This window comes from Notolepis coatsorum (genome assembly GCF_963971535.1).
Source record: "Notolepis coatsorum genome assembly, chromosome: 3".
Taxonomy (NCBI): domain Eukaryota; kingdom Metazoa; phylum Chordata; class Actinopteri; order Aulopiformes; family Paralepididae; genus Notolepis; species Notolepis coatsorum.
The window spans coordinates 48,559,687-48,703,865 of record NC_140167.1 but is presented as its reverse complement, the minus strand read 5'-3'; the positions used below and the strand labels follow the sequence as shown (position 1 = coordinate 48,703,865).

Genomic DNA, 144,179 nt, shown 5'->3' with positions numbered 1-144,179 from the left:
TTTACGTCATTTCTTAGTCTGTTTCTTTCTAGTTTGAGTTCAGTCACGTGGTCTTGGAGTTCACTGCTCGTGCTTTTGGTAAGCTTTGACTGGCTTTTACGAAACTCAGAGCATTTTTTGTCTCTGGCTTTCATAGCGGTCAGTATTTCAGTGTGCATCCATGGCTCAGCGCGATTTTTTACTCTGGTGGTTCTTAGGGGGGCCATGTTGTTTAGTATTGATGAAAATTTGGTTTTGAAGCCAAGCCAAGTTTCTTCAACCAGTGTACCATTGAGTTCATCTGACCAGTCCAGACTCTCCAGTTCAAGGTTAAAGGCCTCGCTAGAGTAGGTTTTGAGGTCTCTAGATGTGACTGTTTTGTGACAGCCAGCCTTTAGTTTTAGCTTTTTGCGGGTACAGAATATCATATAATGATCACTTAACCCACATGCTATAACCCCTTTATTGGAGATCTTGGACTTGTCAGAGGTCAGTATGAGGTCAATGGTAGTCTGAGTTGATTCACATATCCTTGTGGGTTGGGTGATTAGTTGGCTGAGGCCGTGCAGATCACAAAACCTATTGAAGGATTTGAAGACGGGTGCATCTTTTTGTTGCATATCCGTGTTCCAATCCCCAATAAGATTTTTTTCCGCATCCTCAGCTCCAGCTAAGCACACATCCAGAGTATCATAAAAGCCAGTTTGATCTGGCGGTCTGTATATTGTGCCGACTAGAACATATTTTGCCCTTTCAAATAAAATGTCCACCCATACGGTTTCAATTGTCTCATGATGAAGGTCAGTACGGGTAATGAATTTGGTGTCCTTATGCATGTGCATACAAACACCACCTCCATACTGGTTTCTGTCATTACGGACTATAGTATAGTTCTCTAACTCTATTTCAGGGTCTGTTACAGATTGGTCAAGTTTAGTTTCAGTAAAGCATATTATGTCTACCTTACCGCTCATAAACAGGTTTCTTATTTCGTCCAGCTTATGCTTAATGCTGTTTACATTAAGGTGAAAAATGTGTAGTCCGTTTTTATTTGCTGTGGTATTGATGTCTTCAAGTTCCAGGTAATTGTCTTCGTCTGGTGCTGCTGTGGGGAGGGTGGGGGGGGCTTTGTTGTTGTCTCCGTGAGGTCTGTGTGTTGGTGTGTGGGGAGGGGGGAGGGGGGGGTCCTTTGTCCTGTGTCTTCTCTGGCGGCAACCCTTTGTCCTCCTGGGCTGGTAAACATAGCCAGCCTGGCTAGCCGGCTATCGGGCGTTGAGATGTTTAAACCCTGCGTCGAGTTGGTCGTCATGGTTTCGACCCTCGGTTCACCTCCTCTCGTCTCTGCCTCACGTGTGCTCGTCTGCTGCGGCGTCATTGGGGGAGCGTCGCAGTCCGCGCTGTGGATGTAGCCACGGGTCGAGTTGTTGATGTTGTTGTTGGTCGCGATGGAAACCTCCCTCGCTTCTTGCGTTGCCAGACCAAGTCTTCTAGCCTGAGTTCTGGTCAAAACCGGGCCTGGGTTTAAATGAATGTCTCCCGAGAGTAGCAGGATAAGAGACAAAAAGGTCTTTCGGTCCATTATGCCATTCGGGGGTCTGTTCTTTCTTTCAGGATTGGCCTTTAATGTTGCGTGAACGGTCGCTGTCCCCACGGCCAGGTGCTTATGCTCCGTGCCGTTCTGGAAATAAAAGTCGCTGTGTACCTCCTTTTCTATTTTTGCTCTTCTCTCCTCTTCTGTCTGGTTGTGCTTCATCGTTGAGTAGAGGTACGAATCCGTTATCCAAAACATAACGAGGAGAAAATGTGCGCAAAATCTCTTTTGCTTGCTGTATTGACGAGGGCTCCGGGAGCTCAGGAATTTGCGACCGCTCATGGCTGTGTCCTGCAGGTCTGACGTGTCTCCGCTATTATCTGGTGCAGAGGGTGAGTGGAGGATTAGAGAGTTGGAGTTTAGGGAAAGGCAGCTACAGCATGAGCGTGAGGAGAGGAGAGAGCAGCGTGAGTTTAAGGAGAAACAAATGTTGCTGGAGCACGAGCGTGCGCAGAAGGAGCTTGAATATAAGCATGCTGCCTTGCAGGCGGGTGCTCTGCCTTCAGAGTCGCGTTTCGGTTTTGATGTCGGCAAAAATATTAGGATGGTGCCTCCTTTTGTTGAAAAGGATGTGGAAAAGTATTTTGCCCTTTTTGAACGGGTGGCAACCACGTTGAAGTGGCCTGATACGGCCTGGACGCTGCTGCTGCAGTGTGTTCTTCTTGGTAAGGCTCAAGAAGCCTATACTGCTTTGTCCCTTGAACAAAGTGCTGACTATGAGCTGGTTAAAGCTTCCATATTGAGGGCTTATGAGTTAGTCCCAGAGGCCTATCGTCAGCGTTTTAGAGCCTATCGCAGGTCGGAAGGACAGTCTTATGTTGAATTTGGAAGAGAGAAGGAGAACCTGTTTGACAGGTGGTGCACTTCTCAGAAAGCAGAGTCGAGAGAGCAGCTTAGACAGTTGATTCTCCTAGAGGAATTTAAAAGATGTGTTCCTGATACCGTTTCCACTCATCTAAACGAGGGTATCGAAGATAGGCGACGCCGCTGTCTTCGCTGATGAGTTTGTGTTGACACACAAGTCCGTTTTTTTGGAGGACTACCGTGTTGAGTCCAGGGATAGGCGTCCTGTTCAGGGGGGCCGTTTCCCAAAACCTGTGTCTGCTGGTCAGTTAACTTCACCTCCTAGGCGGGGTGGTTCTGCTGGTGCATTCCCAGAAGGGATTATCTGTTTCTACTGTAAAGAACCTGGTCATATCGTTGCTGGGTGCCCGGTGCTTGAGCAAAAAAATTTCAGAACGGTGGCTCTGGTAGAAACCATATGCAGAACACCTATGCCAACGTTAGATGGTGATGGGGGGAGTATAAAACGTGTGGACAAAGAGCTCGAGGGTTCCTCAAGATTTATGATGGATGGATTTGTTTCCCTGACTACTAATGCACTAGAGTCCAAACAGGCTATAGCGATTTGGAGAGATACCGGTGCTTTTCAGTCCCTCATTCTGGAGGGGGTTTTGCCGTTTTCAGAAAACTCTTCTTTGCATTCCGGTGTTGTTGTTCGGGGCTTTGGGGGTGGATTTGTGGATGCACCTTTGCATGAGGTCACGCTCAATTCTCCCTTAGTATCAGGCAATGTTGTTGTGGGGGTATGTTCTCACATTCCCATAAGGGGGGTGTCCTTCATTCTAGGGAATGATTTGGCTGGTGACAGAGTGTTGGCTACTCCAGTTGTAACTCCCATTCCTGTGGTTTCTGAGGTCCCTAATGAGCTGGCACAGAAGCATCCAGGAGTGTTCCCTGTGTGTGCTGTGACACGAGAAATGTCAAAGGACAAAAGTGATGTTGTTGATACTTCGACTTGGGACATTACACTTAGTGACACATTCGTTGTTGAATTGAAATGTGTACCTGTTGAGAATTTTGGAAAGCACACTGTGGATGTACCTCTGCATAATGATTCTCTTGATTGTGCCTTTGTGTTAGGCCCGGTGGTGAAACCAGCGTTGCCATGCGTGCCGGAGAGGCATGTGGTAGGAGATGATCTGGCAGCGCAGTGTCTCAAGGTCTTCCCAGCCTGTACGGTGGCTGAGGCCACGAACGAATTGGAGGATGAGTGTGGGAAGGATGCTATGAGAGGTGCTGTTGATTCATGTGACACCGTTCTAGTTGAAGAGGCTACTAGGCCTGACTTAGGCTGCCAGCCTTCCCACAGTAGCTCTATTGTCCCTAATGTTTCACTTGTGGGCAGGGATGGTCCCAGTATGTCAGTTGATGATTCTGACATTGATCCACGTGTCCACACTGATTCTCTGCCATGCACTAGGTGTGATGGTCAACCTAGTTACCTGTGTCCTGTGGAGCAGGAGCCGCCTTCGCGACCTGGTCTGTTGAGTGGCAGCCATTTTGATCAGGACAATGTTGTTCTGGGTGACGCCATTTTAGATGGTGTTCCAGACGTTTTTGTGACGGACGTATTGCCATGTTCCAGGGACGGTGGGGCTGTACCTGAGGCGGTACATCCTACTCTGGATGTTCACTGTTTGCAGTATTCTGAACTACCAGTGCCAGGTGGGATGGAGATGGGCACGGTGGTGGTATCAGAGATCTATGGTTTTTGTTTTTCTGTGTTTTGTCCTGTTGAGCGCAGTGAGATTAGTTCTCAGATTGATTTTGGTTTGCAGTCTGTTTTTGACAGGTCGGTATCGGTGGAGGGGCCTGTTGAAAGGGGGCTCATATATGATGAGGTCTTGGTTGGTCGACGGGGTCCTAAGTCTTACGCCTCAGGGGAGGAGGCGCCTGCCCCACTGCAGCCATGTGAGGTCTCGCTTGCCCGAGAGTCGGGACAGGGTTGTTTTTTGTTTTACACGGCATTGGCAACTGTTCCACAGTGGGGTGCATACAACACGGTTGGTGGTCGTGTTCGACAGGGGCCGGCCCGTTATCGCTGTTGTGGTAGTGGCCCTGTCAACTAAGGGGTCACAGTTGTTTTTTTGTTTTTTGTTTATGGGTTGATGTATAGTGGTTGCCTCTTGGGCAACCAGTTTGGTGGGAGAGGTGTTATGTACCATGAGCCTGATCACTCCTGTGTCACTGCCTGATCACTGCTGTGTCACTGGGCATACAGGTGAGGGCTGCTAATTAGCTAATTGCTGCTGATTGGTTACCTGCTGGGAGCTTAAAACCAGCCCTTGTGTCACACATGCAGGGTCTGTGGTTAGAGGAGTGTGGGTTAACAGATAGTTATCACGGTCTTCTATTCTTGTTTCTTTAGTTAGTATCAGTATTTCATGGTTAAAGTAGTCTTTTGGGTTAAACACGGGTTTTTGGTGTCGGTTTTGCACATAGGTTGCATGCCTTTGAGCCAGGGTCGTAACAGTAATATACACATTGAGAGAAAACGGTGCTTTTTCAATGTATGTGATGTATAGATTGGGGGGAGGTGACCACAGCTAAAACGGTGATTGAAATGTGCATGGAAGATGGTGATATTGACGGTGGTGGAACCAGTGGTTTCACAGGCACAGGCCGCGTCAGCGAGGGTTTTGTTATGAATTCCTTGGAAGAACATCTGAGATTAGAGTGTACTGTCTCCCAGGGCAGGAGGGAGAGAGGTTCATCTTAATGAAACGTGAGTTTATTAGTGTTAAAGGTTATGCAGTTGTCATGACAACACGTCGCATGACAACCAGAAGGCGGGGCCGTCGTTGCGACGACGAACATCTATGAGTCGAACGGTGTTTCCGGGTGTAAGGCAGACTAGGAGCTGACCAAGAGCGAGTAGGACTGAGATCACACAGAGACTCTCTCTCCTCTTATCACGAGAGAGGGGGGGGGGGGGGGGGGGGGGAGGAAGAATGCCACGACATCATTAGCTTCGGCTAACACGAGGAGGGTTCAGGCTAACAAACAGGCCTGAACACTATTGGACTGAATAACAAAAGGACGATAGACGAACACACCGAAAGATCATTAGAATAGACTCTTCAAGGACGATACAATTTGATAACATCTGACAACATCTGATTATGAGGTTCTGTTTATAGCAATAAAACAACGCTTTTCCTCATAAGGTATCTCACGGTGTCGAAGTGTCGAATTCTTACGGAGGTGGAGAATTAGGATGGTTTATGGATTGCACTAACGGGGGAGATAAGGATCTTATCTGCCTGTATCGGAGACGTCAGGACCATTAAAATGACACAACGCAGAGGAATTGGATGGAGGGCCAAACAGACGAAGACGTGATACTGGCCAGTTTGATCAGAATCTTACAGTTGGTGCCGATGACAGCCGGATTTGCAAGAGATTAAAACAACGGGAACAGTTGGTTGTTGATGACAGCCGGATTTGCAAGAGATAAGAACAACGGATAAAGACTTTTTCAATAATGGGGCGACAGTGGACAACAGTCATCAATGTGTGGGAGAATCATGATCGAAGCAAGGCCGGCCAGCCCTGGGAGAGAGCATCGAGTCGAGCGGTCATGAGGCGGACCAGCGCTGTAGGAGAAACAGCGCTCCGGAGAAAGATGTGAGTTCACTGTGCACACATGGTTGTTTTGATCTTTTAAGCCAAATAAAAACGAACGAAGATAGTGCATCCGTAAATAAGTAGCGACAGAGAAGCCAGCTGTGATAATATGAGCAGAGAGCCATGGTGAAAATCGAGGGTGTTATCTACAGAGAATGAAAAGCAAACGAGGCAGGCTGCACAGTTTTGGTTTAAGGAGGGTAAATGCGAGATGAGGAAAGGGGGGGGGGGGGGGGGGGGGGGGCGCTTGAATCAGATCGAAAAATTGTTGATGGCGGGACTGTTTTCATAACAGAAGGAAAGTCGAAAGGAGATTGTACCAGTGTGTATTATGTCCGATCAGGCAAGAGTATTAGTCTGAGAAAGCGTCCCCTGATAATGGATAGGAAAGAGAGGAAAAACAGCTGTGTTTTTAGGCCTTGGAAGGAAGGGCAGCGTTCGTTTGTTGAGAGAGTAGTCATTTGCACCGAGTCAAAATGGCCGCAGAGCCACGAGGGGTTTAGAATCAGGAAGTGACACGTCAACTAAACCACCATAGAGGAGGAGTAGGTCGCCACCTAGTGGTGGAGGGGGGGTAGTGCTGGGGAGTTTTCATTACCCATAGGGGAATATTTAGCACAGAGATGGTGCAGTTATTTGAATGGGTTAATTTGAATTAAAGAGGGAGTTTGAAGTCCAGTGGGGCCTTCTCACACCTAATAAATAGGCAGAGTCTTGAGGGGGCACGTCACCAGAAAGAACTGGCGCGCGCTGGGGGTCACCCGTGGGACAAACGTAGAGCGCCGAGTGGGTATCGTTTAGCTGCTGGTGTCACGCCGGAAGACAACAAAACAGGGAACAGCCCTGTAGGATTAGATATGGGTGTTGAGAAGGTGGTAGACTAATAGCAAAACAAGGGAAGTCGAATGGACAGACGACTGCCGGTGTTGTGTTTCTGCTTTCAAGGGGGGAATGACACCGACAGCGATGGAGATGACCAGGAAGACAGACTGGAGGAGGAGGAAGCCGCAGGGGCCAGGCACCGACGCCTGGTACACAGATCATCCGCGACGAGAGAGAGGAGACGGCGGCGGTGGAGGAGCAGATGTGGAGAGGACAGCCAGAGACACTGAGCAGTAGCAGACCAGGGGAGACATTTTTGCCTAGGGGACCGCGCCCTGGGAGGGGGACCAGCTCAGGAAAGGAGCCGTCACTGAAAGGGGCCCTTGCCCTAGAAGACGGGGCCGGCCCAAGATGGGAGGTGTACTGTAAGAGAGGGAAGGGAGCGCTCTGATTTGGACGTGGGGTACCTAATAGGGGGGCCGAAGGGTTTAGGGTGTGTCGTCTGAAAAGTTGCAATCTGTGTTTTTCTCTGTCTCTCTCTCTCTCTCTCCTCCCTGACCGTTGTTTATCCTTTCTGGTTTGGGTGTGATGCGGGTAATGGAAAACAACAAGGCAAAACAGCAGACGGCGGGGCCCTAATTGTTATGAGTCCATTTTTGGGGTATAATTAATTGAAAAACCAAGTAGTCTGTTGATTCTGAAAGTTGATTGAGAATCAAAGGGGGGAATGAGAGAAAACGGTGCTTTTTCAATGTATGTGATATATAGATTGGGGGGAGGTGACCACAGCTAAAACGGTGATTGAAATGTGCATGGAAGACGGTGATATTGACGGTGGTGGAACCAGTGGTTTCACAGGCACAGGCCGCGTCAGCGAGGGTTTTGTTATGAATTCCTTGGAAGAACATCTGAGATTAGAGTGTACTGTCTCCCAGGGCAGGAGGGAGAGAGGTTCATCTTAATGAAACGTGAGTTTATTAGTGTTAAAGGTTATGCAGTTGTCATGACAACACGTCGCATGACAACCAGAAGGCGGGGCCGTCGTTGCGACGACGAACATCTATGAGTCGAACAGTGTTTCCGGGTGTAAGGCAGACTAGGAGCTGACCAAGAGCGAGTAGGACTGAGATCACACAGAGACTCTCTCTTATCACGAGAGAGGGGGGGGGGGGGGGGGAGGAAGAATGCCACGACATCATTAGCTTCGGCTAACACGAGGAGGGTTCAGGCTAACAAACAGGCCTGAACACTATTGGACTGAATAACAAAAGGACGATAGACGAACACACCGAAAGATCATTAGAATAGACTCTTCAAGGACGATACAATTTGATAACATCTGACAACATCTGATTATGAGGTTCTGTTTATAGCAATAAAACAACGCTTTTCCTCATAAGGTATCTCACGGTGTCGAAGTGTCGAATTCTTACGGAGGTGGAGAATTAGGATGGTTTATGGATTGCACTAACGGGGGAGATAAGGATCTTATCTGCCAGTATCGGAGACGTCAGGACCATTAAAATGACACAACGCAGAGGAATTGGATGGAGGGCCAAACAGACGAAGACGTGATACTGGCCAGTTTGATCAGAATCTTACAACATACAGCATGTATACCTGTGTAATATACACATACAGCATGTATACCTGTGTAATATACAGATACAGCACGCATACCTATGTAATATACACATACAGCATGTATACCTATGTAATATACACATACAGCATGTATACCTGTGTGATATACACATACAGCACGTATACCTGTGTAATATACACATACAGCATGTATACCTGTGTAATATACACATACAGCATGTATACCTGTGTGATATACACATACAGCACATATACCTGTGTAATATACACATACAGCACGTATACGTGAGCATGCCTATACATACTTGGCCGTCAGCCAATCCAAGACATTATTACATTATGTCAACACTCTGTAACATTCAGTCTATCTTCTGTTCTTCTGTTCATCAATCTCTCTTGCACACAGTAATGGTAATGTAAACAGTAATGAATGTGTCTGTGTGCCTCCGACTGTAACCAATGTGATGAAGATTTGATTCCCTTGGGTGCAAGAGAAAAATTACTCCTTCGAAAACAACATAACAATAACAACAACTAGAAAGTGTGCTCAGTAGAGCACAAATGTCCACCAGGCAGCATGCCCTAGAGCAGTGATTCCCAACCTGGGGTCCGCCAGGGTCAGAAGCATGAATAGTCTCTCCACTACAATAAAAAATAAAGATAAATAAATAAACATCTAGACATGATTTTTGAACGTTAACAGTAGGCTACCGGGTATCCGCTAAAACGCGAATCAGTTGACTGTATCACTTTCCGTAGCTAGCCTAGCACGCTAGTTAACTTTCTCGGCTCGTCTGCAGTCAGCCGCCAGAGGCGAAAATGTGTGACAAACGAAAAGGAGATGACGGCAGCTCATCTGCAAAAAAAGTTAGGACCTACAGCAATCGCGAAAATTACATCACCATGGGCTTCACTGAGGGACCAGACAAACGACCTAAGTGTGTGATTTGTGGAGAAAAGTTGGCAAACTCGAGCCTGAAGCCCAGCAAGCTGAAGAGACATCAGGCGTCTAAGCACTGTGGGATATTTGTAGATATCCTGATGAAGAATGTGCTCAGTCAACCGAGGTTTGGATAATAACAAAGGTTTATTAACCAAACAGATAGATTACATAGAGTGAATGGCTGAGGGTTTCCCCCCAGGTGATCAGCTTAATTACCCAGGTAAGAAGCCCAGGATAGATCTCAAGAGGAGATCTATATAGTTAACAGGAGGGGGTGTGGTCCCATTTGATAGGTCAGATGGGGGAGGGGTACAGGTAATGGGGACACAGGGGAGGGGAGTGTCTTATTCCACAGAGAGGGGGGGGGGGCACAGGTAAGGGGATATAGGGGAGGGGACTATATTTACATGAGAACATTAGATATTATACCACAGCACCCAGAAACCGTTGGGAAGGATCCGGACTTTTTTCGGAGGAAAGAACAGTCTCTCAAGGCGAACAAGCCTGTTGATGTTAGAGTAGCGTGGAGCAGGGGTGGCAGTGATTTACAGAAGGCTACCGAAGCCTCCTTTGAGTGTTCGCTTTTAATTGCAAAAGCAAAGAAACCGCACAATATTGGCGAGCAGCTCATCAAACCAGCCTGCATCAAAATGGTTTAGAAACTGTGCGGCCCACAGGTGGCGGATAAACTAAAATCAGTACCACTCTCGAACAATGTAGTGAAAGACCGAATTGATAAGATGTCAAGTGATTGCGAGCAGCAGCTGTCAGAAAAGCTTAGAAAGGGTCCATTTGCCATACAACTTGATGAAACTACAACTGTCGCAGACGAGGCTGTGCTCATCGTTTATGTGCAGTATATCGAAAATGAGGATCTGAAGCAGGACATTCTCATGTCAGTCAACCTTACTACCACCACTCGAGGTGAGGATATTTTTACTGCAGTGGATGCTTACTTCATTCAACATAAATGCAAACCGTTCACCATTAGGGCCTGATTTGAGAGGATGAATACAGGATTTGAATATTGGCCAACATTTTGAAATACATATGGTGCAAGATGAGATTTGTTGATTGAAGGCACAAGTCAAAGAAGCATAGTGGGTCTAATTATGATGCATATGCCTGTGTATAAGCAGTTTGTTATTAAAATGACAAAAAAAAGTATTAAAATGACAAAAAAATAGTATTTTGTGGTATTTTATTAGGAGGGGGGTCCAGGAATTTCATCAGAGATGTTTGGGGGTCCCTGGGGGAAAAAGGTTGGGAACCCCTGCCCTAGAGCAAAGTGGTAACTGTAGGCCAATGGACAATGATGGAATCATTTATTTTTGTTGCCTGCTGTGAAACATATTCCCGCACGCTGATCCTTGCCCTGCTGTGTCTTTGTTCACCCATGCATAGGCTGATCGGTCCTGTAGTATGCAAGATATTGCATATTGATATAACACACACACACACTGACCTGGCCAAAAAAAATCTTGTTATGCCTCTGGTGGACATATAGTAACAACGGGGAGAGGTTATTATTGTTCACTTTATCATATTTGAATCGATCATATTTGAACACATTTTGGGAGGAGGCTTTACATAAATGATATATATTTTAATTTGTTTACCTTTATTTAAGCAGGAAGTCCCATTGAGATACAAGATCTCTTTTGCAAGGGAGACCTGGCCAAGATAACAGCAATAACACAGCATCCCCCTGGACCTGCAAACTGCCCCCTCAGAAAACTCTTTTAAAAAACAGCTAAAAATGCATATGTTCAGACAGGCTTTTGGTCATATATAGGCACCCTTTGTCCTCACTGTTCCTATAGTTCTTAGTTATTGACTGATGCTTTTATTAAAATTATTTTTATTCTATTCTATTATTTTATTTGGTTCACTGTTAGCTGTAGTGTAAAGCATCCTGTGCATTCATGCTGTGAATGGTGCTATATAAATAAAGGTCATTCATTAATTCATAAAATGTGCGATACATCACACAATAACATAATAAAAGTGCATGTATACAATATACAATACATCACACAACATCATACAACACAAAAACACAAAACAGAATAGTCTACATCAGGGGTTCCCAAACTTTTCAGGCCGCGACCCCCAAATAACGGTGTCAGAGAGCCGCGACCCCCACTATTATAGGAGGTAAAAAATAAAAATAAAAAAATAATAATAATATATATATATATTTTTTTATAAATGGAAATGTATGGTTGAAACATGAAAACGTTCAAACGCACACACATTAATAAGCATTGGAGGCTTTTAACCAGGGCCGGACTGGGGAAATCATTCAGGCCAGGAAGGATTTTTTTTGTTACAAAGACTTCATTTCCTGCATTCTGGTGCAGGAATTCTTTTATTTGTACCATTTAAATGCCAGTGTTTGTGATCGCATCACAAATTATTGTTAAAAAACAGGCTAGCATATGTATGATTAGCAACAACACAGATTTTTATGGATTTTCAGTTTTTTTGTAATTGATAAAAAATACAATCTTATTCAACTTCAGCCCTGATCATAACACCACATATTCATTTTATAATTATAACCCTTTAAATGCCAGTGTGTGTGATGGCATATATTTGCAATATATCAAATGCAAAGTAGATTTTTCTGGGGGGGGATTATTACAGGCTCCACCAATCACATGCGGCTCCCTTGTGTGTGTGTGAGAGCAAGAGAGAGAGAGAGATAATTCTCCAACTTGTGTGAGTTGCAGTGATCTCCTGGTTGTTCCCCACCTAGGTTATCTAACTATTGCGCTGGTGCAACTAGAAACACTGGCCTGGCCTGCTTCTAAGTTTGTTGTTTTGTTTTTAGTTGCACTCATATTTAGTCATTTAATTGTAACTATGCCTATGCTTACGATGTGTCAGAATTGTTTTATGTGTAGTGCGTTCATCTCTATGTTGCTATGTTTTACTTCTGTGAAGCACTTTGTGATTTTATCTGAGAAAGGTGCTATACAAATAAAGTTTACTTACTTACTTACTTACTAAGTTCAGTGGCCTGACTCCAAATCATCTGGCGACCCCCCTGTGGTGGGTCGCGACCCCGACTTTGGGAACCCCTGGTCTACATGATAGTAAAGGTGTATGACAGTATAATACAGGGTAATACAGTAATTTTGCAGTGGGGACCCGACTACAGAAAGCAGCAACATTCTTCTTGTAGGAAGTTATGTAATAGAGATTTAAATTCGCAGAGAGAGACCAGGGTGTCTAAGTGGATATGGTCCTGTAGCCCATTCCATGCCCAGGGTGTGAAGTGAGAAAAAGCTGTCCTTCCTAGTTCAGTGTGTATTCTCCTGTTATTTATTTTTTATTAGCCATCTTGTGGACCTGGTATGGTAGCTGCTAGAGGCAAAGCAAATATTAGATTGGAAAGATATAGGGTAAGCTTCCCTAGGATGGCCTTATATATAAAAACATACATGGTGGATTTCCTCCGTACGTACAGAGAGGTCCATCCTACCATTTGATAAAGCACACATGATGCTGGTCATTACGTATGCACCCCTATTCCTCACCTTTTATTTTTTCTCTCTCCTGCACTGCATAACCCCACTCATACTTTGCAATGCGTCTTCACCCAGCCAGTCCACCTGATCGACCATATTGCCCTTCCCCGCTGCAATGCTGGCTGCTCGCCATTCGCCCCCATGTCTTACGCTTTTCTCTTTAAATACATTTCTTCCAAGGTTGAATCCTGAAGGTAAGTTCATTTCATATTGATTAAACAATTCAGTATGTTCATTTCTATCCCGTCATACATTTCTTCCAAGGTCGAATCCTGCAGGTAAGTTAATTTAATACCTATTAAACACATTACAAGTTCATTTCTATATCTATTAATCACTGTCCCTGCCTCCAAGCAGCTACACCCCTTGTGTAGCTTCATGTCAAGCAGTTTCCCCTCCTGTCATTCTCTCAGCCCTACACTCTCCTGCTCCCACTAGCTCTCCCCTCACTCTCACATTGCCTCTGTACCAGTGCTTTCAAGTGTTTTGCTGTCTCTACCTCAGGCTCCGGGCCAAGCTGTTTCCCCTCCGTCATTCTCTCAGCTCTACACCCTCCTGCTCTCGCAGGCTCTCGTGTCCTCTGTCCTGCTGGCCTCACACGTCCCCGCCTCTCTTTCTCACCCACACAGTCTCACAGGTGACTCCCTGTAGGTAAGCCGTCTGCAAAATGTCCTGCTGTTTTAAGGAATGGGATCCCCTCAGGGCACCTTCCAATAGACAAAGAAGAAGTCATTATAGCCGTCGTCAACTCAAAAAGGACAGCCAGAGAGAGTAGTGCTTACTTATTAATCTGAGAGATCGCCCTACAGACAGCTAAGTAGATCCTATACTTTTTGGCTGTACTTTTTCTCTTCATACTCATCTTCTGAAAACCTTACCTTTCCTCTTACTTCATACATCTACCATTATCCCCCTCACCATCCCCCTACCTATCCCTACTTCAATCCCTAAATTCTACACCGCCATAACCCTGATCTTTGAAATACTAAATCTTCAAAGTGAAATGACATGAGAGTGAGAGTGAGAGTGAGCGTGAGAGTGAGAGTGAGAGAGAGAGAGAGAGAGAGAGAGAGAGAGAGAGAGAGAGAGAGTCTGTCTGAATAACAGGTGTTTGATATAAATTGGCAACAGAATAGAAGATAGTGGACAACCTTGCTGAATTCCTCATTCTATATTACCTGTAGGCATTCATTTTTTACTCTGACAATACAGCAATCCGATACAACTAATTCGCATTTCTGTGAATCTGGATCTCCCTCAGACCAGAAGCCTTCCCCAGTTAGTCAGTATTGAAGAGGTTGGTAGCCTGAGGAGAATGAAAAGGAACGAAAGGAAGAGATGAAAGGGAAGAGAGAGGTTGTTACATCACACTGGTGCAGAATAGAGTGGACGCTCCAACAGAAGAGGGAAGGAAGAGGAGAGATGGTGCTGAATGAAGAGAGACGGGAAGAGGAGGAGAAGCTGTTTAGTGGAGTGTGGCGAGACCGTATGACTTGCCTTGACAAATCCCTTGGCTGAAGCTCAAATCCCCTGGCGGACAAGCCGAGATGGAAACTTCAGGGACCATATGGTCATACTGTGAAACAGAGATGTGCACAGGGAACATCGGTGAGATACAGAAAAAGGGAGAAGAAATAGAGGATTACTACCAGAGTGGGGAATTAATGGGCGTTCGGGCCGAAACGTTAATAAAATTACCCTGAAATTGGGATTACTCATGCTAAAAGATATCCTAGATAAAAAGGATATACAATAGAAAATAACTAAGCACAGCGTGTATCCCAATGGTATTCTACTTCTCACTTTATTGCAAGTGTGTCTCTTCAGTTTTGATGAAATGTCCAAATGTACTCTAAAATCAGTTAATAAAAAGCCCCCCTACAGAAAGTGAATGTCTGTCCCTGATTAGTCTGGGATTCTGGGCACTGCTACTGTACCTTTCCCAGTGGTTTTCTTTCATGCACTGTTCAAACTGAAATGTGCTGAAGGCTCTCTCTGCATGACAACATAGAACCTCCTCAAACCAAGGTCCATATATATTAGAATAAGATGATTCTCTTGGTGACAAGCTGACTGAAGGTTTCCAGATTATCAAAACCCTGCCTCATCAGCGCCTTGAGTCTGCATCTCTGGGTAAACAGATTCTTGATGGTACATTGGAAGATTTTCAACACAAATGTTATGTTTTATTTAGCTGACACAAGATCGAATTGCATCTAGGGTTCAAATGTGCTCTCATGACTGCATTAATTAGGCTGCATAAACACACATACTGTTCATCTGTTGCATTTCCAATAGACAGTGTGTAGTTTCTGTTCTCTACTCTCTAATCATGTGTATCTCACAGTGTGGGGTGGATATTGTTGGCCTTGCAACCCACTGAGCAGCCTGTATTCGTGGAGACAGAAGTCAGTGAAAATCACAGAACAGAGCAACTGGCAGCATAATGCAAAACAAACAGACAATGGCTGCTGGATACAAATATATGTTTAAGACTGCATTAGATTTTCTTTATGATTTATAATTTATCCTACCAGGCAGGCAGGGAAGGGAAGGTAATTTGAAGCAATGGACTGTAAATTAGTTTAGAATTCATGGTATCATAATAGCATAAGATACAATATAACCAACATTCCTATAATAAGATCATTTATATGTATAAACGGTTGGGGGCACGCTGTCACAGTGAAAGTTGACAGTGATTGCCATGCATGTATAGTTTTATATATAATTTCAGCGCTCCATTACCATAATTAGACAAATTGATTGACATATAATCCAATTATAATATTCCTCTAGCGAAAGCCTTTTCTTCTGTGTTGCGTAGGAGGCACAAGCCCATGTGGTAATAAAACATTGTCCATCCCAGTAATTGTATGGTTTATCAGTCAGTCATATCTGTAAAATTAAAAGCTGTCAAGAACCTTTACGTCCCATGAGGCCTATAAGCTCACTCGTTCCTCAGCAGTGTTGGGCAGTAACGAGTTACTTACTATAATTGTATTACTTTCCCAGTAACAAGTAAAGTAAGGCGTTACAATTTCCAAAATAGTAATTAGTAATTACAGTTACTAATCCAAGTAACGCTGCGTTATTGCGTTGCCAGAATGCAATGCGTTTTTAATTTGTTTTTCTCCTATAACGTTAGATTTTTACGCAGCGCCTCAGTAGATGATGTGTGTGCGCGAGCCGGCAGGCCAGAGTGAAGTCAAGTTGGCTACTAGCCAAAAAGGAGCATAGAGGGTGAGGAAGAGAGGTAACGTTACACATTCAATGTGGCGGGAGCAATATGTTTGCAACGCGAAGAATACAACATCTAATTTGATGCAGCATCTGACACAGCACCACGACAATGTGAAACTTGGCGCATAAAAGACCAGATGCTGACAGGGAAGCCTCTACCAGTGCCAGTGAAGGATGTACTCTGGCAACAGAAACTGGATCTAAGATCAGAGCAAACACCACCCGTGAGTGGAGAAGGTCTGAAGAAGTGTGTCGCTGGGTACATTGTCGAGGAGATGTGACCTATTTGTGTGATCTGTGTATCACTTACTGTATGCATTGTATTATAGCTTCAACTTCACTTCAGAATGACTAGAAGTAGCTTAGGGCAGGTTTAGTATGGTTTACTTGGTTAAACAATATCACTGGTAGCCAGCCTACAGAATATTTCAGAAAAACGTTTTAAAGTCAGTACACTATCAAGGATTCAGGGCTGTGCTCATTATAACCTACTCTGACACAATCCCCATCCCTCCCAACATCACAGATCCAAGTCAAACCAACAGCAGTGCAAATAAACCCTAAAACTGTCTGAATGTTAGTGTATGTAGTACTGTATCATAAGATATTCCTTTATTGATCCCCTTGGGGAAATTCAGGCATCATAGCAGCATGGGGGAAGGGGGGGGATACAGGTAGTAAAAACAACACAAGCAGTGTTGTCATGTAGCCATGGCAACAGTTAAAGGTGTAGTGTGTCGTTTTGGGGGATATGTTTTCAACTCAGAGTTGTGGAAAAATTCTATGAAGAAATTATACTGTATGAAAATATACAGTACAATAAATCATGCTCAGGGAAAAACTCGGTCTCTGGGACACTGAAAAGTTACCATTTACTGGTGTTGTTGTTTACATTTGTTTACTAATTCAAATAATGACATTATAGTAGCAGGCTCTGCAAATGTATTATCTGTCTGAAAACAACATTCTAAATCTAAAGTAGAAAATAAACAGTTTACCGACACACCATGAGATTAGTATAAGGCTAAGAGTGTTATGGTTTGTAAAGCGACCCCAATAGCACAACACAAGACAGGTATGAGAGTTAGCCAAAAACAGGGCATTATTTATTTCACAGGGAAAAAAGCAACACTGACCCTAGGTGAAATACACTAGAGTCCATGAACAACAAAAATGCAGCGCTGTCCCTTTAACATATTGTGCGGCAAGAACGGCGTAAATTGTTATTGCCCGCCATGCGTTGAACGCCAACAACGGTGTATCACGTGTTTGGGATCAATATAAAAAGAATTCGCCATGGCATTCATAATTCATCCAGCCTCCCTCCGGATCGCAGCCGGACCCTGTTCTGATATTGCAACGCCTCAATACCGCCGCCTGGTAGATGGTCGGGCAAGTTACACTCACGCCAAACCGGAAGTGGCAATCGGTGCATCGAGGAAATTCCTCCGCCAGAGATATATTGTGGCGTGGATCAATATACACACTCGAGTGCATTTGGATCCCTTTCTAAACGCAATAATCGATATGATTTCGGCGTTTATTGCGTCATACAAACCGGAAATGGATCTAGCAGATCGACGTCAAATAATTGGGATATTTTTCTTCCAGTCTCATCGGCGAACGGTAAGAGGAAACTTAACGTTACTTTCAGCTTGATTGTCCATTTTTGTTTGCAATCAGTCTGATCAATATATCAACCCATACTAAATAAAGCCGTTACTGACAATCAAGGAATTATAAACGACCGATCATATACATTTGAATTTTTTAATATAGCGTGTATAGGAAAGAAACGCCAATCGATAATCTATCATTATGCTTCAGGGCCTATAGCGTTTTTGGAATTACAGCAGAAAAGCTTAAAAACGTACTTATATTCTCGACGGTATTAACACAACAATGTATGAAAAAATATAACGTTCCCACATCCGGAACGATAGATACCCGATGTTGAATGGGCCATAGTAATGCAGATATAGCTATAATATTAAAAAAGTTATAGCCCTGCAAAGAAGGTAAACATCTCCATAGGCTTACAGCGGTGGCAGAGAGGGCATAATGGTGGGCACAATGCATGGCGCCCAATGTGTTCTGGGCGAACAAAAAAACATCCAGGACATCACGAAAATGTTCGGGTAGTCAAGAGACTCACCAGGCAAAGGTGCCGACAGAGAACTTGAAAAACGAGGACGGCACGGAAGCGGTGATTACACAGGGAGTATCCACATGAGCATGAAAACGTCCCAGCAGGAAAACGACGCCGACGTCTCACACCGGGGACGCGGCAGTAGGTGGTAGGATGTAGATGGCACGACGCCTCACGGCGGAGATGCGGCAGTAGATGGTAGCAATGTAGATGGCACGGCGTCTGGAGCGAGAACATAGGGATCCTCCCGTGGAAGTATAGAGAGCGAAGACGATGTCCCACTCCAGGAAACGGCGGTAGATGGTAGCGTACAGAACAACCTGGCAAAGAGTGGAAGGCAGTCGGCAATCCTTATGCTCTCCACGAGCTGATTGCCAACCACTCTCAGGTGCGTGAAACTGATTGTTCGGCACGCCCCTCGTTAGGAAGCGTGCAGAGTTCCACCAGCCCTCACAAAGAGCCCGGCTAAATTTATATATTCTGTCTATAGTCTGTCTATCAATATTTGTTTTTAATTATCTTTCAATGAGGAGTTGTTGGACAGGGCTGATGATGTCCCGTCTCAACAAACCAACAAACTGGTAATACCTTCCGTCAGATTTCTTTCCGTTCAGTGATGGTTGAATGTAGCTGGGCCCTAATTGTATTTCTGCTCACCTCCTACATTCAACAAAGGGCATGTGATGATAAAGGTTACAGTGATGGTTTGATTGAGTGACTGTGGAAGAGAGGAGAAAAGAAAAAGCAAGAATGTTTTCTCTTTAAACAACAATACACTACAGATAGCTGAAATGCCTAATAAGGATGTCCTCACGGTCACAGAGGACATCCAGCAGTACAATGTGTGGCAGTGGACTCATAGTCACAGGTCATTTTATTTTTGTCAAGAGTATGAAATTACTTCCCACACATGGAATAATTCTAAATTACTGGAATTATTCAAACAGATTAGAATGTGATGCCTTCTCCCAACATTAGCAAACTATTGCCAGGGCTTTCAGAAAGAGAGTTCACAATCTGAACATGAACCCTGGTGGATTCATCTCTCTGAATGGAGATGCTACTATACTCTAGGTCTAACTGGCCTCATGTTCAACTGTCTTATAAACTGACCCTACCGACATGCCACAATTGCTTCAGTCAAGTCCTTTGTGCCAGTAGCCATCAAGCTCCACAACCAAGGGCAAGGACAGACTGGAGACAGACTGGGGAACTGTTAGAACAGCACTTCTTGGGGTCTGTAGGGTAAGCACTTATTCCCTCCCCCCTGAACATTTATGGAGATGTATGGGCCTTTTAAGTCAGTAATAAAAGTGTCTTTTAAGGATAAGTGAGCTCCTGCACTGATTATTATAGTTCAATATTCAATATTTGATCACCAAAACCCCCCAAAAAGCATAAAAAGGGGGACCCCCTGCCAGAAAAGGGCCCTTAAAAATCGAGCTTGCACGCTCGGTTAAAATATGTACATGTATAGTGCCCTTTTCAGCCTTTGAGCACCTGCCCCTCTAAAGTCCTGTGCACGTCCCTGCATCGCGGCACTTTGCTCTCGTCTGTCGGCTCCAGGTTGCGTTTTTGCCGATCAACCAATACATTGTTGGAAAGTTGAATTTGCCGCCTTTCAATCGTCACCCCACTCAACCTATTGTGTGCTTCTCGTCTCGAGTTAGAAGAAGAAACATCCGGCAAGCGTCATTTGACAAGCCGTTCGGACAAGTGACGTCCGGTTGTGAGCGGTCCTGAAATGACCAGTGACCAGTCACCACTGATGGCGAAAATTATTGACCACCGTTGTAGTCTGCTCCGAAAGCGATCCCAGATGGGCGCTCAGAGGTTTAGGTTTACTTTATTTGTTCAAGGGGGACAGCATACATTAAAACCTCTTAACCTGCGCCACCAAAAGTGGCCATTTTAGTTTTCGTTTTTGAGGACTGCATACTTTTTTTGCAAACCAAAATACTATAATTTATACTTATAGCACATGCATGAGCCGGGTCTCTTTTGAAAGATAACCTTCTGAGGTTTATGATACAATAAAGAAAGATCACTTTTAGTGCTAATGAAATAGAGTAACATAGGTCTGAACTTGAGTTGTAGAAAAACTTGTTACTCACATTTTTCTGTAGTAGTTAGTATTCTAGAACTAGTATTTCCCCAGAAATTTGTATGGCTTAAAAAACTCCAGAGATCCATAGCCTGAAGCCTTATGTAGTCAATGTCCACATTTCATAAAGATCCGTTCAAAAACGAGTGATTAGGAGTGATTTTGGTAAACTGTGTACAAAAGAAAAGCTCAGTTTTCTCATAGACTTCAATTCATTCTGTGGTTTTTCTCTACCGTGTACTTTGCACAAGCCTCAAATATCGGCATGTAACTCGAGAACCGCTGAACGGATTTTTATCACCTGAAAGGGCTATCGACAGGCAACAAATGGGGCTTCAATTCGATATATATATTGTCTTACAAAATATGCACAGCCGAGCCACTAGTGGTTGCCAAAGTGCCGGTGGGCAAATCGTCCTAAAAGGGGCCCACATGTGGGCCCTTGCAGGTTAAGAGTTAATAAAACATTTTAAAAACGTAAATGCACCCAATTTTAGCCAAAAGGCTAAGGCTAAGGTGACACAAGAAGATGAAGAAGTCCTTTGTTTTGACTCGAGAGGCAAAATAAAGGCAGTGGACGGCCATTTTGGATAATCACACTGAATTATTGCGGTACACACATTACAAAAACCTTTGTGAAATACTCATTTTCCGTGGGATTTCTATAAACTTTGGACCTATATGACTATAAGACTTCAGGCTATGGAACCTTTGTGTTTTCCAGCTCCTACCTGTCAGCTGGAACTTAAAAACAGGCATCTGGCAACCACTAAACAGAAATGTGAGTACACACAACTTTTACTTCAGTGTGTTCAAACCTCTGTTACTCTATTTCATTAGCACTCAATGTGATTTTTCCTTATTGTGTAAGAAACTTGGGAATGTTACCTTTCAAAAGAGAAAAGGTAATTTGCGCTATATATATTATTGCAAAAATGGCTGCACTTTGTTAAAAATAGCATTGATCTGACTGTTGGTCTGTGTAGTAGGTAATAAACAAGATTTTGCTGCTTAAATGTGTGTATAATTTATATTCATTGATTCACTCATATACCTTCTCTGTCTCTTTGTTATTTTGTTGTTACCTGAAGCGGTTAATCCAGTTTGGACCGGTCCAGTTGACCCTTGTTCGACGGACACCTGTTGGACTGAGACAGTTATTCCAGTTTGCCCCTCCTCGTTAACCCCCTGTGTAGGAGTCAAAGTAGTCACTTCAATTATCTCCACCGTATTTGTCCCACGATGGGAGTCTGCCATGTCCAAATCTATCAGGTTAGACTCATTAGGCAACCCTGTCCGATGATTAGTTGCAGGGGTCACTTGCTGTCCCTCACCTGACCCTATCCTGTACTCTACTCGCTTGGTCTACCTGAGTAAACAAATCTATCAACATGGTCTTTCTATTTTGGGTCTACCTTTCGTTTTGGTCCTACAATGCTCTATCACGCTTTGTACTGGCTTAAACGATTTTTTTGGCCAATATTTATTCCTCTGTTCCAATATTCTATTAGTCTATAAGTTGAGCAAATTGTCTACTGTTTTTACTCTCAGTGGCAGCTAACAAAGTCCTCTCATTTTTGACTTGCACTTCATTAGACATTCTTCCCATCTCTGACATATTTGTAATAATATTACCATTGTTAAGCAGTTGATTGCTATTCAGCACAAGTCAGTTTCTCTAATGACATGCATGACGTGTTTTCATTGCCTCACATAAATGTTCCCGCCTGTCTTACCTCTTCCTATATACAGCCTCTTTGGTAACAAGCTCAACATTTTATTTCCCCATTACCTCAAAAATACTTTTATATCAAACGATGCAAAAAAGGCAGCGCCACAAAATGTTCTCCTCACTTAGGATGTGCCTCTCTCCCTTTGCTCCCCACTCTTCTAGCTCTGCCCTCATCCACTCCAAGGCGGCAGCGCTCTCTGGTGGCCATTTGCGTCATGTACCAACCAGTGTAAATGCGCAGAGGACACGCCTGGTTATTAGTTACACACTTGATGGATGGATGGATGAATGAATGAATGAATGAATGAATGAATGAATGAATGAATGAATGAATGAATGAATGAATGAATGAATGAATGAATGAATGAATGAATGAATGAATGAATGAATGAATGAATGAATGAATGAATGAAAACTTTATTTAACAGATTGCAGAATGGGTACAATACAGTACGGCTCAATACACACAATTGTTAAGGGGATGCAGACCAGAGAAATACGTTTGTCTTGTTTACATCAGGGTCCCCCATTTTCAATTCATAGTGACATTTATGACATACACAACATACATGACATTTATGGCATAGGGACATACATGACATACAGGTATTTAGTACTGTTACATTTGTGACATATACGATATTCAAATATACAGTACTGTTACCCATAGATCCTGACAAAGTATATACATATGATGGGGAGGGGACTGTACATTAGGAGGGGGTGGGTGGGTGGGAGAGAAATATACATACGGTGGGGAGAGAACATATACATATGAGTATAAATATCTTGGCCTGTGGCTCGACGAGAAATTAACATTTAAGTTCCATGTGGAAAATCTTGCCACTAAACTGCGACAGAAACAGATCCAATTTTCCTCTATTTAGTAGAAAAAGAATTGTGGAATCAGTCTTCTTATCAGTTTTGGACTATGGTGATGTAATTTATAGGCATGCTGCGGCATCAACTCTTAAACCTCTGGATTCTGCATATCACTCAGCTCTCAGATTTATAACTGGTGACAGATATGATACTCACCATTGTGTCCTGTATGATAGGGTGGGTTGCCGGTTGGCCTTCTCTTGCAGAAAGGCGCAACAAACACTGGTATTTATTTATTTTTAAAGCCCTTATTGGTAAACAACCTGTTTATATCTCCTCACTGTTAAATTGGAATATTGGAACCTATTCAACTCGATCGAATGACTGGATGGTTCTTAGGGTTCCTCAGATTTGTTCTGAGCTAGGGAAGTCAGCCTTTTCCTTTGATGCCTCTAATTCATGGAATGTCCTTCAACTCACGCTAAAATTGGAGGTTCTCCCTTCCCTTGGAATGTTTAAATGTATGATTTCAGACCATTGTGTGACTACCTGTAACTGTTTTAGTTGATATTTTAAAATTATTTTTAAACGTTTTTAATTTGTTTTACTCTGGTGTTTAAATTTATGTGAATATTGTTTTTATTATGTACTGTACAATCGTCGTTTCTGTAAATGAGGGAAACCTCAGATGCTTACGATTTTAAATAAAGGTTGAAATGAAATGAAAAATATGGTGGGGAGGAGACTGTACATTTGGAGGGGGTGGGTGGGTGGGAGAGAAATATACATATGGCGGGGAGAGAATATATACATGCGGTGGGGAGGAGACTGTCTATTAGGAGGGGGTGGGGGGGTTTGGACATTTACGGTGGCCAGTTTCGAATTGCAGCCTCCCGTAGGTGCTCTTTAAGAGCGGTTTTGAATGTGGGTAGGGATTCACATTCCTTTACAGCTTTGGGTAGGGCGTTCCACATTGATGTGGCATAATTGCAAAACGTGTTTAGTCCCTTGTTTGAGCCGAATCTGGGTTTAACATGATTTGTTGAGCTTCCTCTGGTGTTGTGGTCGTGGTATTCACTGACCTTTGGGAAGTATTTTGACATGTACATGGGTACCTTAGTCGTATATGATGAATGCAAGAGCACCGTGTTCAGGTCGTAGCTGGGATGGGATGTACATACAATATACGATCACATAATATGTACTTCTTTGACCTTAGGTATCGGTTGACAAGAACGATATAAGTCTCTCACCCGACTGCTCGACGCAAATGCATGATGGGAAACGACTTGCTATCGTTGCGCAAAGCGCCTATTGGCTCAGAAAAGTTGTCACCTGGTTGTCACCAGCCACAAGAGGAAGTTATGAGACGTTTGATTGATTGATTGATTGAAAACTTTATTAATCGATTGCAGAATGGGAACAATACAGTACGGCCCGGGTCCCGTCTACCCCCTCTATCAGATAGATTTATTATTATTATTGGATACAGGAGTTTGGGTACCAAGAGCTTCCTCAAATAACGTTATCATCATATCATCATGATAAACTTCAAGCTGTCAGACACCAAATAATTTTTATCAGAGTAATGAATGCTGTCTTAATAACCATCTCTGCATTTATATTTATATTATTTATATCAAAATAACAATATATCAACCCCCCTGAATAAATGGTGATTGCTTCTTCAAGTCGATTCTACAGACGGACTGTTTCTATCATCGGAATTAAATAATTATTATGATAATAAATACGACAATTACGTTTTGCATTTATAGTCATGACTCAATGAGCAATCTGAGCATTACCGCTCTATGTACAGTACTTCTCTAAGCCGTCTGGCTCTGTTAACCCAATCGCTAGATAGATTAACGAATTCCATATAAATCTAGTTCATTAACGATGCAGCAGCTGAGCTGATACTGTATCCCGCACACACGCACGTCATGTTTTGCCTCAATATATACTGTATATATAATTCTGTTTTGCCTCAATATACAGTATATAAGTGTAGCGGATGGTATCGTGAAGCGCAGTCAAGAAGGGCTGGGGTGAGTAGCGGTGCTATGGGTTAAGGTGACGTTTGAGGTGACGTTGTCACAACCGTTACATATATATATATATATATATATTGATGCAAAACTGAATTATTCAGCTGTGTGTGTGTTGTGTGTGTGTGCTGCGGTGGGCAGGAGCGCGCAACAAGATGGTATACATTATGGTATATGAATAGTATATTCCACTATAGCAGGTATATGGTGTGCTGTACATTTGAATCTAATCTAATTTTGCACACGGCCCTCGCATTATGAGCTGGACAGGTGTGTATGTCTGTGTGGTAACGTGAACGCGATATCTGCCATGCGAGACTAGGCGAGAGGCTGTATTCAAATCTGAAGTGTCCGCCTTTTTAACTCCTCCCCCGGCTGCACTCGTCTACTCTAGTCTACTTTCGAGGCGAGCCGAAATCAATCTCGAACACGCCTATTATGAAGTCTCGTCTCTATATACCTGTATGTCATGTATGTCCCTATGTCATAATGTCATGTATGTTGTGTATGTCATAAATGTCACTATGAATTGAAAATGGGGGACCCTGATGTAAACAAGACGAAAGTCTTTCTCTGGTCTGCATCCCCTTAACAATTGTGTATTGAGCTGTACTGTACTGTACCCATTCTGCAATCTGTTAATAACGTTTTCAATCAATCAATCAATCAAACATTGGTTTATTCCTATTCAGTGATCTAGTGCTCTCTTGTGGTTAAATCCAGTAATAGCCAAGATGGTTTCTACCTGTTGGTAGTAGGGCTGTCAAAATTAATGCTTAATTTAAATGATTTAAAGCATTAAAATAAATTAATCTAGATTAATCTATAGAGTGAAAAATCTTCAATCTTAGCGCCGCGGATATAAGAAAGAGGTCAATGTTGATGGTTTTGTATTTCACAGGAGAGAAACTGTATTCAAAGAAAACTATTAAAATAGTCTTTGAATCTAAATATACTTTCTTTGTGTTGATTTTACATTAATTCCATGATTTTACTCAAGTAAATATCTGTTACAAGCTTCGGTTTTAAGTAGAGAAATGCTATTTTTAATCTAGATTAATCTAGTCATTAATTAGTTACATTTTTTTAATCTATTGACAGCACTAGTTGGTAGACATCAATATGAAGGTGACACTGACTATGTAATTTTCCATGTCATACTAATACTAGCCTATAAAGTAGTTGGTACTTCATGCAGGCCTGGAGTCTGGTTAAAGTATGGAATATGAATTCGTTCCATTTCCATGTCTTGATAAATTTGGGTTGGGGGAGATTGTGCAGTCCCAATACACAAATGACACATTCTATATTCATTGTGTACCGTAGTTGCAGACAAACTAATGTCAGATAACTCATATCTGCAGTTTTTTTGTGTGTGAATATACCGATATAATAAGACATAATAACGTAAGTCTCAGAGGGTTATGCTCTAGCATAGGACGTGTGAATGTGAATCCTAAAAAGGACACATTAAGGAGACCTTTAATAATATATTATATTTGTATGGCGCTCAAAGCGCTATATTGTAAAATAACTAAAGCTAGCAAGAGAGTAAAACAAAGAATATAAAATAAGCAAGACTAAAACTAGTAAGAGTAAAAAAAAAATAAGAGCATAAAATAAGAAGGGCTAAAACTGGTAAAATAACATAAATGTGTGTAGCTAATACTAGATAAAAATCAACAAAAGGCTCTATTAAAAATATGAGTTTTGAGGCCCTTTTTTAAAAGCATCCAGTCTGTGGTGCTCTCAGGTGGTCAGGGAGAGCATTCCAGACTGGTAGCGGATGAGCAGAAAGCCCGATCTCCCATGGTGCAGTTTGGTCCTTGGGCGCTGGAGGTTTACCTGGCCAGAGCGGAGATGTCATGAGGGGTGATGAGTTCTTTAAGGTAGAAGGGGGGCGTTTCCGTGGAGGCACTGGTGAGTGAGCAGGGACTTTGTACTCGATCCCGAGTGAGACGGGGAGCCAGGAAGGGACTTGGGGATGGGTGTGATATGGTGGTATTTCCGTACTCCCATCAGGATCCTAGCTGACACTGCCTTTCAGGTTAAGAGTAAGAGAAGCCAAAACGGATATATGGTTGAAAATATAAATTCAAATATTCTCTTTATTCGTTCTATATAGTTGTACACCACTAGACACAGTAGACAGTGATAGAAGAACACAATGGGTATGAACATTTGTCAATTATTTGAGGGAGGAGGAAACTTTGCAGGTTTAAACAGAAAAATAAAATATATATATATATACTGTATATACCAGAACACTTCCTATTGTTGCAGAAAAGTACAGCCAAAAAGGGGGTAAAATAAGGATGTATGTGCCGGGGCGACTTCTTTCACTTGCTATTTGATTTTATTCTGTACAGAGGGACAATTTGTACAAAATGTATCTAGATATGTAACACTACATGAAACAAAGTAAATCATATGTACAATATTAAATGAAGCCATATAGTACAGGTCACATACAAAAGGACACTTTTGTTTTAGTTATATTTTGTAAATGATGTTAAAAAAAAAATTGCCGCAAAGACGCTGCATTTCAAGCAAGACTCGAGAAATAAAAGTCACCAAAGCATTTTAATTCCTCTCGCCCCTCTCTCTCTCTCTCTCTCTCCTGTCATCATGGATCATTTATTTCTCAACATTAAAATAAAAACAAAAAAACAGCGGACTGAAACTGGTAAAATCCATAAAACATCTTCTCCCTGCAAGCAGGACTGTTTTATAAAAGCAATGACCTTGACAGGAGAAATAAACAAGTTTTGCTGAATGTCATTCCTCCAAGAGAAAAGGTACATGTTTAACATGGTAGTTTTAATTTACATCTTTTTGCATTCAAGCAAATACAGTATTAATACAGTTAACAAGCCGAGCCGCGAGCGCCAGTTTAGGGCGTTCGCAAGCGGCCTTTTGATACCAGTCTGTTTCAATATTGGGCATCGCTATTGGCTGGGAAAATGCCAAAAAAACTGACATCTAGGCAACCAGACTCCGGGAACGAGACAAAGAGAGATACAACACATAGAAGAAGAAGCCCATCAGACCTCCTACGTTCAAACAATGGTACGGATTAGTAGAATAATGCGTTTACAGACGTCAGAAAAAGAAAGTCGGAAAGGGAGTATATAATGAACATATATTGGAGACCGGACTTGAAACAAATTCATTAATTTAGGATAACTAGCTACACAGACATGCCACATCTTTCAAGTTTTCAGGAAGTGCTTTTAGTCAATAAACATATTTTCTTATTGTTAGTTTCTGGTTTCTATGGTTCCATGTCAAACCAAAACACTATTTTTAAGTAGGTGCTAGTTTTCTTTGCTTCTTATGGTAAAAATATAAATAAAAACACACAACACTGGTATGTCTTTGGAGAAGGCAAATGGACATAGTTGAAATGACTTAAAGCCCCAATCCAGGTTTCTCACCATCTACATTTTTAGTACAAGTAGAGCATATTCTTGGGGTTTTGATTGTAGAAGGAAAATATGCTTCTCAGAATTTGCTCAACCCATCTTAACTCGTCTGTTCATGTAACTCCAATATTTACAGGTTTTACAGCACACAAAAAAAGAAAAAAAAGGTAACCTTTAAAATTTAAAAATTTAAAATGTTAAATACAATTTGTTTTACCACCGGCCCTTAAATCGAGAGTTTAGTCGTTCAATTTAATTCATATTTTGGTGTTCAGTGGCGGGGCTACTCTTTTTGGTACAGGGGAGCATCAAGAACAACAGCGGCCTGGCGACCAAGGGCCGACGTCTCCTCGCCGTGACTGAGACAAATACATCACAAGTTCTGTTCACGCCGCCTACCCGCTCACCTCCACCACGCCCGGCTGCTCTGTCGGATAACAATCAAGAAGCTCAAACCAGCGAGAGGTTGCAACTGGGACCCACGCCCCCAAATGCATACTCATGCTTTGTCCCCTTTAAGCCTTCACTTTAAGTCTTATATACAATAAGTACCATTGTTTGAACTGTCAATGTTTCACTATGTTATGGTTTACAAATATTGTCGGTGTCATTTAAAAGGAAACGAGCGTATAAGATAAAATAACTGCATATGGCACAAAACAAGAAGGTGTAAAGTGTCGGGTGTCCGCAGGACAACTCCTCGTCCGTCCCTCTTCCTGGACATTAACAAGACTACAGACAGGCCTCGTATTGGTCTTGAGAGTGTGCTAAACCACAACAGCTTCGGTGAAAACAACAAAAAAGAAAAAAGGCTAATCAACAGGTTGTTCAGTGAAAGTGTCTGTTGAAGTCCCACAGATTAAAACATACACCAAGAAAGAAACAAACAAAAACAAAAGAACACACTAGTCTTGGCACTGACAATGTCCCTGGGCTTGAGCAAAAAAATCAAAAAGAAAAAGGAGGAAAAAAACATGACAAAAAAAGGAAGGAGTCTTTCTTTTGAACCATGAGTCTGTTCGTAGTTCGTTGTTCCCTTTGACAGAAAAGAAGACCAAGTAGAGACCGGCAGAGCGTTCTTCGGACAGCGAAGTCAGTTGAGTCTCTTTTACTCTCGGCGCTGCTGCACGTCCGTTCCGTGCTAGACAGCGACCCACGCGGGAAGGAATGAAGGAGATAAATGTCACTGGATCTGAACTCCTGGGGCTCCACGGCTGGAGTGAGTGAGTGCGAGAGGACATGGAGGGAGGAAGGTGCAACACATCATGAAGGTCATATCTAGCAGGGGAACATGACGGGCGGTGGGGTGGTGTCGGACAAACACGGACGCTGCAATAAAAAGAAGAGCTAAGAACACCAGACAAACATTGGTGCCTCTCCTCCCCAAATAAAAACACCTGAGAAAGCAGAAATCTGGAGGGAGGTGGAGGAAGAGACAGGGGGCTCCTGTATTGCACTGGTCATTACAGGCCCCCCGGGGGGCTGAACGGGTTGTGCTGGTGGGCCGAGAGGAGGGATGAGTGACAGCGCGGAGAGAGAAGCCAAGGAGTCGTCATGATTTGGGGGGGGGGGGGGGGGGGGGGGGGAGTGTTGAAAGAGGGCAGGACCAAGGTGGGCCCATCACAGGTGGCCAATAGGACTTTGGCGCTCGGGCGGCTTGTGGGAGGGGAGTGGGGTGAGGGGGGGGATGCACAAAGTCCAAAGCCCCGTTATTCAGGCCCCTCTTGGGGCTCTGGAGGGTGAGGGGCCAGTTGAGCCTAAGAGACCAACAGGTCACAGAACCTAAGGTCCGTCGTGGGTGGTCAACATGTCTTCGGCTCGGCGGTGGGACTCCAAGGCTTTTGCGGTGTAGAAATCCTGAGGCAACTCAGATTTGCGTCGAACCAGAGGCCGCTCTTTCCTCTGGTCACGCTGTAGCTGTTGGAAGGAAGGAGGGAAGGATCGTTAGACATCTACCTTTTCACATTCAAAACAACCCTACCCGTCATATCATCCCCGTGCTGCCCATCATATAGTACAGTACATGAGGCGATTACCCATGCATTATCTCAAAGTTACGTATGTTAAAATGTATTCACAAAATGGGACATCACTGCTACTATTGCCCCTTTTCCACTGCATAGTACCTACTCGACTCGACTCTACTGTGCCTTTTCGGTTTTCCATTGGCAAAATTTGCAGATGGTAACTGGTACCGGGTACTTTTTTAGTACCTGCTTTGTCGAGGTTCCAAGCAGGTAGAAGTGACCAAAAAAAGTTACGTGAAACACTGCAGACCACTGTTTGGTCAGAAGAGAGAATAGTCACTACGTTGCGCTACACGGGAGACGTCCTGCACAAAACACTAAAACCACCATCTTTAAATAGCCTCGCTTGAACATGAACATTAATTATTTGTTTGCAGCAAGAACAAAGTGCAATAAACAAAAAAGGATACATTCACTGTGTTCTGCCTCATTTGTTGATGAAACAAAACCAACATCAACGGAATTTACCACCAAGAGCAGTTTAGTCTCACAAAAAGATGGCTGATTTTGTTAGCTTACGTGCTAATGTGATTGGGATTTACCATTATAATAGTTAGCATTGCGGCTAGCGTACATAGCATACAAAGATCGCTGATTTTGTTGGCTTACGTGTGGTTAGCTGGTGAGGCGCTGGTATCGTGGAATGGAGTGGACATACTTTAATTATCACGTCATTAATTAATAGACAATTGTCATTTCCAACATAAGTTAATGCTTAATAACGTTACACATGGGGAGACTAGTCTGGCGAAAATGCCTACAAGTCACGGAAGTGAGATGACGGACACAATAAAAGGATTACATTTTTTGTGTGTTTTTATTTATTTTTTATATAATTACAGTTAGAGTGTTGAAGAACACATTTACTATAAAATCGAACAGTTATAGTATCTCTAATAGTAACAATTATTTGTTTAAAAAAGGCTCTTTGTGAGACAAGTTTCTTCCCAACGCAGGGGCGGAGTTAATTTGCATGTGAAAGAAGGAGAGCGCGTCATCAACAACAGCTTGTCAAAGCTTGTTAGCCAGAGTGCAGAGTGCTTTGGTCGACAAGAAATAAGTTCCAGCTGAAGCCGTCTCTCTCTCTCTCGCCCACTATTACGTTAGCTAACGCTAGCCTACAGTCAGGCAGAGAGAGCTCTCACTAGTAAACAGGGGTTTGAGGGAACTGTGTCTGTGGCACCTTGAAAAGTGCTTGAATTTTGCTTTGGAAAAGGTGATGAGGATTGTGTGTATGTGTAACTAGGAGGGTTATCTGCTGTATAATTGATTGTTTTCTAGCAATGTGGGGTTGTATCAACAATGTCTGTGTCTCAGATTCTCATTTTGGAGGATTGCGCCAGTTCAGATGTCACGAGATCCTCCCCCACTAAGCCATTGGAATTGTACACGTACCTCTGACGTAGAAGAATTCTCATCTGCATATCTAAGCCCCCTCTGTGGTTGAAGCCACCGCCCACAATAAACAATTCGCTCAACAACGGAGCAGTGGGAATAATGCGGAAGCGGTTTCCCTGTCCCTGACTCTCCCTCTCTCTATCTGTCTCCATCTCTCCACCTGCATTTTACACACAATCGCGAGTCGAGCCGCTCACACAGCGGTCTATCCCTCTCTCTATCCGTCTCCATCTCTCCACCTGCATTTTACACACAATCGCGAGTCGAGCCGCTCACACACGCTCACTCACGGAGCAATCTCTCCTCTCTCTCGCCTTACAGATGTGTTCCATAGACTCACAGGAATTGTGTAAAATTGCCCAAATAGTGAAAGGAATAGCAAAACAGGGGACCTTTAATGTTAGCAAAATCTTTGTGGACGTTTCATCAGGCACCTTTCATGTTATATGCTCCGTTCCATTCCGACAGCAGCACGGAGACAAACGGAGTACTACCTGCAGTGGAAAACGAACGAAGTACCAGGTACAAAAAGCGAGTCGAATAGGTACCATGCAATGGAAAAGAGGCATATGAGGCTAAATGGATGAAAACAAAAAAGGACACTAAGCCGGCCGTGCACCTTTGCAAAGCTATTCATAATAATTACATCAATGTAGGCCAAACAGGCCTAACATGCAAGAGAAGAATAGACACACAGCAGAGGCAACGTTTACACTTGGCATTCGAATGAGATTTTATTTTCGATCTGACCGTAAAGACGTGATGTTGTGTGATCACATTGCTGCGTTGTCCACACTTGGCCTATAATCGCCCCTTAACTCATTCTGCGCCGGGGATTAGTCTTATCCTCGTAGCTAGAGTGCCAGCTATCTAGAGCCTATTTTCACTGTGCGTGACGATGTTTGCCGAGCTAGATCTATATTCTAGCTATGGATACAATACTATAGTCATTTGACAGTAACTATCTTCTGTCCAAGATGCAAAAAAGAATAAATCTTTTCATGAATTCGTTTGCACGTTATCTCGTGGTGAATATTGTATAGTTTAGGAGTGATCCGGGATAATTCCTGAAAAGCTGAGTTATAGGGCGCTATGTGAATATACTATAAGCATTGGCGTTTCTTGCCTGGACACGCTACTATTTCCAAACCAAATGTATACAATAGGTATTCTGTTTCATCATGAATGCATGAAAGGGGGGGGGGGGGGGCCGTTTTTTTATGCTTTGATGGCCAGTAACGTCATTAGTGTTGAACACCACACACGCCGATCAGCTGGATCGATATGAAAACATTGTTGGATCAAGCTGAAATTGATGTCAGCTAGTCCTTACCTTTGATCGAGTAAAATCGTTGTTGGCGCAGATTGAGTTAAGAAGCAATAGGCGGCTGTTGATTTTTGGCAGACAGCTCGCTCGTTCCAATCATTTGACTCGGTCGATAGTTTGATTGGATGTCGTTGTTTTAACTCCTGCCTCTTATCGGAACAATATAATAAGAAATAAAAAAAATTGCAGAAAATCTGCAGCAGCATATAGCTCATTTAATGAGTCTCCTATGACTTGTGTTTTTTTTTCAAATAATTTTCTCCATTATTTTTCTCTTATCACTTTTCATTGTAAATTTGCATACTGTGGTCAGGTGGAGTGCAGACTACGTTTGCACTCAACCTACTACTACAAAGTACTACTATTGTTGTACTGCCTATTGTTATGTCTGCACCGTACGCATTGCTTTTATTCTGTCTATTTTATACTCATTTTAAGTCTACACTTTATGCATTGTTTTTCTCTGCTCTCTTTAGTCGATTCTCTGCTCATTTTATGCCCGTTTATATTTATGCCAATGTTATGCTCATTTTATGTCTACATCACTACTGTGAAGCACTAGGCTGTAATCCTTGTATGAAAGGTGCTATACAAATAAAGTTTAGAATTATTATTGCCATTAGTTACACCCGTCCCATATAGCATGCCCTATAAGCCTCACTTCGCTAAGAAGCGTGGAAGGAAGGAGCCTGAAGACCACGGTGTGAAGCACGATAGGAGGCTCTGATAGGCCAATGCTGCCTCACTACACCCACCTCCAGCAGCTCCGATAGGCCACAGTGCTGCCTCACTACCCCACCTCCAGCAGCTCTGATAGGACAAGAGGCTAATGTGAGCCTGATGTGGTTTCACTCATCGGCTCACAACGCGAGCGCCACACCGGATTAGTAGGAATGCACCGATACTGGTATGGGATATCGGTCTGATGCCAGGCTAAAACAGAATTTCCCAGATAATAACATCCGATACCAAGAAACACATCCAAACATGCCAGAAATAAAAATGGAAAGTGACTTCACTTTTGCTACTTTAGCTGCATTTTGGAACATTATTATATCTTAAGAATGTTTGTCCAATGAAGAAATTACTGTCCAAGTCTATACTGTTAAAATATCCATCCAAAAGTAATGGATCGGCACTCGGCCAGGATTGGTATCGGGACTGAAAAGGTGTGATCGGTGAGTCTCTAGCGACTACATTGAAATGACACATGTAAACAGTTGCCTAAGAAAGCTCTTGATTTCAGTGTTCAGTCCACCAGCTTAAATCCTACAAAACTAAAATACACAAACAGCTACAATAATGACTTTACTCCCACGACGCTTTGGTTAGAAGGAGTGCCGGCAAGCTTTGGTTACAGTACATGAAATGAGACGTGAGAGAGAGAGAGTGTGTGAGAGTGTGAGAGAAGTCAGGTTTACCTGAGTGGCTCCTTCCTCAACTGTCTCTCTTAACCTCTGAACATCTTCTATCAAAGGAACATCCGTCTCCATTGCTACAGGACTATTGAGGTCAGAGGAATCAACACACATAATGAACTATGTCGAAAAGAAAGAGAAACAACAACAAAAAAAACACAAAGGAATAGAACAAGAAAATAAAGACTGAGTAGCATGCAAAGAAGAATGAACTCAGGTTTTAAATTAAAATGATAAGAATCTCTCATGCACTGTGGTTATTATAAATAAGCGCTAGTTGTGATGTAGAAATCAATTAAACTAATACTTCCGTGGGCATTTCATTCATCTTTTAGACACAGAATTGTGGTACTAATAGAATTCATCAAAGTCTGGCAATTCATCCAATCAAATGCCGTTAACAGCATTCACCAGGTGTCGGGATACAAGGATATCATTTTAATTAATCCAAAGACTGTTAGAGATTTCAAGTTATTATCATTCATCGCAACTAAGCACTTAGATATAGAGCAGAAGGACTCGTCTCGAACCACATTTAAAATCAGCACAAGTCTGACTTAAGCTATGTTCACATTTTAGCACGAGAGGTGCTTTGGTCCTTCGTATATGGCGCCATGCTGCACAGCTCCAGCACAAGACGAATGAAGACACTATGTCTCAAAACTCAAAACCACCGATTACATCGATGGCTCCTTTTCAAATTGATTTGTGCCAATAATATCATGCCAACTTAAGAGCATTGTGAATTTATCATGCAGGCTGATTTCCCTTCATATTTGCCAGAACCGCCGACCCGTGCGCTGAAAAGGTCGGCAGCGGTGGGGTTCAAAGTGCAATCCGCTTGAATTCTGGGCACAGCAAGTCTGTCCCGTGGGGGGGGGGTCTGTCAACACGCCGTGCCGAGCCGCGTGCGCAGAAGTCTTTCATGTGCTGAAGTGTGAACATGGCTTCAGCTGGTAGAAGATGTCACACCTCTAGGTCATGCTCTGCTCTTAAAACAAGGCATCAACACAACATTCCAACAAACGGCAAAGATCAGCGTTTATGACACAAAACCGGTTTTCAACAGGAAAATGCATGCGTACATAAGATTTGACAGTGCGGGGGGGGGGGGTTTGAATAATTTGACTGACTGCTCACCTGTGGGTTGGATTTGGCGAGGTTCTCGATCTTGATCCAAGCCTCTTCCCGTTCTTTCGACTTTGCCTTCTCTCTGTTCAGACAAAGCACCATGACCCACACGTCAATATATGCATCATGGAGACATGAGACCTTTGCACAGACACATCTTAACACGCTTGGGACAATTTGAGCACATTTGCAACGTAAATAAAAATTATACATATGAAATAATGTTGAGAGGAAGTGTGTATTATGTGCTGTATGAGCAGGCTGTAATCATGTACTTGTTCTTCTCGGCTCTGAACTGTTGTGTGCAGTCATCAAAGAGCTTCTGGTTCATCTCCATGAAGAGCTTCAGAGCATTGTAGATGAGGCCATGGATGGTCCTGGGAACACACATATAGAAGCACACACACATGTACACAAATACAAATCACACACATACACAAAACACAAGTACACACACCAGTGAGTCAAGAGAGAAAAGCTGAACATTACATTAAAGGCCAGCATTGTCCCCTAGCCACAACTGAAATTAGATTCAAGGAACGGTGGTAAGGAAAGTAGGTTTAAAGCTACATGCAGTGAAGGAATCTATGTTTTTCAATGTGTATATAATGTATTGGTGGGTGACAGCATCTACTCAGACAGATCTATAGATCTTAAAAGTAGCCGGCAGCCAGTGTGTGTCTCCACGGTAGCAAGCAGGGTGTGTGAATGCCAAGGTCGTTAGCAGGTTTGTAACCAAAACATTGATAAGCATTGAGAGCAGGCAGGTTTGGTCAGAGAGAACTAGGGGGATAGTTTGACATCGATAGAACCATGCTAAAGGTGAAGAGCAGTTGCCATGGCAGCGCGTCACGTAGTAGCAAGAAAAGGGGGCGGGCCCCCGTTGCTAGGGAGAAGACGTTATGATGAGTTTCTTCCGGGATAAGTTAGTTTAAGACACGAAGCAGACGCGAGCAGACGCGTTGACAGAGACTTCGCGGGGAGGGGGGGAGGAATGGAGTGCCACGACATCACTGGCTTCGGCTGACAGGGAAGGCCTTTGGACAGCTAGGCCGCACGACCACCGAGCGGGGTGACAGGAGAGAGATAGTTAGAATAATGAATTTATTCAGACGCCACTTTGGGTTTAAAACTCTATCCCACTTGGCCCCGATAGCAGCTAACCCTTTATTTCACCCCTCATTGATGGATGGAGCATTCTCCTTATGGGCCTCACTCGGTATTAAAACACTAGGTGACCTATATATAGATAATGTTTTTGCCTCCTTTCAGCAATTATCAGAGAAATATTCAATCCATAGCCGACATTTCTTTCGGTATCTACAGATTCGTAGCTATGTCTGTAGCATTAACCCTATATTTCCCAACCTTCCAGAGGTAACACCCATCGACTCCTTTTTAACCCCGATGTCTTCCATCAAGGGCATGATATCGACTATGTACAATCTCATTCTCTCCTTATGTCCAACCACAATACACAATATTAAAAGTAAATGGGAGGAGGATTTAGAGGAGGAGATATCGGATGACATTTGGGTTGACATTCTACGTCTTGTTCATTCTTCTTCTATTTGTGCAAGACACGGGCTGATACAATGCAAAATTGTTCATCGAGTACACCTGACGAAAGTCAGATTAGCCAAAATGTATGAAGATATCGATCCTATATGTGATAGATGTCATTCGGCCCCAGCCACATATACTCACATGTTTTGGACATGCCCCTCCTTGCACAGGTATTGGACAAATATTTTTGAAACCATCTCGGGAAGTATTGAGACAAATCTTGAACCAAATGTATTGACAGCGCTTTTTGGATACTCCCCACCTATGTTATCACTTTCAAAGCACAAAGCACACATTGTGGCATTTACCACTCTACTGGCCAGGCGGCTGATTCTGTTTAAATGGAAGTCCGCTGCTCCCCCCACTCACCTTCACTGGATTAGAGACATACTATACTTTATCAAACTTGAAAAGATAAGATGCACTCTGAGAGGTTCTTCATCTATGTTCAAGAAAACGTGGGGTTCATTCCTTGTACTTGTGGATGATGTACAGTTCCATACTATTCCAGAATAACAATTTGTATGCTGCTTGTTGGTATTCATCTGTGTGAACGTTAATTCAACGTGAGTTATTTGATATACCGGATATACATTGGAGAAGCATATTTGGGTACCTAAACATGTGCTATATATTTGATATACTATGTATATACGTTTGAGACGACTGTCGAGCGACCAAGTCAGTGTTTGTTTGTATTATTATTTACTTGTGAACTCTGTTTTATTTTTTCTTGTTTTTTATATTTTTATTTTATTTTATTTTATTTTCTTCTGTTTAATGTTGTTATCTGTTCTATGTGGACAATGACAATACAACAATGTATATATACAGACATATACTTATAATGTCTATGTCCTCAAAAAAGTATAATAAACAAAAAAGTGAAAAAAAAAAAAGAATAATGAATTTAGTTCCTTCTAAGGCTTTTCAAGGACAATACAGAACTGTTTTCCATCTGGTACAGAGGCTTTGTTTACGGAATAAACAAAGTTTTTCCAAGAAAGGTACAACGTCTGCCAGTGTCGAATTCATATGTTTACGGATTGCATTAACACATTGGGCGCCATGCATTGTGCCCATCATTATGACCTCTCTGCCACCGCTGTAAGCCTATGGAGATGTTTACCTTCTTTGCAGGGCTATAACTTTTTAAATATTATAGCTATATCTGCATTACTATGGCCCATTCAACATCAGGTATCTATCGTTCCGGATGTGGGTACGTTATATTTTTTCATTCATACATTGTTGCGTTAATACCGTCGAGAATATAAGTATGTTTTAAGCTTTTCTGCTGTAATTCCAAAATCCATTTCCGGTTTGTATGATGCAATAAACGCCAAAATCATAGCGATTATTGCGTTTAGAAAGCGATCCAAATGCACTCGAGTGTGTATATTGATCCACGCCACAATACATCTCTGACGGAGGAATTTCCTCGATGCACCGATCGCCACTTCCGGTTTGGCGTGAGTGTAACTCGCCCGGCCTTCCACCAGGCGGCGGTATTGAGGCGTTGCAATATCAGAACAGGGTCCGGCTGCGATCCGGAGGGAGGCTGGATGAATTATGAATGCCATGGCGAAAAAATTTAATATTGATCCCAAACACGTGATACGCCGTTGTTGGCATTCAACGCATGGCGGGCAATAACGATTTACGCCGTTTATGGCGCACAAAGTGTTAAGGGGGATGACAAAGTTGTACAGCCAGTATGAGAAGGTCGACTTCAGAGAGAGAACAACGCAGAAACTTCACGAACACAGATGACAAGGTGATACTGGCTGATTACAGAAACATCTAACAGCAGGCTCACTTCTGAGTTACTCATAAGAGAAATTAAGTTGTGAATGTTTGGAGATTGTTATGAACTAATTAGTTTTAGTTTTTATTGCCATTTTGTTTTGTGTAAAGTGCCTTCTGATCAAATTGGTATATAATGAATGAAAATTACGAGACACGTTTTTGATTTAGATGGAGCGTGTTGTAAACCAGTCATTCATTCCGTTTACTCCGCCAAGCGCTCTCCATGCGTGCTACATTATTCTCTTAGCACGCCTGTATATACAAAGGCAACGGCGTCCGAAAGGCCTTCAGAGAAATTCAACAATATGATAAAAAAAAGATCAAATCAATATTATCTACAGACACCTTACAGATCTCTATGCCGGTTGTGATTAAAAAGGGCTATAATCATGCATGTTGTGTAACAGCTAGGGGTGTAACGATGCGACCTCACACCGATTAAATTCGATTACGATGCTTCAGGCAACGATTGAATGCATCATGAAATCTCTTCATTTGACCACGATTTGATTCGATTAATTTTCTGTCAGTTAATTCCCCAAAATTTGAATACACAAATGTGGCTGGGGGAACTGATTCACTCAGCATAAATGGACTATAAGTCAATAAAAAAATACTTAAAAAAAATAGTTTTTGATTATAATCGATTACAATAGATTCTAACATTTTCAAATCGATGCAGTTGAATAGTCACATTAGGATCGATGCATTTAGATTAATCGATGCATCGTTACACCCCTAGTAACAGCTATATGGGGACGGCTTCTTCTTTTGGGAGATGCAACAACAACATATCTTTCATCGCGGTGTGAAATGTACAGTATGTACAGAGGTTCAATCTATTGCTCTGAATGAGAATAAAATAATGATTGTAGGTTGTATATATCGACCTAATACAGACATCAACAAGTTCAAAGGAGGTCTATTAGATATCTTGAACAAGTTGATAAGGAGAGTAAAATGTGTTATTTACTAGGTGATTTTAATATCAACCTTCTAAATGAGGAAATAAAACACCACATAGTCAGATGACCTCTCCAATACTGTCTTCCAATTACCTTTATCCTTTAATTAGCAAGCCTACAAGAATAACTTGTACATCTACACTAATATTTTTACAAATGCATTCCCTCATGTTGTTAAATCCGGCATTCTTTATACTGATATCTCCGATCATATGCCTGTTTTTCAACTTTCTATTCCCCATGATAAGTCAATTATGTCTAAACCAAAGAGGTCTTCATTTCGAAGGTTCAATGATATAAATATTAACAACTTCAGAGAGATGTTGGCAGAATTGTCCTGGGAAACAGTATACGAGGCGCAAAATGCAAATACAGCTTATAATCATTTTTATACCAAGTTCTATTTAGTTTTTTCCTCTTATAACTAACAGTAACAAAAACGTTGCAAACTTGAACAAACCATGGTTCACCATTGAACTTAGAAAATCTGCTCTAAAGAAAAATTTATTATATAAAAATTATTTACAAAGTCTTAACACATTGAGTGCCACGGACGCTTTTTGTCGTTAGTTCATGCCGCCCTTTGAATGCCCCCGACGCTATATAGCGTTTGTTTGTAGTTTTTTTTTTATTGGCGATTTGAATTCATATTTCATCAATCGAGCCTCGGGTTAGTGCTGCAGAGTCTCTGAGCTCAATTGGGAAGATACCGCCCCCTATCGTCTATCCCTGTGTAACTAAACCCCATTACTTTACACTGATGCAGGGGGAGTGGTCAGTTTGCTCATTTTACTTTTCCGTCAAGGCATCTGAAGGATCGATTGTGCTCACCGGCCCGGAAAACGCGTGGATTATGTATTTACAGGACTCAACACTGTAATCAATAAGCGTGATCGATATTTGGAATGGCGATCAGGAATTTGAATAATCTTTTTGGATAACATCTGATCTCAGGTAAGGAAATTATTTTACTAGTCATAGGATAATCAGAGCCGTTTTCACAGAGATATAAGCGTTTGCGATCGCTGATGAGGAAATGAGACAATCTATTTTTCAGCCCGCCTCTATAGCGTGCATAAGTACACATATACTATCGATAATCTAGCGTTTATTTGAAAACGATTCATAAATAGGCAGAAAAATTACAACGTTTTTGTGTATGCTCGAATATTCCAGTAAATGCCTTTTATCATGGAATCTGTATATTTTCCTGAAAAACGAGGGCTTTTCAAAATGCTATAAAACGAAAATGAGCCGATTAAAAAACAATCCGTTTCGACAATGTTGCCTGCAAACAAGTCATTGATAAGCGACAGGCAGATTAGACACATAGCCATAATGTAAAAAAGAGATTATGCGTTCACAACGCTATCATTGAAGTGGGTGGTGGCATTTAACCATGTTTCCAATGTTAATGGCTGGCACTCAAACTGTTAAAGTATACATACAAGACACGCATACATACAAGACACAGGAATAAACATAATCATCTTCTTAGAAATGCCAAACGGGATTATTATAGTGACCAATTTATTAGCTCTTCAAACAATATTACATTTTCTCACCGCGGTTGTGTGTGGCTAATCACTGCGGGATGCGGTGGTACCGCACTTATATTAACACTTTGAGTGCCAGCCACGAGAAATCTCGTTAGTTCATGCCATGCGTTGAGTGCCAAGGACGAGAAATCTCGTTATTTAATCGTTATTTCTTTTATTAGCGATTTCCATTCATTTTTCATCAATCTAGCCTCACGTTACCATTGGGACTGTCTCTGAGCTCGAACAGGGAAAATACCGCCCCCTATCGTCTCCCGGATGGGACTCAATGAAAATGGATGAGAAAAGAAAAATCCGGAATCCACATTTTACTTCTCTGGCATGTAACCCGAGCCTATTGCAGTCATCGACGACCCTCAGAACAGCGTGGATTATGTGTTTCGAGTACCCAGCGTTAGAGCTGCCGCGATTACCGCATTACCGCGGTATCGCTGTTACATCACGCCCACCGCAAGAGTAGGCTGAATACCGCGTCACCGCTGTTTTTTTTTTTATAATAATAAAGCACCCTTCTCTCGTTGGGCTTGCGGCTCTGCAGATATACCCTACTCCTCTATCGAGGTTCCAAGCGACCCTATTGGGTACCAGAAAAGTCATGTGAAACATTGCAGACCACTGATTGGTCAGAAGAGAGACGCGTCACACGATGGATCGTCTTGCAGTGCTTTTACTTCCTGAATCTCAGCCATTGATCAGAGCTCAGTCACAACACGGCTAATATACGTTAGCTCCCACCGGAGAGGATTACCGACGTACCGTCGCTCCTTAGGGAACGAGGCATAATGATTTTACTGCAACGAAATGTTATAATAAAAGCCCTTCGTTCTATACACTTGTCTGATTGAAAACTTTATTAACAGACCGCAGAATGGGTACAACTCTGCACGCTCTGAGCAAAGAAAGGAACTGAGATATGAATTGAGTAACGCTTGCCTTGCTATGGTCCGGTAAATACGAACGTGTAACTATATAACGTAATGCCACAAAACGAATGCCTTTGTAATCATAAGTAGTAACGTTATAATAATAATAAGAAGAAGAAAGGGTCGCGACACAGAGGGGATACTTCGAATCCGTGTTTCACTTTTAACGAATGCGTGCTTGCCGAATCCCAAACAATATTCATGCTGCAAAGTCATCCTCTAAAGATATACATTTAGACTAGAGGCAGGCTATATGCTATAAAGAGTAGACTACAAAAAAAAATGCATTCAAACTTTTTTTGTGTGTGTGTGTGTGCGGTAATAACCGCAGCGGTAGGAAATATTTCGCAAATGTGTGCGGTAAGGAAAACATCAATACCGCGGCAGCTCTACCCAGCGTTGGATCAATAAACGCGATCGATATTTGGAATGGCAATCAGGAATTGGAATAATCTTTTTGGAGAACATCTGATGTGAGGTAAGGAATCTATTTTACCAGTCTTGGGGTAATCAGAGTTTTTTTTCACATACCGTAATTCCTCTAATAGTAACCGGTATTCAATTAAAAACCGGGTCTCTATTAATGACCGGGTGCACTGTTGAGCTAAGCAATTATAAGCCGGCCTCCTAATACAAGCCGGGTTTCATGTATATTAGAGTTATTGTTGTATGCTGGCCTGGCTGTGCAGTAAATACCATATAATGGTATGGTGTTAATGTTTACCAAGAGAGTAAGCCTACCTCAGAATTGTATAAAACGAAGCTATTATTATTATTATTATACCAGTATTGTGATTGCACTATTTTACTTTATTTAACTTTTTTTGACCACCGGTAATTGCACTGTTTACTACCGTATTTCATACAGTACTTGCTTGGTTTCAATAAATGAACCCAGTCCATTTTACTGGGTTCAAACTGACACAAAATGTTGATTTATTCATTATGATCTGTTTGAAAATTAGAAATATAGGCCTCTCTCTTATACATGCCTCCTCCTAATACAAGCCTGGTATCCGCTACAGTTGAAACAAATACAAGCCGGGGTTACTATTAGAGGAATTACGGTATATCTCAACGTGTCCCCTATATGTGTATCTGTGCGTGTGTGTGTTGACCAGGAAATAGATAATCGATTTTTCAGCCCGCTTCTCTAGCGTGCATAAGTACACATATACTATCGATAATCTAGCGTTTATTTGAAAACTATTCATAAATAGGCCAAAAAATTACAACGCGTTTTGTGTATTCCACTAAAGGGCGATTCCTGCGGAATCTTAATTTTTTTCTGGAAATTTCCAAAAACAAGCATTTTTCTAAATGGTATCAAACGGAAATGTACCGATGAAAAAACAATCCGTTTCGTACATGTTGACTGCATGCGTTGCTCTTGGGACGGGGTTGCACTCCGTGCAGGGTAAGATTTGAGCCAAAGCGCGTGCACGCACACAGGAATGCGCTGCACTCGCCAAGTACCCACCTGGGCTACTTTGCATATCAATAGCGCCGGTCTTCAGGTGTGTTAAATACGTTCTCAGATACATTCACACCTAACTTGTTGTGAATGATATGTGTTACATTCCATTCGTAGAGGCAATTAGGCACTGTCTGTAGTCTGTGCTCAAGCGAGGGGACATTTATGCGCCGGGAGCGCGCATGCACGTGGCGCCATTAGGTGCGTGCAACCCCAGTTGATATCAGAAACGCACGCCTGTTGATAAGCAACAGGCGTATTAGACTCATAGCCATAATATAGAATATAGAAATAGCCCTGCGAAAATCATGAAATATCGGAAAATCTGTCTCAAATGGCTGGCATTCAAGCGATAAATCGTGCCCTGATAAAAATATGCCCTGCTGGCACTCAATGAGTTAAAAATCTGTATATATATTTTTTTTCATTATTAAGACATGCAAGTTTACCCGCAATCGTGATTAGAAAAAAAGTCTAAGGTTGTAGGAGTCCCGAAACAATTTTAAACATGTTTGATAATCGATCCATTTGTCCCTCAACATTCTGAAATGTGATAAAAGTAGATTAGGGTGTTGCCTGCTCCTTTAAAACTTTGAATGCCGATGACGACTATTCTCGTTTTATCATGCCCCCCGTTGAGTGCCGAGGACGAGAAATGTCGTTTGATTTTTTTATTAGCGATCTGAATTCATATTTCATCAACAGAGTTTCCCGTTGGTACAGCAGCCCCTCCAAGAGTTCCGATGGGGAAAAAAATGCCCCCCCATCATCTAGGGGTGGGAATCACCAGTTTCATCACGATACGATATAGATTCTTTGGACAACGATACGATATTTGCCGATATCACAAAGTCTGCCACGATACGATTCGATTCAGGTGCCTGCGATCGATATGAGGCGATATTATGTGCCCATTTAACACAATCAGTCACATTTAGATCAACTAAAAAAAGGCTACGGAAATATCAATTGATGTTTTAATTTTTGAGCTCTTCCAGACATTTAAATGAAAAACAATCTATTGTTTTTAATACAAATAGACCTCCTGTTCACTTTTTATATATTGAGCTTTAAACTTTAAGTAAAATGTTTTGGAACTCACAACACGCAAGCTAAAACCCCTTCCTCTCCCAAACTTCCTACAATTGTTTTATGTTGCATGATGATCATGAATACATTTATTATGTATTCATGTTTAAATATCAACATTATCTGTCCATCCTCAGTAACACACACACACACACTAGGCTTGGGCGGTATGACAGTATTACAGTATACCAGGATATTTCGAGATCCCGCCGGTATGATTCTCAATACCGTGACGTCACAGACTGCTATTACACTGACAGTTGATTGTAGTGCACAGCACGCGCCAGCAGAGGGTTACGTGGCTATCGTTCTGGGAGCTAACGTCGGGACCTGTCTGGTGCTGGCTAACTAACGTGGCTAACGTTCTGAGAGCTAACGTCGGGACCTGGCTGGTGCTGGCTAACTAACGTGGCTAACGTTCTGAGAGCTAACGTCGGGACCTGGCTGGTGCTGGCTAACTAACGTGGCTAACGTTCTGAGAGCTAACGTCAGGACCTGGCTGGTGCTGGCTAACGTTCCGTGGCTAACGTTCCGTGATTTGGTAACACAGGTTGCTAAGGAATTTAGGTTAGAGGTTGAAGAAAGTGCACTTTTAGGTTAAAAGAACGGCCCTAATGTCAACGTGTTTCAATATAAGCGTTATGTATGGTGATAACGAGTATATTGTTAGCTCTGCCCGTTGTGCTACAGAGTTTCACAATACTGGGCGCCGGCGGATATGACTCGCGGGATTTTCAAAATAAGAGTATCGCAATATGAATCGATCTTTTTGCGTTGCATCGATCCTATTTGATTATTGATAATAGATCGATATATCGATCTGGATCGATGTATCGTCCCACCCCTACTATCGTCTATCCCTGTGTAACTGCAGGTCAGTCGATTAGACTGACCTGGGATCTGTAGATCTGTAGAGGTGGAGCCAACTGGCTCCATTGTGCTGGCGAGCCGTCTGATGATGATGGATCTGATCGCGAGTTGGAATGCAGCCTGGAATATATATTTACAGCAGCCAATAATCAATCAATAAGCGTGATCTATATTTGTTATGGCGATCAGGAATTGGAATAATCTTTTTGGGGAACATCTAACATCTTACATCTAAGTTAAGGAGTCTATGTTACCAGTCTTGGGGTAATCGGAGCTGTATTCACTGAGATAACAGCGTGTCCCTATGTGTGTGTGTGTGTGTGTGTGTTCTTGAGGAAATGGATAATAGATTTTTCAGCCCGCCTCTATAGCGTGCATAAGTACACATATACTATCGATAATCTAACGTTTATTTGAAAACTATTCATAAATAGGCCGACAACTGACAACGTGTCTAGTGTATTCGAGAATATTCCAATAAATGCCGTTTATGGGGGAATATTTCTATTTTCCCGGAAATCTTCGAGAGAACGAAATGCTATAAAAAGGATATGAACCGATTAAAAAACAATCCGTTTTGACAATGTTGACTGCAAACAAGGCATTGATAAGCGACGGGCAGATTAGACACATACACATACTACACATACTACGCCCGCTTGCCTCAACGACTACCGCCCTGTAGCCCTCACCTCCATAGCCATGAAGTGCTTTGAGAAGCTAGTGAAGGGCTACATCTGTTCCTCCCTCCCCATCAACCTGGACCCCCTGCAATTTGCATATCGCCCCAACAGGTCCACAGAGGACGCCATAGCCCATGTGCTGCACACAGCAGCATCACACCTGGACAAGAGGCAGGGGAACTATGTGAGAATGCTGTTCATCGACTACAGCTCAGCATTCAATACCATAGTCCCCTCCAAACTCATAGCCAAGCTCAGGGACCTGGGCTTGAACTATGACCTCTGCCAGTGGGTCTTGGACTTCCTGACGGGCAGACCCCAGGTGGTAAGAGCAGGCAACTGCACCTCCTCATCCATCACGCTCAACATAGGGGCCCCCCAGGGCTGTGTTCTGAGCCCCCTCCTCTACTCCCTGTACACACATGACTGCGTGGCACAGCGGAACAACAACACAATCATCAAATTTGCTGATGACACAGTAGTGGTGGGCCTGATCTCTGCCAACGACGAGAGGGCCTACCTGGAAGAGGTAGAGAATCTGTCACAGTGGTGTCAGGAGAACTGCCTCTCCCTGAACGTCAGCAAAACAAAAAGATTATTGTGGACTTCAGGAGGTCGGGGGTCAAGGACTACAGCCCCCTCAGCATCGACGGGCACCGGTTGAGAGAGTGAACAGTTTCAAGTACCTCAGAGCCCACATATCCGAGGACTTGACATGGACCACACACATTGACAGTGTTGTGAAGAAGGCACGACAATGCCTCTACTTCCTCAGGCGCCTAAGGAAGTTCCAAGTCAGTCAGAAGATCCTTAGGAACTTCTACTCATGTACAATAGAGAGCATCCTGACCGGCAACATCACCTCCTGGTTTGGGAATAGCACTGCACAAGACCGTAGCAGACTACAAAGAGTGACACGTTCAGCCGAACGCACAATTGGAGGGGGGCTTCCCACCCTCCAGAACATTTACAACAAGCGGTGCAGGGGGAAGGCTAAGAGAATCATCAAGGACTCCAGCCACCCGAACAAATGCCTCTTTGAACTGCTGCGGTCAGGCAAGCGATACCGGAGTCTTAAGGCGAGCATAGAAAGACTCAGAAGAAGCTTCTATCCCCAGGCCATCAGGCTGCTAAACGAACAATAAACACTATGCAACAACCATCAAATGCACACAGCACACACACCCACACACTCACTTAAACAAACACACTGCAGCACCCACTCTCCACACTTTAGATCACACAAACACTTTATATTTATTGATAAAGGATTTGCACTACAACTCGTACACCTACTGTAAATTGTACCTAAATTGCACCTCATCCCATTTCTGCCTTGCACTATATAGTATTGTATATTAGTACACTGCATAGTATTGTATATTATATGGTAACTCAGTTACGTCTATTCTGCATCGAACATTGTACATATGTCTATACTGAACACTGTGACCTCATTTTTTTTTACTTCTAATTTACATGCTATACTATGTTATTTTATTTCATACTTATCTTGTCTTGCACAGTCTCTGGAGCGTAACAGTAAGAAGCATTTTGTATAAAAGTATTCTGTACTTCTGTTAAAGAAACTTGAAACTTGAACTAGCCATAATTTAAAACATAAGTTATGCGTTTTTAACGCTAACATTGAAGTGGATGATGGCATTCAACCGGGTAAAAAGGTAAACAAGGTCGGCACTGATAGTGTTAACACATTCCCGCCCAAGCACGGAGATCTCCGTGTTTCGATTCCACCCGTTGTGGACAGAGGCACGGATATATCCGCGGGAAGTTGTTATTGCTTTTATTCCATTTTAATAACCTATTCAAGGTCGCCGAGCGGCACTGCAGATTTACCCTACTCCATGAATTCGAGAAGGTGCAATACCGGCCAGATCGTCTTAGGGGCGCTATCGCGCTAATGCAGTGTGCCCTGTGGCTGAACGGATCAGTCTTTTTTTTTTTTTTACTCTCAATGGAGATTTCAGTAGGAGGATTCTGGATGTGCAGCATGTAGCTTGGATTACGTTTCGGATCGCAGATTTCACCATGCAATAAGGGGATTTATCATCAGCCAATGGACATATCGATCTACCAGATGTCGATCGATAACTGGGAAAAGCTCGGGGGGGGGGGGATCAGCCCGGACCACGGTAAGATCTTTTTCACGTAAATTACAGCCTGATCGGGCATTGTTTTGATAGCCATCCAGGCGATCGGCCTATGTGGCTAGTTAGACTCCCCCCCCCCCCCCCCCTTTCATGCATACATGCTTTGGGATCGTGCCGATCATATGCAGTTCGAGTTATTTTGTAGCATCTGTAAAACGGAAATGCCATTGGATATAACGTTAGCAGCTATTAGCCCTATATCTAGCCTTCCAGAAAATATACTAGTCCCAAATCCCGTATAACGCTTATATTCACGGCGCTATAAAATGAGAACCTATTGATGATTTTTTTTTCTTTAAGCCATTTTGAAGGGACGGTTTATGGACGCAATTGATAATGAGAATGGACAGATAGCAATACTATAAAGTATAGATTTAGCTGTACAAACAGCCCCACGTTTGTTTACATTCCCCGGGCCTCTTGCCATTAATTAGACTCATCCAAATGGCCCCGAATGTGTTAAGAGTAATGCGTTGTGGGATATAATACTGTAGGTCTACGCAAGCAGCATAGTCACACATCCCTTCTCCAACTTAAAACTAACGTTATTTGAGCGAACATTTAACGTTATTATAACACTATTTTAACGTTAGTGAATTTGAATGCACATAGCTACAGTAGTTAAATATCACAACTTGTGTCATTGTTCATCATTGGGGGACACTAGCCAATAGCTAGCCTATAGCTAACGTTATAGATAGCGAACGTTAACTAACGTTTGCAAACAAAACTAACGTTATCCAGTTGACATTACAGATCATAATAGCTATGATAACGTTAACGAAGTGAGAGTAGGGATTAGGGAAGCGTTGATGTAGTCGGAGTGTAGCGGGAACGGTAGAGAGGCAGCACTTAATTTGCTTGTAACGTTAGTCAATAACAATATCACAACTTGTGTCATTGGGGAAAACTAGCCAACGTTATAGTTAGCGGACGTTAACTAACGTTTGCAAACAAAGCTAACGTTATCCAGTTGACATTACAGATAATAGCTATGATAACATTAACCAACGGTAACGAAGTGAGAGTAGGGAAACGTTAATGTAGTTCCGAGTGTAGCGGGGACGGTAGAGAGAGGCAGCACTTAATTTGCATGTGACGTTAGTCAATAACATTAAGAATAGAGAGCTGCAAACGGAAATTAATGCCCAGTCCTTGAGAGCGGTTTTCTGGTCTACTGTCACCACCTTACAGAGGGAATTACCCCGAAGTCCGGCTAGATATAACAAACAAGTTACATGACCGGCACTTCGGCCCGGGAGTGTTAGGAGAACGCTCCCCTGTACTCTACTACGGTTCAGATTAATACAGGAAAAGGTATACATTGGGGTCTCGAGTCCGGCATATGAAAATAAATCCTGATCTCATCTGCGAGTTGTAAACTGTATGGAAACGTGAAGTTAGCTCATGCTACTGGAAAAAGGATGCACGAGGTAATCTCGTCATTAAATGAACAGAGTTAAAAATGATCACGCCCCCGGTATTTCTTAATTTTTTTAACCACGTTTGTCGTGGTTGTCTGTTCTCCATCCTTGACACACCACAGGATTGCGGTGGTGCGGTTACCGCGACAGCCTGTGATGGGACACCCTGAAAACATGACTCAATATGAGACACTCCTCTTCTCCATCCACAACTGAATTTCAGGATGGTACGGATAAGATAACAGCCATCCCAAATTGCGAATAGGGATATAGTAGAACAACTTCTTCGTGAATGTGGGACCATGTCTTGCAAAACATATAGGCAATGCTCTTGGTTCTCCAACTGATTTTATAAGTAAAGAGTATGCTCCTCTAAATGCTTTTGAGCCTGTAAAGTACTTGATATTATTATGAGCCTCAAAAACTCTTCTCCTGACCATGATGAAATTCCAGTCTCTTTGATCAAAAAGGTTGCATCTTCAATTATTGATCCTTTATCATTCATTTTTTCCATGTCCCTTGAATCAGGCACTATCCCTCAAGCCTTCAAAGTTGCCAAGGATTAGGGCTGACCCCTATTAATCGATTAGTCGACTAATCGGTCGAAAGGAGCCGTAGTCGACTGGCCAACCTCTTAAGTCGAATATAATAATAAAAAAAAAAAATTCATTCTTTCCAAAAGAAAAGAGGCCTAGAAGCGTGGCTAACGCTAATGGCACGCATACCAGAGGCTAACTGCCTAAGAAAACAGGCACAGAGGCACTGAAAGAGGATTTAACCCATCTAATGAACACACTAGACTAGACTAGACAATATCAAGATGTATCCATCAGTGGACCAATTGCATGCTTTTGCAGAGGACAAGAAGCCTTCAGTCGACTCCTTCAGACATTAAGCACCCCCCACAGCCCAAATGGAACGATAAAAAAAAATTAAATAAAAAAATGTAAATACAAAAATTATAATATATATATATATTTTTTTTGTCTACCAATAGTCGACTAACGTCAAATTTTGGCCAATCCTAGTCGACCATCCAAATCCTTAGTCGGGGACAGACCTACCAAGGATATACCGCTGTTTAAAGCTGACGACCCCTCTGTAATCTCAAACTATCGTCCTACTATCGATACTACCTTGTTTTAATTTTTTATTTTGAAAAGCTGGTATATTAGAATCATGAAACATCTAGATGACAACAATATCTTGTTCGAACATCAGTATGGCTTTAGAAAAAAATATTCTACATATATGGCTCTTTTGCACCTTAGAGAAAAAATTACCGCTGCACTGGAGAAAAATGAATATAGCTTAGGCATTTTCTTAGATTTATCAAAGGCTTTCGACACAGTGAATCATGAAATTCTATTATCAAAAATGTCATGTTATGGTCTTAAAAAAACAGGTTATAGAATGGGTTGAAAATTACTTAAACAACACAGAGCAATTTGTAGTTTTCAATGGTAATCGATCACAGCTGGCTGTACTAAAATGTGGTGTTCCACAAGGGTCCATTCTAGGACCCTTGTTTTTGATGTATGTGAATGATCTCCGGGATTAAAGCAAAAAAAATCTCCTGGCTTTTTTTCAGGCCAAGTCATATTCTTATTTTAACCTCCACTATATATTTGTATTTAATAGCGTTAGCGTTTTAAGGGAACTAGATCATTTTGAACATATTTTTTGCCAGTTTGCTTTTACGTGATGTCAATGCCGTTTTTTAATTCATTAAATGAAACTGATTGCAAGTGTTGACTGACTTTGTTCAGTATTCTCCTCAAAGTGTTTAGCCTGTGCAGTGCTCCTAAATCTGGTAGGCTCGCACCTCTTCATTCAGTTGACCAAGCTCCTCAGATTTCACTGCATTTGGCAAGGACTTGGGTAAGGTGTTGAATGCAAATGATGTATTGTGTATAGTTCAAATTATGTATTGTGTATAGTTCAAATGATGTATTGTGTATTGTTCAAATTATGTATAGTTCAAATTCAGTATTGTGTATAGTACAAATTCAGTATTATTGTATAGTTCAAATTATGTAGTCTATAGTTCAAATCATGTATTGTGTATACGGTAGTTCAAATTATGTATAGTTCAAATTTCAGGCTCCAGACTAACTTTTTCATTTAGGTGCACCAGCACATAATTTAGGTGCACCCAAAAAAAATTTGCAGCGCCTTTTGCCGCTGCAATAATACATTTTAACCGTTACCTTTACCATTACTTTTTTTTGTCAGTTCCCATACACATTAGTAATTAAGATGTTATGTAAATTATTGTAAAAAATAACATTGTATTACAGTTAGCTCACAAAGTCCAATCCTTCACTTTTTATGTCTATTTTAACACATTCAACTCAGCTCCAGTTAGAGCTGTCCCCAAGCCTGTTTTTGGGATTCGAACATTCGCCAGGGTTTTTCGAACAGATGTTTGAGCCATCGTTTTTAATCATGCAAACAATTTGCTCCTAAATAGGGAGGTGTAGTCTGACGTCACTTTGTGTACAGTATAGTCTCCTAATGTACAGTCTCCTCCCCATATGTATATATTCTCAGGGTTCCCACGCTTGCCTTGAATTTTTTTTCCATACTACCTCCTGATTTTCCAGGTACCATATTAAGTGATGATCTATAGGCCCCTGAAGTTTTCCGCCCCCATCCGCGCCCCCCCTCCCCTCACACACACAACCCCCTAGGACACCTGACTACTTACTTGATTTAAAAGATGTACCAGTCAAGTCTACATTGTAAATGCTTAGAGATTATGTCTTATTGATAATATCAATGCATGAAATAATGCAACAAGCTGTAGATGAACAACAATTTATTGAACTGGAACACATGAGCACTGGGATTGATATATGTTCTCTCTTCCACTCCTCTCCTATCTCATCCTGTCCTCCTCTCCACACCTCCCCTCGTGTCCGCTCCTGTCTTCTTTTCCTACTCTTCTCAACTCCTCGTAATCATAATCGAAATTAATCGTTGTGAGGTTGCATCGTTTCACCCCTACTACTCTTACTCTGTAAAAGCGTTTGTAAAAGCTTTTGTAAATCAAACTGGTTATCGTTATGAGAGCTAACCAGGGGCGGATTTAGGATTATAGGAGATCCGGGGCTTAGCCCAGATAGGTGCCCGTCTTTTTATTTTATTTTTTTTCTAATTTTTAATTTTTTTTGCAGGCAAGCGGCAGATTTTTTTTGAATTTAATTAACCTGTACGTGCAATTTCCTGCAATATAGAGCCTTCAATCTTGACCAATAAAGCTGCTCTTTTCACTATAAAACTCAGTTAACCATAACATAGTTATGGTTAGATTTATATATTGGGGGGGGGGTATATCATATTTTTCATATGATCAAAAAGTGGTGGAGCAAGAGCATACCTTTGCTCCCCCAAGTTCAATAGTGGGAGAGCAGAGATGCTCCGAATGCTCTTATGGCCAGGCGTCTATGATTCACTGATACAAAGTAAAATAGTGCAGTGCAATAAAATAGTTAGTAAAATAGAATAAAATAATGCAATAGTGCATTGCAATAAAATAGTTATCATCGTATTTTTTCGGGAGGCCGGTAAGGAGTGCATTACAGTAGTCGAGTTGGCTTGAAATAAAGGCATGGATCTGGTTTTCAGCGTCCTTTTGATTTATAAATGGCCGTACTTTAGCTATGTTTCTAAGGTGGAAGAATTAAGTTTTTGTCAACTTGTTGATTGTGATTTAAAGCTTAGGTCTGAGTCTACCATGACACCAAGACTTAACTCACTCAAATACAGTTAGCAGCTGGATAGACCACAAATGGAAATTAGCTTCTGCTAAATCTGGTGCAAACATATTTTCATGTAACAATGATGAATTGTCAGAAAAAAAAAAAAAAAAAAAAAAAAAAATTTAAAATAGATTCGGGACTTTTCAGAAAACATTCGGGGCTTGAGCCCAAGTAGCCACCCCCTAGCCCCGCCCCTGGAGCTAACGTTGGCTAGCTACTGTACCTGGTGCTGGCTAACTGGCTCGTTATGAGAGCTAACGTTGGCTAGCTACTGTACCTGGCGCTGGCTAACTGGCTCGTTATGAGAGCTAACGTTGGCTAGCTACTGTACCTGGAGCTGGCTAACTGCCTCGTTATGAGAGCTAACGTTGGTAGCTACTGTACCTGGCGCTGGCTAACTGGCTCGTTATGAGAGCTAACGTTGGCTAGCTACTGTACCTGGCGCTGGCTAACTGGCTCGTTATGAGAGCTAACGTTGGCTAGCTACTGTACCTGGCGCTGGCTAACTGGCTCGTTATGAGAGCTAACGTTGGCTAGCTAGTTAGCAAGATTGCACTGCTTACTAACTAACGTTAAAACACAGCTACTTACATTTGAGGATAAACTTGCATAAGAAGTTTCACTGTAGATGCCAAGGCTCCATTGGCTCACCAAGCTGCCTGCATCAAATTCCAACATCCAATATACCATATAGGATGCCAAGAGCATGCTCTACAACATGGGATCATCCATTTCTATCTACAGTAAAAGCTGTTCACGTGTAAAGGGTTTTTATAAACTCATGTTAATTCTGTGCTCAATAGTTACATTTTATTACACATCATCCAATACAATTTTCCAGGACAACTGTTTCTATTTCCATGTAATTGGTCACTTTTGCTCAGTTTCCATGCCTTTCCATACCTGGAAAATGAATCCCATGAATCCCATGTTTTCCATGTTTTCCAGGTCCGTGGGAACCCTGATTCTCTGTTAGGATCTATGGGTAACAGTACTGTATATTTGCATATCGTATATGTCACAAATGTAACAGTACTATATACCTGTATGTCATGTATGTCCCTATGCCATAAATGTCATGATGTCATGTATGTTGTGTATGTCATAAATGTCACTATGAATTGAAAATGGGGGACCCTGATATAAACAAGACAAACGTCTTTCTCTGGTCTGCATCCCCTTAACAATTGTGTGTATTGAGCCGTACTGTATTGTACCCATTCTGCAATCTGTTAAATAAAGTTCTCATTCATTCACCTCCCTCTGGTATTTTATGGCCACTTCCGTCTGCGCCTCACTCCAGCATACTTGACTTACTCACAGGTTTTTTCTAGTTCAGTACTGTGTAGTCTTGACTTTAGGCACATAGCGATTGAATAAAAACTTTAACAGATTGCAGAATGGTTTGCAATACAGTACGGCTCAATACACACAATTGTTAAGGGGATGCAGACCGAGAAAGACGCTTGTCTTGTTTACATCAGGGTCCCCCATTTTCAATTCATAGTGAACAGGGCTCTACGCTAACCTTTTTCCCAAGGAGCACATGTGCTCCTAAGTGAAAAAATGTAGGAGCACACAACAATATTTAGGAGCACAGTGAAAATATTTCAAGATATTTTTTTTTATTTATTTAAATAAATGTATATTTGTACTGTGCGTGCGTGTGCAAACGGGACACACATCTGTGCAATAGCACATACCACCAAAGTCAATGGCCCACTGTGTGCGTGTGTGTGTATCTGCGTGTGCAAACGGGAATGGGACACATTTGAACTATTAAGTGATTAATGCCTACTGTGGCAAAGTTGTAGGCCAACAACTAGGCCTAATAAAAAAGGCAGTGACATTGAACTACTGCTACAAAAGTAACAGTCACTTAACTTTAGCTTTTGCCCCTTTAATGCATACAATGCCTATGTTTTGGCTAGTGTTGCTCTTCTAGAAAAAGAATCCTTTCAGGGTTGCCTATTGAAATACTGTACACCTCCAGTACAGAAACATTGTTTATGAGTTTGCGTGTCAGGTAGATCATTGATTGACAGTCGATTCTGCCAATTACGTCACACCGCTTGCACTCCGGCGCTGCAGCTGGACCCTATTGCCCACCTCTGCTGTTGATAACGCTAGCCAAGTTAGCACACACACATACACACACGCACAGTGGGCCAGTGACTTTGGTGTAGGGGTGTAACAATGCATCGATCCTAAGGGGAAAATTCAACTGCATCGATTTGAAAATGTTAGAATAGATTATAATCGCAATTTTTATGTGTACACAGTGTTGCTATTCTCATGTCCATTACAGCCAACACAACGACATACGCTACTGCATCAACGTTATGATTAACAAAGCAAGGCATTCGTTTTGTTGCATTAACGTTATATTACTATTGCTATCGATAAATCTAGGTGTTCTAAAATCTATTGCTATTGGTAAGACTAGAATAAGTTAACTTAATGTTACCGTCTCGGAAAAGTCTCGCTTAGGGCAATGGCGGACTGTCCGGAAGTAAAAAAGCAAATGAGAGCTTCCGATTGGTCATTTCCTTTCTTTTCCTTGAAACGAGTCACGTCACTCTACTGTGATTGGACCGTTGGCTTGAGTGCAATGTGGGACTTGTAGTTTTTGAACGATTAGCAGCGGAGAGAAAGGTTGTAATCTTCACTCGCACACTGTGCGAGTAATTGATTTTTCCGGTTCGCACACACATTATTAGGGGCAAATGAGTAATATGGTCGCACTGTAGAGCCCTGGTGAACATTGCTGCGGTTGAGTAGTAGTACCTACTTACTGGTCACGGGAGGCTTCAATAACGTTTGAATGATAATCCATTTTGTGAATCAATTTGTTGAAACAACTTTGTTGGCCGACGGGCCGGCTCCTGCTACCTAACGTTAGCTGCGTTAACGTGCATGACACATACCTGTAATGTTAAGCAGCTTGTGTTCCGCTGGGAAAGCATCACTGCATACACTTGTTTAATCCAAACGTCCATTCGGAAACGTTGTATTATGAAACCAGTATGAGACGTGCTTATTTATAGTTTAAATTCGAATCCTTCCATTTAACGATATTAAGCTAATGTTAGCTAAAGTAATCGGTATAGCAGGCGTGCGTAACGTTACAGTGCAAGCAGGTACATAAGCAGGTGGTGGATGTGACGTCGGTAAACAAGGAGAGATCGACACGCGAGGCTGCAAAAAAGGCGACTGTCGTAAGACCAAAACACACCGCAGTTTTAATTATTTTACATGACTATTTTGTTACCCGCCATGTGGCGGACAGACCTCTCAGACCTCGCAAATGTCACTCACCAAACCTAAAACCTGCCCGCCATTGGTGCTTGGCGGGTGCTTATGTTGTTCCGTCTACAAAATCATTAATCCGTCACAACTCCGAATCAAATTAACGGAAATCCGTCTCAAGACTGAGCGCTTTAATGTCTGTGATCTTGCAAATGCATCCAGTTTATCGTCACCTATATTATTAGCTGATGACACAAATCTCTTCGTCACTGACAATAATTTTGATTCCCTTATTGATAAAGCAAATTCTGGACGCATTCATTTTCCCCATTGGTTTCAGTTAAACAAGTTATCACTCAATGTCAAAGAAATTACAACATTTCAAACAGAACCATTTTCTGTGTAGTTATCCTATATATAGGTTTAAGAGGGGAGGTGGCTTATAAGCCCTTGGGCTTTTTGACCTTTCCTGCACATTTGAACTGTTCTTCTTTTACTTATTTTACTCCAGAATGTATGTTTGTGCAAATAACAATAAACAAAAGTATGCAAGTGGATATTTACAGTGTGTATATAGAGGTTATAGCAGGGTGTCTCATTTGTTCCACTGGGTCTTTACAGTGTGTATATAAAGGTTATAGCGGGGTGTCTCACTTGTTCCAGTGGAACTTTACAGTGTGTATATAGAGAGGTTATAGCAGGGCGTCTCATTTGTTCCACTCGGTCTTTACAGTGTGTATATAGAGAGGTTATAGCGGGGTGTCTCACTTGTTCCAGTGGATCTTTACAGTGTGTATATAGAGAGGTTATAGCGGGGTGTCTCACTTGTTCCAGTGGGTCTTGGAGTTGCGGTAGAGGGCGGGAAACATGATGGGCAGAATCTTGGCTGCGTTGTCGCTGATTAGACTCATGATGTACTCGTTGTTCCAGTAGTACAGAGCCCTCTCTGCCACCTGCAGGTTGGAGAGAACGACACATAAACCTCAGGCCATGCACAGTCCCGTGGCGCCCAGAAACAACAGTTGCGATTGGAGGATCAAGAAAAGAAGGCGGAGCTCGATAGGTCATGACTGACTAGCCATGTCGTAATTTTTGGGGGGGGCGGGGTTAGGGGGGTGTGAAGCTCCAGCTCATTTTTTTCCCCGTCTATGTTTTATTAAGTAGCCATTTTTTTCTTTTTCTTTTTTAGAGTGCGCTGCAGCTGGTGACGCCAGGGGACGACCTGCATTGTAGCGGTGAGCTAGTTTTTAGCGTGCAATTCCTCGAAATTCTAAATCCCCTGCCTTATCAAAGATAGAAGTGGATATTAGAAGACCTCATTCAGGGTAAACATCCTGTGTGAAGCACAGACGAGGCTCAAGGCGATCTTTTAATAACCTGTTCCATCTTCCCATCGCTGTGGGAGACCACTGGAGCTGGACTCCCGTGTCCCACTTCATTATTTTCTTCTCAAAAACGTGGACCTTTTGATCATGATCATTTGGACAGAACAATTATGACTTAAAATCTAGAGAGCTCCCCAGTCCCCAACCTTCTTCGGTTCTGGAAGGATCTTCTCTATGGCCATAGTCTCGGACAAGAAATCAGCCACAACAATGCAACATAGAAACCTATGAAACAATTACATACATCTACTTTTGCCTGTTGACATGCACCAAGAAATTATTATTAAATATGACGAAAATCAAATGTGGTTGAAAACAACATTGGTCTATGTTCATTTGAAATTAAAGACATGCAACTGCTTTACCATCACAGAAACATCTATGTAAATACAGAGTGCCAGGCATTGCAAAGCTCTTATAATAAATAAATAATCCATCATATTAATGTGATCGTACAACTGTAGTAGTACAATGAAGTCATAGCAAATAGATAAAGTGGGTTGGGCTTCTCTGAGAGGGGAAATAAACATCGGTAACTGTTCATCTTCAGGGCCATTGCTGGGAAATTACCACCTTATATCACTATGATGCTAGATGGGAATTATGGACCCTATCCGACACGCTCAGATGACTGGCTTCATGTCTCAAGAGTGCAGACTGAATTTGGAAAGTCAAGTATTTTGTTTTAATGCTTTTAATGCTTCTTGGAATGACCTTCAAGTCACACAAAAAGTAAATACCCCACTGTCCCCCCAATTGACACTCGACAATTAAAAAACATGATCACAAATCTCTCCGCTTCAGTATGTAACAATTTATTTTTATCTCTTAAATTTTTTGTCATATTTACTCAATGACCTACTGTCAAACTGATTTCTTACACTCCTAAATTTGCGTTTTGACAATGGTTTAACTTGCCTGTAATCTCGATGTCCTTGTAAACAAGAGAAAACCTTAATGATTCTTACGGAAATGAATTAAGGTTTGAATTAATGAAAGAATCAATGACGGAAGACAATAGTGACGGTGGGATTTATTCCCCATAATGTTGGTGGTCGTTCAGCTTTCCGGGTGCCGTGTTTCTGTGGTCAAGGTACCTGGAAGTGCGGGCTGGACACACACTTGGCCAGCTGCCTAAAGAGCGGCTCCTGGACCTTGACGAACTCAGAGGGCTCGATGACGTCCAAGATCTCCTCCAGCTCGTTGAGGAACATCACCTCCTTGGGGCTGTGGGTCTTTGGCCAGTACTTCAACAGAGCCATCACCACCTGGGGAGAAGGAAGAGGAAACATCATGCCAAGGAACTTAAAAGGCTCTGGAGCGTAACAGTAAGAAGCATTTTGTATGAAAGTATTCTGTACTTCTGTATGACAACTATTAAAGAACTTGAGAACTTGAACTTGATCCGTATACGCCTCCATTAATTTGTGCTAAGCTAGGCTAGCTTGCAGCCGGATAGCTTTCTACTGAACGCACAGAGGGGAAATTAATTGGTATCCATCTTCTTGTCTGACTCTGGAGAAGATGGCAAGCACATTTCCCATAGTGTTGCCGTGTTCCTTTTACCAATGATCATTATATTAGTATGTTCAGATCAGGGCTGTACGTTAACTTTTTTTGCACATAGCACTGGTGCTACAGAGGTTGATAGTTTTGTAGCACAGGCCAAAATCTTGTAGCACAAGTATAAAACGTGTTATATTTGTAACAGTCACAAATGTGCCTATTGTATTTGTGTTATTTAGTTGCAGTGCCATGTTTGGCTGTCATTTAGTATATCGCCATGTGTTATTATTACTATGATACTCTCATATGCTATTTTCAATTAATATCATAAACAACATAAGGAATATTAGCATAATTTTGAGTGGACTGAAGGAATGAGTCAGCGTTAATAGTTTTAAATGCAAATAATTTATTGAAACATAGAAGTGGGGTCGGTTGGGACACACACACACACACAATGGGGGACACTGATGTAAACAAGACAAACGTCTTTCTCTGGTCTGCATCCCCTTAACAATTGTGTGTATTGAGCCGTACTGTACCCATTCTGCAATCTGTTAAATAAAGTTTTCATTCATTCATTCACACACACTGTTTCAACTCACCACCCCCGCATCATATTGTAGTCTAGTCTCTTCAAACTTCCACTCCTCTCGAAACTTGTTTATATTTGAATATCATCATTATCTGTCCATCCTCAGTTTACTATAATATACTCCTGTCCTGAGTCCTGACTAGTGACTTCATCGTCTTTCCAAACGCACGCACGCACACACACAGGGAAGGGGAGAGAGTGCCCCCCCATTTCCCTTTCCACACTGTGTCTGCTGGCTCTGCGCCTCTGATCAGGATTAGCTTGTTAGCTTGCTAACGTTGTAGTGATTGTAATGGTACATAAACGTTAATTTCGGGCGATGTGCGCATAAAGGAATGGCGACGGTGCAAAGCATGTAGATGCATTTGACCCGTTGCGAGAAAGAAAAAACACCACGGACTTATTTCGGGACGTGTAGGCGCACTGCTGTGTTAACGCAGCAGTGCGCACCAACCGACCAACGCGCTGCTCCTTGCAGAAGCACGGATAGGGCGGATACGACTCGTCGAGTTGTCACAAGAGTTTTTTCAAAATAAGAGTATCATATGCACCTGAACGTTACTAGCTTTCGGAGCCTAGCTGGAGCTGCGCGTGGGCAGAAATGAGACCCGCTACAGGATTTTCAAAATAAGAGTATCTATATGAACCGAATCCCTATCGCACCAGTGCTACTGAAGTAAATCCATCCATCGCACAGACAGCTGTTGCTGTAGCACGTGCGATATATATGTCGCACTGTACACCCCTGGTTCAGATACTTAAACTTGTCTCAGTCCGACATGCCAGTGCGTTTGGTCTCACAGGGCTCCAAAGTGCGACCATTTTAGTCGCACTGTGCGACCGAAAATCAGTTCAGTGCGACTTAATGTTCTCCCTTGTCGCACTGGTGCTCCCAGCAGGTCTGTCTGTCTGTCTGTCTGTCTGTCTGTCTGTCTGTGTAGAGTCTCTCCTCCCCCCCCCCCCCATGGCCATGTGCGTTCTCAAAAAAGAAGAAAAAAAGAATCTCTGCCTTTGATTGGCTCTAACACGTGCATTCTGCAAAGACCAGCCCTGATCTGCATCTGATCATCACCCTGAAATTTGTATTCGCTGAATGACGGGCTAAACTAAATGAGCATCAACTTTTCAAATTGAAACGATAAAGCACATCATCTCATACTGGTTGCATAATACAACGTTTCCGAATGGACGTTTGGATTAAACAAAGTGTATGCAGTGATGCTTTCCCAGCGGAACAGAAGTTGCTTAACATTACACAGGTATGTCATGCAGGTTAATTAAGCTATGTAACATTAGAGCGCAGCTAACGTTAAGGTAGCAGGAGCCGTCGGCCAACAAATGTATTCACAAAATGGATTATCATTCAAACGTTATTGAAGCCTCCCGTGACCAGTACGTAGGTACTACTACTCAACCGCAGCAATGTTCACTATGAATTTAAAATGGGGGACCCTGAACAAGACAAACGTCTTTCTCTGGTCTGCATCCCCTTAACACTTTCAGTGCCACGGACGACATATCTAGTTTTATCAGCCGACCCGTTGAGTGCCCACGAGGACAAATATCGTTTTGTTTTATTAGCAATCTGAATTCATTTTTAATCAACAGAGTCTCCCGTTGGTACACCAGGCCCTACAGGAGCTCCGAATGGAAAAAAGCGCCCCCAAATCGTCTATCCCTGTGTAACTGCAGGTCAGTCGCTTAGACTGACCTTGGATCTGTAGATATGTAGAGGCGGAGCCAGCTGGCTCCTTGTGCTGGCAAGAAGTCTGATCAACATGGAAGTCATAGCGGGACGGAAAGCAGCCTGGATTATATAATCACAGCAGCCAATAATCAATCAATCAACGCGATCGATATTTGGAATGGCGATCAGGAATTGGAATAATCTTTTTGGAGAACATCTGATCTAAGGTAAGGAGTCTATGTTACCAGTCTTGGGGTAATCGGAGCTGTTTTCGCTGAGATAACGGCGTGTCCCCTATGTGCCGTGTGTGTGTGATCTTGCGGGAACGAGAGAATCGATTTTTCAGCTCGCATCTATAGCGTGCATACGTACACATATACTATCGATAATCTAGCGTTTATTTGAAAACGATTCATAAATAGGCCGACAAATGACAACGTGTCTAGTGTATTCGAGAATATTCCAATAAATGCCGTTTGAGGGAATCTTTCTATCTTCCCGGAAATTTCCGAGAGAACGATAGCTTTTCGAAATGCTATAAAAAGGATATGAACCGATTAAAAAACAATCCGTTTCGACAATGTTGACTGCAAACGAGTCATTGATAAGCGACGGGCAAATTAGACACATAGCCATAATTTAAAACATAGATTAGGCGTTTTTAACGCTAACATTGAAGTGGATGGTGGCATTCAACGGGGTAAATCAAGGTTAATCAAGGGCTCTGAAAGTGTTAAAGGAAACCGCCAACATTTTGGGAAATTAGCTTATTTGCCATCTTCCCTGGAGTTAGACAAGAAGATACATAACTTTGTTGTCTCTGTGCGTGCAGTAGGCTTAGGGAACGCTCGCTCCATTAGCTTAGCTTCATCACTGGAAGTGGGGCAGACCTTTACCCTGAAGTTCCCTACAGTCACGAAATACACTCCAAATACAACTCCAAAACGTTCCTGTAAACATGTTGTGATCTGTGTATTTACCACCTGGAGAAATAAAAAAAATAATTGAATTAGACATTTACGTTTTCTAAGCAAATATATTCGGAACAATTTTTTGCCTAATCACTCCTCTCTGGGCGCAGTGATTTCAGTGCTACTTTCTAATGTCGAGGGAGGCGGCCGGCCAGTGTTTACCAATGTGACTAATAGCTTAGCGACAGACTAACTTGACTGCTACTAATCATGGCCGACTTTGAAAGAGGAATCCTCAGAGGATGATGAATACTTCGGGACAAACAAAGATCCAGAAGCTTATCTTTTTGAACCCGAATACACAGAGGAGGAACTACGTGTTTTGGAAGCTGACCGGGAAAGACGCGAGGATGAAGCAGAACAGCTTGGGGCCGAGGGGAGAGTCAGAACAGACACGGATTGGTGGTGCAAATGTGGATCATGTCAACCTATGCCGACAGAAATAGAGTGCTTCTGCTGTAATGAATGGGACTCTGTGCTGCCATCAATGATCGGAAGGCTTCATATATCGGATGAAGAGGACAGTGCACAACGAGACTGTCTAACGAGCAAGGAACATTTCTCAGCACTAACACATCCAGAAGTGGTTGGAACTTTTTTCCATGTTCCGAAAATAAATTGGAAAAAACGGCCCGTGCAGAGTGGACCTAACGGACAGTTGTCTATCGAGTAAGTGACTATTATAATCATCATGATGCATGGGGCAAACTAACAAACTACCGTACTTTTCGCACTATAAGCCGCACCTGACTATAAGCCGCATGTGTTTTAATGTTTAATTACCATATGTAAGGAGTGGAGCCTGCGGCTTAATTTGACTCAACACAGGAAACCTCACCCGGCCCGGACACGGAAAGGATTGACAGATTGATTGCTCTTTCTCGATTCTGTGGGTGGTGGTGCATGGCCGTTCTTATATTGAGCTTTAAGTTCCCACCTCTACAGAGAATGACTCCCATTGGGACACAATACTGTCGGACAAATAACAAGAATTAACTCATTTACAAGTTGTATTAAGTTTAGCAAATAAGGGAACAGATAAATAACATTTCAATGCAGTAAAGCAATATTTCAATTTTCAGGTTTTGTCCACATATAAGCCGCACCGTTATATAAGCCGCAGGGTCGAAAAATGGGGAAAAAAGCCGCGGCTTATAGTCCGAAAAGTACGGTAGTTTACCTCTATATTTACATTCACTGATATTAACACTATGGGTGCCGGCCAGAAATCCGGAAAATGACTGTGGATTGCCAGCGCTATTTGTCTATGGAGAAATTCCCCTTCTTTGCAGGGCTATAACTTTTTAAATTCTATTGCTACATTGCCATTATTAGGGCCCATTCAAAGTCCTATATGTATTGTTCATTGTGTAGCAACGTTAAACTTTTTCATTCACATATTCATAGTAAAGTGGTCTAATGTATAAGTATGTTTTCATCTCTTTCTGCAGCTTTCTCCAGAACGTGATATATAGCCCCAAATGCATTATATTGATGATGAAATACAGTTTGATGGCAATCGGGGCGATATAAAAAATTTCAATTGGACGTACTTCTAGAATGATCTACGTATGATGATGACCGGATGGGCGGGGGATCGTTTATAATTCCGTGGGCAGCGTTATATCATTCATCTAGTGTGGGTGATATGTTCATCATAACAGTTTATATGGAATACGATAAAAAATAACGCTGAATCTTACCGTATACTCCTCGCGCTGTTGGGCGATGAGCGTGGAACAGTCATTTACCTATTATGGTATGTAGAAATATCGGGTCCATTTCCAGCTTGTATAATAGTATATATGTCCAAATCATGTTGTTTATCGAGTTATTGGCAATCGATCGCTATGTATTGTGTCGAGATTGAGTCCCGGTAGCCAAACAGAGTGCCCGGAAGTAATACGGCCGACCAGCACAACCTCCATAGCACTTCCTGTTTGGCGATTGCGCCGATCGGCCACCAGATGGCGCTCCTGAACCGCCAGAGAGCTCAGTGGGTCCTCCTGGTGGATCTCAGGCCAGCGGAGGGGAAATATGAATCCGATCGCAGATTTTTGAAATATTGATATAAGGACGCTGTAAAGCGTCCTCCGGCAACTTGAGCATGGCCGGGAATGACGCTTTTAAGCGTTTTCCGGCAGTCCAAGTGTTAATTGTTGAGCTACTGTCTACATCAGGGGTCTCAAACTCGCGGCCCAATTGCGGCCCGCGGGATGATATTTTGCGGCCCCCTACTGGACATCAAAGTGTAGTGTTAATGCGGCCCGTGCACTACTGTTTGCCGAGTCGTTGCGCGAGAGTTGGAAGTTTTATTTATTTGATCACTTGTAGGCTACCATAGCTAGGGATGGGTACCGAATTCGGTACTTTTGAGGTACCGAACCGAAACACGTCGGTACTACCGAGTATCGAATCAAGTGAGAAAAAAAAAAAAAAAAAAAAAAAAAAAATGTTAACTTTTTTCTTTTCATGTCAACGTTCACACGCACAATATATGCTTATCTAGGATTTGACTTGATTCAACAACAAAGCAGTCGGAGCAATGACAAGCCAAAAACTGTCGAAATTGTAGTTATTTGAAGTTTGGATTTTTTTTTACGACTGAGGTAGGTCAATAAAATTTCTTGAGACTAAGGGTGTGTTCACATCTGAAAGTCCAGGGATAGTCCGGACTTTCTAATTTGTTTACAAATTAGATCCGCACCAAATGTCAAAATGATACATTGTTTAATTTTGGTCTGCGTTCACACTACCCTGTTTGGTGCGGATCTAATTTGTAAACAAAGGACATGCTGTCGCATCTATTGGACTATACTGTAGCACTCACAAACGTAATCAGTTGCCGGCAGCGTAATGAGAGAGATACTATTATGAGCACGGAGCTAGTCGACTAGAGAGGAGAGGAGAGGAGAGGAGAGGAGAGAGAGAGAGAGAGAGAGAGAGAGAGAGAGAGAGAGAGAGAGAGAGGGAGAGAGAGATTTCCTTCCTGCGTAAGCTGTCAACTACTAGCTGCATAGAAGCAGCTCGAGATGCGTTGTTGTTACAGAGCTGCTCCACGCTGCTATTATGAAATTACCCAAAAAGTATGTAAGCTTTTTTTTTCTTTATCTGAATGTCCGCGAATGTCCTCCTCAGTCACGCAGGAGAAAGTTGGGGGGTCCGCGCGCGGCGCGAGTCTAGAGTAGAGAGAGAGAGAGGAAGAGAGAGACTGCGTCTAGAGAGAGGGAAGAAGAGAGAGACTGTCCGCGTGCGGCGCCAGTCTTCTAGAGAGACTCAGGAGTAGGCTACTTTGCTTCCTGGATTAGGTACTATAGTTCGATTGAAACGAACCGAGTCCCAACTTTTCAAGAGGACCATGGTTCGGTTGTTTGGTCCTCATTATAGTTTGGTTTGCGTTCATACCTGTACAAACCAAACGGACTATCGATCTAAAGGGACCATGGTCCACTTAAAAGGGACCATGGTCCACTTAAAGTGGACCAAACAGAGTAGGTGTGAACGCGCCCTAAAGTACAGAAAAAAGGTACCGTTGGGTACCGGTATCGATTCACAGATACCGGTACCGGTATCGGTTCAAATGTGAAAGGTACCCATCCCTAACCATAGCGCAGGCTCATGACAGCAACGTTATGTTAGTGACTTGGTTGAAACGTGATTCCGGAGTGATATGATATCAAGTAAGTGGAAGCAAATGCATCCTCGCTATCTCTCTCCTCTGCGAGCAGTGCTGCGCGCTGTCCGCCTGCACTGCCACCGTCTGTCTGTGTACGAGTCTGGTCCAATCACATACGCGTCCCGTCAGCGCTTTTTCCCCCTCACCCACAGTCTGCGAATCAGAGGCAGAGTAGGGGAGTAGGGCGGGTCTTCTGCATGTCGTCTCTCTCTTTCAGTTCAAGTCGGAGCAGAGTTGACAGCGCATCTACAGTAAACTCACTCCCAGTTTTATCTCTGTGAGATAAATGTAGCCATTAGCCTATTTTCGCCAGCAGGCAGCCAGCAGAAAAATGGCATTTTCAAAGATGGTCAGTAAAAGAAAAGTCGACTGCAATTCAAAGGTGAATGGACGGAAAAAGTCCCAGCCAGGGGCGTAGCTGGAGATTCTGGGCCCCATGAAAGAATCAATTTGTGGGCCCCCAATCTATTAAAAAATGTGGGGCCCCCAATCTATAAAAAAATGTGGGGCATTTATTTATTGATGAAAACGCATAATATGGTTTTTACCTATTTTTTTTATAAACAGCTTTGTGATAGAATAAAAAAAATGCACAGTGCATTTCCATAGCTGTGGATGAGTCCACTGACACCACTGAGAAGCCTGAAGAACCGTTCATGTTCTGAAGAACTGTTCATGTTCTGAAATGTTATTGCTAAAGATTGAGAAGATTGGATCAGTTGTACTTTTTTTTTGAATACTTGAAACCCTTTTTTTGTGGAATATTTGATGCGGCCCAGCCTCACCCAGACTCTACCTCCAGCGGCCCCCAGGTAAATTGAGTTAGAGACCCCTGGTCTACATGTATATAGTCCTGTATACTGTCCATATCTTACTTTATGTTTATAGTAGGGCTGACCTTTGAATTTTTTTTGGCAATCGAAGCTTCGGGGCCGAGCTTCGATTTTAATTCGAAGCTTCGAATTAAAAAGAAAATTATTAATACATTTTTTGTATATATATATAAGAGCTGGGCCGTTAACGGCGGTAACGTGCTGCGTTAACGCTATACTAGTATCGCGCGATAATATAATTAACGCATTAATAAAAAAAAAAAAAAAACTTTATTTACCCAGGGTAGGTTTGCTGAGCACAGATGCTCTTTTTCAGGAACGCCCTGCTTCACATTCACACAGTTCCATTCACACCTGGGAGCTGCCCAGTACAACCACAGTTGACACCATTGGCCACTGAGCAACTCCACTGGAGCAGTTGATTCAAGCCATGTCACATAGTTCAAGTTTGAAATGATTCTTTCTGTTTTGCTCCTGAGAGTGCTAGATACTGTACTCTGTACTGTACTGGTAATATTATTTATTTGTGTTAACTTCTGAATAAAACAACTTATTAAACACAAGTACATCTTATTGAACATTATTTTGATATTTCATTACCAATTATCATAGCAAAACAGCTTTTTCAAACAGTCTGTAATGCATTTTGGAAACGGGAGATGGGCTCATGGTGTAATGGGCCACCTGGCCTGAGAAACATAAGGAGGAAAGAAAAAGTAAGGACTTACTTCTGGTCATTATTTGGGTAGAACACACATATTTTGAATGCCTTTGGCAGGTTTTTGTTTTTGTTTTTTTGAGCCATTTTAATCTAGATTAAATCCAGGATTGCAGATAGATTAATCTAGATTAAAAAAATTAATCTATGCCCACCTCTAATATATATATATATATATATATATATATATATATATATATATATATATATATATATATATATATATATATATATATTTTTTTTTTTTTTTTTTATCTTATGTTGTGGGACTTGTACAGCACTTTGGTAAACTTTGTTGTTTTTAAATGTGCTCTATAAATACAGTGGATTGGATTAATGAATTAAGTAGCCCCTTTTGTGATTTAATTCAAGGTGGATCGATGTTGTCGTTTGAACAACTTCAGATTTCATGGGAACTACCAATCCCCCAAATCAAGAATGTTTAAGATGAATGAAGTAAGATTTTGATTATTTGAAATATGGCCGGTGTAGACTAAACTATGCACAGAATTATGTCAGTCTACAAGGTCCGGATTCTACATGGTCCGGCAATGTAGACCTTGTAGACTCCACTACAGACCAATTATCAGTGAATGTTCATGCATTTTTAAGAATGGCTACTTCCACAAAAAAACAAAGAACTCACCAAAACATCTCAGTAGCACCTTATCTAAATGTTCTATTTCATATATGGAGATTCATATTTATTTATGTATTGCATGTATTTCTACATTTTATTTCCTATTTTGTTTATTCATCCCAGTATATTTCTTTCTTTCTTATGTGTGGAATTCTACAAGGCATTTACATTCACATTTACATTTAGTCATTTAGCTGACACTTTTATCCAAAGCGACTTACAAGTTCTGTACGACAGGTTATCAGGAAGGATACTATTACAACTCTTATCAGGAAGGATACTATTACAACTCTATCAGCTGAGTAACAATATTCATCAAAGTGTTGCGTGTTACAGTGTAGGTTAGTTTATTAGGACAAGTGCATGACAGTAAGGTTAGTTAGGGTTAGATTTATTTTATTTAATTTTTCTAATTTTATTTCAGATAATGGTTGAAGAAGTGCGTCTTTAGTCGACGGCGAAAGATTGGACGGGATTCGGCTGTCCTAACTGGGGTGGGTAGTTCATTCCACCATTGTGGGGCAAGGACTGAGAATAGGCGTGTAGGTGGTGTATATGTGTTTGAGGATGATATCCTTCAAACAGGCAATAGTGATGATATAATTTGGGCAGTGCTGAGCTGGGTTCCTTTCCTCCAGTGTATTTGTCCCCCGGCCCCACTCAATGGCCCCATGCACACACACACACACACACACAGAAGTAAAAAAAAAATAAAAAAAAAAAAATCTGAAAAAAAAAAAAAAAAAATTTAATGTTTGAAGCTTGTGCCATCGAACGAAGCTTCGAAGTATTTAAGACAGCCCTAGTTTATAGTGTACTATATTTTACTTGGTTTATATTAGATATTTTTTAATATACACTGTGGGAAAGGGGAAACGCAATTTCATTCAGTGTCAGTGTAGAGCCGCAGAGCCCAATGTCTGGGCGGGTCTTCGGTGATGGCCGCTTCCCTCGACGTTAGAAAGTAGCACTGAAATCACTGCGCCCAGAGAGGAGTGGTTCGGCAAAAAATAGTTCAGAGTATATTTGCTTAGAAAACGTAAATGTCGAATTAAATGATTTTTTATTTCTCCAGGTGGTATTGTATATTATATGGTAACTCAGAACATTGTACATATGTCTATACCGAACAACTGTGACCTCATTTTCTTCTTCTAAATTCATGCTATATTATGTTATTATGTTATTTGATACTATCTTGTCTAGCACAGTCTCTGGAGCGTAACAGTAAGAAGCATTTTGTATGAAAGTATTCTGTACTTCTGTATGACAACTATTAAAGAACTTGGTAAATACACGGGTCACAACATGTTTACAGGAACGTTTTGGAGTTGTATTTGGAGTGTATTTCGTGACTGTAGGGAATTTCAGGGTAAAGGTCTGCCCCACTTCCAGTGATGAAGCTAAGATAAGCTAACGGAGCGAGCGTTCCCTAAGCCAACTGCACGCACAGAGACAACAAAGGTATGCATCTTCTTGTCTAACTCCAGGGAAGATGGCAAATAAGCTAATTTCCCCAAATGTTGGCGGTTTCCTTTAACAAGTGTGTATTGAGCCGTACTGTATTGTACCCATTCTGCAATCTGTTAATAAAGTTTTCATTCATTCGCTATGTGTCTAAAGTCAAGACTCTACAGTACTGAACTAGAAAAAACCCACAAGTAAGTCAAGTACGCTGGAGTGAGGCGCGGACGGAAGTGACCATAAAGTACCAGAGGGAGGTGAATGAATGAATGAATGAAAACTTTATTTATCAGATTGCAGAATGGGTACAATACAGTACGGCTCAATACACATATGATGGGGAGGAGACTGTACATTAGGAGGGGGTGGGCGGGTGGGAGAAAAAATATACATACGGTGGGGAGAAAATATATACATACGGTGGGGAGGAGACTGTCTATTAGGGGGGGGGGGGGGGGGGGGTTGGACATTTACGGTGGCCAGTTTCGAATTGCAGCCTCCCGTAGGTGCTCTTTAAGAGCGGTTTTGAATGTGGGTAGGGATTCACATCTTTTTACGGCTGTGGGTAGGGCGTTCCACATTGTTGTGGCATAATTGCGAAATGTGTTTAGTCCCTTGTTTGTGCCGAATCTGGGTTGCACATGATTTGTGGAACTCCCTCTGGTGTTGTGTGGGCATGTTATTCACTGACCTTTGGGAAGTATTTCGACATGTACATGGGTACCTGTGTGGTGTAGTGCATCTCGTAGACCAGGCCCATTGCAAGTTGCTGTACTCTGTCATCTAAGTCAAAGTGGGCAGGGGTGAGGTGGGTTCTAGGAGTAAGGTCAAGTAGTAGTCTGACCAGTTTGTTTTGTGATGTTTGTAATCTTGTTTTTAGCGCCTTTGAGGTGCTTTGGTACCATGAGGTGCAAGCATAGTCGTAGTACCCTTGAATGAGGTGTAGTGGTTACGTGATTGCTGGTTCCGGCCGGTCCACCATCTTGAAAACACAATGAAATTTGCCCATTGCCCATTTCTAAATCATCTCGTTTAAAACAAATAAAGCATCAACATTTGCATGGTGTACCTTTCTGTGCGTATTCATCCACAATCTAATATAGCTTAACATGAAAATATTTGCAATTAATTGTAAAAAAGAAAATGCCGAATTGTATTTCAACCAAAAATGCTTAACAAATAATGTTAGTGATAGAAGGGAACTCATTTTGTGCACAAATGGAAAGCTTTCCAATGTTCATGAGGTAGAATTGTTACAATAGCCGATAATCCATTTTCCCAATGATAAATCCCTATACGGGTGGACCTCGCGGGCGGTCCAAAGTGACGTCAGAATACACCTCCCTATTTAGGAGCAAATTGTTTGCATGATTAAAAACGATGGTTCGAACATCCGTTCGAAAAACCCTGGCGAATGTTCGAATCCCAAAAACAAGCTTGGGGACAGCTCTAACTGGAGCTGAGCTGAATGTGTTAAAATAGACATAAAAAAGTGAAGGATGGGACTTTGTGAGCTAACTGTAATAGAATGTTATTTTTTTACAATCATTTACATAACATCTTAAGAAATTACTGTGTATTAATTACTTTGTAATGAATGTGTATGGGAACTGACAAAAAGGTAATGGTAAAGGTAACGCTTAAAATGTATTATTGCAGCGGCAAAAAGCGCGGTGAACATTTTTGGGTGCACCTAAATTATGTGCTGGTGCACCTAAATTAAAAAGTTAGGCGCACTGGTGCAACCAATGTAAAAAGTTAGTCTGGAGCCCTATCTCAACAGCATGGGACCATTTCTAAATGTAACCTAGTCAAGATCTAGATGAGCTACAGAGCTTCTCAGCAGTCTGATCTCATAATGCATTGTGAAGATTTTCCCACATCAGGCATCATCTACCAGTTCCATCATCTACCAGTTCCCTCAACGACCAGTTCCATCATCTACCATCATCTACATGTTCCATCATCTACATGTTCCATCATCTACCAGTTCCCTCAACGACCAGTTCCATCATCTACATGTTCCATCATCTACCAGTTCCATCATCTACCAGTTCCATCATCTACATGTTCCATCATCTACATGTTCCATCATCTACATGTTCCATCATCTACCAGTTCCATCATCTACCAGTTCCATCATCTACCTGTTCCATGATATACCTGTTCCATCATCTACCAGTTATATCATCTACCAGTTCCATCATCTACCTGCCCGTATAACCAGAACCCCTGTCATCAGTCGCATCACCTCCGTCCTACGCCAACTACACTGGCTTCTAGGGGTGGACGGTATGGTCTAAAATGTATATCACGGTATAATTTGAAGCATAGACGGTAAGGGTATATATCACGGTATCAGTGTTTCCGTTAGAATTCTTTTTTTTGCCTGATAGGCACCCTATATAAATAATGACATCCTCAAGGCATGTAGATTTATAATATGTTAACTTAAAACTAGGCTACTTTTGCGTATACAGTCATTATATTCCAAATAAAATAAAAAAACGATAGGGAAATCTCTTACCTTTCTCCACTGGTTAAAAATGCCAGGAACTGAAATTGAAACTTGCTGTGCACCGCGGTGATATGCGTTTATTATGAAATGACAATTGCGTGTTGACACGCCCACTGCGCGAAGCCTCCTAAATAACTTTTTCCAGTTTGCACATATCTATGACTAATTCTATCTATTTTTAGGGGCAAATGCGAGTGAAATAGTCGCGCTGTGGTTACATGACGTCATTGCTATTTTAGAGCTGCTCTACCGGTTACAAGGTATAGTCAAAATCCATACCGTAGAGCAAATTCATACCGTTTATACCGTATACCGTTTATACCGTCCACCCCTACTGGCTTCCCATTAAACACTGCATAGATTACAAGATCCTCCTCCATACATTCAAGGCCATCCACAACCTCGCCTGTCCGACCTCCTCCACATCAACATTCCCACCCGGTCCCTCAGGTCTGCCTCCTCCATCAACCTGACCGTCCCCCCAGCCCGTCTGTCCACCATGGGGTCAAGAGCCTTCAGCTGCTCTGCCCCCCGCCTATGGAACTCTCTCCCCCCCGACATCAGGAACATCATCCCATTTAAAACCCACTTCAAAACCCATCTGTTTAGGCAGGCGTATGTCTGATTTTATTTTTTAAATGGATTGTGATTGGACCTTGAGTGTCTTGAAAGGCGCCTTATAAATAAAATGCATTATTATTATTATCTACCAGTTACATCATCTACCATCAGCGATTTGTAGTGCCAAATTTCCCTCGGGATGAATAAAGTATTTATCTTCTATTATATCTACCTGTTCCATCATCTACCTGTTCCATCATCTACCAGTCCATCATCTACCAGTTCCATCAACTACCAGTTCAATAATCTACCATTATCTACCTGTTCCATCATCTACACTATCAGTTCCATCAACTACCAGTTCCATCAACTACCAGTTCCATCAACTACCATTATCTACCTGTTCCATCATCGACCTGTTCCACCATCTACCTGTTTTTATCATCTACCAGTTCCATCATCTACTTGTTCCATCATCTACCAGTTCCAGTTTGAGTTCCACAGAAACAAACTCATCTTACTTTGTTCACGGATTTCGGTCAGAATTAAGATGCACTGAATATGCTAAAATGATATATTTGTAAGCAGCCTCTTTAAAGATCTGACTTACCGGTTCAGTTAGAGTGCTGTCTTTCTCCAGGAACTGCACCACACAGTAGGCCAGCTGCAACACACACACACACAAAATCAGCAAACATTCAAAGGATCAGGCATTTGATTGAACACACAAGCAAACTCAATGTAGCGCAGGGTGAGATAAGCCAGCAGACGCATGGTTTCCGCTGGGCCGCAGAGACGCCCTGTGCCCCAGGAACAGCCTGGCTGGGACCTGCATCACCATAGTGACCAACTCAGCCTTCTGAAGGCCAGGTGTCCAATAACCGCCACACTCAGGCCTGCTACTCCCTGCAAATGCAAAGCAACACTATGCAGAGCCAACCTGGGGGAAATTAAGGCTTTTCCACTTGGAAAAGTGCGATATATTATTTGCCATATCCTCTTTGTGGGTCAAATGTTCCCCTGATATTCCCAGTGGAAGAATACATTTTAAGCATCCATATAATACCATCTTAAAAAAAACGGTTAATAATACCTTCAACAATATTCCATAATGGGAGATCCTTTCAAAACAGTTCACATTTTTATCAGAGTAGATGTAATGACGCATGTAATTTTGGAAGGGAATACTTTGAATACTCTTCCAATACATGCAAATATGGTTTCACATTAAACTATTTGAGGAATGTTTGATTAATCTCTACCATAGAGGCTAAAGGGTATAGACTAGACTTTATCCGAAGGGTGCGCAGTTGTCGAGTGTGTGGATGTTCAATCTAGCATTGCAGCTTGGCCGCCTGTGTGACAGAGGAAGCAAATGAGGAAATGCAAGTGTCTTGACTGAATGTTACAGTTTATTCTAATTAGTTGTGCCTATATGTATGAATCTACTGATAACGGTGTCTTGTTTTGTAAGCTCGTCCTCGCTGTAAATGAGATTAACCTCAGTGTCTCACAAGTTGAAATAAAGGTTTGAAATGAAAATATACATATGTGTTATATACTGTATCTACTCACACTCATGCAGAGTTGGATGACACACTGCAGCAAATGTACTACAGTTTACTACATCACTGCATAACTGGTAAATGTTCAGACAAGCTTAATATTAAGGCTGTCAACGTTATCGCGTAACGAGTTCATGCAAAATTATTTTAACTGCACTTTATTATTTTTGTACACGAGATTAACAGGCAGTTTTTTTTTTATTACCCAGGGTAGGTTTGATACTCTCATTGATACTATGTTTGTTTCTGACTCAAAGTGTGTGTGTGTGAGAGAGAGGGGTGTGAGAGAGATGAGGAAGAGGCAAGAGAGAAAGAGAGCTGGGAGAGTGTGTGTGTGTGTGTGTGTGTGTGTGTGTGTGTGTGTGTGTGTGTGTGTGTGTGTGTGTGTGTGTGTGTGTGAGAGAGAGAGAGGGGGGGGGGGGTGAGTTTTCAGCCCTTGTGTGGGGGAATGTAACAAGTTCCTAACTTTTTCTTTCCCCTATTATTTCATGCACACTTTATTCATTGTTTTAAATTATTATTTTCTTTTAAGTTATTTTGTGCATCACTCTGTTTAGAATTTGATGCAAATTTGCAATGCATGAGGGTCATCCGTTTGTGTTAAATGGCCGCTTAAACAAAAAAAAATTGGATGAATAGTTAAAGTGTAAAGTTCAACACACTACTGCGTTAGTAATCATTACTATGTAATGTTACAGTTAGTACATTGGTATGCCCATCTGTTATTTTTTTGTTGGGTTTTTATTTAATTTGTTCATGATTTCAGCATTTTGTTTTGCAATGCAGTTTGCACATCTTAGTTACTTGAAGATTCTGGACAGTATTTCTCATTGTGGCAATAAATAAACATGCTTTTTTTGCAAAAAGCAAGCATTTATCTACTCATGTTGATAAAGAGTATTAAAACTTGAAAAAGATCAGTTTAAGGTAGATTTAGAAAGATAAAAAATATGTGATTAATTTGCCATTACCGGTAATCACGATTAACTATGGACAATCATGAGATTAATCAGATTAAATACTTTAATAGCCTTAGCCTTACTTAATATATCATAATTTGTGATACTTTGTATACATGCAATTCAGAGTTATTACCACATTTTCTTTCAAACTAAGGCTGAGGTTACACCTAGGGTGTTTTTCGTTTCGTTTTCAAAATGAGTTTCGCTTTCCCGGTCGCAACGTAGTGGCAGCCGAGTTAGACATTCGTTTTGCAACCTGAGCACTTCGTTTTGCCTCCTAAGCACAGTGATGTAATACAATGTCAAAGCAGTAGGTGGCAGTAGGTGGTGAACATGAAGGCAATTTTCAACCAATCAGAACTTGAATGTGCCAATACACTTCCTGCAAAAAAAATATACAAGCCGCCATCTTTAAATGCCTCCTTGAGCTATTTAGCCACTGTAGCACTTATTTTTCAGCAAAGAACGTGCAATAAACAAAACGGATACATTCACTGTGTTCTGCCTCTCATTTGTTGATGAAACAAAACTAACATAAACACAATTGAACACCAAAAGCGGGGTTTAGTCTCATCGGCGCAATTTTGTTAGCTTACATGATAACGTGAATGGAATATGCCAGTATAACAGTATAGCATTGTGGCGAGCAGCTAACGTTAGCTCACGTTAGTTAGCCAGCCAGCACCAAACTGATGATATCATGAGCTATCAGTAGCTAGATAACATTAGAGACAACGCCTCATGTATTAAACAAAAGTGAATAGATGACTGGGCCATTTTGTTTAATGCTTGTTATGTTGAAAGAGGGGCTCTGAGCTAACAGGGTCTGGTAGCTAACATTAGCTCACGTTAGCCAGCTGCTCATGCAATCGTTAATGCTAGCAGAATAAATGGATGTAAACTTTATTTAACATATTGCAGAATGGGTACAATACAATACGGCTCAATACAAACAATTGTTAAGGGAATGCAGACTGTTGTAGCTTGGACTGGGGTCCTTATAACAATAACTTGACAACACATGGTAGCTGCAGCTATTTGGGACAGCTCTGTTGTCACCGGACGTTGGTGAGGGCACGCAGATGTCTGTATCTACTGCGCATGGGCGTTGAGCAACAACGGCTCAGCGCAGATTACACAACACGTTGTCGGCGAGTTTTTAAAACAAATGTTCAGCGTTCCCGCTAGGGCAACGCGTTTTCCTGCCAAAACGGCATTTCTATTTAACAGGGACAGCAAACGTATTCAAAACAGCAACAAAACGAAACCAAAAACAGTCTTGTGTAACCATGGCCTAATTTGTTCACAGGTCTGTTTTTATATCAGTTATAAGGCACTTGGGGCAGAGCTGTTTTGCAGGCTGTGAACTACTGACAGACTACTACCGACTTACCTCTGTGTAAGGAGTGCAATACCTACTCTAACACAGACCAAGCGATGAACAAACTTAACACAAAACGGAGTGATCATAGGTGCTCAATTCAAACACCTCAATATCGGTTCCTCCATTTTTCGAAGGAAACTATAAAAGAAGGAACGGTCATCACGTCAGAATACCAGTGTTCTATGCTCTGCTTGGTGTCAGACTTTGGTGGTTCTATTGAAGCTAACAATGAAACAAATTGCCAATGATTCTGACCTCTAAGGTAATAATCTGTTTAAGCGAGGAGATGGTTGAAGGTTGAAACTAAAGTTGGCCCCAATGTGCGTTAATGCGCTACACATTGACCCTTCCTTCTTTTATAGTTTCTTTGCATTTTTTCAGAGGAACAGCTTGGGCCCAAAGCGTATTTCCCGTCAGCCATTAACATTTGCAAAACACAGCAACTTGGAACATAGAATGTGTACGTCGTCGAGTTTGGAAGGGTCTATTTCACAAATCGTTTCACTGAAATATGCAGGTTTGAAACAATAAATAAATAAAAGGTTTGATGCACAAATGAACACACCCTCATAAGGTCGTACACACGTGATGCCCTTACCTGTGGATGGTAGACACTGAGTGATTTGACTTTGTGCAGAGGCAATAAAACCTTCAACAGGAAAATCTTGTGCTCCTCTTTTAGTGGTAAGGCAAACCCGTTGATTATACTGAGAAGAAAAGCGACAAGAGCAACAATCAGAATATAATTTAAACGAAGCACGACAGACGCAAAACAACAGATGGCATTCGAGAGGCTATTTGGAGACCCATTAAATACTAATTTCATGGTTCGTTCAGTCATTGATTCGCTGTGGTAAATAAGTGGAATGATGTTGGGTCTGGGGAGAGAACTAGCCCATACTGTAGGACGTTTAAGCCACAATCTTCTTCACATAACATCAAACACAGCTGAGAGAAATGTCAAGCGGTGTGCCTTTAGTCAAAGCCCGTACCTTCCAAGTATTTCCAGTAGTTCAGCTATACCATTATGGTGCTCCGTCTCATAGATAAACCTATAGAAACACACAAAGATCAACTTTCAATGCAACTGTTCCTCCATCGTCTACCGGTTCTCCAGCTATTGATGGGAGATGCACTGGAATCAATCAATCAAGCGCACTCACCTATAGAAGATGTTATTGATCTGTTTTCTGATGTATGCCCTCAGCCCCAGGAACTTCCCGTAGATCCTGTGGAGGGTGGTTTTGAGGAAGTCCCTCTCACGAGGATCCTCGCTGTCAAACAGGTCTAAAAGCTGCCAGGCGAGACAGGAGACAGACGGCTTATTCCTTCCAGCACATTTGATAATTTTTTACATTTAGTTTGACGCCGTTATCCAAAGCGACTTACAAGTTCTGTACAACGAGTCAGCAGGATGGGTACAACTCTGGGTAAGTGATATTGTTCGTCAACGTTGTGTTGAACTTGTGTGTAGTATATTATATACTACATAGTACATATTAGCATAGTAGGATTATCAGTCTTAAATAATTAGATATATATAATTGACCTCTATCTCAAACTCTTCTCTTCTTGATCCTACAATCAAAACTGTTGCTTCCCTTGTTCCGAGGAAAGCAACAGCTGTTATTGGAGGATCAAGAGAAGAGTGCAGGGTTTGAGATATAGGTCAACTGTCGAGACAACGAGAAGGGTTTGTAGAAATGCTCCGTTTTTGTTACCTGCATTACAAATTTCTGGTCGATGTATTTCTTCGCTATGTTGGGCTGAAAGTCTGGGGATTCTAAAAATCGAAGGAAGAATTCATAGACGAGCTGGAAGAGAGAAACAAGACATCGTGATGAAGGGCAGGAGCCACATGTATGAGAAGACTTGAGTCAAGTCAAAAAATTTAAAAAAATGCCAATGCTGTTCACCCAGTGCAGAGAGAAAACTAGTTAGAACAAGCATTATGCATACTAATTTCAATTTACCTATCTCAAATATAAGTCCTGATTAACATATGTCCTGATTCTGGCACCATCTACCAATCTTGCTACCAGTGTTTTCTTAGTCCAGACTGCCATCATCTGAGGGGCTGTCTGGTCTATTGAGTTCCAGCACCACAATCCCGCCATGCTCAGTAAGGAGTGCATGGGGGAGGGAAACTGGATCATTTGCCCCCATCCCCCATTTTATCGTTGTTATGTTAATTCCATCCATGGTCTTTGCGCTGCGCTACCGTCAGTCTGGGGCGGGTGTAGACTACCACATACTGCGCTACCATGAGTCTGGGGAGGGTGTACTGTAGACTACCACATGCTGCGCTACCGTCGGTCTGGGGAGGGTGTAGAGTAGACTACCGCATGCTGCCCTACTGTCGGTCTGGGGAGGGTGTGTAGACTACCACATGCTGCCCTACAGTCAGTCTGGGGAGGGTGTAGACTACCACATGCTGCCCTACAGTCAGTCTGGGGAGGGTGTGTAGACTACCACATGCTGCCCTACAGTCAGTCTGGAGAGGGTGTAGACTACCACATGCTGCCCTACAGTCAGTCTGGGGAGGGTGTAGACTACCACATGCTGCCCTACTGTCAGTCTGGGGAGGGTGTAGACTACCACATGCTGCCCTACAGTCAGTCTGGGGAGAGTGTAGACTACCACATGCTGCCCTACTGTCAGTCTGGGGAGGGTGTAGACTACCACATGATGCCCTACTGTCAGTCTGGGGAGGGTGTAGACTACCACATGCTGCCCTACTGTCAGTCTGGGGAGGGTGTAGACTACCACATGCTGCCCTACAGTCAGTCTGGGGAGGGTGTAGACTACCACATGCTGCCCTACAGTCAGTCTGGGGAGGGTGTAGACTACCACATGCTGCCCTACTGTCAGTCTGGGGAGGGTGTAGACTACCACATGCTGCCCTACTGTCAGTCTGGGGAGGGTGTAGACTACCACATGCTGCCCTACAGTCAGTCTGGGGAGGGTGTAGACTACCACATGCTGCCCTACTGTCAGTCTGGGGAGGGTGTAGACTACCACATGCTGCCCTACTGTCAGTCTGGGGAGGGTGTGTAGACTACCACATGCTGCCCTACTGTCAGTCTGGGGAGGGTGTAGACTACCACATGCTGCCCTACAGTCAGTCTGGGGAGGGTGTAGACTACCACATGCTGCCCTACTGTCAGTCTGGGGAGGGTGTAGACTACCACATGCTGCCCTACTGTCAGTCCGGTACCGGGTCTCTGCGGTGGTAGGAGAGTGTTTAGACCTCTACACTACCCACACACCCCACAATCAATTCTTGAGGCCATGATTCAATTTAAAATCCACTCATGATTCATCACGATTATCTAGGAAATTCGATAGATGAGATTCTAGATTACCATTGACGTTCGTGTTACCAAAGCTTATATATTGTAGGAGTCTTTCTGCTGCTTAATCTCAGCATCCTGTAGTAGATTAATAGTTCTAAGGTCGTGAGAAAGTTGAAACCATATCACAAGACAAATCCTTTTTATTTTTTTAAATCTATTTTTAATCATAGAAGACAAAATCTCAATGCTCAATCCCCAGGTATGAGTTTATCTAGTTTTATTTTTGGTTGACAGTCGTTTTAAAACTTGTAATATTGTTTGTATTCATAAAGATATAGTATCAGTTGCAGACCAAACTCACAGGGCGATTACAGTTTGAAACGCATGTATCTACCTGGAGGTGCGGCCAGGCGGCCTCGAGCGTGGGCTCGTCTTCTTCTGGGTCAAACTCCGCCCCGGTCGGGTTGGATGATGGAGGCAACGTTCTGAACATGTTCACGGCAAACTAGAGGAAGAGAAGAGGAGATGAGTACATTGACATTTTGTTACACATCTGGAATACTCTTAAATCACAAGACTGAAAGAACCATTTTAGCTATTGATTGATTGATTGATTGAAAACTTTATTAACAGATTGCAGAATGGGTACAATACAGTACAGCTCAATACACACAATTGTTAAGGGGATGCAGACCAGAGAAAGACTTTAGTCTTGTTTACATCAGGGTCCCCCATTTTCAATTCATCAGGACATATATGACATACAGATAAGACAGTACTGCTACATCTATACATTTATGACATACCAATTTGCAAATACAGTACCGTTTGTGATACAAAAATAGTCAAGAAAAGGGAGTATATACATTTGACGTAGAAACTGTACATTGGAGGAGGTTGGGTGGGGTTGTGTGGGGGGGGGGGGGTTGGGTACATTGGGATATTGACAACCATACTGGGTAATTTACATTGGAGGTGGTTGGGGGGGGGGGGGGGTGCAGATTTTCGTCTTGTTTACATCAGGGTCCCCCATTTTCAATTCATCACAACATATGACATACACGACATACTTTCGCTGGCAAAATTAAAAGTTAAATCGAAAGACAACATGATACGTGGCCTACTTTAATCTAAAACACGAACTACAAAAAAACAAGCATAACATAACATTGGGATTAATGGATGTTATTAACATTAGTATGATCGACAAGCTAAAACAGTGATTGCTTCCCATCTGTGTTTTTTTTGTTGTTGTGGAAAACACAAAATCCCCGAACGGGAGCTTGGGGCTCACTTCTCCCTTACAGCAGTGGCAGAAGAACCGATGCGGGGGTACAGCCGCAGCCTCCGCCATCTTCCCCGGAATACTGAGCAGCAGAAACATGCTGATGAGTTAAGTATCAAGTATTGGTATAGAATTGTGATTTGTTTACATTTTGTAGTTTCTACCACAAAAAGGTAGAACACACACGCATTTGACTCCAATGCCAAGCATTGAGTTTTATTTCAAGTATTTCTAGTGCTAACATTTTATATGGTCATCATTTTCTATTTAATCATGAACGGCACTCTCTGAAAACCACATGCAAGTCATGTTCATGGGTCACTTGAAAGCTTTTAGCCATCTTTCAACACCTTATCCTTGCAACCAACTCAGGGCTCTACGCTAACCTTTTTCCCAAGGAGCACATGTGCTCCTAAATGAAAAGATTTAAGAGCACAGTGACAATTTTTTTGTTTATTAACAAACTATTTATTACATGCATATTATACTGTGCATGCATACTAAAGGTCACACGTGCAATAGCACATACCACCAAAATCACACATTGGCCCATGCCTACTAGACGCAAAGGATATAGGTTGTCCAGCTGCTTTTGTATGTTGTAGTGTTGTTGTCACGATACTAACATTTTGACTTCGATACCGATAGAATATATTATTAGATGACAGAACATGGAAAATTCGTTATAAAATTCTTTAACGTCTTAACAGGAGAAGTACCGGCATCGGGCAGTCATGCCCGTGCGCGGAACGCACGCAGTCACTTTGTGAGCGTCTAGCGGCTCGGGATGCATTTTTCGCCAAACATATAATATACCATTCGAAAGACCCATTTGTTGCCGTTCGAACGCCACCTCACTCGACCAAATCCGTGCCTCGGTTCTCCAGTTACATGCCGATATGTCAGGAGAGTATATTTTTACGCGCCATGCGTCAGATGACCACTCCGGAAGATTATTCGTCAGCTTTGTAGCCAGCGAGTGTACGCTGGCTTCAGAATGCACAGTGGTGGATGAGGAAATGGATTTTGGAAAGCTTTAAATTTTTTCGTCAGTTTTACTAAAACGTCTAAAACCCATTTCTGAACGGGTTTTTATAAGATTTGGACCTCTACTACATAAGACTTCAGGCTATGGAACCGCAGTGTTTTCCAGCTTATACCTCTTTGCTGGAATATTGGAATATGGAATCTTGCAACCACTACAGAAAAATGTGAGTACACAAGTTCAACTCAAGTTCAGACCTCTGTTACTCTATTTCATTAGCACTAAAAGTAATTTTCCTTTTTTGCATTAACTTCAGAATGTTATCTTTCAAAAGAGACTAGGCTCATGCATGTGCTATAAGTATAAAGCTAAGCTTTGCAAAAAAAGATATGTAGTCCTTATTCTAGTTCAAGTAAAATAATTGCCACTTTTCTGGGTGCCTGTTAACTCAATCAGTGCCAGCCATTAGACGCGGACCACTGTAGCTGGGCCAAGCATTAAAAGACTGCGTGACCTTGTTTGTAGAGCTAAAACTATATTATATATTATAGCCATGGATACATTGCTATAGTCATTTGACACAGTTTCTTCCGGTCAAGATGCAAAAAAGAGATAATTTTTCCATGCATACATTCCAGTGTTATACCGTGGTGAATATAAGTGATTTTACAGCGGTATGGGGTAATTTCTGAAAGGCTGCGTAATAGCCATATAGGTCAATTCTACTATTTGCGTTGGCGTTTCTTGCCTATACACGCTAGTATTCCAGAATAAAATGTATACAGTAGGTATTATGTTTCATCATGAATGCATGAAAGGGGGGGGGTATTTCTGATTACCATTAGTATTAGTATTGAACGCTAAAACGCTGATCAGCTGGATCGGTATGAAAACCTTGCACAATCAAGCCAGAATTTACGTCAGATGATCCTTACCTTTGATCGAGAGTATTCCAAAAATAATATTCCAATTGTTTGATCGATATCTGCTCCATCCGATATCCATTTGGCCCATGACATAACCAACCACAGCATATGCATCGGATGTCGCGTAGATGTTTGGATGCGACCGCCTTGCAGTCTACTGAAAATCTGCGTCTGGAGACCTTTCAGTGTAACACAGGGTCTGGAACAGGGTTTACTGCAGCTCAATACCGCCACCTTGGATAATCTGGCCGGTACTGCACCCTCTGCGGCACAGTAGGCCTTCTAACGGCAACATACGGGTCCCTGGCATTGAATAGGATATTAAAATCGAAAAAAATTTAAACGAACTAAAAACGTAATATTATGTGGTTGGCACCCAACGGTTGTCGGGCAAACACGTAATATTACGTGGTTGGCCCTGAATGAGTTAACACATTCTGTGCCACGCAGTTTGCCCAACTTATACCACTCCGTCAGTGCTGTAAGCCTATGGAATCGCTCACCTTCTTTGCAGGGCTATAACTTTTTAAATATTATAGCTATATCGACATTACTATGGCCCATTCAACATCGGGTATCTATCGTTCCGGATGTGGGAACGTTATATTTTTCCATTCATACATTGTCGTGTTAGTACCGTCGTGAATATAAGTATGTTTTTGGAGTGTAGAGCAGTAATTCCTAGAACGCGAGTTATAGGCCCAGACGCATATTATACATAATCAATTGGCGTTTCGTTCCTATACACGCTATTAGGGGTGGACGGTATGGTCTAAAATTTATATCACGGTATAATTTGAAGCATAGACGGTAACGGTATATATCACGGTATCAGTGTTTCCGTTAGAATACTTTTTTTTGCCTGATAGGCAGGCTATATAAAGAATGACATCCTCAAGGCATGTAGATTTATAATATGTTAACTTAAAACTAGGCTACTTTTGCGTATAAAGTCATTATATTCCAAATAAAATAAGTCCCGAGTCCGTGCTGCTCCCATTGCAAACAGCCGGGCTGGATGCTGGATTTTGCTAGAAGCATATGTAGCTGCAGAGCCGCAGAGCCAGCGGCGCTTTCAGGTCTGGTCACAGCTTTCAGACGTTGGGTGGGGGGGCGCTGTTGAGCGGACCTGACCTGAAAGCGCCGCTGGCTCTGCGGCTCTGCAGCTGCATGCTATTCGCAAATCCACTGCTGCCGCCGTCCTCCCGGCTCCCGCTGCAGCCGTCGTTATCATAACACTACACGCATATCATAATGTTTACAGCAAACTGTAGTTGATCACCAGGTATGTTTTATTAACGTAGAATAATTCATATAAGAAAAACGATAGGGACATCTCTTACCTTTCTCCACTGGTTAAAAATGCCAGGAACTGAAATTGAAACTTGCTGTGCGCCGCGGTGATATGTGTTTATTATGAAATGACAATTGCGTGTTGACACGCCCACTGCGCGAAGCCTCCTAAATAACTTTTTCCAGTTTGCACATATCTATTATCTATGACTAATTCTATCTATTTTTAGGGGAAAATGCGATTGAAATAGTCGCGCTGTGGTTACATGACGTCATTGCTATTTTAGAGCTACTCTACCGGTTACACGGTATAGTCAAAATCCATACCGTAGAGCAAATTAATACCGTTTATACCGTATACCGTCCACCCCTACACACGCTATATTAAAAAATTCAAATGCATATGATCGGTATACATTATGCTCCATCATGCGTGAAGTAAGGGGGGGGGGGGGGGGGGGCGTTTATGATTCCTTGATTGTCAGTAACGGCTTTCCTTAGTACGACATCATACGTTGATCGGATGGATTGCAATGAAATAAATGGACAATCGAGCTGGAATTAACATTAGATTCCTCTTTCCTGTGGCCGATGAGTCTGGAGAAAAAAAAATCCAATTATTTGATTTCGATCTGCTAGATCCATTTTCCGTTTGTATGACGCAATAAACGCCGAAATCATATTGATTATTGCGTCTCAAAAGCGATCAAATGCACTAGAGTGTTTGTCTTGATCAACATAACACGATAGCTCTGCCGGAGGATTTTCCCCGATGCACAGAGCCACATCTGGTTTAGAGTAGAGTGCAACTCGCCCAAAATCCACCAGGCGGCGGTATTGAGGCGTTGAAATATCAGACAGGGTCCAGCTGGCTCCCGGAGCCTTCCTGGATGAATTATGAATGCCAATAGCGAATAAAGGAAATAACGATCATAAAAACTAGTAAACTCGTTGTTGGCGTTATTAGATTGGCGGGCAATAACGAGTAAACTCGTTTTTGGCACAGGGTGTGTTAAGAGGTTAATTCATTATAATTTTAATATTTTGACGCTGTTGACACGTAAATAATAAAAATTAGCTGCTGAGCTATACTATAGCTAATGTCCATCAATATCTTCCTTTTGAATGAAGAAGAATGGAATCAGGATTGTTAGCAGAGAGAGAGGAGAGGCTCCCCCCCGCTTCCCTCACTATTGGATGCCTCTTGAGCGTTCCCAGGGATAGCTTAGTTAGCAGCTAACATTTGTTAAGGTTTTTAACACAACGTGGGCATTCCAGAATGGCGAGGATGCAAAGCATGTTAGACCATTGGACCCATTGCTTGCAGAGTTTACATTACACATAGAAACAGCGTGACTCGCGAGAGAAGTTGTCACAGAGCTGTCAAATGCAGGACTGAAGAGCTAGATGCCATAAGGCTGAGCCCGAACGTTCGAACGTTCGTTCGTTACGCTGACATTCGGACTTTAATTAATAGGTTCGAACGTTCGGTGAAAAAGAAAAAATAAAGGATGCGCACGGGGTTGAGGTTGAGGTGATGTGAATGCGAGGCGCTCGGCTCAACCAGTATGGTCTGCCGGGCTGCAGCGGGATACTATTTCTCAACCAGAGCTCTATTTTGATTGACAGGCGATTCTGCCAATTACGTCACACCGCTTGCACCCGCCTCTGCTGTTACCACCAATCGGCAAGCCTCAACAGACTTACCGTAGCTACCGGGGAGCTGTAGTTAGCTCCCCGCCGAGGAAGTAATCGGTAACAAGGTTTCCGTAGGTGAACCTGCAGAAGGATCATTAATGAATACCATCCTTTTTCGGCCACGGAGCGCGAGCTTCATGGCGGGAGGTGGTTGCGTTGGAAACAACAGCAGGCGCACGGTGGACAGACCCGTCCACCGTCTACCTCGGAACGGTGGTAGGGCGGACGGGCGGCAGGCGTGTTGGGAGCCCGAGCCCGGCCGTTCCGAGGTAGACGGTGGACGGGTCTGTTGAGCCGAGGCGTGCGCCTCTCCTCCCGGCTCCCCTCCCCGTCGACCAAGAGTGAATACCTGTTATTGAACGTGTAACACTAACTACAGTATATAACGTTCGGTTAATGCCACAAAACGAATGCATTTGTTTATCTAGCCCCTTACGTGACTGCAAGGGCTATTGTTTATCATACTTTGATTCAGTAGCTTGTTTATTTTCTTCTGAGTGCTTTGTTTAATTACATGTTTACATGAACAGCCACCACTGTAAACAACATGTTTTTCACCAATAGACTATGCAATGCCACCCTCCGTAGGATCTATAATAATACAATAAAAAAAAGAATTATTATTAAAAAAATGAAGAAAAAAAATTTATTAAAAAAAAATGTTATTAAAAAATTAAAGAAAAAACGAACGTTCGAACGTTCGTTCGATAAACCCTGGCGAACGTTCGAACCCTAAAAACAGGGTTCGGGCTCAGCCTTAAGATGCCATTGCTTAGACTAGAATTGAAGGTCCGCTCTGTTCTGACAATTGCGTGTTGACACGCCCACTACGCAAAGCTATTACTCGCACAGTGTGCTCCTAAATGATTTCTCCAGTTCGCACATATCTATTTTTAGGGGCAAATGCGAGTGAAATAGTCACACTGTAGAGCCCTGCAACTCTAGAAACCTCTCTGTACTTAATGTTCATGGGTCACTTGAAAGCTTTTAGCCATCTTTCAAAGCATCGTCCATGCAACAGACTCTAGAAACGTCTTTGTACTACGTGGGTTAGACCCACCATAATGAAAAGTGTGTTATGTTCCTGGTCCGTGTCAACTGACTCCCCTGTGAGATGCTATTCCCAGCCATGCAGATCATAGGACGGTGCAGGTGGCCGAGCCAAACACTGGGACCCTTGTTTGAGAAGAAGTGCTACAAGGTAGGTAGATGGTACCACACTGAACAGGCAGTGGAGACAAGAATAGTCAATTCTAGTCGATTAAAAAAGGATGTGACATTTTAAACTAAACTGGGATGATCCTCCGAATAGTATTTCCGTCGCTGACTAGTCATCGTAAGGATATTTGTCAGCAATCATTGGGCATTTTTTATTCAACGTCATAACATTCTCAATGTCAACATTGTTATCACAACACATGACCTAAAATCCCCTCCCTACCTCCCTCTCCCAAACCGTTCCTACTAGGGATGCACGATAATTATCGGGCCGATATCAGCAATTATGACGTCATCCCGATAAACCTGATAACGTTATTGATAGCTCCGATAATATATAATATATTTTTTGGTAAAAAGAAATGCGGTGTGGGTGAATTGGGATGAAGGGCGTTTGTTTTTACTGTAGGCTCCTCCCGTTTTGCCAGTACAGTGGTACGACTGATAGCGTGTGGTTTAGGAAGAGGGCGTTTTACACAAATCCAGCGCTCCCATTCTTGGCTGTGACGTAGCCGCGTAAGTTTCAGAGGCAGCGCGGATGTAAACAAAGATGGCGTCAGTAGTGTGGGAATAGTTTCAGAGGAAAAAAGTTTGCTTGCTATTTGTAACAAATGCAATGCAGAAGTTCCACGAGGAGGGAAAAGGGCAACAACTTAATACATCCAACCTAACAAGTCACCTGCAACATCACCACGATGGTGTGTTAAAAGCCTACGACGACGTGCGAGCAGCTAAAGCTTATTGCTCCGTAGTAGCCAGGTTGATTTGCACCACCAAGCACTGCTTAAAAGCTAGCGGCTTGAGCCCTTGGGTCATTTCTGTCAAACTTCTTTAATTTAGCAAACGCCTCGTCAATAGGTACAAACGCCGCGGGTTCCTTTGTAGCTGGCTTTGGATTCACAGCAGCCTTCGCTGCTCGCGCGTCGTCGTAGGCCTTCAACACACCATCGTAGCAGTGGTGATGTTGCAGGTGACTTGTTAGGTTGGATGTATTATAAGTTGTTGACGGATTGTGAATTTTCTGATTCAAATTATATTTATTTGGAAAAATAAATATAGTCACTTTATCAGTCAAAACTGTTGTCTTGGCTTTGTTTTGTTCATAGTAGTAACGCTCATGTCATGATAAATCTGGTTAGGTCAAAACTACAGGAATATACATTTAAAAAAACTTTTATAATACAATAAATATCGGTTAATCGGTATCGGCCTTGAGGAGCAGAAAGTTATCGGTATCGGTATCAGGGTCAATATATCAATATCGTGCACCGCTAGTTGCTACAACAATTATTTTTTATGTTGCATGGTTATGTATACATTTATTATGTATTATATATTTAAATTTCAACATTATCTGGCAATCCTCAGTAAATACCATCAAACTCTTCTGACGTCATCTGGTCTTTCCAAAGACCAGGTATGGGACGCAGTTAGTTTTTATAGTGTAATATTTTGCTACTTAAACGTTCATTGAATGTACAATAGAGAGGGAGTGAGAGAGGGGCTCAGCCCCCCCCCCCTTCCTCAGACTATTTTATCTGTCTGTGAGCAGGGTTAGCTTAGTTAGCAGCTAACGTTAGTTTAGGTTTTTACCGTGAAGTGGACATATGGGAATGAGGAAGATGCAAAGCTTGTTAGATGCATTGGAGTTTTCACTGCACGTTCTGCAAACTTCCACCCACTGTACTGAAAACGGACCGAATCGTGACTTCAAAACCAAGGTACGTACCGAACCGTGGTTTTTGTGTACCGTTGCACCCCTAATCTCTGGAGATTAACTATTTAGGTATCGAAATTTGGTATTGAATGATAAGTGTCTTTTGATACTTGAGTCGATAGCACTGAAGCAATTCGATCCATACCACAAAAGTATCACATTTTTGAATGGATACCCAGTAGGGATGTTAACAACAGTAGGGATGTTAACAATTAATCGAAGATCGATTGCTTGCTCGTTAAGGATTTACTCGAACACATGACATTTACTCGATCAAACAATGATATGTTACAATGTTGTCGGTCTCGTATTACATTGTACCCATCAGTAGAATGGTGTATTTTCAAAGCATGTTTCAATGAACAGATAGAGGGCGCAATATAGCTATGACAAGGAAGAGACTACCTCCATGTCTGGAAAATAAGCGAGGGGAAAAAACACGAGTGACAGCAACTTGCAAAGTTAAGCAGGCTAAGAGAAGCGTTGATTTTGAAAAAATACCCCAAGCCAGTCTGTGCATTTATCGAAAACGGCATGATCGATATGGTTGACGGCGAAGGATTTCAGCAAATGATACACCTGCTTAAGCCAGCATGCCATATCCCCAAGCGTAAAGACCATAATCTTGTCAAAACAGCAGCCATATTTTCAACAATACGTTTGTTTACCAATAGTCTAAAGTGTTATTTGTGAGATTTTAGTTTATGGAATGTCTTCATAATTTAGCGAATATCCGACATTTTGAATTTGTGTTGCATCGCAGTTTGTCGTCATATGAGGAGAGGGCATCCAGAGTGCTCAATGAGCGTTGACATTTCAAAAAACGACATTACCTAGCCGATTCCAGCAAGCAAAATACTTGTGTATGATTTTTTTTTCTTATTTCTCTGGATTGTCTATCACAAAACTGAATGTTATTGGCATAGATTGGAGCACAGTTAGTGTGTCTACCTTCTGTGAACGTTTAGCAACAATCCCTGTTGCAATCTGATCCAAAATGGTGGAGCCATATATCCATTATAAGAAGGGAACTGTACATACAGTAGATTTCATTCACGGTTCTTGCTGCACGCCTGGAGATACTAAATCCAAATTGAACTCAGCCATTTGAAAGAGGAGATTTGGCCCGATCCATAGATGTGCGAGTTGCCTATAATAAGGTAATTTATAGGCCTGGTATTCTATATTCTATAATAATATTTCAAATTGCATGTGTCCGGATGGCAGAATTCAGTACTGTATCTACAAAACATTCCGTTTAATCATCTTCCCTTTATTCATTTGCTTAGATTTAGCAATCTTTCATGTCTGGTCATTTTTTGCATGGGGTTATTCACTGTCAAAGATGCAAAGAAAAATCATAATTTATATTCTCCTTTGTTTCATCACAATTTACTCAAGCCTAGTAACAGACACAATATTTCTGACACAGAATACATTCCATGAGATCCATAGATGTCCCTAGATACCAAGAACATGCTAAATGGACCTTTTACTTAGGCATGTATTTTTAGGCGTTTTATCAGAAAATAGGGCTAGGGCTTACACAAACTGACTAGCACCTAGCTGCAGTGCTGCTGCTGCTGCCGTCAGCCAGTGCTCACCTCTCCCGGCTCCGCCAAATGAATTTCTTTATTTGCGAGTCATCTGAACCGTACGATACAGACGCCCCGAACCGTGGGGGTCGTACCGTACGGTACACGGTTCGAATGCGTACCGTCCCACCCCTACTACCTTTGCTAAAACTGTGTTCTCTGTTAAAGGTGGTAACTACTGGAATAGCCTACCAGTTGTGATTAGAGAGTGCCCCACATACTCCATGTTCAAGACCCATCTTAAACTGCAACTTAACACTTTGATCGCCATGGTTAAATTCATAATTTACCATCCCTAGCCAGCTCTATTTGTCTATGGAGAAGTTCCCCTTCTTTGCAGGGCTATAACTTTTTAAATTGTATTGCTAAATTGACATTATTATGGCCCATTCAATGTCCTATATCTATTGTTCAGGGTGTAGCAACGTTATACTTTTTCATTCACATATTCATACTAAAATACGGTCTAAAGTATAAGTATGTTTTTATCGTTTTCTGCAGCTTTCTCCAGAACTTGATTTATAGCCCCAAATGCATTATATTTATGATGAAATACAGTTTGATAGCGATCGGTGCCAGATAAAAAATGTCAACTGGAGGTACTTCCAGAGACGTTACTACGTATCATCTGATGTTGACCGGATGGGCGGGGGGTCGTTTATAATTCCGTGGGCAACGTTATATCATTCATCTAGGGTGGGTCATATGATCATCAGATCAGTTAGTATAGAAGACGTTAGAAAATAACGTTGAAACTCAACGTACCTTCCTCGCGGCGTTGGGCGATCAGCTTGGAGTAGACATTTTGCTATTATGGGATGTTGATCTAGATCAGGGGTGGCCAACCAGTCAGAGACTAAGAGCCACAAAAAAATTACTGTGGTACCACAAAGAGCCACACCATATACCAGCGTTTCTCAACCTTTTTTCTCAGTCACGGCACCCTTCATGTGTTTATAGGTCTCACCCTCTGGCCTCTGAAGTTGCTAATGTCTTAATTGTTACACAATTCCTGTGAGTCTATGGAACACCTAGGTTTTTTTCAAAAAAAATGCATTGTTTTGTATTTCTAATCAAGTACTAAAAACCGCATTTTTCTACCTCAAGATCTTAAGCCGTTTTGAGGCTGGGCTCCAACCACTGTGTGGCCTGGTGCCAACTGTCACATCAACTGCCACATTATTATGCAGCTGAGAAATCTCTGACATCACAGATATGCACATTTTCAGATGACTCAGTTCAGTGAGGGTGAATATTGTGAGAGGAGAATTGGAAGAATTCGCCAATATGAGAATTAGAGACATATATCCTATTAATATAAGTCCACATAGCTAAGAAACAATGGTAAACACTGAAAAAAGCCATTTATAAGATAGTTCCCCTTTAAGCACATGTATAGTCAATTGGTCCTGTTGTTCAGCCTCACAATGCTATTTGATAGTAAATGTGTGTTTATATGTCCCACCCTCTGGCCTCTGAAGTTGCTAATTTCTTTTTAATTTGGGCCTCACAGGGTTAACCTCTTAAGCCCGAGATATACAGTAAAAGTGTATATTTTCAGCATTATGTTTGTTTACCAATTATTTTAACTGTTATTAGTGAAATATAAGATTATAGAAATCTCAGGGCATTGAGTCGGAAACCGGCGCATATTGACAGGAGGAAGTGGCACAGCCAAAAGTGAGTGTAGTCTTTTGAAGGAAGAGACTCGGGGCTTTCAAATTTCGAAAAACTACCCTACCCAGCTCACACCAGCCCCTGTCAATCATCTGACTTCTGGATTAACTTTTTAATTTCTCTTATTTTTTGGGATTATCTCCCACAAACCTGAACGTTATTGCCATAAAACAGAACGCAGTTAGTTTCTCTACCTTTCTGTGAACGTCTTGCAAAAAACGGTGTTGCAATATGATGAAAAATGGTGGAGAAATTTACATTATAAAAAAAATGGCAGAATTCAGTACTGTATCTACAAAACCTTCTGTTTAATCATCTTCCCTTTATTCATTTGCTTAGATTTTTCAGGTCTGGTCAATTTTAGCATGGTGTTATTTACAGTCAAAGATAATTTTTTTTTTTTTTAAATAGAATTGATATTCTCCTTTGGTTCATTACAATTTACTCAAGCCTAGTAACAGACACACTATTTCTGACACTGATCCATATATGTGCCTAGATTCAGATACCAAGAACATGCAAATGGACCATTTAAAAAAAAATTGTAAATGTTTATTCTACGTCCTTATGGAATGAGTGACATAAAAAAAAAAAAAGTGAAAAAAAAAGAAAAGTAATTTTTTTTTTTTTTTTTTTTTTTATGGATGGAAGAGCCGCACATTGACGGGCAAAGAGATCGCGAGTGCCGAGACGAAATATGGATGAGCACTTCCTGTTTGGCGCATCACTTCCTGTTGGCCGATCGGCCACCAGATGGCGCTCTTGAAAAGTTAAGACAGTTGAGTGGAGCTCAGCAGTATATCTCAGGTCCCCGGAGGAGAAATATGATTTCGATCACAAATTTTGGAAATATTGATATCAAAGACGTGTTACGGCGTCTTCGGCAGAATGAGCATGGCGGGGAAAGACGAGTTACGGCGTTCCCGGCAATTAAAGTGTTAAGGCAAACCAGAACTGTGATCATTTTTAAATCTGATTTAGTTTATGTAACTTGTTTCTTGTTTGTATCATTGATTGTCACAATGCTTTTACCCTAAGCAGGCTATTTATTTATTGAAAGAGTGTTGCTGTCTCCTGGTGTAAATTAGCTCTTGCTACAACCCTGCATGTTTACATTTTGTATTTTGTACTTGATGTTCATTAACATGTGCTGTCCCTATCAAATAAATTATCAAATCAAACTACTGCTACAAAAGTAACAGTCACTTAACTTTAGCCCCTTTTATGCATACAATGCCTATGTTTTGGTTAGTGTTGCTCTTCTAGAAAAATAATCCTTTCAGGTTTGCCTATTGAAATAATGTACACCTCCAGTACATAAACATTGTTTATGAGTTTGCGTGTCAGGTAGACCATTGATTGACGGTCGATTACAGCCAACACAACGACATACGCTACTGCATCAATGTTATGATTAACAAAGCAAGGCATTCGTTTTGTTGCATTAACGTTATATTACTATTGCTATCGATAAATCTAGGTGTTCTAAAATCTATTGCTATTGGTAAGACTAGAATAAGTTAATTTAATGTTACTGTCTTGGGAACGTCTCGCATATCGCAATGGCGGACTTTCAGGAAGTAAACAAGCAAATGAGAGATTCCGATTGGTCATTTCCTTTCTTTCCCTTGAAACCAGTCACGTCATTCTACTGTGATTGGACCGTTGGCTTGAGTACAATGTGGGACTTGTAGTTTAACGATTTATCAGCGGAGGAAAAAAAAGCACGACTGAGGCTGTAATCTTCACTCGCACACCGTGCAAGTAATTGATTTTTCCGGTTCGTACACACATATTTCTAGGGGCATATGCGAGCAATATGGTCACACTATAGAGCCCTGAACAGGTTAAAAAGGTGCATGCAACCTAGCGTAGCAGAAGATGAATGGAAGCGGATAGGGACCAGCTAGCCTAGCTGTTGGCCAAAAACGCCTCTCCCAAAGTTTTAAGCTAGGCTAATGGTCTATATCCGCTTCCATTCATTTGTGCTATGCTAGGCTAGCTTGCAGCCTGACAGCATTTTACTGCACGCAGAGAGGAAATTGGTATCCATCTTCTTGTCTCAAGTTTCAAGTGCGTTTATCATTTGTCATAATGGAATACAGAATACTTTATGATGAAATGCTTGTTTCTGCATCTTGTGTTCTTGTCCGACTCTGGAGAAGACGGTCGGTAAGTGCATTTACCATAATCTTATCGTGTCCCTTTAACACTTAGATTTAGAACAAAAACATTTGTAAAAAGAAGAACAACATTTTGAACTGACAACATGATCAATAATCTGAAATGATACACTGCACTGCATCGACTGAACTGAATTGGCGGCCTCAGAACCAACACACTGTGAACCCCCCCCCCCCCCCCCCCCCCCCCTATACTGACCATGTGCACCACCTCCGGGTAGATGGGCTCCGTGATGACGTTCCTGTTGTGGGTGATGTACTCCACCATCTCGCTCAGCGCCGCCCGCTTCACCTCCTTCCATTTCAGGTCACTCAGCGGGTCGGACAGGAAGTCGAAGAGGACGCAGCACTGCCGCAGCTTCTGGATGAACAGCTTCTCCTGCTCAGCCGGAGCCACATCTGACCAGGAGAGAGAGGAGGAGAACGTGAGGACGATGACGGGAGGGTTTTTAGAAAAAGACGAGGGCTTTTAACTCTTTGACGGCCAAACACGTAATATTACGCGTTTCACCGGCCACACTTGAGCGCCAAAAACGTAATAATACGTTTTAGATCCTTTTATCTTTTTCCTTTGATCCCCGTTCTAAACGTTCATCCGGATCACTCTAGGTGTCCCTGGCTCATTTGCCTACGTTGGAATTGCAATGCCGAATCTCACCAGGTGGCAGTATTGCCTACCTTTTGAACTCTGATAGAAAGGGATCAGTAGAGACAATGTCTGAACTGGACTGTCAAGACTCGCTCTGAGGGGGAGGAGCTCTTGCAGAGCAATCGCTAGGAGATCTGCTCGCCTCAAAACCTAGTTTTCCGTAAACACGAGTAATGTATATAATTATATAGGGTTGGGCACCGAGAACCGGTTCTAATAGGAACTGGTTCCTAACTTCCGGTTCTGGAACCAGAAGTAACATATTTGCATTTTGATTATTAATTTCGATTCTCAAAAAAAAAAAAAAAAAAAAAATTACTTTGTTAATTAATACCTTAGTTACAGTACAGCAACCAAATTAAACTGTATCAAGTAGGGCTGGGCGATATGGCCTCTAAATGATATCGCGATATTTTTTGGCCATATCGCGATACACGATATATATCGCGATATTTTGACATTTCCTCTAAATCACTTAAAAATGCTTGATTTAACCCTTTGATGCATACAGTCACGCCAATATGATGATTATAATAAGTCCCTGCAACATATGTTTGCATTATTAAACCATGAAGATGCTTTAAAAAATAATTTAATGAAAATGTACTAAGAGTAGTCTACTGACACACTAATAAAAAAAGTTATTTACATCTAAGACAATTTATATAAAAACTCTTGGGTGCCTAAGACTTTTACACAGTACTGTGTTTTCTATCCACTTTAGCCAAACACACACACACATATATATATGTATATATATACACACTCTACTGTGAGAAAATAATAATCACACACAAATGTATGTATAATGGCTTATGGCAGACTTAATGATTTTAGAATATTTCAGATAATGAAATTAAATGTTTATATCATCAACTATCCAGTTAGTATTTATACTGTCTGTAACGTTTGGCTACTTTAAATCATTGAATGTAGAGAGAGCGAGAGAGAGAGAGGGGGCGAGAATGAACAAGAGAGCTTTCTAATTTAAAATACAGTTTGAAACCGTCTGTACACAGTAGGCTATGTGTGCGAGTCACGAAAAAGGTCCACCAAAAAAGTGCCAAAAGAAATCGAACAATATGAAAAATTGTATCGTGATATATCGCGATAAAAATCTTGGCCATATCACCCAGCCCTACTGGGTGATGTGTTCAGAGTGGAGGGTGAGGATAGAGGGTAAGACAGAGGCAGGGCTCTACGCTAACCTTTTTCCCAAGGAGCACATGTGCTCCTAAATGAACAAATTTAGGAGCACACAAAAATATTTAGGAGCACTAGGCCTGCCACGATAACACATTTTGCTGGGCGATTAATTGCCCCCGAAAATATCGCGATAAGCGATATTATTGCGACCGGTTAGAGAATTTTTTTTGAGAAATTTATTTCCCAAAACTTTTATTTTGAAGCCCACCGCTCCGTCTTTTCCGGTTTTAGACTTTTATTTTGAAGCCCACCGACCGGACCGGAAGTATTGTTGTGATTATCCTAAGCAGAACATATGAGCCGACAACTTGTCTCGTCCGGTTGTTTTTGAGCTAATAACAAATGTTGAGATTGTTGGTGAACAACTAACTTTAGGTTAGTTTTAACGTTAGCTACTAACGTTAGATGCAGCTACTACAGGCAATCAACGATGAGGAGGAAGCGTCAAAGCAGTATATAATAGAATAGCTGTGGTGCGTAAGCACTGCAGCACGACTCGAAACTACCGGAGTGTTATAATAAATTAATTCATGTTTAACTTGTCCCCGTGTCCAGTCCTTTGACTAGCCCCACCCGTTCATTGTAAACAATGATGCATGTAATTGTATTAACGTTATTCTGTGTTGTACTTGTAGCTATGCTATACGTTGTATTTTGTTTGTTAGTTATTTAGCTAATGTTGTTAGCATGGAATGAGAATCAACGCTCTATCTTTCATCTTTATTTAGCAGTCCAGTTTCTCCGGGCAGTAGCGAGTAACTACTTGGGTCTAAAAATAGCTAACGTTACACTACAAATAATGCTACTTGGTTAAAAGGAGCAACACTATTGAGAAATGTAGTTAAGCTGTGGCGTTGCCCCACGGAGCTCCCGTGCTGTACTCTAGTAACGTCAGCGGCCCGCCTCCCAACACGGACAGTGACTGACAAGCGGCACTGGTTCCGCCTCATTAAAACAAACGCGCAAATAGCAATTAATAGCGCCCGTCAAAATCATTGCATTCATTTTAATTATCGCAGCAATTAATCGATTTATTGCTTATCGCGGCAGGCCTAAGGAGCACAGTGAAAATATTTCAAGTAACAGTAAACAATAAATTATATTTGTACTGTGCGTGCGTGTGCAAACGGAACACACATCTGTGCAATAGCACATACCACCAAAGTCACTGTGTGCGTGTGTGTGTATCTGCGTGTGCAAACGGGAATGGGACACAGATATTTGAACTATTAAGTGATTAATGCCTACTGTGGCAAAGTTGTAGCCAACAACTAGGCCTATAAAAAGGCAGTGACATTGAACTACTGCTACAAAAGTAACAGTCACTTAACTTTAGCCCCTTTTATGCATACAATGCCTATGTTTTGGCTAGTGTTGCTCTTCTAGAAAAATAATACTTTCAGGGTTGCCTATTGAAATACTGTACACCTCCAGTACAGAAACATTGTTTATGAGTTTGCGTGTCAGGTAGACCCAGGGTACAAAATAAGTACACGCCCAGCGCCATTGGCTTGTAGATTTATTGTATGGCGATTAGAATTTAAGGTCTGCCCGCCACCTGGCGGCTAACAAAATACACTGCATCTACGTAATGGGTCGGCTGTGCTCGGCGTCAATATGATGCGGCGGTGGTGAGTTGAAACTGTGTGTGTGTGTCACATGTCCGTTCTAATGTTTACAAACAATGAACCTTTAAATGTAAATGAGATGCGCTCTGCTCACGAGGTCAAGTTTGTAACATGAGACGCACATGAGGTCTTACATCACCCGTTCTTTAGCCTACAAGAAAACCCTGCAATCGCGTTTTTGATTGTGCTCTGATATTTCGCATTTGATTTGACCAAATATGTGGAGGCATATTCCCTGCAACAGGTTCAAAGATAACTTCACATTTATTGGCAATTCATTTCCTTATATCGCTTCCTCCAGGGTTCCAACTTGTGTTGACAAAATGCAACACTGCTCAGCTACGGAGAATCAGCGCTCTCTCTCTAGACTAGAAAGGTGCACTCAGTAGAGCACAGATGTCCGCCAGGGCGGCAGCCACACATAATAATAATAATAATAATAATAATAATAATAATAATAATAATAATAATAATAATAATAATAATAATAATAATAATAATAATAATAGATTGGATTTGTAATGCACTTTTTGTTCACTGGGATCCCAATGTGCTACACTACATGGTTAAAACAGTTAAAAAAATAGAAATAAAATAGTTATTAGTAAAACAAATAAAATAAAATACAGAATAAAAAGATAAAAATAGAACATAGTTAATTAAAAACATAGTATAAACAGACAATTTAAAAACAAGCGCAATAAAATTAAAATAAAAAGCTAACAGTCAAAGGCCTTTTTGAACAGGTAGGTTTTCAGGCCTGCCTTCTCTCTCTATCTATCTCTCTATCTATATACCTCTCTCTCTGTTCAATGATTTAAAGTGGCCAAACGTTACAATATAAATACTAATTGGATTTTTGGCTGGTAAAAAATCTGCCCGGCTGGTAGTTTTTAAAATCTACAAGCCAAATGGCTGGTAAGTCAAAAAGTTAAGTTTGTTCTCTGGGTAGACCATTGATTGACAGTCGATTCTGCCAATTACGTCACACCGCTTGCACTCCGGCGCTGCAGCTGGACCCTATTGCCCACCTCTGCTGTTGATAACGCTAGCCAAGTTAGCACACACACAGATACAGACAAGCACAGTGGGCCAGTGACTTTGGTGTAGGGGTGTAACAATGCATCGCAATTAAGGATGCTCGATATTGGCTTTTTTACAGATACCGATATAGTCCAACTCTTAATTTCCGATACCGATATCAACCGATATCGATATATGCAGGGTAGGCTTGGGCGGTATGACGGTATTACGGTATACCGGGGTATTTAGAGATACCGACGGTATTGAAAATCAATACCGTCAAAATCACAGTTGGGGTTCAGTTTTTATTTACACTGAAACGGAGTTTAGACAGGGACTGCATTGGTTGTAGTGCACACACACACACAGCACGGCCAGCAGAGGGCAGGGGAGGCGGTCCGTATTTCCCGCACAGAGCTGAGCTGAGCAAGATGGCGGCAGCATTGGCTATTGTGAGTCACGTGAGGAGAACACAGAGGTGCGTCACACTAACCTGTATGCATTTCCTCTATCTCTGAGCAGATTGCTAAAGCAATAATAATAATAATACGTTACCATTGAACGATGAAGCGTCGAAGTTAACCACCGTCACTCCAGCCCACGATGAGCTCCCTGACCACAGCTGGCTAACGTTTTGTCAAACAAGAGCTAAACTTGCACACACTGTCGCATTTGGACAATTAAAGGACTGGAGTCTGTTCGGATTTAAGCAAAACCCTCGCCGCCACGAGTCGCCAGTGACTTCATCCAGCACAACGAGACTACGAGAGACGGAGGCACTTCTTTGGGAATGTAATATAAAACGGGGTGAGTGAGTGTTGAAATTCTTTTATCCTAATGCAACTGGCTCACGTTGATACGATGGTGCCGGGCTGCCGGCTAACTAGCTACTGTTAGCTCACGTCGATACCTGGATGGTGCCGGCAGGCGGCAGTGGGCTACCTTCTGTGATTTGTTTACTTCTCATGGCTTCTCCTACCACTGTTATGCCGACGATACTCAACTCTTCCTCTCCTTCCCTCCCTCAGATATCCACGTCTCTAAGCGGATCTCGGCCTGTCTGTCCGACATCTCCGCCTGGATGACGACCAACCACCTCAAACTGAACCTAAGCAAAACAGAATTGCTCCACCTGCCGGCCAAATCCTCCCCCCTGACCGACCTTTCCATCACAGTCGAGAATGCAGCTGTGACCGCGTCCCCGACCGTCAAGAACCTTGGTGTTGTCCTCGACGACCAGTTGAACTTCTCTGCTCACATCGCAGCGACAACCAGAACCTGCCGATTCCTCCTGAGCAACGTCAGAAGGATACGCCCCTTCCTGACAAAAGAAGCCACCCAACTCCTCGTCCAATCAACAGTCATCTCCCGCCTCGACTACTGCAACGCACTGCTCGCTGGCCTCCCGGCCACTGCCACTAAGCCTCTTCAACTCATTCAGAACGCAGCGGCCCGCCTGATCTCAAACCTACCGAAGTCGGCCCATGTCACCCCACTTCTTAGGGACCTGCACTGGCTCCCCATTGCTGCACGAATCCGCTTCAAGGCCCTCGACCTAGCATACCGTGCGGCAAAGGGAACTGCTCCCGCCTACCTCCGGTCAATGGTCTCTAACTACACACCCTCAAGACCCCTACGCTCTGCATCTTCTGGCTGCCTCAGACCTACTCCTATCCAAGCTCCGGGAGGGTCATCAAAGAGAAGTCGCCTATTCTCAGTCCTTGCCCCACAATGGTGGAATGAACTACCCACCCCAGTTAGGACAGCCGAAACACGTCCAATCTTTCGCCGTCGACTAAAGACGCACTTCTTCAACCATTATCTGAATTAAAAAAAAATAAAAATAAAAATCTAACCCTAACTAACCATACTGTCATGCACTTGTCCTAATAAACTAACCTACACTGTAGCACTCAACACTTTGATGAACATTGTTACTCAGCTGATAGAGTTGTGCTCTTCCTGATGGCTTGTCGTACAGAACTTGTAAGTCGCTTTGGATAAAAGCGTCAGCTAAATGACTAAATGTAAATGTAAATGTACTTCGAGGTTGAAGAAAGTGCACTTTCAGGTTGAAAGAACGGCCCTAATCTCAACGTGTTTCAATATAAGCAAGCATTATGTATGGTGATAATAACGAGTATATTGTTAGCTCCGCCGCATCCCCCCCCCCCCGCTGATGAAAATGAAAGTCATACGTCATATACCGTATACCGGGGTATTAGGTCATCATAGTATGACTGTATGAAAAAAATGATACCGCCCAAGCCTAATGCAGGGTTTCCCCCCCCCCCAATTTTTTTTATAATTTCAGGTAATTAACACTTTGGTTGCCATGGGTTAAATTCATGATATACCATAGGATAACAGAGATCACGTGACGCCGTCGTGTCACGTGAGACTAAGAAGTGGACCGACGAATCAGAGGCCACGCTCAAGGACGTGCTTGCAGACACGGATTGGGATATGTTTATAGGAAGCGCCAGTGACGTCAGTGAACTAGCAGACATAGTGGTGTGCTACATAACAACAATAGCTGATGGTATTGTCCTCAGGAAAACGGTGCGGATTTTCCCAAACCAGAAACCGTGGGTGGATAGCACTATTAGAGCAGCTCTGAACTCTCGTACCACCGCCTACAACCTGGGTAGAGAGTCAGGAAACATGGAGGAGTATAAGGCTTCAGTCTATACTCTACGCAAAGCAGTCAAACTTGCTAAGAGGACATATGCTGACAAACTGGAGACACAAATGGCACAAAACGACACAAGAGGATTATGGCAGGGACTGAAGTCAATAACTGACTATAAAGTCAGCGCCCCGTCAATGGGGAGCGACGACGCCTCCCTCGCGGACAAGCTCAACACCTTCTACGCTCGGTTTGGTGTAGACAGTGGCGCTGCTGGCTCTCCGGCTAGTGACGTCACTGGCGCGCCGGCTGTTGTGGAGGGGGGGGGGCAACCGCGAGGGGGGGGGGGACGCTCTCTCGTTGTCGGAACACAGTGTGAGAAGAGCATTTATGCAGGTGAACACCAGGAAGGCTGCTGGCCCAGATGGCATAACAGGACGTATACTCAAGACCTGTGCCAACCAGCTGGCCCCTGTGTTCACCGCCATATTTAATCAATCACTGGCGGAGTCAGTGGTCCCTGCCTGCTTCAAGAGGTCTACCATCATCCCTGTGCCGAAGAAACCCTCCCCAGCATGTCCAAATGACTACAGACCGGTGGCACTCACCTCTGTGGTCATGAAATGTTTCGAGAGGCTGGTCAAGGACCACATTTGTGCCTCCCTCCCCAGTGATATGGACCCTATGCAATTTGCATACAGGACAAACAGGTCCACCGACGACGCGGTCTCCCAGGTACTGCACAGCACCCTCTCGCACCTTGACCGTCAGAAGGGGGGCTATGTGAGACTGTTGTTCATTGACTACAGCTCAGCGTTCAACACCATAGTCCCCACCAGACTGGTGGACAAGCTGATCGAGCTAGGTCTGAGCTCCGCCCTGAGCGCCTGGGTACTGGACTTTCTGAGCGAAAGACCCCAGGCGGTCAGGGTGGGGGGTCAGACCTCCAACACCATCACCCTGAGCATCGGGTCCCCCCAGGGCTGTGTTCTGAGCCCCCTGCTGTACTCACTCTACACCAGGGGTCAGCAACCTTTTTGACATGGAGTGCCTGTTTGAAATATAGTTGTAACTAGTGTGCCTCAACAATATTCCATGCATCGTAATTTTTTTTTCTCATAATCAGGTCTTTTTAATGATAATTTTTACATTATTACATCATTATTGTTATTGTTATTATTAACAATATTATTATGATGGTTGTATCAACCCTAAATCTGAGTTGGGGGGGGGGGGATGCAATGCAGACAAACAGCTGCATACAGTGCGACCATTTCACTCACATTTGCCCATTCATTTTTGGACACATCACACACCATCGGTGTGTGTCCTGTACGTGTGCTGTCATAGCTCCACCTACAGGCCTAATGGAGAACACCAGGAGAACACCAGGATGTGAATGGAGGGTGAATGTGAGGTATATCGTGTAAATAAGTTTTGATTGATCGCAAGACTACACTGTAAAAAAAAAATTATTAGTTACCAGAACTTAAAAATATTGAGTTCAGTTACTGTGCATTAAGGTTTTCAGTTTTCAATCCATAATAAGTTAACAGAAAAATAAGTACACAACCACATTATTTCATCCTAATAAAACTAAAAAACAATGTTTATTGTCATTGTTTTAAGAACACAAGTTGACTTGGTAATACTCACATTTTGAGTAAAAAAATGGCTTTTAACATGTGCAATGTTCAATGAAATAGAAAAATAAATAATACAATTTGTTGATTAATCCCACTGGTCACAATGGTGACCGTAATAATGTTTTTGTTATAAGGCTCTGCAAATGTTACTGAATGATGTAGCAATGTATTTCCAGCTAAATTGAAATAATAAACAAATAAAGGGTCTCAATTAAATATGTGGAAGTAAAAAGAACCTGTGGGAGGATTTCAACAAGATAAATGCGACAACAGTGCAAAATAGTTCACTATAATATTTCAAAGCAAAATTTTTTTTTTTTTTTTTTTTTTTTAGTGCTGCCCCCTGTGCCTATGCAAATGCCCCCGCGTGCCTATGCAGGCACGCGTGCCTAGGGTTGCCTACCCCTGCTCTACACACACGACTGTGTGGCCAAGTTCAGCTCCAACTCCATAGTGAAGTTCGCAGATGACACGGTGGTGGTGGGGCTGATCTCGGACAACGACGAGAAGGCCTACCGGGAGGAGGTGGAGGTACTGGAACGCTGGTGCCAGGACAACAGCCTGCTCCTGAACATTGGCAAAACCAAGGAACTGATCGTGGATTATAGGAGAGGACAGCGGGGGACACACACACCACTGATGATAAACGGGGCTACCGTGGACAGGGTGAGCAGCTTCAAGTACCTGGGGGTCCACATCTCAGAGGACCTGACATGGTCAACACACATAGGCACAGTAGTAAAGAAGGCGAAACAGCGTCTCTACCACCTGAGACAGTTAAGGAAGTTCAGAGTATCGGGGAAGATACTCCAGTCCTTCTACTCAGGAGCTGTAGAGAGCATCCTGACCGGAAACATCACTGCCTGGTATGGAAACAGCACGGCACAGGACAAGAAGGCCCTACAGAAAGTGGTGCGCTCAGCCGAGCGTACCACGGGTATTGCACTACCCCCCCTGCAGGTTCTATACAACAAGAGGTGCAAATCCAGAGCCTGCAGGATAATGAAAGACCCTCACCACCCCAATAACAGCCTGTTTCAGCTGCTGAGGTCAGGCAGACGCCTGCAAATCCTAGCTACTAGGACAGAGCGGCTTAGGCTCAGCTTCTTCCCCCAGGCCATCAGAGCCATGAACAATGTACATTGAGTGCTCAGAACATTGAACTGTCCACACACAAGCACACATGAACACACACACGACACGCACACTGTGCACGCTCACACACGAGCAGCCACTTAACACTTTAACATGAGCGGGCACACACTCATGTCGCACACACGCACACTTATGGCCAAAGGAAAGGACACTTTAAATTAGAATAACAGGAACAGTGTATTGCACTACCAAATCTAACTAGCATGTCACACATGCGCTGTAAATAACTATGTACAGATACCGAGATGTCACTCCATGTTACCTGCTATCTGTTACTGCACAATGTTGTTTCTTCTTTTGATTCTATTATATGTACCACTGTATTGCACATCGTTGCGGGCAAGACCACCCGCATTTCATTGTATACCTGTATGCCGTGACAATTAAAACTCTTGACTTGACTTGAAAAGGTTGCCGGCTCTATTTGTCTATGGAGAAGTACCCCTTCTTTGCATGGCTATAACTTTTTAAATTCTATTGCTACATTGCCATTATTAGGGCCCATTCAAAGTCCTATATGTATTGTTCATTGTGTAGCAACGTTAAACTTTTTCATTCACATATTCATAGTAAAGTATGGTCTAATGTATAAGTATGTTTTCATCTCTTTCTGCAGCTTTCTCCAGAACGTGATCTATAGCCCCAAATGCATTATATTGATGATGCAATACAGTTTTATGGCAATCAGCGCGATATAAAAAATTCCAACTAGACGTACTTCTAGAAGTTACTACACATCATCTGATGTTGACCGGATGGGCTAGGGGGCGTTTATAATTCCGTGGGCAGCGTTATACCAATCATCTAATGTGGGTCAAATGTTGATCATAGCAGTTAGTATCGAAGACGGTAATTTTACACGCTAAAACTCACCCCAGTCTCCGCGCGCCGTTGGGCGATCATCGTAGAGTAGAAATTTTATCATTATGGGATGTAGATTTACCCGGTCCATTTCCAGCTTGTATAATGGTATATACGTCCAAATCATGTTGTTGATCGAGTTATTGGCAATCGATCGCTATGTAGTGTGTCGAGATCGAGTCCCGGAACCTATAGCGAGTGCCCGGAAGTAATACGGCCGATCAGCACAACCTCCATAGCACTTCCTGTTAAGCGATTGCGCCGATCGGCCACCAGATGGCGCTCCTGAACCGCCAGAGAGCTCAGTGGGTCCTCCTGGTGGATCTCAGGCCAGCGGAGGGGAAATATGAATCCGATCGCAGATTTTTGAAATATTGATATAAGGACGCTGTAAAGCGTCCTCCGGCAACTTGAGCATGGCCGGGAATGACGCTTTTAAGAGTTTTCCGGCAGTCAAAGTGTTAACATTACATATCTCTTGTTGTGGAATTAACACAACATTATGCATACTTTTGACAATAAATAAAATCTGAATTTGTTCTTACTTGCTTGGGTAAATAATGGTTATAGAAATGTAAAAAAAAAAAAAAAAAAAAAAAACAGATACAGATCATTTCCGATATCACATTTGAATGCCGATATCGGCCGATAATATCGGTAGGCCGATAATATCGGACATCCCTAATCACAATGCATCGATCCTAAGCGGAAAATTCAACTGCATCGATTTGAAAATGTTAGAATCGATTATTGCAATTTTAATGTGTACACAGTGTTATGTTATTATCATGACCGTTACAGCCAACACAACGACATACGCTACTGCATCAATGTTATGATAAACAAAGCAAGGCATTCGTTTTGTTGCATTAACGTTATATTACTATTGCTATCGATAAATCTAGGTGTTCTAAAATCTATTGCTATTGGTACTAAGACTAGAATAAGTTACTGTCTCGGAAAAGTCTTGCGTAGTGCAATGGCGGACTTTCAGGAAGTAAAAAAGCTAATGAGAGCTTCCGATTGGTCATTTCCTTTATTTCCCTTGAAACCAGTCACGTCACTCTACTGTGATTGGACCGTTGGCTTGAGTGCAATGTGGGACTTGTAGTTTAACGATTTATCAGCGGAGGAAAAAAAAGCACGACTGAGGCTGTAATGTGCGAGTAATTGATTTTTCCGGTTCGCACACATATTTCTAGGGGCATATGAGAGCAATATGGTCGCACTGTAGAGCCCTGAGAGGGTAAGACAAGAGAGGATAGAGGGTAAGACAGGAGAGAGGATAGAGGGTAAGACAGGAGAGAGGATATAGGGTAAGACAGGGGAGGGTAAGACAGGGGAGGATAAGACAGGAGAGGATAAGACAGGGGAGAGGATAGAGGGTAAGACAGGAGGGGATAAGACAGAGGAGAGGATAGAGGATAAGACGGGAGAGGATAGAGGGTGAGACAGGAGAGAGGATAGAGGGTAAGACAGGAGAGAGGATAGAGGGTAAGACAGGAGAGGATAAGAGAGGGGAGAGGATAAGACAGGAGAGGATAGAGGGTGAGACAGGAGAGAAGGGGAATAATAAAGATGTGAGGAAGTGGAGAGCAGAAGGGATGAAAGAGGAGACATGAGAGATGGCATGATGATGAAGCTGAATAAGTGGAGTGATAAAAGAGAACTAGGTGAGAGTTCACAGCCCGGCGTTCTGAGTGGCCACTGGCTGCACGCTGGATAGTGGCTAAAAAAAAGTCTTCCACTTCCTGTAAATTAAATACAGCCATGGGAGGTTTGGTTTTATTTATATCTACAGAGGACTGAACACGTCTTCCTGTTTTCCTTCATTGCGGACAGAAGTGTGTACACAGCCCTGTGGAAAAACCAACACACATGACAACAACAAATAATCACGTCTGTTGCTCTAAGCTCCTATCTGTTACGTCAGCGTGATGAGTACACAGTTATAGTAGACTATGCATGAGATTGTAGCCCCTTTTACACTGCCTGTTCCAGGGTGGGATTGTTGCACCATTATTACGCCCTCGTAGGGCTGGGCAATTAATTGATTAATTCGAATTCACGATTTAAACTATTTTAAAACATTTAAATCTATTTTCAATTGTTGTAAAAAATTATTTTAAAGAAATTATTTTTTCAAGAGTCACCTTTTATTTTACAAAAAGTGATGTTTGGTGAAAGTTAGATTTGCACTTTATTAATCCCAATAGGGAAATTCATTCTTGTTTGATGATCAAGAGGCACCTTTTATTTGTTTTAAGTGAAGTTGTGAAAAAGCAAGTTATTGCACTATTCATCTTTGTTTGATCAAGAGTAACCTTATCTATCTATCTACCGGTATCTATCTATATATATATATAATTTAAGTGAAGATTGGTGAAAGTTAGGTTTGCACTTAAATCCCAATAGGGAAACTCATCTTGGTTTGAATAAATTTTTTTGTCAAATAAAAACAAAGCTTATTTGAATGATTTCCTTGGCGTTTAGTTTTTAAGAGAAAAAGATATACAAATCTGAGATTTTATTTTTAGGTCATATCGCCCAGCCCTACGCCCTCGTCGTTCTCTAGAAGAGGTATGAGGTCGTCACATTGTCATAAGGGGTAGCCGCTACGCCTGTACGTTAATGCCAAGCAAGCAGTGCAAAAATGCTTCCGCATTCGTCACCGCACGCTAGTGCGGTAAAGCGCCCTTCTTTTCAGACAAATGCTACCGTGCGTGCACCGGCGGCGGCGTGCTCGCTCAGGTGCGTGCGTGCGCCGGCGTGCTCGCGCGAGGTGCCCGCGCATGCGACACGAGCGGAGCTCAATATATATAAGTCACCGCCCCTAAATTCAGTATCTAGCAATAGCTCAATTGGCAAGGACACATGGCTGTGGATCCTATGGCTTGTTTGCTGGCGAGTTCGAATCCCATCGAAAATATTTTTTAACGTGATTTTTTTTTAACGTGTATTCTTTCGCCGATTAAGGTTAGGCATTGTTTCGGAGTTGGTTAAGGTTAGAACGGTTAAGTTTAGGCGCTGTTAAGGAGCTGGTTAAGGTTAGAGTTTGTCAAAGAGAATGGCAATATAATTTCTATGGTTAAGGTTAGGCATGGTTTCGGAGTTGGTTAAGGTTAGAACGGTTAAGTTTAGGCGTTGTTAAGGAGCTGGTTAAGGTTAGAGTTTGTCAAAGAGAATGGCAATAGACAGCCTATTTCCGCGCGACCTGGGCGCTGGGCGGCGGAAAATGAAAGGCGCATTACTGCATGCCACTACGGTAAGTTTTTGCACTGCTTGCTTGGCATAAAGCTACACGCAGCCCCGGCGTATATGTATATGTCACTGCAAGTATGCTGGGACAGGGGAGTGACGTTTTGATGATGTGGTTAATTCTGTGGGGGTTATAGGCCTTACATTTAGGTCGCCGTTTACCGTGTGGTAAGAAGGCCACCGCTTTAAAGAATAGGAATACATGGCAGTGTTTGCAGGGCTCAAACTATATTAAATATCATAGCTATGGATATAATACTATTGCCCATTTGACAGAGTATCTATCGTTCAATTTGTGAAAAAGAAATTATTTTTTTGCATCCATACATTCCCGTTTCATACCGTGGTGAATACGAGTATAGTTTTAGAGTAATCCTGTCTAAACCCAGAAAACGACTATGCAGCGTTTAGTGCATTTCACTAGAAACCGCGGCGTTTCTCGCCTGTATCAACAATCAATCTGAAATCAACGCTATATTATCGCTATTATGTTTCATCATGAATGCATGAAAGGGTGGGGGGGGGGGTTGTTTTTCTATGGTTTGATCGTCACCAACGGAATACGTTACACACACACATTGCACACATACGTTCGGATCACAGGGAAGGGATTCTTGGATCAACGCAAGATTGATACCATATAGCCCTTACCTTGACTCGGATGTACTCCAAAAAGAATATTCCAATTATCTGATCGCCATTCCAAGTATTGATGTCGATCGTGTTGCCAACATAATCCACCAAAGAACATGAACCGGGAGTGCTCGATTCTCCTCAATCCATGTGTTATAAATGCTTATTACATGGTGTTTTCACATTCGCCGAAATGCTTGCTTGTGATTGGTCAATAGCGCTCGTCAGCAATGTTCCCTCTAATTTTTTTTTCGGTCTGAGCAAACACTCAAACCTCCTGAGCAGACATCAGCAACTACTGAGCAACATACGTCACCTTCCGATTAACCGGTTGGTTGATAAGCGGCGGTTTGTAAAAAATTATTTACCTTAATGTCCAACATAAAAATCTACACATTTTGCTGATACACAGAAATAATACAAAGGGGCATATATTCCTTAATAAAATATTTATTTGACCATTGACGATACAGAGCAACGTCCTCCCTCCCTCTTCTCTCTCCCGCCCTCTAAACCTCTCACCTTCCCCTCTGCTTCATTCCTCCTTTCTATTATTCAGATACACATAATAAAAAAAAAAGTCACTTGTTTCCAGACTCCTCTGGTCTGGTCTTAGCTCTTACTTAGTCCTTTGTTAGTCTGTGTGCACACTGCACATAAGAACACCTGCACATAAGAACACCTGCACATCAGAACACTGCACATCAGAACACTGCACATATGAACACTGCACATCAGAAGAACACAGGCCTGAATGACTGTATCCTCATCAAGGACCTCTGCTTGTTCCTCAAATCTGCCCTTCTTTACGGCTGACCGGGAGAACATGTTGTATACACTTCTAAGAAGAGTTTCCACTTCTAGCATCAAAGGCACATGTTTCCAAGCATCATCAATGCCCAAGTCCTCTTTGTGGGCCACACAGTGTTGTTCTGTGAGATGTGGTATTTGGCGTCTCAATATAGCTGCAACTCCATTGTGCTTTCAAATTCCTAGCATTACTGAGGCACCATCAGAGGTCAGCATCGCCATTCTCTGCATGTCTAATTCATGTTTGGAATAAAACTGCGTGATGGCCTCAACAATAGCTTGAGCAGTGCATGGCGTTAACTGAATGATGCATCATGCCACCAAACTCAGTTTTGTAGTTTACATCATTTTCCTCCCTGTATTTTATACAGAAGTTTTCGGCCGAAAATGGCAAAAAATTGCCTTTTTCTTTTCGGCTTTTGGCCGAAAGAGTTTTTTCACCGAAAATATATCACCGAAACAGACACAACCTGTAACCTAACGCGTGTTGTTGTGATGATGTCGCGCTGTCGGGAGTCGCGCTGTTTCTATGTAAACTCTGCGCGCAACGCGTCCAATAAATGCGTCTTTAACATGCTTTTATATCCTTATTTACTATATGCCCGTCGCGGTTAATCACTGAGTGATCTAATATGCATATTATTCAGAGCGAGAGGGGGGGGGATTGTGTTTCTCACATTGACGCCGTCTGTCTGTCGCACGTCTAGTGTGCCAAAGTCAAGAGAGCACATTCATCTTGGGACTAGAAAGGTGCGCCCAGTAGAGCACAGATGTCCGCTGCGGCAGCCAGAGAAAAGATGGAATTAATGTACTGTATGCATTCAGAAGTGCTGAATAAATGTTTTATGGACCCATAATAGTGATTATTTATTATTAAGTTAAGTTTTGCCATAATCATATATTTTTCCATAATCATAATGTTCCACAACATTGGTATAAAAAAAAATCTATTCTATGAATCATTTTCGGCCTTTTGGCTTTCGGCCAACTGTTTTCTATTTTCGGTATCGGTTTCGGCCAAGAATTTCCCATTCGGTGCATCCCTAGCATTTTGTGCACTGTGATGTCTGTGCTCTCATCTACTATCAAAGTATGAAACGGGGCATTTCGAATATTGCACATAGTCTCATTCTGTACAATTGCATTGATTGACTTCACAAACTCAAAAGGCATAGTTCTTGCTCCGCCAGTGTTCTGGGATACTCACATATTTTGCCACATGATCATGGATCTGTTGAACAGACAGCATCGATGCGTTCATTTGTATGCCGAGTAGGGGAACATTGTCAATGAGCACTAGGGATGGGTACCTTTCACATTTGAACCGATACAGTAGGGCTGGGCGATATGGCCAAAAACGTTATCGCGATAAAATTTCTAACCCTGACCGACGTGTTTCGGTTCGGTACCTCAAAAGTACCGAATTCGGTACCCATCCCTAATGAGCACTTTCACTTGCTGACTGTCAGATATGTTCTTTTGCAACTGCTCATTCCTGTCGCGTCTTTCCTCTTCATTCTGCAGCAGCAACTCACCGATTCAAAGTCCAACCCCATTACGTCTCCGTAAAATTCCAGCAGCATTCTGGTGCGTTTTGTTCAGAAGGTGGCGTTTGAGGCAGGGTTTCCGTTAGCCGGTAATTACCGGTATTTGACCGGCAAAATCTGTTGAAGTCCGACATATTTAATCTCTCCGGTCTTAATGTCCGGTGAAAATAATTCCCTCTAAGCACAATTTGATTATTTGAATTAGGGGTGGACGGTATAAACGGTATACGGTATAAACGGTATGAATTTGCTCTACGGTATGGATTTTGAGTATACCGTGTAACCGGTAGTGCAGCTCTAAAATAGCAATGACGTCATGTATCCACAGCGCGACTATTTCACTGGCATTTGCCCCTAAAAATAGATAGAATTAGTCATAGATAATAGATATGTGCGAACTGGAAAAAGTTATTTAGGAGGCTTCGCGCAGTGGGCGTGCCAGCCCCTACCGCACGCATGTAAACACGGGTCTAGTAGTCTAGTGGGACGGGACACGGGAGCTGTCGGCGTCTCCCTGAGCTAACGTTAGCTTAGCTACCGTTACAAAATGACCCAGTCAACTATTCACTTTTAGTTTAATACATGATGGGGCATTGTCTAACCGAACGGTATCTAGTCGGCCAGCTACCGATAGCTCCTGACATCAACAAACGCTCCACAAAGTCTAGTACTAGAGACGTGTATGCTACCTGTTAGCTCACGTTAACACAAGTTAGTTCACCGTTCAAAACGAAATGTCCCATTGAACTAAATAATTCACTGAGGCGTTGTATTAACGTTATATATGCAGTAGCTACAGATAGCTCATGATATCAATGTCTTATAACACTGATTCGATGCGTATTCGAGCTGAGGGCTTGCTAACGTTATAATACCAATACAATAGGGTCCAGGTGCAGCGCCGGAGAATCCTGGCCGTAGCTCTGCTCGAGGCTACTCGAGTATAGGTCCAGGTGCAGCTCCGGAGAATTCTGGCCGTAGCTGGAGGCTACTAGAGTACACACAGACAGTGGAGCTTGTTGCGTGGTGGCGATGTCTCGCAGATAATACCAGTACAAGTCTAATTATATAATATATATATTTTATAAAAAAAATATATATATATATAAAATAAAATAAAAAAATTTATCAAAAACGATGATACCGTGATATATACCGTTACCGTCTATGCTTCAAATTATACCGTGATATAAATTTTAGACCATACCGTCCACCCCTAATTTGAATTGTATTAAAATAGGCTAAAATTAAATAGCCTATGCGATGAACGAAACAATCATTACATTTGTTTCATCGTTGCTTCACCAAGCAGGTCTAATAATGACAACGCTGTTGTCAGCGGGTGCTTGCTGCTAGATTTGCGACTGCATGCAGCTGCACACCATCTGTGCCGGCACAGTGCAATACTCCAATTCAGCCATTGGCAATTCAGCTGTTGGGTGGGGGGCGCTGCTGAGCGATCCCCAGATACTAGAGCCTGAAAACAGCTGAATCTGCTGCGGCATACTCTCGCAAATAAGTTGTTGGGAGGTGGAGAGAGTCATCACGCAAACCCACGATAATGTTGCCGTCTCTCTGCCAAATTTCTCAGTTCTTCGCTTGATATAATTAATACAAATGTCCAATATAACGGAATTCGTTAGCTCATAAAAATTTGATTATAACAGACTGCTGTTTATTAATGTCGGCCGACTGCCCACAGACACCTATTTGATTTAAAGTCGGCAGCAGCACGGAGTCTCGGGGACTTATTTTATTTGGAATATAATGACTATATACGCAAAAGTAGCCTATAAGTTAAAATATTATAAATCTACATGCCTTGAGGATGTCATTCTTTATATAGCCTGTAGGGATGGGTACCTTTCACATTTGAACAGATACCGGTACCTGTGAATCGATACCGGTACCCAACGGTACCTTTTTTCGGTACTTTAGTCTCAAGAAATTTAATTTACCTACCTCAGTCGTAAAAAAAAATCCAAACTTCAAATAACTACAATTTCGACAGTTTTCGGCTTGCCATTGCTCAGACTGCTTTGTTGTTGAATCAAGTCAAATCCTAGGTAAGCATATATTGTGCGTGTGAACGTTGACATGGATTTAATTTTTTTTTCGGTTTCTCACTTGATTCGATACTCTGTAGTACCGACGTGTTTCGGTTCGGTACCTCAAAAAGGTACCGAATTCGGTACCCATCCCTAATAGCCTGCCTATCAATTGTTTTTAAGCTCAATAAACTCTGACCGGAATTTCTCTCATTTGACCGGTAGATTTAAATCTACCGGACCCTGAGACTGGCAAAAAAAAATTCCAAAAGGAAACCCTGGTTTGAGGTAGTCCATTTTCCATTCGTCCCATTTTTTCCCTTCAGAAAAGTCACCTGAAACTGTCGTGTTAGCTTAGTTTTTTTTAGTAGGCTGACTACTAGCCGTCATTATTATTTGTCTCGCCCGTCCGCGTGTATATTTTCCCTAACGCTTTCACTTCCGCGTCGGCTGCTGCAGATTCAGGAAGGGCCAAACGTTTAGGCAAATCACAGACGCCGATACTAAAACGTCTCTCTGTGGTGCCACGCAATAGGTTGGATCGTATCCAAGAGTTAGCCAACCCAGAACATGTGAATTACGTGCATCCAAACAAACGTCTTTTATGTTTTTTACACAAACGTTTCTGTGCGACCGATTTCAGATGTGCGCGGGAGCATTTGGCCATGTGCGCGCGCGCACGGGCGCACCTTAGGGGGAACATTGCTCGTCAGAGGTCCGTTATTACTCGATAACGGACCTCTGCCGAACAATAATGACCGCTGTGCGCAGCTGTTCGCAATCAAGGCCACTGACACACTGCATCAGTGCAGCCAATCAGACACACCTGCTGGCTGCACTGACAGCGGAGTGTGTGTGACGATGACAGCGGAGCCAGAACAGAACTGCGTCTGCATTTGATCTCGTCTCGTCGATGTAAAATGAATTAGGTATATTGTTAGTAAGTTAGCCATGTAATAAGCGGGATAATGTATAGCTATACTCGATCATTGTCGCAAAATAATTGACCTTCACTGACATTTAAAACACCTCGGCGCGGCGCCTCTGTATTTTAAACTCCGTGTCGGTCAATTATTTTGCGACAATGACCTCGTAGCTATACATTATCCCTTACTTGTCCTACCCGACAAGGAAAACCCGGCCCGGTATTGGACATTTGCGATCTCAGACTCATTCCCAATGATAACACAAGCTCCCTCGATGGATTATGAATGGGAATATCGAATAAAAGAAACAACGATAGAAAACCCGACTTTTCTCGGGTTTGGGGCTCAAGCGTCTGCGAGTTAACCCTCCTTTATTCGTGAGTGGCATCCAATGAGTTAATGTAGCTTGAAGGTAATATCATAACCACAATTGTTTGCATAAGTGGAGAGTTGTCTCATACCACTATCCCCACACCACCAACCCACAGGAACATTGCTCCGTCCAGCTATCAGCTGCAGCATAAAAGGTGGCATGGAACAAACGCTGAACACTTTATATAATAGATACATAACCATATCCATTGTTAGTTATAATTAGGGGTGTCCGATATTATCTGCCAATATTGGCATTAAAATGTGATATCGGAAATGATCGGTATCGGTTTACATTTATTTACCCAGACAAACAAGAAAGAACAAATTCTGATTTTATTTATTGTCAAAAGTATGCATAATGTTGTGTTAATTCCACGACAAGAGATATGTAATGTTAATTACTTGAAATTATTCCGTTTTGGGGGGGGGGGGGGGGGGGGGGGGACCCTGCATATATCTGTTTCGGTTGATATCGGTATCGGAAATTAAGAGTTGGACAATATCGGTATAGGTAAAAAAGCCAATATTGAACATCCCTAGTTATAATCATAACAATAAAAATATATTATTATTAGGCTACATGTCTAATTAAAATAATATGCAACGTGAGAAGACAACTTTTGCCTTAACACATTCCCCGCCTTTCACGCTGTACAGCGTTTTATTGCCCGCCATGCGTTGTCTGCCAGACCACGCTGTACAGCGATATTGAGATCAATATTAAATTTTCTCGCCATGGCATTCATAATTCATATAGACACCTCAGACGCTGCAGAATACCGCCGCCTGGTGGATGGTCGGGCGAGTTACACTCGAACGACAGGAAGTGGGAGGTGTGCGTCGATTAAATTCATCCGGCCGTCAGACATTGTTGCAAGGCTCCTGACAGACACTATAGTACATATCGATCGCTTTATAAACTTAATAAATCGATATGATTTCAGCGTTTATTGCGACATACAAACCAGAAATGGACCTAGGCGATCGACGTCCTATACTTGGGATATTTCACCGCCAGTCTCTTTGACGCATGGTAAGAGGACGCTAACGTTATTTTCAGCCCAATTGTTTATTCATTTCACTGCAAACCATCTGATCAATATACCCATACTACATAAAGCATTTACTGACGATCACGGAATTATAAACGACCCCCCCCCCCCTTTCCTCCGCGCATGATGACGCATCAACGTATACGATCATATACAGTTGAATTTTTTAATATAGAGTGTCTAGGGAATAAACGGCAATCGATAATCTATATGCGTTTAGGCCTATAACTCACGTTCTAGGAATTACTGCAGAAAACACTTATATTCTAGACGGTATTAACACAACAATGTATGAATGAAAAAGTATAACGTTCCTACATCCTGAACGATAGATAATCGATGTTGAATGGGCCATAGTAATGTAAATTTAGCAATACAATTTAAAAAGTTATAGCCCTGCAAAGAAGGTGAACATCTCCATAGGCTTACAGTGGTGGCAGACTGGCTATATTGATGGATATAAGTTATGGCAGGGGAATGTGTTAATGAGTTTTGGTAAAAAAAAAAAATCAACTGGCTGCCCTGAACAGACAGATCAGTGACTGGTAACTCAACCAGCCTCAAGTCAAAACAGCATCACCAAGTCGGATGAAGAAATTTTTGGGATATGGAAACGTAGGCTACGTGACACAACATTTAAAGGTGACATGCATTATAAATGGCTTTTTTCAGTGTCTAGCATTGTATTATAGTAATAGGAGTTAGTATCAATGTGTCTGTGTCTCTAAATACCATATTGGTGGATTGCTCTCATTCAGGTCAGACCATTTCCTGCTCCAGTTAATTAGGTAAGACTTGCATCGTAACGTAACGAGGCGAGGATGGAGCGGTCGGATAGTGATCCGATTGGCTCTGTGGTTGGAGCCAATGCCCGCCCACAATCTACCTAGAGCAGACCAAAGAAGTGCAGTGACTTAGCCTAACGTAAATAATATGAGCAAAACACGCAGGCCATGTGCTGTTCCTGGCTGCAAAGCTGCTAATACGTCTTTGCACATTTTTCTTGAGGATGTCGTGCTTCGCGAGCAATGGACCAAGTTCGTTTTTGGATTTTTGCAAAGACGAGGGACTTTATGCTTCTGTGATTTCCTGGCTGTTGCTAAAGAAGAAGGGAACTAGCCTGTAAGTCTTTGAGACCGAAAGAAAGCATCGAATCAGTAAGTACATACAGTAAGTCGTAATTAGTTAATTAGCAGTAGGACCTCGTTCATTCATCAGTTTGTGTATTACGGTACTCTTCCTTGTGTGTGCGCCAAGACAGTCTAACGTTAGTGCAAGCACTGTGTGTGTGTTTGTTAGATGGACTGAGAGAGCAAGCTAGCTTAGCTAACGTTCTTAGCTCTCTGCTTCGTTGTATATATGTAACCTACTTGTGTGTATTGCGAATTAATGATTATGTTCCATCGTTAGTACAAGTGCCGTGTGTGTTAGTTCGGGCTGCAACTAATGACTATTTTGGTAGTCGACTAATCTGTCGATTATTTTTTCGATTAGGCGACTAATCGAAAAACAATAAAAAAAAACAAAAAAACATTTGCGAATGTCTTTGTGAAAGTGGCTTCTCAGCTCTGGTCCAGCTGAAGACAGAGCAGAGGAACAGATACATTGAGCATGACCTCAGAGTTGCTTTGAGACTCTTGTCAGGACCAAACAACATCCCCAGTTATCCCATTAGTTCCCCCAAACTTACTGTCGGTCTGTTATGTTAAGCTAAGACGTCTTCAGCTGGCTGGACCAGAGCTGAGAAGTCACTTTCACAAAGATAGGTAGTACAAAAAAAAATAATAATAATATATATATATATTTTTTATGACTAATCGACGCAACAATTCCTCGTCGACGATTTTTTATAATCGGCGTCGTCGATTATGTCCCGGGCATTTTTCCCAAAATCGTATGGCATGGGTACCTGCTTCGATGTCATCTAGGGCTGCAACGATTAGTCGACATAATCGACGACGTCGATTATAAAAAATCGTCGACGAGAAATTGTTGCGTCGATTAGTCATAAAAAAAAAAAATATATCTTTAATTTTTTTTTTTTTTTTTTTGTGCACTACCTATCTTTGTGAGAGTGGCTTCTCAGGGTTCCAGACATCATCATAACATGCTGATCCCATAGCAAATTTTGGACATTGAAAACATTGTTCCCCTGCAGGAGATGATGATCAGACTAGACACACAATACATTACACACGCACTCCTCTCACTCACACACAGCGATCAGAGTAAGACACACATACACACTCCTCTCACTCACACACAGCGATCAGAGTAAGACACACACATACACACTCCTCTCACTCACACACAGCGATCAGAGTAAGACACACACACATTCACACTCCTCTCTCTCACACACGCTTAAAGATCCAAATTCAAATGTTTCATGAGTCATTATTTTAATTTGCTATGGGATCATCATGTTATGATGTTGTTGTTTGGTCCTGACAAGAGTCTCAAAGTCTGGGGTGATGGTAGACAAGCAACTCTGAGGTCATGCTCAATGTCCAATCTGTTCCTCTGCTCTGTCTTCAGCTGGACCAGAGCTGAGAAGCCACTTTCACAAAGATAGGTAATTTTTTTTGTTGTTTACATTGGTTTTCGATTAGTCGACTAATCGAAAAAATAATCGGCAGATTAGTCGACTACCAAATTAGTCATTAGTTGCAGCCAGGGGAGGAAATTAGGCCACTTTACTGGCCAAATGCTAGTATTTTTTACGTTTGGCTGGTAAAAAAAATCAGATACCCGCCAGTTGGCTGGTAAGCCAAAAAGTTAGTTTCCTCCCCTGCTGGCGAGTATACAAAAAAATAAAACATTCTGCAATCACTGCACTGGCAAACGGTGCGCGTCTTCTGAGTGTTCGCTTTAGTTGACAGTGCCACGAGAGCACTGCACAAGACCACCCGCGGACATATAATGTTTAATAAACGTTTGCGCAGTACTGGCCAACCCGCGGACATATAATAATAAAAGTCGCGCGGTACTAGGCTAGCCATCAGGAGCACTCGCAAACAGATAACGTTAAACACAGCAGAAGATGGAAAACAGACAGACTGACCAACGGGGAACTGCATCCAACCCTAGTACAACCCTCGAGTATAAGTTACTAAGGACACATTTAAATCACAGAGGTGTAATGTTAGTCTACTGGAACTGTATACAGTGGTTAGCTTCTAGTTAGCGTTTTAGCTATAGCTGCTTGCTAGCTAACGTTAGCCCCGTGTGCTCAAAGCAGCCAGCTAGGTGTATCTGTTATGACTATAATGTTTCCAAAAAAGCACCGGACTACGACGTAAGGTTAGACATTTTATTTCATGCTCAAAAGCCCCTGGCTTGCACATCGCAGTCACGAAAGGGGCTAGCTCAACCAGTGCACTGTGCACAACAGCACACCAACCCAACTGACGTTACCACAACACTTGACGGTACTTCACAGCACTGTCGTAAGACCACGTGCTGTCTTAAAGGCACAGTGTGCCTACCCAGATGCATACACAACATTGACGCGGCTTGACATACAAAGAAGTAATTATCACAATTAGCGATTTTTTTGTCTGGTAAAAAATCTGTTTGGCTGGTAAAAAAAATCAGATACTCGCCAGTTGGCTGGTAAGCCAAAAAGTTAGTTTCCTCCCCTGGTTGCAGCCCTAATGTCATCCCTTTGTGGATTGTATTGCATCGAAAACGTATGCTTGAGCCATATTTGTTTGTGTATTAGGTTCACTTTGGCGTTGGTAGAGTAGTATGGCCAGAACTATTTGGTGGATGGCTGTCACTCAAAGCATTCTGCTAGTATGGGCGGAGCCCATCCAAAAATAGGCTGAAATCCTGAGGCTGGAAAATGATGCTTTTGAGTACTTGATAAGAAATATAAAACAATGCATTTTTTTTTTAAACCTTACAGATGTGTTCAATAGACTCACAGGAATTGTGTAAAGTTGCCCAAATATTGCTAGGAATAGCAATGCAGGTCCCCTTTAACACTTTCCGTGCCAGCCATGCGGTGCCTAGGAACCCTGTTGCGTGCCACCGCTCTATTCAATGACAGAGCTCTCATATTTGCGAACGCATAAACTATATCTTAAATTATGGCTTAAATGATGTGTCTAATATGGCCGTCGCTTATCAATGACTTGTTTGCAGTCAACATTGTCAAAACGGATTAACCAATATATATATATATTAGAGCTGGGCCGTTAACGTGCTGCGTTATCGCGAGACTAGTGTCGCGCGATAATATAATTGACGCCGTTAATCTTTTTCTCAACGTTGGGTCTGTATTGTCCTTAAATACTTGCCGTAGTTCCCAGCTGTGGTACCAGGAAGTGATTGCACTACCGGAGCTGTAGTCAGAATAATGTGTTAAACTAAAGTAGTGGTCCGGTAATCATTGTTATACAGGTGAGGTTAAGAAGTCCTCAGGATATAACACAATTCGGCGATGAGGACGTCTGAATCTGCGCAATGCAAGAAAAAAGAAGTCCGTTGCAAGCCTTGTTTACATTATTAACGTTAGCGAGTTAGCATGTTAGCTCACGTTCATACGGGCGGCACTGGGAAACATCTACAAGAGGAGGAAATCCACTTTACACACTAAAGGAAGGATCGACTGGACTATCGTGAGTGTTTACAACAGAAATGGCTTGGGTTATTGGAAATATTGGACCGTTTGATGACAATGTAGCCCCTTTCGTGACTGTGATGCACGGAGTGAATCCACAGTCACTTGCTCCTCAATAGGAAACTAACCTAGATTTACCATGAAGGACTGGTTCTGGCTGAACCGTTCGTTATACAAGAATCACAGAGACGTTTCAAAGGTGCTCACAGTTGCACAAGGGTTTCGGACAGAGATACGGGATGGTTTGAAAGCTCTGCGTTGCTAATAAACATTTTAAATAATTTTTATAAACTGCTCAAAACGGCATTATTTCCGCCGTTGGGTGATCACAGCTAGCGCATGCGCACCATCCCTTATCTCTGTCCGAAATCCTCGTGCAACTGTGAGTACCTTTGTAATTTCTCTGTGATTCTTGTATAACGAACGGTTCGGCCAGAACCAGTCCTTCATGGTAAATCTAGGTTGGTTTCCTATTGAGGAGCAAGTGACTGTGGATTCACTCAGTGCATCACAGTCACGAAAGGGGCTAATGACAATGTGGAGCAAATAAATGAAAATGGGGGACCCTGATGTAAACAAGACAAACGTCTTTCTCTGGTCTGCATCCCCTTAACAATTGTATGTATTGAGCCGTACTGTATTGTACCCATTCTGCAATCTGTTAAATAACGTTTCATTCATTCATGGAACTGTTACACTGAGCTTGCACTGAATTTGTTGAGAAACCTGCTTCTGCAGCAGTCTGTGTGTGAGCAACCAGTCAGCAGCATTGTGAATTTAGAGATTCACTAAAAGACACATTGAGAGACAGGTTTGTCTGTGGATTAAGAAATGAAGGTTCACAGAAGAAACTACTGACAGAGAGTGATTTGACACTGGAGAGAGCTGTCAATATCAGTGTAACAATGTTAATGGCATCAAAGGAAGGGCACAGAAAATTACGATAAATCTGGTTTTAAAAGAAACACTGGAAATTACAAAAAGAAGAGACATGTTCATGCTGTTGAACAAGGAGATAGAACAGCTAGTGACTCCTCAGATGAAGAGGAGAGGATAAATCTCCTCCTCTGGTCATTATTTGGGTAGAACACACCTATTTTGAACACCTTCGGCAGATTTTTTTTTTTTTTAGCCATTTTAATCTAGATTAATTCCAGGATTGCAGGTAGATTAATCTAGATTAAAAAAATGTATCTATGCCCAGCTCTAATATATATATATATTTTTTTAATAATCGGTTCATTTCCGTTTGAAAAACGCTCGTTTTTTGAAAGTTTCAGAAAGAAATTAGGATTCTGTGATAAACGCCCTTTACTGGAATACACAAAACGCATTGAAATTCTTCGGCCTATTTATGAACAGTTTTCAAATAAACGCTAGATTATCGATAGTATATGTGTACTTATGCACGCTATAGAAGAGGGCTGAAAATCGATTATCTTATTTCCTGATCGCACACACACACACACACATATGGCACACGCTGATATATAGGTGAAAATAGCTCCGATTATCCCAAGACTGGTAAAATAGATTCCTTACCTCAGATCAGATGTTCTCCAAAAAGATTATTCCAATTCCTGATCGCCATTCCAAATATCGATTGCGTTTATTGATCCAACGCTGGGTACTGGAAACACATATTCTCCGGTGTTCTGATGGTGGGCGATGACTGCAGTAGGCTCAGATTACATGCCTGACAAGTAAAATGTGGAAGCAGGGCCCTCATTCATCAACGTGTCTTACGCACAGATTTGTGCTTACCCTGTGCGTACGATCATTTCTAAGCAAAGAGTGGGATTCATCAATTTCAACTTGAACTTGACTTTGTGCTTATGTCTACGCACAGCTCTGAGCACACTTAGCTGATGCCCAGTGGTAGAATATCGTTACTACACACAAGCGCTCCTCAGTACATGCATTCGTTCCAACGCGGAAATAAAGACACTGGCGCGTGTTCTGTATGACCCCCGTAATTCATTATAGTTCATTGTGAAATAGCGATATTAGTGTAATTATTGTCAAACCCTAAATAGCATGTGGAATAGGTCTTTCTCTCCGAATGAATGCAGGTTTATATATATAGCGTTATGGGGTGCACTGACTGCGCTCGCAGGAACTGTTTTCAGAGATAGCATCAGATAGGGATGAATGAGGGGCAGTCTAATTGCAGAGAGAACATAATATTAACTAGAGTCCACTACCCGAGACACCTCCTTCATTTGTACCGCAATTTGGGACCCAAATTGGAGCTATGAGCTTAAAAGCTTTTCCGTGCTTATTTGAGAAGGTCCAGCTGCAGAGCCGGAGAGACAGACAGCAGAGAGACAGACAGACAGACAGATAGACACTGTTCCACAGTGTGTGGGTGTGACCAGTAGTCTCCTAGTAGAGACCCCCCCCTCTGGACCACCTCCCAGTAGAGACCCCCCCCCCCTCTGGACCACCTCCTAGTAGAGACAAGTTTTCTGAAATGTATGTTTATATATGCAAATGAGGCACTTCCCCATTAAATATGTGGACATTTATGGATGCAATAAGGCAAAATGAAGTAAAATGAACAACTAAATGTGTTTTATTGACGTTTTATTGTCACTAGTTTCATAGAAGACATGTTTAGGAAGCAAAATATAACAAAATCTCAAAATCAACAAAAAAAGTATATTTGCCTATTCACCTGCAGTGTCTCGCCTTAATCCTCATCTTCGTCTTCTTCCTAGAGAAGTCTCTACTAGGAGGTGGTCCAGAGGGGGGGGGGGGGGGGGCTGAGTCTCTACTATTAGACTAGTAGTCACACACACACACACTGTGGAACAGTGTCTGTCTGTCTGTCTGTCTCTCTGCTGTCTGTCTCTCTGCTGTCTCTCTCAAAATAGTATAAGTGCTATCTTGGCCCTGAGAGTTGCTCTCCGGCTCTGCAGCTGGACCCTCTCAAATCAGCACGAAAAAAGCTATAAGCTTATAAAACGATTTAATATGCTAAACTTCGTTTTAAATTCTTTAATTCACTTTTGTTTATTTCATAAGGATTTTCCCGACATAATGATACCTGCCCCGACCAGATCCATGACTCTGTTGCGATACAGATGGATTATCTACTCAGAATAGTATTATAAAGTGGCTATCTTTTATGCTGTAGATCACTGCTGGTATGTGCGTGCAGAACCTTTATTTCAGCGGGGACTGTAGTATTTATTTGACGTTACTGTACAATATATGTGTATTAAAAGACGGAGCCGTCTTTTATTGTATTATAATAATTATTAATATTAAAAATAAATTAAGAAAGGCATTCTTATTCCAGCATGCATTAATGACACTAACGGGCAACGGCAAAACAGTGGTTAATGGTCTTTATTAGTGTTTGCGCTGCCCAGGCAGCAATGGTTAATAGATATCATATCCGACATCACCGTTCTCATAACACGCTTCCCTCGGCTTAGGGCTGGGCGATATAACGATAACGATACATATCGCGATATATTTTAATAATCGATATCGAAATAAAAAAATCGAAAAATCCTTTTTTTTTTTTTTTTTTACCTGCAACAGGGCAGTTTTAAAACCAGAGACAGTGGACAGACTTGTCTTTCTTGCCTGCAACTTAAAGTAATGGCTTTGCTTGTCCAAATGACAATACTGACCAAATTCAGATTTCTTTTTCTCTTGTCCATTTATTTTGTTTGCTTTCTAATTTAAAATACATTTTGAAACCGTCTGTACACAGTAGGCTATGTGTGCTAGCAGAACTAGACTCCAGTCACGAGTCACAGTGCACATGTGCGGTGGTTTGTCCACCAAAAAAGTGCCAAAAGATCGAAAATAAACTAGCAGAGCCAGAACTGTTCAACTCCTCTGGAGCCACAGCCAGCAGAGAAGCCGGTTTACTTTAGCTTTTAAACCAGCTGCAGCCTGAGAACTGGAGTGTGAGGGGATGTAACACTAAAGATGGCGGCAATGACAAAGAATTGCTGCAAAATAAACATACATATTATGATGTTTAAAAAAAAAAAAATGTTTTTTTTTTTAAGTTTTTTTTATACTTATAACAATTCGATAATTATCGATATCGAGAAATAAAATAAAATTATCATATCGTTATCGCGATATGATTTTTTTCCATATCGCCCAGCCCTACCTCGGCTTAGTCCATTTTTCCACATTTCATGGGGGTATTCTAGAGATGTTCCGATACCATTTTTCCCTTTCCGATCCGATTCCGATACCTAAGCTTTGGGTATCGGCCGATACCGATATTTATCCGATACCAGTGCATAAAAAAAAAATTAAAAAAAAATATATAAATTATACTTTTTTTTTTTTTTTTTTTAGATACTGTTATACTGTTTTTTAGTAATAACTAGAACGTATGGTATTTATTCAACAACAGGTGATTGTATAGATTTGTATTAGTATCATTAATCAATGAGTATGGGCTGCAGCACTGCAGATATACCCTACTCCAATGATCCACACGGACATTAAACGGTGTTGCACTCGCTACTCAGTGGCTCTGCAGATATACCCTATTCAGTCTGTAAGCTAGTGGCAGACGTTCATGTTGTGATTTTTGATGCAAAATAAATATTCAACATTCTCTTTTGAAACTCCGCCTCAGACTCTTATCCTTTGGCACTTGCTGTACTTTGCTTGCAGGTCTGCAGCCATTATTGCTGGATTATGTGAATAGCACCAACTTTAGACACGGTAACGTTATCAAGCTAAGCTAACTGACCTAGCTCGCCTTCCCGCATCGACATTAAGATAACGTTAGTAATAGTCAGCTAACGCTAGTCCGTAGCTACTTAACTTAAATACAATTCACCGTGGGTGCATTATTGTTGATAGACGGTCACGGACAGTGTTAGGTCCTGGAGAAAGGACAGGCGATCATCTGATTTGATGTAACGTTAAAAGCGGATGTTGTTCCAACTAGCTATCTTTCCAGCTAATGCTATCATAACACCAGCCAAACACATCCCGATTCCCGTCCGAGCTCCCCGTCACACCGCACTGTCGGGGACAATGGAATTTAAGAAAGTGTATCTGCTGTTAAAATGACACAGCATCACACTTTAAAACATGTTCATTTTATAATCCTCACTCTCCGCAGGACTCGGCAGGAGATAAATTACATCATGGGATCGGAGGCTAGAATTTACGTGTACTCGCCGATACCGATACTAGCATTTTAGGCAGTATCGGCGGCATTTCCGATACTAGTATCGGTATCGGAACAACTCTAGGGTATTCCATTACCGTATATGGTTAATCGGGGCGGTTCTGGTATGCAAATACTTAAAACAGTGCACAAGCTCAAACGTAGGATCAAAGTCATATTCATCATGACAGGTGTGCGTAGAACCTGCGTACGCACGTGTGGTGAATCCCGATTTTACTGTGCGTGCACTGATTCTACATTCTGTGCTTACGTGTGGAAATAGAACATGTTCTACGTCCACGTTGATGAATGAGGGCCCAGGACTTTTCTCTCCATGCGTTTCATTCAATCCAATCCAATGGGGTGCAGTACCATCCGGAGACGATAGGGGCGGTATTTTCCCTGTTCGAGCTCAGACAGATCCCCACTGGTAACGTGAGGCTAGATTGATGAAAAATGTATGGAAATCAATAATAAAAAAAACAACGATTAAAAACGAGATCTCTCGTCGGCTGGCACTCAACGGTTGTCATGAACTAACGAGAAATCTCGTTGTTGGCACTGAAAGTGTTAAGATGGAATATGCGCTTAGTAGCCTACAGGGGTAACACTTGCGGCCATCAGAACTGGATTGCAGATCTTGGAGAGATAATCTTTTCAATTGACTTCATGCTTGTGGTTTTCTAAACCATAAAGTTCAAATTTTGCACTTTTCAAAAGCCTAGAGAAAGTGCGTCTTAATTCCTCATCACGAGTTATGCATGTCCAAACTGATTACATTTCCCTTAGCTATTGTGACTCCTTCCTCAGTAGCCTGCCTGCACAGTCCGGTAAATTATAAGTAATCGGGATAGTTTGCCATCGTCATGTGAGCATTCAAACAGCAGCTTATAATTTAATGATGGCAATAGCTGTGCATCTTTTCTAGGTGCCTCCTATAGATCACTGTACCTGCCTGTCATTCTGGAGATTCAGGTCGCCATATAAAACGTTGTATTTCATTGTTTAAGCACAAAGCGGGAGTTCAAATAAGCCTACAGTGTATGAAGGAGTGGAAATAAAAGCAGCGTTTCTTCTTGCCATCAAACGAATTAGGGAGAGAAGCACAACATTCTTAGAAGGTTAGAACGTTTACAATAAGGCGTCACGTCAAATTGCATCCAGTCTCGTTGCCGATCTTGATCAGAACTACACGTCTACACTGGCGTTACCGCCACTCTCTCTAGAAAGCACACGCGGCGGTGGCATTTTGTGGTTCATTTTGGTGTAAAAAGGCAAAGCTGGCATAATAAGGGGTGTTCTTTACGTCAATATTGCAGGGTCTCAGATCAGTTTGAAAGGGGCTTTTGTCACACATGCACAACAACACACCTGAGCTGTGTGTGTATATAGTCCAGTCATTATATGAAAAAACCTAGGACAAATTGCAACAGTAGCAAACTCAACTGATTTTGTATCCTCATTATGTCCTTAGTGAGGGAAAAAAAGTCCCAAGGAATCCCATCATGGGAAAGTTTTGAAAACGACCTATATATATTCATATCGAAAAATGCCTGTTATAACATAGTGGTGAAAATTTTACTTTTAGATATCACTATAAAAACTCACAAGCTGATTACACACACAAAGACAAGAAAAAAAGTCAATCACAACTTCATTGAATTATTCTGTTTACTCATGCAAATCACACATTATCTTATTTGATATGCACCAATTAGCATACACGCCAGAACTAATCAAAACATTTGATAAAGAAATTTTTTTCTTCTTGGAATATTAGTAGATAGGCTCTGTGGAGCTCAGTCCAAGAGGATGGGGCTCAAGGGTTTATGTCCGTGGGGATAGGTCCATGGAGATGGGTTTTTTTATAATAGGCGGAAACTACATATTTGTACAGCATGCAAAACACTACATGATTCTTGCACAAAACTACATGGGCTTAACATAAATTTGGTATGTCTGTATAGGGGAGGCTTGTAGGTACCCATGTAACCCATTTCCATTAACATATATTGAGGTAGAAGGCCAAGGGACCATTTGAAAAATGGTGATGGCCATATTTCCCTCCCCAAAAAATCGTCTTAACTTTGAATAATTAGGTATGTAGCCCCCTTTCCAATGAGGTAACATGATATGGTTGGTCTCATTGGAAACCCGAGGTTGTCTAGAATCAAATGGTATCTTTACTTTTGAGCTACCTCAAAATTTGAACGCGTCACAATCTCTGAAAGACAGTGTCGTCAGTGATCCTGCCAGCAATCAAGTACATTGAAAAAAAAACACATTTCCCATGATGGGATTCCTTGGGACTTTTTTTCTCTCACTAAAGACATATTGAGGATACAAAATCAGTTGAGTTTGCTAATGTTGCAATTTGTCCTAGGTTTAGCCTAATTCTGGCCTATAATGACTGGACTATAGGGGTAACAAAACATTGAAAAAAAAACACATTTCCCATGATGGGATTCCTTGGGAATTTTTTCTCTCACTAAAGACATATTGAGGATACAAAATCAGTTGAGTTTGCTAATGTTGCAATTTGTCCTAGGTTTAGCCTAATTCTGGCCTATAATGACTGGACTAATAGGGGAGGGGGTTAGAGGAGTGTGGCAGGAAAGAGCATGCTTCTGTTAATAGACAGAGGGAGGGAGCCGAATGTGGCATAGAGGAGAGGCCTGTCAAATCAACATGCTCTCACTTGCTCCTCTGTCTGTTACTTGGCAACGGTCTTGGCAGTGTGCCTTGCACAGACCCCCCCCCCCCCCCCCAATCCTTTGCCAGGTAAGGTGGCATTCAGACGTTAAAACCCCAGTCCCCTTCTGATTCAAACAGGTAGCCTCAGACTATTGCTGGCGCTGAAGGGTGTGGTTGAAGGTCATAGTGAGAGAGCCAAGGATGCTTGTAGTCAGGACAATGAAACAATTCAGGGTTGAACGATATGACAAAAAAAGCCATATTTTACAGATATTGTAATTGCGATATGATTCATAATATTATGGGGGTTGGTGTTTTTTGTGTCGTCATCTTAACACTTTGGTCGCCAGGCTTATATTCTTAATATACCATCCTCCGCCAGCTCTATTTGTCTATGGGGATGTTTACCTTTTTTGCAGGGCTGCCTATAACTTTTTAAATTGTATTGCTAAATTGACATTACTATGGCCCATTCAACGTCAAGTATCTATTGTTCAGGGTGTAGCAACGTTATACTTTTTCATTCACATATTCATACTAAAATACCGTCTAAAGTACAAGTATGTTTTTATCGTTTTCTGCAGCTTTCTCCAGAACGTGATTTATAGCCCCAAATGCATTATATTGATGATCAAATACAGTTTGATAGGAATCTGCGCGAGATAAAAAATTTCAAATGGACGTGCTTCTAGAAGTTACTACTGATCATCTGATGTTGACCGGATGGGGGGGGGGGGGGGTCGTTTATAATTCCGTGGCCAACGTTAGATGATTCATCTAGTGTGGGTGATATGATCATCAGAGCAGTTTATATCAAACACGTTTATAAAAAAAAAAACGCTGAATCTTACCGTAGCTTCCTCATAGCGTTTGGCGATGAGCGTGGAACAGAAATATTCCTATTATGGGATGTAGAAATATGCGATCAATTTCCAGGTTGTATAATAGTATATACGTCCAAATCATGTTGTTTATCGAGTTATTGGTAACGGATTGCTATCCATTGTGTCTAGCTCGAGTCCTGGGACTATTACCGAGTGATCGGACCGAATTGAAATGAGCACCAGCTTCCATTTCCCGTTTCCGCTCTGGGCGATCCGCCGATCGGCCACCAGATGGTGCTCTTGAACCGTTGGAGAGTTGAGAGGGGCTCAACAGTAGATCTCAAGTCTCCGGGGGAGAAAGATGAAAGATTTTTTATAAAAAAGAAGCAGTGAAGCTAGACCAGCACTCTCAAGTTCAAGTATTTAATGGCAGCCTGAAACAAACATGTTTCGGAATTACATATTCCTTCTTCAGTGTTATAGCTTGCCTGAAGAAGGAATATGTAATTCCGAAACATGTTTGTTTCAGGCTGCCATTAAATACTTGAACCTGAGAGTGCTGGTCTAGCTTCACTGCTTCTTTTTTATATAATACTTAATGGGATTTCAGCACCCAGTGTAGAATCTTGAGAGCGCGGTCTAACTTGACATTTGATCACAGATTTTTGAAATATTGATATCAAAGACGTGGTACGGCGTCTTTGGCAGAATGAGCATGGCGGGGAAAGACTTGGTACGGCGTTTTTGGCGACCATAGTGTTAATTTTCAGTGAAAATGGTATTAAAAGTGTGATTTCAGTCATGGATGTTTTCTTGTCTGTAGAATATGATTTGTAGGCCAGGGCATCTCTGCAGCACCACGGACGGTACTACATTTACTTTAGAATGATATTCAATACTCATTTAGCCGTTATCAAAATGTTGCAGCCTCCTGTGATTTGGATATTACTCCAGGAAATATTTCAATTTCGATTAATTGTCCAGCCTCTAAAAGGAATTTAACTGAAAAAGAAAAAAGAGAAAAAAATGAAGTGTTAGAAATGATCGATATTGCCGTTATATTGTAACAGAAACATTAATGTGATCTTCAACAGGGAAGAGGATGTTATTAAGTCACATAGCATCATTTATGCATCAACTGCATTGGACTTGCCACATGTCAAGGTCAGGTTTACTAGCCAGCTCTGGCTCTGCAGTTATGTCACATTTTGTTCTGACAAACTATTTGTGATCAATCACATCATGTAAATAATGCGTTAAGGAATGTTTCATTGTGCGACAGCCCTAAAGCAAAAGGACACTGTAGTATTCAAATGATAGATTGGAACTCCTCATCCTTGGACGGGTACTGAAGAGGTAATGAAGGCATTCAAATACAGGAGTGATGCAAGAGTGTGGTTGAATCAGGATACGTGTACAAGTGATGTAGTGATAACATAGAAGAAATTGTATAACTATAAACTATAGTCAGTGATTACAATATAGAGGCTGACAATTGACAAACATCAAATACAGGGCTGTACAGTGTGACAAATAATCAGAATACCTAAGAAAGAATCAGTCTGTGCGACAAATTAATTTACTGCAGTAGCACTTGTGTGATAGCCTGTGAAAAAAGTGAATCAATGCGTGGAAGTGAATCAATGCGTGGCGCTATTCTACTTGGTAGTTGTAGTCTATCATGCGATTATTCACAAAATTGCTAACCGATAAGTCACTGGGAACCATTTCAAAGATCTAGGATAGATAAACTATTACATTTTTTATAATTAATGCCCATTTGAAAATCGATGCTCATCCATACAAAATGAAGAGGCATTTTAAAGTCTTAAATCAAAGTAAAATTAAAACAGCCAATCCCCCAAATGAAGCATCTTGGATACAGTCGTTATGTCCCTGCAATTTACATTAGCAAATAAAGAAAACGTATTTCTTGTTAAGGTTTGATTTTGCGTGTCCCGTCTGTAATGTCCTTTGCCAGTCACATGTGTTTAAGTGAATTACACTACTTATGGTTGTTTTTAGACATTTTATATACTCATGCTACAAGTTTTTGGTCCATCAACCCCTGTAGCACCAGTGCTATGTGCAGCCCTGGATTGTAAAAGAAACAATACTATTTTCTGAATTTTAAATGGGAATCTGTGAACTATTTCATAAAGTAGCCCAAGTAAACTATTTCACAATAGGGCTGCAACAACCAAATTATTATAAGATTATAAAAATAATTGCTGGCAACTATTTTTCTATAATGGATTAGTTGAGTCTGTGTTATGCTGCACCTCCATGGCCTGTTGTTGAAGCCATTCGATGTATAGCAGAGCCTGTCAACACTTAGTTTGTGTTTTATGTTTTTACTTAATTATTATTTTCCATTCAGCTCCTCTCAAAATGAAGACTGTTTTTAACTAGGCTATATTTTTCACACTCAAGATTCAGATTATTGTATTAAATGTATGCTATTATACACTCTTGATGTACATTCATATTTCGCTTTGTTTCATAAACGTCAGTTTGCAAGTTGTTTGAAAGAGCTTTGTACAAGACGAGGAATAACGTTTTGTACTTTGCATAAAAGGTTCGCTTTTTCTCCTTTTTATCCGCGTTTCAATAATCAATAGATGAATCAACTATCAAAATAGTCATTAGTCGCAGCCCTATTTCACTAATAAAAAGACAGATCACCTGAGTGTAGGTGAGTTAACCCTTCACTACTACCATGATACCATCCTCTCCCTCTCACGTTGTAGCTGGAGGTGTGGTCCGTTTTCATTTCTCCTCTGGGCTCTGTGGAGCAGAGGGAACTGAAACTGGGCTGGAATGTGTTCCCTTGCCTTCTTACACCCTTGACCATGTCAGGCGCTCCTATTACACAAGGCAAAAAAAGGTCTGTGTGTTTGTTATAAAGTTTCTGTATGGCCTAAAATACCCAGACCGGGTTTCTTGTGTAACAGATAAAGACCCAGTGTGTCGACTGGAACCACAATGTGACTCCTATTAATATAACTCATAGCGGGCCCAAGAGGAGACGTGTGTGTGAACGTGAGTGTGCGCATGTGAGGCGATGTTTTGAAAGGACACAAAGATTTATCTCTCCTCTGTTATAAATCAATGACAATAAATAAATCGGGAGTCACATTGGGACTTCGGTCTCTACCCGCTCTCTCTCTCTCTGTATGTGGGTCAAATAATAGGGAGTCGAGATCTACAGCCATTCTGCAGATAGTATCGGTTTGACAGCACTACGTTCATTTGTTTACAGTATGCCATAATAATCATTATCAAATAAAATATTACTGGCACTTGCAGCTCAGAAATATATAGCTAAAGGCCTGTAACTTACAAACCATGTAACATTTTAAAGGCATACGAGTAAATTAATCTTACTTAGGCGAAAACCCTCCATTCTATTTGTTAGAACAGGGAGTCAAAGATACATTGATTGAAAGTGTGTGCTACAACCCTAGTCTGGGACAAAAAACGTTGACTGTGAATAGGTCAAAACAGGAATCATTACCAGACATCTAGACACTTCCATGGCTGCGATTTGGTGTGAAGGCTTTGCAGACCTTGTTATTAACACACCTGGGGCTAGATCCACAAAGAATGGATTGCACGGTGCAAGTTGCACCCTTACTTACAATTCATTATGAATTGAAAATGGGGGACCCTGATGTAAACAAGACGAAAGTCTTTCTCTGGTCTGCATCCCCTTAACAATTGTGTGTATTGACTATTGAGCCATACTGTATTGTACCCATTCTGCAATCTGTTCATAAAAATCAATCAGCACGGTGATTGATTGAGTGAAAACTTTATTAACAGACTGCAGAATAGGTACAATAGTACGGCTCAATACACACAATTGTTAAGGGGATGCAGACCAGAGAAAGACTTTCGTCTCGTTTACATCAGGGTCCCCCATTTTCAATTAAGTAAGGGTGCAACTAGCACCGTGCAATCCATTCTTTGTGGATCTAGCCCTTAGTGTCTTAAAACAGCAAGGATGGAGAGACAGAAAGAGAAGATAGAAATAGAGAGTTTGGGGCGGCAGATTGGCGCAGTGGGCAAGGCGCTCGCCTCTAACGCAGGAGAGGCTGGGTTCGAGCCCAGCTCTTGGCGTTGCTACCGGCTGGCCGGTCGTTCATACTAACACAATTGGCAAGTGTTAGAGGGTGGGAAAGCCGGTGGGTGGGGATTTGACGTTGTGGACAGCGACTCCTACAGGTCGGTTTGGTGACGCCGGAAGCAGGAAATAGCGGGGGCAGCGTGAGCCTCCCACCGTCCACGCGTTACTCCTCGCCACTGAGAGTTCGAACTGCTGCGGTGAAAAGATGCGACAGGCTGCCTCCTCGTGTACCGGAGGGGACACGTGATGCAAGGCTTCTGTCCTCACTACAACCGACCTGTGGGAGGCATAGTCTAGCAACGTTCAAGACAGGAGAGGGAAGAATTGGATAATACGAAATTGGGATGGGAGAAAAATAGAAAATGGGGAGAAAAAGTGGATAAAAAGAAAAGAAACAGAGAGTTTGATTGTTGTCCAGCAAATGATCCTCCGTCGTTCAATGCAATGGCTTGTGGCCTTGTGTCGACTCCAATCAATGAATGAATCAATAAAACAGCCCTCGGCTTCAACCAATAATAGAGTAGCAAACCGTAGACTGGGTCTTACAGAAAACAAAGTGTCTCTGCGCTCGACACACACTGCTATGGTCATAATGAGACGGTCTGCTCTGGAGGACATGTCTGGGTCATATGGACACAGCAGTGTTTTTGCCGATTGAAAACATCTGGACTTGAGGGAGACACGTTCAGATCCAGCTTTCCTTTTTGCGCCTGACAGAAGCTAGAATTATAAAGATGAGGACGGGTCACTGCCCGTCGTTCTCACAAGACTGCTCAGCACCGCTTCTTGCTTCTTTACATGGTAAAGGGGAAGCCACTTCTCTGAAGACACTGACCCCATCCTCTTCTTACGATTCTAGTGCAGACGGCACCCAGGGCTCTTCAGACCCTGTGTAGGCGACATGTCGTTCACAAAAGAGGGGAGGGTAGCGAGGGAGATGGGTGGGGAGGTGAAGGAGAGAAGGGGCTGCTGTGCTTGTCTGCTGCAGGGAAGAGACTGTGTACAACCATACACTCCGGACAATTTGGGACCAGAATGCACTGGAGTGTGACAAAAACTCTGGGTCAGGGAGAGCACATACAAAAGAGGAGAGAGACAGAGATTGAAGACGAGGAAAGAGAATCCAGGAAATATACCTGCTTTCTCATTTAACTTTTTCTTAAAGGGGCTGAATTATTCATTAATATTGACACGGGTACGTACAGAAAACACAAATAGAAGCATAAACACCAAGTGAGAACCCTTGCCTAGGCTATGACCTCACTTCCTTTGACATCACTTGGCTGGCGGGGGGATGGGCAGAGATGGCAGCTAGCTAGCTAGCTAGCTAGTGAAACGTTTTTATGCAGCCCAGTCCTCTCGCAGCTATGCACACAACAAGCATTGCGAATAATAGTTCCCGGGTCCCCCTCCAAACACAATAGAATACAATTTCAAATGGCCTTTCTAGAGAAACGAAAGATCTTATCGTTAACGTCTGATTGATGACTAACCGAGCAAGAACCAGTGGAGGGGAACAGGAGCAGAGCAGAACACAGCTCTCTCTTAATTCCCCAGGACAATAAAGGAGGAATAATATCTGCTTACATACCTCTGAAGTGCATAAGGGCCACTGGCTGAAAGGGCCCATTGGAATTAGGTGCATCCACAACCATCCTGTCTCCAGCTTTATTGCATGTCAACATCTAAACCTCGACCAGGAAGGCGATCCACTCAGGGCGAGAGGCCAGCCTCCATTTTAGCACAAAAGCGGATCAGAAAATGAAGCTCTCTGCCGCTGGAGGGAACTGGCTAGTTAGTGACGTCAGCAGGGAGGGAGACAGCTGGTTGGCTGAGCCCGAGGTACTCCAGAGCGACACGGGCAAAGGCTGCTGGGAGAGAGGGGGGGTGATTGGCTGAGAAGAGGCATGGGGGTGGGACATGCAGAGGCATTTGGCCCTGCCCCCGCCTCCCCGCACACTAGTCTCTGGTGACGCTCTTCAAGGCGTTGATTCAACAAGGCAGACAGCGTAACAGCTCTTAGATCAGTATTTCTTAGCTCTACTCACGAGTGCGGCTTTTAGCATATCTGACCCAGGACAAGAGGCTAGGAGTAACTTACTTTACTTTACTCTACGCGCTTATAGAAAGGCAGTGTTTGAATCTTCCAAAGTCTTTCACTGTTTGCTTGAGTCCTGTCTCCTCCGTTCTTTTTCAAAAGGAGTTGGAGGAGAGGGGAGGAGGGAAGGAGTCTTGGATCTATGGTTTTAATGAAGAAGAGAAGGTGAAACGACACGAGGGATTGAGGAAGACAGTTGAGACTCAGCCCCTCTCCCCTCCAATGTGAAGAACCTGACAAGTCCAGTGTATTTTAAACCACAGTGTGATTCCATGCTCACGCTATATCTTCTGAAATGTGTTCAGATTTATTACCACTGTCATATTAGGGTACTGTTTATACTCTATCTACTCATATTATTTAAAACCACTGGCTACATTGGTTATTCTATTACATAGTGTATTCATATTTATACTACTGTCTCTAGTGTATAGCTACACTGTTTACTCAATACTGTATACCGTAGCTTTTTCATATTGTCTACATTATACATACATCATACATTACTGTTTGATTGATTGATTGAAAACTTTATTAACAGATTGCAGAATGGGTACAATACAGTACAGCTCAATACACACAATTGTTAAGGGGATGCAGACCAGAGAAAGACTTTCGTCTTGTTTACATCAGGGTCCCCCATTTTCAATTCATCATAACATATATGACAGACATAAAGATAGACAGTACTGCTACATCTATACATTTGACATACCAGATTTACAAATACAGTACTGTTTGTGATACAAAAAGAGTAAAAAAGAGAGTATACATTTGACGTAGAAACTACATTGGAGGAGGTTGGGGGGGGGGTTGGGTAGGCGGGGGGGGGCTACAAGCAAAACTGTACATTGGAATATCGACAAAACCATACTTTGTTCCAATAAGAGGGTCTTGTGTATTACTGGGTTAGGACATTTACCAGCCTGGAGTGGGTTGGGTTAGGACATTTACAGGGGCCAGTTTAGAATTGCAGTCTCCCGTAGGTGTTCTTTGAGAGTGGTTTTGAAAGTGGGTAGTGATTCACATTCCTTTACAGCTGTGGGTAGGGCGTTCCACATTGATGTGGCATAATTGCGAAACGTGTTTAGTCCCTTGTTTGAGCCGAATCTGGGTTTAACATGATTTTTGGAGCTCCCTCTGGTGTTGTGGTCGTGGTATTCACTGACCTTTGGGAAGTATTTTGACATATACATGGGTACCTTAGTCGTGTAGTGTATCTTGTAGACCAGGCCCATTGCAAGTTGCTGTACTCTGTGAGTGTGCACTTTACTGCTTCTTTGTACTCTGGTTCGATGCCAACTACATTTGGTTGTACTCTGTATTTATACCCTGTGCAACGACAATACAATTTAATCTAATCTGAATCTTTATTGTCACATCTTTCTATTCTATTGATTGATTGAAAACTTTATTAACAGATTGCAGAATGGGTACAATACATGCAGGATGCAGACCAGAAAAAGACTTTTGTCTTGTTTACATCAGGGTCCTCCATTTTCAATTCATCAAGACATTTATGACATACAAATATACAGTACTGTGTAAGAAAAATATATCATAAAAACAGCATTAAAAAAAACTGTTACAGCATAGATGAGTGAAATTATCTGTTCTCGGCTCCTCGGCCTAGCACAATTAACATACAGTAACTACTAGTTACTAGTGGCAGTAGAATCAGTGATGAAGTAGCTCTGGCTACTTTAATAAACATTGCGTAGGTGTAGTGTGTGGAAGACAGTAGCAGACAGTGTTAAAACAGCACTGTAGTACTTCAGGCTGGTAGCTGGCCACTAGTGTTATTAAGTTCATGAGTCTGCCTGGGGGAAAGAACTGTTCCGGAGTCTGCTGGTCCGGGCCTTGAGGCTGCTGTACCGTTGACCAGATGGTAGCAGCTAAAACAGTTTGTGGTTGGGATGGCTGGGGTCCTTAATAATCCTGCAGACTTTGCTGACACGATTTTATCCAAAGCGACTTACAAGTTCTGTACGACAAGTCATCAGGAAGGGCACAATTCTATCAGCTCCTAGAACCCACCTCACCCCTGCACACTTTGCCAACCTAGGATGGCTTAGAGTAGACGACAGAGTACAGCAACTTGCAATGGGCCTGGTCTACAAGATACACTACACGACCAAGGTACCCATGTACATGTCAAAATACTTCCCAAAGGTCAGTGAATACCACGATCACAACACCAGAGGGAGCTCCACAAATCATGTAAAACCCAGATTCGGCTCAAACAAGGGACTAAACACGTTTCGCAATTATGCCACAACAATGTGGAACGCCCTACCCAAAGCTGTAAAGGAATGTAAATCACTACCCACCTTCAAAAACACTCTCAAAGAACACCTACGGGAGACTGCAATTCAAAACTGGCCCCTACAAATGTCCTAACCCAGTTGTACAATAAAGACCAAGCATGGCTTTGTCAGTATTCCAATGTACAGCCCCACCCAACCCCACCCCACCTACCCAACCTCCTCCAATGTACAGTTTCCATGTCAAATGTATGTCAGTATTCCAATGTACAGTGTGTCCCCCCCCTACCCCCCCCCCCCCCCCCCCACCTCCAATGTACAGCCCCACCCCACCTACCCAACCTCCCCCAATGCACAGTTTCTATGTCAAATGTATATACTCTTCTTCTGGATTTTTTTAGTATCACAAACAGTACTGTATTTGAAAATCTGGTATGTCATAAATGTATAGATGTAGCAGTACTGTCTATCTGTATGTCATGTGTGTCATATGATGAATTGAAAATGGGGGACCCTGATGGGAACAAGACGAAAGTCTTTCTCAGGTCTGCATCCTCTTAACAATTGTATGTATTGAGCTGTACTGTACTGTACCCATTCTGCAATCTGTTAATAAACTTTTCAATCAATCAATCAATCAAGCTGAGTAACAATGTTCATCAAAGTGTTGAGTGCTACAGTGTAGGTTAGTATATTAGGACAAGTGCATGACAGTAAGGTTAGTTAGGGTTAGATTTTTATATATTTTTTATTTCAGATAATGGTTGAAAAAGTGCGTCTTTAGTCGACAGCGAAAGATTGGACGGGTTTCGGCTGTCTAAACTGGTGCGAAGTTCGTTCCACCATTGTGGGGCAAGGACTGAGAATAGGCGGCTTCTCCTTGATGACCCTCCCGGAGCTCGGATAGGAGTAGGTCTGAGACGGCCAGAAGATGCAGAGTGTAGGGTTCTTGAGGGTGTGTAGTTAGAGACCATTGACCGGAAGCCTGTGGGATCTGGGGCTCCATGCCGAATCTCTTCAGCCGCCTGAGGTGGAAGAGGCGTTGTGCTTTCTTCACCCGCCTGAGGTGGAAGAGGCATCGTTGTGCTTTCTTCACCACCTGGCCGGTGAGGTCATCTGTGATGTCTGATGTGCAACAGTGGCGTCGTTAGTCGTTGGTTTTTTAGTACTTTTTCTCCTAGCCCCGGAGCTTAAAAAAAAATATATATATATATATTTTTTAAGATGTCAGCATCCCCATTGTCTGTGCTGAATGTTTGTTAGTGTTTGGTATTTTTTGTTGGTTTTTAGTACTTTTAAACATCCATTTTTAGTAAGTAGTTTTCATTTGATCCTATAATTTTTTCATTCACCGATTTGTTGACTTTTTTTTAGTGTCCAGGGCCCTATTCCCTGTACCTGGTTCAACTAAGTCGATCAAGAGTCCCATTATCCAGATTCAATTAACCCGATGTTTGAATCCGGGATTTTCCTGTTCCTCGAACGCTGATTCAGTCTCGTTCATTCGAACCAGACTTGAGACTCAGGATAATTGCGCGCGGCCGCTTCAGTTGAAAAGACAGCAGGTGTCGATAGCAGAAATCCTGATTTCCTAACGGCATTGATTGATTGATTGATTTAAAACTTTATTAACAGATTGCAGAATGGGTACAATACATACGGCTCAATAGCCTCGCCGACAAGTTAAATGCATAATCTATAGGCTAATTTTAAGTCCCTCATTACCCCAATCAATCAGATTATATTTCTTTAAACGTTAAAGGTTTATGGATTGAATAATCAAATGAGATCTTGCTAGCGAAAATAATTAGTTCAACTCTTTCAGAATTAGGATACGGCTCTCTTATCCATTGATGGATGTATGGTGAATGTTTTATTTGTCTGGCACCATGGTGTGATGGATGGTCCTTATGTCTCTCACGCGGACGACCCGCGTTCGAATCCCCGTCTTTTCTAATTTATTTTCTTCTTTTTACAATGTAAATGCTTCAATTTGGTGCACTTTAAGAGCTATATAAAGAATGACATCCTCAATGCATGTAGATTTATAATATTTTAACTTAAAACTAGGCTACTTTTGCGTATAGTCTTAATATTATATTCCAAAAAAATTATATTGGAAACGCGGGGTTTCGAACTAGGGTCGTCCGCTTGACAGGAGTGAGCACTAGCCGTTGCACCACTGTGCCAGACGGGATATATCCATTGTGTATCCATCAATACAAGAGCCCGTGTTTCGAATATTTTTCTTTTGAATGAAGTTTTATCTCTTTATTCTCAAATGCATTAATGTGACATCAACGGCTCATTCAATTGCTCAAATCCGTCAAACAGCGCATCTCATTCTCATCAGAAATTTTAATCCCAGTTACAATATCACAATAACGTGTGAGTGATGATACAATTCAACAATCCTCAGATTCCTCGTAATTCATAATCCACAAAGACCACAATCCACGCATAGACACTTCAATTTTATGCTTGAATGAAACACAATCCGGGCGCTCCGTTAAGCAAATCTACAGCGGAGAATATATGAAACTAATCAGAGCCAAACGGCCGATTAATAAAAAATATCCCCGCGGGATTCACATTTGCAATGCGCCGTTATTAAAATAACCACATGCAGCGTGTATCGCGACTCCGAGCGCCGTATATGACGTGCATTATTTTATTTAGGACAAAGTAAATCTATAGGCTGAATATGATTTATTATCAGCATTTAGTTCTATTATTATACATTTCAAAAGCCCCCTCTAGGAAAACGAAGCACAAAAACATAATTCAGAATGGTATAATGGGATCTAGACTGTGAGAAATATTTCAGGAAGCGAGCTGGCATTTCTTTGCGAGGGCGTGGCCATGCAGGTTATCCAGCTAACTGAACTTAACCCTGCTCCGGACCAGGTTCAAACTTTCTGATCTGTTACCATGGTGATTTAGAAAATCCGACTTCGGGGAACAGAAAGGTCTGGCTTAAGTCAAGCTATGCTGGAAATTATCCGGCTAACTCAGTTAGCCAGGTACGGGGAACGGGGCCCTGAAAGGCGCCTTATAAATCGAATGCATTATTATTATTATTATTATTATTATTATTATTATTATTATTATTATTATTATTATTATTATTATTATTATTATTATTATTATTATTATTATTATTATTATCATCCAGGAGGGAAAAGACACTTTGGATAGTAGGGACTGCATCTCTGCCTGTCCTGACCAGGAAACACTTTGCAACTGTGATCTCCTCCGGCAATAGTTGGATATTGTAATGTGTGGCGAGGGGTTGCAGCAATTCCACTGAGAGAAACTGGTCTGAGGCTGGATAACATGCCTGTATGCCTCTCATAAGTTGTTATCCAACTCATGAGAACCTGCTCTCAAGCTCTTGCAGCATTCTGTCGACGACTGGATAGAACAGTCTCTGTCTCAGCTGATCTCCTGAGCTGAGGTCTGAGCTTGTGCCACAAGATGACTCAACTACATACTCGTCCATCCTTTTATGCTTCCTCCTTTGGCTGGTAGTATGTTCCTCAATCCAAAGGCCATTACATATGGCCTTTGTCCTGTCATACATGTCCACTGCCATCTCTGAGGTGCGATAACCTTTGAGTGTGTCCTGCACTGTGCTTTTAAATAGTACAGATAGGTATTGAAGATGTGCACTTTAACGCAGCAGCACCTGGAGCCATCCATACCCATGTCCAGTGTCCACTGACAAAGACATGCTCATGATACTGTGATAAACTATAATAAGCTTTAATCGAACCCTGGTTAATTTCCTCGGATAGTCCGGTTGGTTTGGGGTGGTGTGAAAGCTTATTCACTCTTGCAAGTGAACCCTGCTGCGGTTCATTTGAGATGTGAATGCCAAGCGGACCAAAGGCAGGAAAATACCCCAAAATCAAATTTTTTTTTATGAGAGGACTGAAACATATGTATATAATGAAACACACAATACAGTTTTTTTTTATTGCTTAAGCATGATTTTGAAAACGGGGCCCGGTGTTTCAAAACACACAATTAGCACAACCACACACACAATTATCAGAACACCTCAGATCCTTTGCTAAATTAAACACTTGTCAAAACCATACACCAATTTATAAAAACTACATTTTGTTACCATATGAAACACACGTTAATTCTGTTTGAACCAGTTACACACACTGCTGTGCTTAACCTAAAACACATTTAGCAATTCTACTTCTCAGTGATTAGAGTACTGTAAGTGAAATATGCAGAGCATGTGCAAATATACAATAAATTCACCAAACACTACACAAGACCAATGCTGTAGACTGATGAAAATATAATTTATTTATCTACATATACCCAAATCAATGATGCAGACTGATGAAAATAAAAATGTTCTCTCCATATAACCAAATCAGTCAACATTTCAACATGGAGAATCACAACAAAACATGTCCCAGTTTTCATGCTACTATGTGCATAACACTGTAAGCTCAGTAAATATCAGACAAACATAAAATACTGTATCCAGTACAGGTTAAAATTACAGTAAAACAAAAACAAATTTGAATTTTTTTAAATAGAGTACAGAAAATACTAGACATTATCTCTTTGCCTAGCTGGATCTGGCAAGATAATTTTTTGTTGTGATTCTCCATGTTGACTGATTTGGGAAAATGGGAGAAAATGTATATTTTCATCAGTCTGCATCATTGGTTGTCTTGTGTAGTGTTGTATGTATATTTTCACGTTCTCTGTGTACAGTACTTCACTCTCCTTCCATTTTGGTTGAAGACAGGTGAACTCACCTGCTGCATTTTTATAGTGCTTAAACCTGATTGGTGTATCTACAATTAAGCAATGGTGTGTTTGTGCATCTGATGGCTGTGTTTAACCAATTGGCTCATATGTGTGGTAATTTGACATTCTGTGTCTAATGTGTGCAAGTGTGTTTAGTGTTTTGCAAATCACTGTGTATTGTTTTGCAAAAAGTGTGAGGCTGACATTGTGCTTATAGGGATGCAAATCTGGGCCTATGTTTTGCTCCTTGAGTGTAAGGTTTTGATAATTGTGTAATACTTTTGATTTGAGTGTTTATGCAATTGAAGAAAACTGTAAAGACTAGAGATGAACTGTTTATTGGTGTATATGTGTGTATGTATGTACAGTATATGTATATTTGTACTCCTGTTGGGGCCTCTTGGACCAGATCAATGTTTTATCTGGCTAAATAAAGGTTAAATAAATAAGAAACTGATGATTTGGTCCTGTTAACTTTGAATTTTCTATGGGGACTG

At 42.0% G+C, this 144,179-nt stretch overlaps 1 protein-coding gene across 2 annotated transcripts; it reads right to left on the bottom strand.

The window, feature by feature from the left end:
* Positions 1–27,611: 27,611 nt before the first annotated feature.
* On the bottom strand, positions 27,612–136,273 carry ppp2r5ca (protein phosphatase 2, regulatory subunit B', gamma a). Of its 2 annotated transcripts, none has more exons than XM_084310720.1 (14): positions 136,130–136,273; positions 95,857–96,056; positions 81,475–81,585; positions 79,506–79,598; positions 78,948–79,078; positions 78,777–78,836; positions 78,383–78,491; positions 74,484–74,537; positions 59,802–59,972; positions 58,145–58,272; positions 36,049–36,150; positions 35,783–35,855; positions 34,646–34,762; positions 27,612–30,389 (listed from the first exon to the last, which is right to left on the bottom strand). In XM_084310720.1, exons 1-14 carry the CDS (start codon positions 136,221–136,223, stop codon positions 30,255–30,257), a joined length of 1,578 nt encoding a protein of 525 aa, XP_084166846.1. In that variant the 5' UTR covers positions 136,224–136,273; the 3' UTR covers positions 27,612–30,254. The 2 variants fall into 2 exon arrangements, with proteins under 2 accessions (XP_084166846.1, XP_084166847.1); XM_084310721.1 differs by having other exon boundaries at positions 30,257–30,389; positions 34,646–34,727.
* Between the last annotated feature and the right edge of the window lie 7,906 nt (positions 136,274–144,179).

Coding starts and splice junctions, on each gene's coding strand:
- ppp2r5ca (XM_084310720.1), bottom strand. CDS start 136,223: ATGTTGACATGCAATAAAGCTGGAGACAGGATGGTTGTGGATGCACCT. Junction 78,492..78,776: donor CTACTGGAAATACTTGGAAG/GTACGGGCTTTG, acceptor TTTTCTTCTCAG/TATAATCAACGGGTTTGCCT. Junction 59,973..74,483: donor ACAGCACTCTAACTGAACCG/GTAAGTCAGATC, acceptor CCTTCTCCCCAG/GTGGTGATGGCTCTGTTGAA.